The sequence below is a fragment of the Pipistrellus hanaki genome (assembly GCF_964339955.1).
Source record: "Pipistrellus hanaki genome assembly, chromosome: 15".
NCBI classification, from domain to species: Eukaryota; Metazoa; Chordata; class Mammalia; order Chiroptera; family Vespertilionidae; genus Pipistrellus; species Pipistrellus hanaki.
This window is the reverse complement of record NC_140517.1, coordinates 37,070,174-37,209,939: the sequence shown is the minus strand read 5'-3', so window position 1 is coordinate 37,209,939 and position 139,766 is coordinate 37,070,174. Positions and strand designations below refer to the sequence as shown.

At 48.3% G+C, this 139,766-nt stretch overlaps 7 protein-coding genes across 22 annotated transcripts; 5 read left to right on the top strand and 2 right to left on the bottom strand.

The window, feature by feature from the left end:
• The first annotated feature begins 39,210 nt into the window (after positions 1-39,210).
• Positions 39,211-69,142, top strand: FBXO17 (F-box protein 17). 4 transcript variants are annotated; one of them, XM_084860888.1, is made up of 7 exons: positions 39,427-39,563; positions 42,826-42,970; positions 58,417-58,782; positions 59,239-59,350; positions 65,184-65,279; positions 66,161-66,296; positions 67,529-69,142. In XM_084860888.1, the coding sequence occupies exons 3-7, from the start codon at positions 58,434-58,436 to the stop codon at positions 67,670-67,672; spliced, it is 837 nt and encodes a 278-aa protein (XP_084717014.1). In that variant the 5' UTR covers positions 39,427-39,563; positions 42,826-42,970; positions 58,417-58,433; the 3' UTR covers positions 67,673-69,142. The 4 variants fall into 4 exon arrangements, with proteins under 4 accessions (XP_084717017.1, XP_084717014.1, XP_084717016.1 ...); XM_084860891.1 differs by lacking the exon at positions 42,826-42,970 and having other exon boundaries at positions 39,211-39,563; XM_084860890.1 differs by lacking the exon at positions 59,239-59,350.
• A 133-nt stretch (positions 69,143-69,275) lies between these two features.
• MRPS12 (mitochondrial ribosomal protein S12) lies at positions 69,276-72,232 on the bottom strand. 3 transcript variants are annotated; one of them, XM_084860901.1, is made up of 3 exons: positions 72,101-72,232; positions 71,812-71,879; positions 69,276-69,924 (listed from the first exon to the last, which is right to left on the bottom strand). In XM_084860901.1, exons 2-3 carry the CDS (start codon positions 71,858-71,860, stop codon positions 69,554-69,556), a joined length of 420 nt encoding a protein of 139 aa, XP_084717027.1. In that variant the 5' UTR covers positions 71,861-71,879; positions 72,101-72,232; the 3' UTR covers positions 69,276-69,553. The 3 variants fall into 3 exon arrangements, with proteins under 3 accessions (XP_084717027.1, XP_084717028.1, XP_084717029.1); XM_084860902.1 differs by having other exon boundaries at positions 72,067-72,151; XM_084860903.1 differs by having other exon boundaries at positions 71,961-72,150.
• Positions 72,233-72,396: 164 nt separating this feature from the next.
• On the top strand, positions 72,397-84,168 carry SARS2 (seryl-tRNA synthetase 2, mitochondrial; the record flags this gene model as incomplete). 2 transcript variants are annotated; one of them, XM_084860878.1, is made up of 16 exons in its annotated part: positions 72,397-72,660; positions 76,815-76,910; positions 78,546-78,575; positions 79,132-79,272; positions 79,350-79,404; positions 79,906-79,969; positions 80,185-80,290; positions 80,962-81,009; positions 81,254-81,362; positions 81,636-81,681; positions 81,764-81,851; positions 81,935-82,044; positions 82,721-82,814; positions 82,906-82,998; positions 83,091-83,156; positions 83,464-84,168. In XM_084860878.1, the coding sequence occupies 16 exons, from the start codon at positions 72,397-72,399 to the stop codon at positions 83,605-83,607; spliced, it is 1,554 nt and encodes a 517-aa protein (XP_084717004.1). In that variant the 3' UTR covers positions 83,608-84,168. The 2 variants fall into 2 exon arrangements, with proteins under 2 accessions (XP_084717004.1, XP_084717005.1); XM_084860879.1 differs by lacking the exon at positions 78,546-78,575 and having other exon boundaries at positions 79,102-79,272.
• A 1,597-nt stretch (positions 84,169-85,765) lies between these two features.
• Positions 85,766-88,295, top strand: CCER2 (coiled-coil glutamate rich protein 2; the record flags this gene model as incomplete). 4 transcript variants are annotated; one of them, XM_084860884.1, is made up of 5 exons in its annotated part: positions 85,766-85,902; positions 86,155-86,195; positions 86,330-86,417; positions 86,794-87,350; positions 87,947-88,291. In XM_084860884.1, the coding sequence occupies 5 exons, from the start codon at positions 85,839-85,841 to the stop codon at positions 88,034-88,036; spliced, it is 840 nt and encodes a 279-aa protein (XP_084717010.1). In that variant the 3' UTR covers positions 88,037-88,291. The 4 variants fall into 4 exon arrangements, with proteins under 4 accessions (XP_084717010.1, XP_084717009.1, XP_084717011.1 ...); XM_084860883.1 differs by having other exon boundaries at positions 86,300-86,417; XM_084860885.1 differs by lacking the exon at positions 85,766-85,902 and having other exon boundaries at positions 86,000-86,417; positions 86,794-86,951; positions 87,294-87,350; positions 87,947-88,295.
• Positions 88,296-88,356: 61 nt separating this feature from the next.
• On the bottom strand, positions 88,357-96,569 carry NFKBIB (NFKB inhibitor beta). The gene is made up of 6 exons (XM_084860886.1): positions 96,280-96,569; positions 90,932-91,037; positions 90,522-90,852; positions 89,561-89,649; positions 89,214-89,474; positions 88,357-88,517 (listed from the first exon to the last, which is right to left on the bottom strand). Exons 1-6 carry the CDS (start codon positions 96,456-96,458, stop codon positions 88,422-88,424), a joined length of 1,062 nt encoding a protein of 353 aa, XP_084717012.1. The 5' UTR covers positions 96,459-96,569; the 3' UTR covers positions 88,357-88,421.
• A 502-nt stretch (positions 96,570-97,071) lies between these two features.
• SIRT2 (sirtuin 2) lies at positions 97,072-114,712 on the top strand. Of its 2 annotated transcripts, XM_084906992.1 has the most exons (16): positions 97,093-97,190; positions 98,043-98,089; positions 100,794-100,842; positions 101,092-101,205; positions 104,466-104,507; positions 104,652-104,758; positions 104,875-104,931; positions 105,696-105,764; positions 110,173-110,302; positions 112,272-112,331; positions 112,605-112,660; positions 112,837-112,913; positions 112,994-113,045; positions 113,619-113,689; positions 113,832-113,898; positions 114,012-114,712. In XM_084906992.1, exons 1-16 carry the CDS (start codon positions 97,175-97,177, stop codon positions 114,165-114,167), a joined length of 1,170 nt encoding a protein of 389 aa, XP_084763118.1. In that variant the 5' UTR covers positions 97,093-97,174; the 3' UTR covers positions 114,168-114,712. The 2 variants fall into 2 exon arrangements, with proteins under 2 accessions (XP_084763119.1, XP_084763118.1); XM_084906993.1 differs by lacking the exon at positions 98,043-98,089 and having other exon boundaries at positions 97,072-97,190.
• A 119-nt stretch (positions 114,713-114,831) lies between these two features.
• On the top strand, positions 114,832-121,680 carry RINL (Ras and Rab interactor like). 6 transcript variants are annotated; one of them, XR_014797025.1, is made up of 12 exons: positions 114,832-115,181; positions 116,105-116,193; positions 116,391-116,550; positions 117,235-117,337; positions 118,271-118,343; positions 118,407-118,492; positions 118,744-118,890; positions 118,973-119,368; positions 119,753-120,209; positions 120,329-120,460; positions 120,597-120,760; positions 120,843-121,571. XR_014797025.1 is itself a non-coding variant. In XM_084906987.1 (12 exons), exons 2-12 carry the CDS (start codon positions 116,144-116,146, stop codon positions 120,897-120,899), a joined length of 1,686 nt encoding a protein of 561 aa, XP_084763113.1. In that variant the 5' UTR covers positions 114,832-115,181; positions 116,105-116,143; the 3' UTR covers positions 120,900-121,567. The 6 variants fall into 6 exon arrangements, 5 of the variants coding, with proteins under 5 accessions (XP_084763113.1, XP_084763114.1, XP_084763115.1 ...); XM_084906987.1 differs by having other exon boundaries at positions 119,753-120,070; positions 120,843-121,567; XM_084906988.1 differs by having other exon boundaries at positions 118,428-118,492; positions 119,753-120,070; positions 120,843-121,566.
• Positions 121,681-139,766: the final 18,086 nt, after the last annotated feature.

Sequence of the window (139,766 nt, the reverse complement as noted above, 5' to 3'; positions counted from 1 at the left end):
AAAGAACCCCCTTCAGCAATTCATATAATTCTGGTTTGGCGATGATGTACTCCGTTAGCTTTTTTTTATTTGTGAAGCTCTTTATCTGGTCTTCAATTCTGAGTGATAGCTTTGCTGGGTAGAGTATTTTTGGCTGTAGGTTCTTGTTATTCATCACCTTGAATATTTCTTGCCATTCCTGTCTGGCCTGCCTGGTTTCTGTTGAGAAATCAGCTGACAATCGTATACGTGCTCCTTTATAGGTAACTACCTGCTTTGCTCTTGCTGCTTTTAATATTCTCTTTGTCTTTTGCTCTTGGAATTTTAATTATGATGTGTCTTGGTGTGGTCCTCTTTGGATTCTTTTGTCTGGGATTCTGTGCACTTCCTGGATTTGTAAGTCTATTTCTTTCACCAGGTGGGGGAAGTTTTCTGTCACTATTTCTTTCAATATGTTTTTGATATCTTTCTCTCTCTCATTTTCTGGGACCCCCATAATTCTGATGTTGGTTCGCTTGAAGTTTTCCCAGAGGTTTCTTACACTATCTTCAACTTTCTGTATTCTCTTGTCTTCTTGCTTCTGCAGAGGAGTGTCTTCTGGCTCTTTGTGTTCCAAATCTTTTGCTTGATTCTTGTGATCTTCCATTCTGTTTTTAGAACTCTGTATAATATTTTTTATTTCAGACAATGTATTCTAGTTGATCCCTTTTCATATCCTCATAGGTCTCATTTATTTTATTGGCCTTTTCTAGGAAATTCTTGAAAAACCTTATAAGCATGGTTTTAAACTCTATATCCAGTCGCTTTTTGTCCTCCATTTCTTTCATTTGTGATCTGTTTCCTTGTCTCGGCATTTTCATAGCTGCCCTGAGTTGGTAGGGTGGCTTTGTGTGCTAAGGTGTCCTATATGGGTCAGTGGGTCAGCCTTCCAGTTATCTGAGGTGGACACTCTTGGTGCACCCAGTTGTGGACTGTGTGTACAGTCTTTTGTAGTTAAGTCTTAATTGTTGTTGGTATCACTGGGAGGAACTGACCTCTAGGCCAATTGGCTGTGAGGATTAGCTGTGTCTATGCCAGGGGACAGCCTTATTCAAAAGCCTATGTGCTCAACTTGGATGGGGTGGTACAGCCTTGGCTTCTTGTCAGCCCCGCCCAAAGGACACTGATGAACACTGAGACTCAGGAACCCTATGAGGTTCCTGAGTCTCAGTGTTCATCAGTGTCCTTTGGTACTCGCTGCAAGCACCTCTGACAGAAAGGTGCCCTCGAGTTTCACCCACTACCGGACAGTCTAGTCTCTCCCCCAATGAGCCCGGAACTGGGGTTCAGTGCAGTTGGAAGTGGGGTTCAGTGAAGTCTGGAGCTTTTGTCTCCTTCCCACTAGGGCAATCCAGCTGCACAGTCAACAGTCAGTCCTCTGGCACAATGTGCATGACTCTGGGGTTCTGCCTTTTGCCGCTCCCCTGAGTTTCCGCCTTATAGCCTAGAATCCCTCTGTATGAGCCTGGGATCCCAGGGTCTCGCTCAGAACTGGGGTTCAATGCAGTCGGAACTGGGGTTCATCACGGTCGGGAGCTTTTATCTCCTTCCTGCTAAGGAATGCCAGCCAGCACTCAGCTCCCCCTCCTCTCTGGCTCCGTCCTCTCCCCACACACGCGCCGTGTCTCCATACCTTAGGCTTTTACAGATCCTCTGATTTTCCTTCTGATTTTCTCTTTCCTTATAGTTGTAGAATTTCCAGTCAGTCAACTTTCCTGTAGTTCTGGGTAATGTCCATTTTATATTTTAGTTGTATTTTTTGAAATTGTTGTGTGCGGCTGCGGTTAGGTGTTTACCTATGCCACCATCTTGGTTTCCTCCCCCAAAAGTCTCCTCCTAGGTCTTGTTTTCTTATCCAATCTGTCACCCTATGTCTTTTGATTGGAGCATTTAATCCATTTACATTTACAGTTATTATTGATAGGTACTTATTTGACGCCATTTTTATGCTATACCCCTGTGTTCCTTCTTCGCTTCCTATTTCTTTATTTTTACAGTAGACCCTTTAGCATTTCTTGCATTGCTGGTTTGGTGGTGATAAATTTCTTTAGTCTTTTTTTTGTCTGTGAAGCTCCTGATTTCACCTTCAATTTTGATTGATAGCCTTGCTGGGTATAGTATTCTTGGATTCAGACCCTTCCTTTGCATGACTTGGTATATTTCATCCCATTCCCTTCTGGCCTGATGAGTTTCAGTTGAGAAATCAGTTGCTAGTCTGATGGGGGATCCTTTATATGTAACTTTCTGTCTCTCTCTGGCTGCTTTTAAGATTCTTACTTTGTCGTTGGTGTTTGCCAATTTAATTATAATGTGCCTTGGCGTCAGTCTTTTGGGATTCATTTTGCTTGGGACTCTGCGAGCATCTTGGATTTATGTGGGGTTTTTTTTCTCTATCTCAGGAAAGTTTTCTGTCATTATTTCTTGAAATACATATTCCATGTCTTCCTCAGTTTCATTTCCTTCTGGAACCCCTATTATTCTAATATTGTTTTGTTTTGTATTGTCCCAAAGTTCCCTTAGGCTCTCCTCCTGCTTTTTAATTTTTTTTTTCCTAGAAGCTGCTCTAATTGTGTATTTTTTTCCATCTTGTCTTCTAGCTCACTGATGCGGTCCTCTGCTTCTTCTAGTCTGTTCTTGATGCTTTCTATTGAGTTATTCATAGTAGCGATGTCATTTTTCATTTCTTCTTGGTTCATCTTCATTTCCTCTTGGTTATTCTTCAATTCCTCTTGGTTCTTCTTCATTTCCTCTTGGTTCTTACTCATATTGTCAAATTTGTCTTCCATTCTTTTTTAGCCATCTTATGATCATTACTCTGAATTCTTGCTCTGGTAGGTTACTTGCCTCTAACTCATTTACTTTCTTTTTTTCTTTTTTTTTTTCATTTACTTTCTTTTCTGGAGATGCCTGCTTTTATTTCATTTGTGGGCTGTTTCTTTGTCTCCCCATGGTCTCTCTTTTCAGGATGTCTGGTTATGTAGATCTCTCTCTCCTGTGGAATCCACGTGTCCGCACCCGTCGAGGCCCCACAGCTGCTTAGTAGTTTCCACTTTTGAGGATTTTTAAAGGCAGGTATTTTTCCATACTGCAGTCTTTAATAATACAGTATGGCAGGGCCCAGTCATGACTGACACAGGCTGGGTCTCAGTAGTGCCCTGTGTGTCCCTTTGAGTATGGGGAGGTGAGGAAGTCCTGAGGAGTAGAGGGCACTTGGAAGTGGATATTCACCAGCCTGCATTGAGGCATTCAATACTCAAACAGCCTGTTGTCTGACAGAGTGGCCTCCTCCAGAATCCCACGAAGTCTGTCAAGAGCCCAGACCCTTCTGCCATTTGCTCTGGGACCCCCTTGGAATGTTCAGGAAAGCAGAATAGTCCAGCTGATTGGGACTGAGTGGTCCCTCCCCAGTTGCCCAGCCTCCTGCATCTCTCCCTGGCCCTGATCATGCACCAGTCGTGTCCCTTAGCCTGGCCTGTGCCTTCTTGCAATTTGGGACCTCTCGGGGAATGTTGGAGAGCCAATTTTGACCTGATCCTGCACTGGGCCTCTAATATATATATATATATATATATATATATATATATATATATATATATATATATATATATATATTTCAGAGGGAAAGGAAGAGGGAGAGGGATAGAGATAGAAAAAAATCAATAATGAGAGAGAATCATTGATCGGCCTCCTCCTGAACACCCCACACTGGGGAATGAGCCCTGACCAAGAATTAAACCAGGGACCCCTTGGTTCATAGGTCGACACTCAACCACTGAGTCACACCAGCCAGGCAAACATCATCATTTTCACACGAAGAACAGGTTCAAAGAGAGGAACCAATTCAAGATGCCTTCGAGGAGATATGAAAGCTTCTTAGCACTAAACATGTGCCTCTACTTTACATATAACAACCACCACCACCACTCACAGTTGTGCTGAGTGCCAGGCCTTGTTCTAAGCACATCACACATATTAACACTCAGATTAATTTATGGGTAGATATAGACCAAAACAAAATTCAACTGAGGAAATTTAAGTGACTTTACTCAACAATTCTTGAATCAGGCAGCATCCCATCTAGCAGGTAGTTTGGAGCTCCCAGGAACTGTACAAAATAGAAGATTTTTATAGGCAGAAGGAGGCAGAATAAGGAATTCTCTAACAAAGAATGGATTGTTTGTGGCAAGATCAACCTTCCTTTGGGGATGGAAGTGGTCTATCAGATGGATTATTTCATTAGTGCTGACGAGTAATTCTAGACTGACTGGTTAAAGATTACATTCTTGGGAGAGACTGAAATTGCAATTAAGTTAGGAATTAAGTCTTGATTTGGTGACATGAGATTAGCATAAGGATTCTATTTGGAGCCTGCTGTCTCTTTTATATTTTTATTTTTATTGATTTCAGAGATGAAGGGAGAGGGAGAGAGAGATAGAAACATTAATGATGGGAGAGAATCAATGATGGGCTGCCTCCTGCACACTCCCACTGGGAATCGAGCCTGCAACCTGGGCATGTGACCTTGTTCAGAATTGAACCCAGACACTTCAGTCTGAAGGCTGATGCTCTATCCACTGAGCCAAAGCAGCTAGGGCTGCTGTCTCTTTTGACAGTACACTGTGTAGATATTGTATAACAAGTAAATATAGTTACTGGCATAATTATGTAGAGGAGAAGCTCTTAGAAATTAAGTGGTTTGCCTAAGGCAGTGGTTCTCAAGTGAGAGGATTGGGCAGTATCTGGAGACACTCTCGCTTGTCACAACTGGGGGAAGGGATACTATTGGTGTTTAGTGGGTAGGGATGCTGCTGAACATGCTACAGTCCCCAGGACAGCCCATCATAGCCAAGGTTTATCCAGGCCAGGGTGTCAATAGTGCTGAGAAACCCTGCTCTAGAGACACTCTGCCCATGACCCCAGAGGCACGTATGAGAACATTCATAGCAGCAGTGAGTAATCGTCCCCAAACTGGAGACAGCACCCATGTCAATCAAAGGTGGAACAGATGCACATATTGTAGTTTATTCACATAATGGACAAAATTAACAAATAACCTATTTTCGTCAAAATGGGTGATTCTTGACTCAGTTGGTTGGAGCATCATCCTATACACCAAATGGTTGCAGGTTTGATCCCCAGTCAGGGTGCCTATGGAAGGCAACCAATCAATGTTTCTCTCCCACATCAACACTTCTCTTTCTCTCTGAAATCCATGAAAGCATATCCTTAGATGAGGATTAAAAAGAAAAGGGTGAATCTCACATCGATGTTGAATGAAAGAAGCAGGTCCCAGAAGAATACATGTATGCTTCCATACATACAATGTTCAAAAGCAGACACACACACACACAAAACCAAAGGATTATTACAAAATTACAGATGTTGATGATCTCTGAGAGGAAGGAAGGGGAAGGACCCATAGCAGGCTTCCAAGGCAGTGGTAATGACCTGTTCCAGAACTTAGTTGGTAAATACATAACTATTTATTTTATTTTTGTTTAAAAATAAACACATACAGTCGAAGCTGGTTTGGCTCAGTGGATTGAGTGTCGGTCTGTGGACTGAAGGGGCCCTATCAAGGGCATGTGCATTGGTTGCGGGCACATCCCCGGTGGGGGGCGTGCATGAGGCGGCTGGTCGATGCTTCTCTCTCATCAATGTTTCTAGCTCTCTATCCCTCTCTCTTCCTCTCTGTAAAAAATCAATAAAATATATATATTTAAAAATAAACACATACACACACCCAGATTTTTACATGTAAGGTCTTCTTGGAAACAGATTTGCTGCACAAGCAGATGGATTTGGGGGAATGAATGCTCTTTGGGGCAATGTCCGTAAGGAACGGAAGAGGCGGGATGGATATGGGAGAAATTGCAGCAGTTACCAGGGCCTCAGTCTGTCCTCCAGGGAACCTGGAGTTGCGATGGCCCTTCCAGGTTGTCCCAAATTGAGGCTTGGAGACAGGCTTTTGTCCTCTGTTGACCAGACATAGAATGGGGACTGCTCCTCAGAAAGGGGCATTAGCTTGAGCGAGATGGTTCTTTTTAGCTGAGGATATTGCCCAGACAGAGGCTCAGCTCTGAGCGCTCAGCTGCCAACACTTTTTAGCCTGTGGCCTGTAGCCTAAAATAACTAGACTGCGGACACTTCCCACCCAGCTGGGTTGGAAAAGCTAGCTCCCTGTGCTCTTCTAAAAGCCTCCCATACAATGTCTCCATGAGACGGAAGGCAATCCAGCGGCAAACATCTTTTGGAAGATGTCAGCATCACTGGAGCTACTGATGCAGATGGCTTCAAGGTCGCAATCTTTCAGTTAAAGATAAGAGGGTTGGGCTGCTCAAAGAGTAGATAGATTAAAAATAAAAGTTCCATGTATTTGAGAAGAGTCACTAAAAGAGATCTGGGGGTGTGGCTATATCCACAAAAACTGAATGGAGAACTGTTTGTTTTTTTTTAAATAAGTTTTTAAAAATTTTTTTTATTGTTTAAAGCATTACAAATAGTAGTACATATATCTTCTTTTTTCCCCCCTTGACCTCCCCCCAGTCTCCCTTACCCCATACCATATGTCTTTGCACCTGCCCCCCACCCCCGTGTCTTGTATCCATTAGTTATGTTTATATGCATGCATACAAGTCCTTCGGTAGATATCTTACAGCCGCCCCCCCCCCTCCACCTCCCTTGCCTTCCTGCTATAGTTTGACAGTCTGTTCAACGGTTCTTTACTTCTATAACTATTTCCCCCCATTTCTTTTCTTTAAAAAATCTTGCAACTGCAGACTAGAAATAAACATACAATAACAAAAAACGTTTGAGTCCCAATTTCAATGTCCAACAGTTCTGAGACCCAGTTTCAATGTCAAATAGTTCCTTATGTGTATATGTCGGCAATGATATCTGGATGATGGATAGATGTTGGCAATGCAGGACTGACCCTCTCTGGTTTGGTCCTGGGCAACCTGCAGCAAGGCACAGCATTGTCTGATACAATGTTTTTATTGATTTTTTTTTTTTTTTTTGAGAGAAAGGATGGGAGAGGGAGAGAGATAGAAACATAAATGACAGAGGAACATCAGTTGGCTGTCTCCTGCACACTCCCTACTGGGGATTGAGCCTGCAACCCAGGAATGTGCCCTGACCAGGAATCAAACCAGTGACCTCTTGGTCCATGGGACAACACTCAATCCACTGAGCCACACCAGTTGGCTTGAATGGGGAACTTTAAAGAAAAGAGTCAACAGATCCCTAGCCATTTGGTTCAGTAGATAGAGCATCAGTCCATGGACTGAAGGATCCTGTGTTCAATTCCAGTCGAGGACATATACCTGGGTTGCAGGCTCAATCCCTGAGTGAGGGAACCAATTGATGTGTCTCTCTCACATCAATGTTTCTTTCTCTCTGACTCTCCCACTCCACTCTCTCTAAAAACCAATGGAGCCAAACCGGTTTGGCTCAATGGATAGAGTGTTGGCTTGGGGACTGAAAGATCCCGGGTTCTATTCCGGGCAAGGGCATGTACCTTGGTTTCGGGCATATCCCCAGTAGGGGGTGTGCAAGAGGCAGCTGATTGATGACTCTTTCTCATCGATGTTTCTAACTCTATCTCTCTCCCTTCTTCTCTGTACAAAATCAATAAAATATATTTTAAAAAATAAATAAAATAAAATAAAATAAATAAAAACCAATGAAAAAATATCCCCCTGTGAGGATTAACAAACAAAACAAAACAAAACAAAAAATAATCAACACAACAGGCCCAAGGCTTCAACCTGTTTAAGGGCCTGAGTGCAAGGTTGGGCTTTGGCTGCCATCTGGAAACTTGGCTTTTAAAAGTCTTCCTGCCATTCCCTACCAATAAGGGTGGTTCACGGTGGCTAGACTATCTGTGCAAACAATGTGGTTTACTCTGAACATACTAGCATATACCTAGTTCCTAGAACATGTCAAAATCCAGAAAAAAATAGCAAAAACCATATTGCTAGACATCGGGGCACAGTGACTCACTCTTATCAGTCCCTTATCACTCCCCAAATCCAAGATTCTAGATGCCAGCCTGGGGCCAACTGTCCACACAGACCTTTTAAAGAAGCTGCCCCTAAACACTCTTTAGAAAGAGAAAGGAGTAGCTTGACAGTGAAGGTTGGCAGACACCACCTTAAACCAAATGACCAAGGTGTCATCAGTTACAGAACAAATTGAAGTCATGTACACCTGATGGGATGCAATGAGGGCCCAAGTCACTTCTGTGGTATTCTTGTGGAAGACATATGATCTGAATCTATAAGGAAACATCAGACAAAACTAACCAGAGGGACAGTCTACAAAGCAAAACTGACTTATAATGTCCCAAACTGTCAATACCATGAAAGTAAAGAAGAGAAGGAAGAACTGTTCCAGATCGGAAGAGACTACAAACATGACATCTGTGAGGTCCCTAGGCTTGGCCGGCGATCAGGGCCAATCAGGGCCATCTTGCCAAGTCTGGGTCTGGGGTGCAGGTGATCTGGGTTCAGGTCTGTCAGGGCCCCAGCAGCACACTAACCAACAGCTGATTCCATGAGGAATTAGGCTCCCTCTTCCCTCCTCCCTCCTGTCTGGGTCTGGGGTGCGGGTGAACAGGATTTGGGGCTGTTGGGACCCCAGCAGCAAGGTCTGGGTCAGTGCACATCATAGCTGCCAGCTGGTCGGCCAGTAGTTCAGTCATAACAATTGCTTTTATATAGAGAGATATTTTATTCAATTTGATACTGCTGTAAATGGAATTGTTTTCTTAATTTCATTTTCAGATTGCCATTGCTGGTGAATAGAGATTGAAGTGATTTGTATCCTGTAATATTTCCCAATTCATTTATTAGCTCCAACAATTTTTTCCTCCCCTTGTCAATACTTCAGAATTCCAATTATTTAAAAATTCCCATTCAAGCTTTTCATCCAGAAGGGTTGGATGCAGTAAGGAACAAAAGCATTTTCACAAAAAGCATTTTTATACAACTAGAAAGACAGTGTATCCAGGATGTGGTCAGGATGAAGTCCCATAATTTCAGAATCAATTTGTACACAACCCCCTTTGTCCTGATCATTTATCCAGGGAGCAGCTGGAGAGGATCAGCCCTCGGAGGAAGCTGCGGGCAGCAATCACGTGCTTCCGAAGGTGCGTGCACCAGAGAGGGCGAGGGGCCCAGAGCCAGGCCAGCAGACCATGTTGCAAAACTGGAACTAGTTGGCAAAGTGGGGCAAAGTCAACAGCAGTGAGACATCCCACCCTCCCCCTGGGTCCAGAGGCCAGTCTGTTAGGAGTGCCCAGCGGGTCACGGTGACGCGGTCCCCTAAGTTTGGCAGGAATCACAAATTGGAAACACATCAGAAGTTAGGATCTGCATCAGAGAGAGCCAAGCAGTGGCTTGATTTCAGACAGTTCCACCAGAGGAGAAGCATTTTCCTGTGGGCATCTTCATGTGACCTAGATGGTCCGGGCAACATCCATGATGTTTTCACAGTTTAGGGGGCACCATAAATCTGCTGAGGTCCCAGAATTGAAGTCCGGTTCATTTAGCAAATGCCTGCTTTCGACTGAGCACAGTGTAAGCTGAGAATGAAATGGCTCAGAGCACAGGGTATGAGGTTTCAGCTCAGAGTCAGGTTCAGGCAATTACGATCTGTGAGTTCAGGAACTCGGAAAAGCCAGAGGCTTCTCTGCAGCAGCAAGCCCAGACACTGCAGGGCCATAAGACGTGTTCCAAATCCTAATGGACATAATAGCTTTCCTAAGCCCTGCTCACCGTGTCAGCCTTAGAGCCCAAACGGCCCACTTAAAAACATACACTTCTTCAAGAGACTGAGAAGACAAGCCTCAGACTGGGAGGAAATATTTGTAAAAGAGATCCTATATAATAAAAGGGTAATATGCAAATCGACCAAATAGTGGAACGACTGGCCGATATGACGCGCACTGACCACCAGGGGGCAGATGCTCAATGCAGGAGCTGCCTCCTGGAGGTCAGTGCGCTCCCACAGGGCAAGCAAGGCTCAGCCAGAAGCCGGGCTCATGGCTGGTGAGTGCAGTGGCCAGTGGCGGGAGCCTCTCCTGCCTCTGAGGCAGCACTAGGGGTGTCTGACGGGGCTCCCAGACTGCGAGAGGGCACAGGCAGGGCTGAGGCCCCTCTCCCCCTCCTTCCTGAGAGCATGGGGCCTCTAGTATCTGATAAAGGACTATTATCCAAAGAACTCTTAAAATTCAACAATAAGAAAATGAACAGGCTGGTTAAAGAGGGGCACCCTAAAGAGGTGGCCACTGCACTCTTTGTCTTGAGGCTTATATACCCTGGAGACCCTTCCCCTAATCGGGACCCTCGTGCTTTCCTCGCTGCTCACTCTGCTACATCGTGCCAGCTTCGAAGGCCAAAGCCCATCGTGGTGCCCCCTCTTTCCTTCCCCTCGTTTTGCAACATTCCTCCATCCTCTGTGAAAATATGTTTCCTTCCTCTCCACGTCCCGGAACCTTTCTTTTATCCTTTATGAATGTGTGTCTTCCTTCCCCCTGGTCCTGGGGCACTTCTTTGTCTTTACATATCCATCTTAGCTGTTCACGTTGGGGATACTTTTGATCTTAGGGCACCCAGCCAAGCCTTGAGAATAAAATCACGACTTCTGAGCCCAAAGCGTAACGCGGCCTCTTCGCTCTCTTCCTGGCCGGAGATGTTTTATTACCCCAGTTGCTCCCCAGCTGCTCAGGCCAGAGAGACCTCTGTCCCTGGTTTATGGCTGCTTTGGTTATTCAGGCCAAGATGCCTCTATCCTCCTTGGACCCACTCCCTTCCCGCATTGTGCTAGCTAGTTAATCCGTATCGATCAAATGCTCTACATTATATGTCATTAGGGAAATGCAAATTAAGACAAAAATGATATACCTACTGCTCACCTATTAGAATGGCCAAAATCTGGAACATTGACAAATCCCTGAGGACGGGGAGCGATGGGAATCTCATTGCTGGTGAGAATGCCAAATGGTACAGTGAGCCACGTGGAAGGCAGTTTGGTGGTTTCTTACCATGTGATCGAGCCTTACACTCCTAAGTATTTTCCCAAATGAGTTGAAAGCTTATACCTACACAAAAACCTGTACATGGATGTTTGCAGAAACTTTATTCCTTATTGCCAACACGTGGAAGCAACCAAGATATCATTAAGTAGGTGAATGGTTAAATAAAATGTGGTACATCCCGATGTTGGAATATTATTCAGTGCTTAAAAGAAATGATCTGTTAAATCACGAAAAGCCAGGGAAGAACCTTAAATGCATTTTCTAACTAAAGGAAGCCAACCTGAAAAGTCTACACAGTATATGATCCCAACCACATGGCATTCTGGGAAAGACCAACTATGGAGACAATAAGAGATCAGTAATTGCCAGGGAATGGGACTGAGGGGGATGAACAGAAGCACAGAGGTAACTTGTGATAATGTGATGTGGCTACATAGCATACATGTGTCCAAAGTCATGGCTGTACTCAGTGAAGCCTAATGTAACCAGGGGCCTGGGTCCTAATGGTGCTGATGTAGGCTCCGGGATTGTGACAGATGACCCGCCTGGTGGAAACATGGGCCGTGGGAGAGGCCGTGCCTGTCTGTGAGGGGGCCTAATGGGTAAGTGCTTTCGGCTCACTTTGGCCTCTCGGAGCCAGGCGTTTGGTTTTAACAAGGCCTCATTAGCAAACTACAAATTGTCATAAACTCCGAAAGTGGATTTGCCTGTGGATTAGAGATCGCTTCTCTTTTCACGTTGTCTCCTTTCCCCAAAAACGTTCCCAAGGGCCAAAATAATAGCAAAACCATCACTTACAGAGACTTGCACTTGTTCTGGTTCCAATACTCACCAAGTTTAATTGTTTTTTACTTTTTAAAATACTTACAAAGTTTAAATTCCAATCCTCCCATTGGTGGCAAAGACAAGGGAGTCACACATACACACACACACACACACACACACACACGCGCGCGCACACACTTGATGTAGCTTTCCCTACCCAGATAATCTCTCTAGTATACATTACAAGCACACATTTTATTGTTTTATATTCTTTCATGAGATGTCAGTCAGTGTGGCCACAAGAGGAAATGGGGAGAGGCTCCGGGAAGCCAAGTTCATTAGTATCATTGAGGGTCCCAGACAGCAGGTGTGCCCCGAAGACTGGCCAGGGGGCAGAAGGCAGGACCAAGGAGAAGGGTTCCTTGGGAAAGGCAGGGCAGGGTAAACAGTTCAGGACTGACCAGGCTAACTTTTTATTTAGCCCGGGGAAAATACCTAGGAGAGTGCAAGGCTCGATCACATGGTAAGAGTATGTTTAGTTTGGTAAGAAACCACCAAACTGCCTTCCACGTGGCTCGCTATACCGTTTGGCATTCTTACCGGCAATGAGATTCCCATGGCTCCCCGTCCTCACTGGGATTTGGTGTCGTGTTCATTCTTAGAACCCAGTCTGAGGGTGCCTTTGATCCGACCCCCATACCTGGCCCCTGCCCCCCAGGAGGCTACATTCCTGTCTTAACCATCCGAAAGCCAGGTGCCAAGCAACAGAGGACTCCCCGAGTACAAAGCCCTGCCCCAGCCCAAAAAACAGAGGGCATTATGTTTAGTGCAATGTCAGTCAGAGAAAGACAAATACCATATGATGTCACTTATATGTAGAATCTAAAGGACAAAATACAAACAGACTCACAGAGAGCAGACTGATGTGTGCCAGAGTGGAGGGGTGTGGGCGGAGGGACTGGGTGGGAAGGTGAAGGGATTAAGAAGTACTTATTGTAGTTACAAAATATTCCTGGGGAGATAAAGCACAGACAGGAAGTACAGTCACAATATTGTGATAATCATGTGTGGGGCCCGTGGGCACTAGAAATGCCGGGGTTGGGGGAACACTGTGTAAAGTCTGACTGTCTAACGGTTAGACTCTAACCACTATGCACACACCTGAAATGAACACCAGAGAGAATTGAAAGTAACCTGTAATTGAAAAAATTAAAGTAAAAAATGCGCGAGAAAGAGAAATACATAAATGTGGCCCTGTCTCCCCTCCGAGTGGGGAGCAACGGCCAGCTGATGTTCGCTTCGCACACCTGTGGTGTTTGGACCTTTCTCCCGCCCGGAGTGAGGCGGGGACAACCAGAGAAGCCCCAGGGATCTGGTGAGCCAACTCTGCACTGTCGGAGCTTGCGTTTTATTTACTTATTTTATTAAAAAAAAATAAATAAATAAATAAAAAATATGGGACGCTTCACGCATTCGCCTGTCACCCTTGCGCGGGGGCCGTGCTATTCTCTGTATTGTCCCAATGCTGTGTGTGCGCCGCCGACGCGAGCGCGGAGCTGGGGTTTAATCCACGGGTAACAGTGCCCGCTGGTTCCTGCCGTGGGCAACTTCCCATCACACACCCGCCCACGCACCCCACCTGTGTGTGGGTTGGGTGTGCCCCCAGACCACCTGCGTCCAGTAGGTGCCGGGCTCCTGGGCTCAGAATGAGCGGCACCGCTCCTGGGTTTGCGGCCGGGAGTGTGCAGACGGGATGGGCAGGCAAAGGCACAGCAGCGACGGAGAGCCCACGGCAGGTTCCTTCGTCCTGTCCTTTCCCCGAGGGCCACCTTCGTCTTGTCCTCTTCCCCAGCAACAAACGTAAACAGCACGTGCGGTGTCCGGGGAAGCTCGCTGGGCTCCTCGCCCTAGGGCGTCTGCACCCTGCCCGCGGGGGAAGTGGGGGGGGGGTGCCGCGGAGGAGGGGGGCGTGGGGCGGGGAGGCAGGGATGCAGAGGCTGTCTCAGCACGGGAACCTCCGCGGCAGTTCGGAGGGGAGGAGACTCTGAAGGTGAAGCTCCCACGTGCCTGCCAAGAGCCAACCTGAAAACGCGCCTTTGCAGGAGCGGCAGCCGCATTAACCCTTTCCTGCACGGCGGTTATTGGATCCACGTGGTTATCCTGATTTTGTGGGCTGTATGTAGTTCTGTAGCAAAATGTCCTCATCTGCAGAAATACACATTAAAGAACTCTGTGTGATGTTAATGGCACATTAAGCTACTTCTTGGTAGGTTTGAGATTGTTTCAAAATACAAACTTTTGAAATAATATGAAAGAGAATCAGTGGGGGTGTGGATTAAGGACTAGCCCCAAGTTGACTAATGTTGCTGAGTGAATGATACCTGGAGATTATAATACTCTTCTTCATAACAAAGCAAAACAGACACAACCCCTGTCAGCAAACGTGCTTTCTAAACGTGCTTATTTCTAGAAGGGGAGGATTTTTTATTTACCTGTAACATTGTATTTTTTTTCTTGTTTGTACCACCGATTTATTAAAAGAAAATGTCTGAGTTGCTGTAAAATTTCGTTTTTGTATTTCTATACACACACACATAGGAAATGAGATGCAAACAAGCAGAACCAGTAAATACAAAAATCACCACCATCCAGAGATCACCAATGCAGTAATTTTGTAGCATCTTAGTTCACATTCTTATTCTTCTGAACATACATGTAGGGAGCAACTGCAAACTAATGTTCATTGTCTTTAATCCATATCTGCCGAAGGTGATCCAGGATATAATATAAATATAAATATATAGTAGTATAATTTAATTTTTACATATTTATACACACACATATGTATATATACAATAACATGTCAAAAAATATACTGTTTTTTCCAGGGTATCCACCTTTCCCTTCTATAAATGTTAGTCCTACATTCCTCATATCCAAATGTCCCCAGTTGACCCCAAAATACCCTCTATGCTGAATTGTGCAAACCAGGATCTACTGCAGGACCACATACCACATATGATCATGATTTAGGTATGTTTCAACCTGTCACAATCCCCTTTTGATGGAACCGGCAGAACTCGCCTCCTCTGGGTGTGTATTGCTGATGCTTTGCTGGCGTTGGCCTGTTCTCCCTCTCTCTCCCTTCTCCCTCCCCTTGCCCGTGTACTGCAGGGTGGGGTTGAGGGCAGGCCCATCCCACAGGCAGTTCAGGGAGGAATATAGCGAAAGCAGTAAGAAACTTCATTAGCATCCCGTCAGGACACCCAGAACATCCCATTGACACACCACTGAGGTCAGCCATGTCCCCTGGGTCGGGTGAGGACAGCCTGGCCTGCCATTGCACGGGGCAATGATTATAAAGTTCCAAGTGTTGTGTCACTGTGGCACTGCACCCATGGCCACATCTGCCTAAGGCTTTAACCATGACTGACAATCTTGGTCAGAATCGATAATTTCCTTATGGCTTGGGAAATACTGTTCTAACCCTTCATTGTTCCTACTGTAAAACACCTCCTACTGGTGGTTTCTTTAGAACTCCCCTTCTTCCAGGGGCAGCTTGTTACTCTAAACCAACTAGTAACCAAGGCAGTAACACTGTTTCTACTAAAAAGATCTGAGTTGCCTGGCTGGTGTGGCTCAGTGGTTGAGCATTAACCTATGAACCAGGAGGTCATGGTTCTATTCCCTGTCAGAACATGAGCCTGGGTTGCAGGCTCAATCCCCAGTAGGGGAGCATGCAGGAGGCAGCCAATCAATGGTTCTCTCTCTCCCTCTCCCTTCCCCTCTGAAATCAGTGAAACTATATTTTAAAAAAGATGAGGCACTTTTGGCAAAATAATAAAATTACATATGGTTGGCATAGATATTGTTGATATATTATTCCCTCAGGGTTGAAAAAAATGTCAAAATAAAATAATTTTATACACTGCACAAGCACAGGGGTCCTTGGGGATCAGAGTTGAGTTTAGGGAACTACCTCATTTTTCAGAGAAATTGGAGTGGGCAGGACCATACGTTTTTGAGGCAGGTGGCTTTAATTTGGGAGACCCGGTTCCAGCCTCAAAGAGTAAGTTCACCACGCAGCCCTGTGATGAGATCCCAGTTCCGAGGTGAGCAGAGGGCTTCCCTGAAGGGACAATGAAGTCCCTGAAACAGGAGGTGGGCCAGGGGCCCGGGGCTTGGCCAGAGGGCCTGGGAAGGTGACGAGGAGCCTCTCCAGGACCAGCATCCCCTGTGCTCCCCCGTGAGTCTCCCCTCAGCAGGACAGCTTCTGTAGCAGAGCAGCGGCACTCGGTAGATCTGACCGAGGATTTTTTCTTTTCCTTTTTAAATATATTTTTATTGATTTTAGAGAAGAAGGGAAGGAGGGAGAGAGAAAGAGAGAAAGAGAAAGAGATAGAACACCAATGATAAGAGAATCATTGATTGGCTGCCTCCTGCACACCCCCTACTGGGGATCGAGCCTGCAACCCAGGCATGCGCCCTTGATCAGAATCAAACCCGGGACCCTTATCCATAAGCCAAACTGGCTAGGGGCAAACTTTTTCTAGTAGTTTCCAGAACTTGAAGACAGTGTATAGCAGGACCCTTGACTGGACCCCGGAGTTCTCAGGATGCCAGGGAAGTACAAGCCCAAAGGTGTGAGCTCCTGGAGGCAGAGCTGGGCTGTTGTGCAAGGAGTGCCTTTGGCTAGGGGAGAGGGACCGCACATCACTGGGCTCCAGCCCCGCGGCCGGGCCGGAGTGTGTGAGATCTGGGTGACCTGCAGTAGGAGGAGGTCAGCACTGCTGTGCCAAGGCCTGTCCTCAGAGTTGAGTTTGGGTCCTTCTGGCTGATGGCATTTTCAATAGATGCTGCAACAGTGCCTCCATTTCCACAAGTTGTTCTAGAATCTGGGCACTCATCAGTGGTGTCTCTAACCCCCGCCCCCTCGAATTTGAGTGCGTCTGCTTGTAACCAAGTGTGGCAGGAAGCATGCCAGTGACTTTCTCCAAGTGACTTCCAAGGCTAGTCAGAAAAGGTAGGCAGCTTCCACAGGTGGCTCTGGACCCTCCCGGCGGAACCCTGAGCCACAGTAAGCAGCGTGAGGGCCCTGGGGCCAGGCCATGGGGAAGCCCTAAGCAGCCCAAGCAGACATCCCACAGACAGCCCTGAGGCCAAGGCAGAGGGTTGCTTGGCCAGTTACAACTGCTACACACACACACACACACACACACACACACACACACACACACACACACCCTGGCCTGCCCTTCAGCTCCAGCCATTACCTGCATGCAACCACAAGAGCAACTGAAACCAGAAGCACCCAGTAGAGCCCTCTGCGGAGAGGTAATAGAGTGACTGCTGTTGATGTTAAGCCACAGGGTTTTGGGGTGGTTTCTCAGGCAGCCATAGAGAACCATGACAGGCCTACACCCTGTGAAAGCCTCCCTGATGGCAGACATTGCAGTTCCACCACCAGAAGGGATGAGGGATATCAGATAACTCAGCCAGGATGGGTTGGGTGGCATCCAGAAGTTGGACAGGGATTTGATATGTACACCTACTGTGGGGCCAGGCTGCCCACCGTCGGCGAACGGGGCCTTGACAGCTGGAGTTACCCCCTCCATCTCTTTGGGTATCTGCCTGCACCGCCTGAATGGGTTTGCCGTGTGTACAGATCCTAAATGTGACCCTCAGACTAGCACCCTCATTATAGCCTGAGAGCTGCCCCACAGCATCCAGTAAGCCAGACTCTGCGTCCACAGGCTCCTGGAGGCATGCACACTCACTCAGAGGCAGTGGCCAGAGCAGTGCTTTCCCAGGTGCCTCCTCCCACACTGTGAAGGTGACAATTTAAAATTTTCACTCTATATTTAAATGGCGGCAAAAGATGTCATTTCAAATGTGTATAATGTTGATGTTTTAAACATAATTTCAGTCATTTAAAAGGATCCAGGGGCATCTAAATGAATTGGTGATAAAAGACCCAGCAACATTAAAAAAGTGCAATGCCCATCCATGGTAAATGGGTAAATTATGGTATGTTCACATAATGCAATACTATATAGCAATGAAACTAAGCTCAGCTGGATACAATCATAGATGACTCTACAAAGATGGTATTGAGTGAGGAGCCAGATATATGTGTATGCATGTATGCATAAAACATAAAAATGGTCAAAAATGAATCATTGGCCAAAACTGGTTTGGCTCAGTGGATAGAGCGTGGGTCTGTGGACTGAAAGGTCCTAAGTTCAATTCCAGTCAAGGGCATGTACCTTGGTTGTGGGCACATCCCCAGTAGGGGGTGTGCAAGAGGCAGCTGGGTGATGTTTCTCTCTCATCGATGTTTCTAGCTCTCTATCCCTCTCCCTTCCTCTCTGTAAAAGATCAATAAAACATAAAATAAAATAAAAATGAATCAATGGTTGGGTGGGTAGTATTGGGAATGGGGCATGAGGGGTGCTGGGGTGGGGTTTGCTGGCAACATTCTGTTCCCGACCTGGGGCTGGTAACCTGAATGTGTTCACTTTATGTCAACTGTGTTGGCACTTTGTTGTTGTAGTTAATCCCCACCCAAGGATATTTTTTTAAATTATTTTTGTTGATTTCAGAGGGGAAGGAAGAGGGAAAAATAGAGATATCAGTGATGAGAGAGAATCATTGATCGGCTGCTTCCTGCCTGATCCCCTCTGGCAACTGAGTCCCCAAACCTGGGCATGTGCCCTGATGGCGAATCAAACCGTGACCTCCTGAATCATAGGCTGATGTTCAACCACTGAGCCACACTGACTGGGCTCAGGGATATTTTCCCTTGATTTTTTTTTTTTTAATAGAGAATTGAAGGGAGGGAGTGAGGGAGAAGAGAGAGAGGGAAAAAAAACATTGATTCTAGAGAGACACATTAAATGATTGCCTCCTACACATGCCTCAACAGAGGCTGGGGATCTAACCTGCGACCCAAGTACATTCCCTTAACTCAGAATTGAACATGTGACCCCTTAGTGCAGGCTGCCGTTCTGTCCACTGAGCAACACCAGCCAAGGCTGCATTGGCACTTTTGATGTTAGAAGTTAAAACTTAGAAACTTAAGAGTAATGGGCTGTAAAAACACATAAGCAGCTGCTTTCTTTTAGAGAGATTTCACATCACTCTACTACTTAGAATTAGATGTCCATTCTCCCATAGAATTTTATCTTAATGTAACATAATAGATTTTTATGTTCAGAAGACTTATCAATTACCCTTTCGTATTGCTGAGCCAACCACAAAAATAAATAGAAATTTAAAACTTGTCTTGTGACCAGAAAGCTCTAAGTGTTAACATTATTTTATTTGGGGTTGAATTATTACCCACTAGTGCTTCCCAAACTTTGCTGTAAAATGGAATCATCTTAGAATGTTTACAGGATAATGTGTGGGAAAGAATTTAGCCTGAGCCCAAGGTCTGGTCTTTGCCCTCAGATTCCGGGAAATAATCGGTGGGCCTTGGAACTTCTGCCGGTGGGAATATGTTTGTTTGCCTGATGTCATACTGGAGAGTCTACCAATGTGACTTGGTTGGACTGGTCACCCAAGAGAGACCAACTGTGTGACTTAGAGTGAAGGTTCTAGATCACACAGTATCATTGGACCTGGAGGCTGAGATTAACTGTGTGATGAAGCCCTAATGAAAACTCTAGACACAATATCCCACGTGTACTGTGAATCAGATAATAGTTTTCTTTTAAAAAAAAAATATGTTGTTATTGATTTCAGAGAGAGAGGAAGGGAGAAGGCTAGGGAGATAGAAATATTAATGAGAGCCGAAACCGGTTTGGCTCAGTGGATAGAGCGTCGATCTGCGGACTGAAAGGTCCCAGGTTCAATTCTGGTCAAGGGCATGTACCTTGACTGCAGGCACATCCCCAGTAGGGGGTGTGCAGGAGGCAGCTGATCGATGTTTCTCTCTCATTGATGTTTCTAACTCTCTATTCCTCTCCCTTCCTCTCTGTAAAAATCAATTATATATATATATATATATATATATATATATATATATATATATATATATATATTTTTTTTTTTTTTTTTAAGTATATTTGGTGGGAAGTTCAGGTTGCCAGTGTCGCAAGAGGGCACTGAACTCATCCCCTCCCATGAGCAAACTCAAATACACATGCATATAGAGAAAACGACTCCTGTGAGCCAACTGAGGGCTGAATGGGCAGCTTCTGACCAAACAGAGAAGCCACGGGAGCCCTCAGGGAGCGTCGGTTACTCTCTGGCCGGAGGAGCTTGTGAACACCATTGATTATGTCCCCTCTATTTCAACAGGACAAGTGACAGCTCTACTAGGGTGCTATGATCTATTTGCAAGATCGCCACAGCACATTCCCAGCTACCTTACCAAAAAGCCTTTCGCTTTCAAACAAAGGAAATAAGCAGGATTAACAGGGCATTACTACACACACCTGCCCTCTACACTTGGAGCCCCCAGCTGCATGGACTATTGCCCTGGATGCCTTAGGCACCTGTTCAGCTCCTACCAGCCAGTCAAAACCACCTGGCACAAAGCCTACACAGTGGTTGTTTCTATATCAGGCCACTTTTTCAAGACTGGAAGAGATACCTATTTGTCTAATTAATATAAACAAACATAGAAAGTCAAACAAGTCCTAGCCAGTTTGGCTTAGCGAATATAGCATCAGCTTGCAGACCAAAGTGTCCCTGATCAAGGGAACCTTGGTTGCAGACTCCTCCCTGGGCCTGAGTCTTGGTCCAGGCTCATGCAGGAGGCAATCAATCAATGTTTCTCACATCGGTGTTTTTCTCTGTCTTTCCCTCTCTCTTCTACTCTCCCTAAAAATCGAGGGGAAAATATTCTTGGGTGAGAATTAACAACAAAACCACAAAAACGTCAAACAAAATGAAAAGATGGAAGAATAATTTTCAAATAAAGAAGCAAGAAAAGTCTCCAGAAAAAAACATAAGGAAATAGAGATAAGTAATTTTCCAGATAAAGAATTTTTTAAAAACCCTAAGGCTCCTCACCAAACTTAAAAGTGGAATAGAGGAACTTAAAACTTTGACAAAAAGTTAGATTGCATAATCTAATTTTGCACACCAAAATTTCACAATGCATTAAATGAAATGAAAAATACATTAGAAGGAATCAGCTGCAGATGAGTTAATACAGAACAGATCAGCAACCTGGAAGATAAGACTATGGAAATCAACCAACTAATCAGAATAAAAAAAAAAAAAAAGAAAAAAAAAACCTTAAAAAAGAGGGTAGTTTCAAAGACTGCTGGAACAAACACACAAGCATTCATATAATAGGAATCCAGGAAGGAGGGAGGAAAAATGGTACAGAAAGTTTATTTGAAGAAATGTCTAAAATTTTTTCTAATGTGGGAAAGGAGACAGACATTGAGATCCAGAAAAAACAGAAATTTCCAAACAAGATGATCCACACCAGGACCTATTATCATTAAAATTGCAAAATCTATTAGAGACAATTTTGAAGGTGGCAAGAGGGAAATAACTAGTTACATATAAAAGAAATCTGAGCCTGGCCAGTGTTGCTCAGTGGTTGAGTGTTGCCTATGAACCAGGAGCTCATAGTTCTATTTCCTGTCAGGGCACATGCCTAGGTTGCAAGCTTCATCCCTAGTGTGGGGTGTGCAGGAGGCAGCCAATCAATTTTCTCTCATTGATATTTCTATCTCTCTCTTCCTCTCCCTTTCTCTCTGAAATCAATAAAAATATACATTTAAAAATAAATAAAATATGACATCAATAACATAAAGCATGGAAGGAGGAATAAAAATGCAGTCCTTTTAGAATATATTAAAACTTAAACACCTATTAGCTTAAAATAGGCTGCTATAGATAGAGAATGATATTCATAAAACTATAGTAACCATAGATCAAAAATGTATAAAAGATACACAAAATGTAAAGAGAAAGAAGCTCCCCAAAACACAAACAAAAACCAACAAACCATAAGGCTAATTGATCAAGAGAAGAAAGAAACAGAGAGGAACTACAAAAACAACCAAAACATAATTAACAACATGGCAATAAGCACATATTTAATAATTACTTTAAATGCAAATGGACTAAATATTCTAATAAAGATACATTAGAATGACTGGATGGATTTAAAAACATGACATCTATATGCTGCTTATAAGAGACTTCAAATTGAAAGACAGAAAGTAAAGGGATAGAAAAGGATATTCTAGGCAAACAGAAAAGAAAATTGGAGTAGCAACACTCAGACAAAAGACTTTAAAACAAAAAATCTAAAAAAAAAAAAAAGACAAAGATAGACATTACATAATTATAAGGAGGTCAATACAAGAGAGACTATAACAATCTGAATATCTAAACACTCAACAAAGGAGCACCTAAATATATAAGGCAAATATCAATGGATATAAAGGGAGAAATTCACAATTATAAGGAAATAATTGGGAGAACCAAGATGGCAGTGTAGGTAAATGCCTGTATTTGTGCCTCTCATAACCACATCAAAATTTCAACTAAAATACAGAACAACCATCATCAGAACCACCCAAAATCTGGCTGAATGAAGTTATACAACTGGAGAAGTAAATAAAAAGCATACTGAGACTGGTAGGAGGGACGGAGGAGGCAGGGAACGGAGCTGGTCCTACACCCACGAGTGGCATTTTTTTTTTTAATATATTTTAATTGATTTTTTACAGAGAGGAAGGGAGAGAGATAGAGAGTTAGAAACATCGATGAGAGAGAGTCATCGATCAGCTGCCTCTTGCACACCCCCCACTGGGGATATGCCCGCAACCAAGGTACATGCTCTTGACCGGAATCGAACCCGGGACCCTTCAGTCCCCAAGCCGACGCTCTATCCATTGAGCCAAACCGGTCTTGGCACGAGTGGCATTTTTAAATTGAGAGGGAGAGCCGAGGCTGGTTTGGCTCAGTGGATAGAGCATCGGCCTGTGGGTTGAGAGGCCCCGGGTTCGATTCCGGTCAAGGGCATGTACCTTGGTTGCAGGCACATCCCCAGTAGGGGGTGTGCAGGAGGCATCTGATCGATGATTCTCTCTCATCGTTGTTTTTAACTCTCTATCCCTCTCTCCTTCCTCTCTGTAAAAAATCAATAATATATATATATATATATATATATATATATATATATATATATATATATATTTTTTTTTTTTTTTTTTTTTTTTTAATTGAGATTGAGATTGTCTCCGTGGAGGCTGCCTGTGAGAAGCCTGGGCTCCCAGACCTGGGAAAAGAAGTCCCCAAAACAACTGGAGGTAAAAACCAGTAGGGATTGGGGCTGAGAGACACAGATTGCTGGAGACCCAAATGATCCCCTTAAAGGGCCAGCACATGAACTGAATTTACAAGGTCTTGCTTCCTTTGAGTTCCAGTGCCAGAGCAAAGCTCTGGGGACCCAGACACATATGAGGAGGAACTGGATTGTCTGGCATCGAGGCAGGAACTTGGGGTGGCTTTCTCCCAGACAGAGGTGATCGCAGGAGGCATTGTTCCTGTGCTCATGTACACTTTTGGTGAATAAAGGGTAATTTTGCAATAATTAAGAAAATTTTATGCATATACCTTTTCTAAAGTATCAATTTTTTATTTAGATATAATTCACACACAAAAATTGGTTTAAAGTCTTATCACTCAGCAGTTTCTAATATATTTACAATGTTGTACAATTATCACCACTATCTAATTCCAGAACATTGTTATCACCCCATTCTCTTAATTCCCCCAGCCCCTGGCAACTACTAATCTACTTTCTGTTTCCATGAATTTCCTATTCTAGTCATCCATACAAATGAAACCAGGACAAGATTATACTTAGGAGTGGAACTGTGGAGATGGGACCCTGTCTAAGAATACACCGGATGTTTCAAGGCCACTCTAAGCATGGGCCTAATTTGGGTATTCAAGGCCAAGATACTCTTATGCGGGTGCAAGGTTGCCACAAGCCTTACACTGTGCAGATGCACCTTTCTGTAGCCAAATACTGATGTTATTTCTTGGCAGAAACCCTTCTTTGTTTGAGCTTGTTTGAGCATGTACATAAACTGTCACTGACCAGCCTGCTATGTCTGCTTTTGTGTGGAATAAAGCATTTCCCATTTGCCTGCTTGCACACGCATGTTCTCCTGATTCCTCTCAGCCTGGAGGGTCAAGACTTGGCTAAGGAGCTTGCATCTGACAGTGAGTCATATGGTAACTCTAAGTTCAACTTTTTGAGGAAGCTCCAGACTGCCTTCCAAGGCAGCTACACCATTTTACATTCCCACAAGCAGTGTGGGCAGGCTCCATTGTCTCTAGATCCTCAGCAACACGTGCTATTGTTCCTTTTTAAATTGCAGCCATGACATACCTTCTGACTGGCAGTTCCACTTCTAGAAATGCCTACTCTGATGACACATGTTATATATGGCAGCACCATTTATAACAAAAGATTGGACATATCCAATATTTCCATCAATAAGGGACAAGAGGAAAATGCCAGGTGCATTCATAATAGCAATCTATGTGGCTGCTCAGGAAAATATGGAAGGTTTACACAGTGATATGAAAAGATCAGCAAAACATTAAATGATCAAAATAAAGTGTCAACATGTAGTACTTGGTATGTTATTGTTTGTTTGAAGTGTGTGTGTGTTGTGTGTGTGTGTGTGTGTGTGTGTGTGTGTGTGTGAAATACCTTGACAGTGTATAAAAAAGCTCTGCAAGCCCTAGCCAGTTTGGCTCAGTGGGTAGAGGTAAAGGTCCCAGATTCAATTCCAGTCAAGGGCACATACCTTGATTTCAGGCTTGATACCCCAAGGTCATGCAGAAGGCTGTCAATGTGTCTCTCTCACATCGATGTTTCTCTCTGTGTGCATTCTCTCCCCCCTTCCTTCCACTCTCTCTAAAAATCAATGGAAAAATATGCTCAGGTAAGGATTAACAAAAAAATTAAATTAAAAAAAACTTCTGGAAGAACATGTCAGAATGGAAGCAGTAGCTGGGGTAGCTGAGGGCAGAGGTAGAAGAGTAATTAGCCCTGGACACCTTTTTCATATTTAAAATTTTTTAAATATTATAATCGATTTTTAGAGAGAAAGAAACATTGATGTAACATCGATTGGCTCCCTCTCACTCGCCCTCCACCAAGGATCGAGCCCAAAACCCTGGCACAAGCCCTGACTGGGAATCAAACTCTTCAATATATAGGACGAAACCCAACCAACTGAGCCACACTAGCCAGGGTCATACTTTTACATTTTTATCCAATATAGTATCTGTTTCAAAATAAATACAAAGATACTGAAACTGGTTTGGCTCAGTGGATAGAGCGTCGGGCTGCGGACTGAAAGGTCCCAGGTTTGATTCCGGTCAAGGGCATGTACCTTGGTTGCGGGCACATCCCCAGTAGGGGATATGCAAGAGGCAGCTGATTGATGATTCTCTCTCATCAATGTTTCTAACTCTCTTCCTCTCTCTTCCTCTCTGTAAAAAATCAATAAAATATATTTTAAAAAATAATAAAGTAAGACTATCTTAAATCGGAAAAAAAAAAGAAAGAAAGAAAGAAAGAAAGAAAGAAAGAAAGAAAGAAAGAAAGAAATGCAAAGAGAAATTTAAAACACTGGAAGCTAAACAGGATATATCTGTGATATAAACTGGAGGCTGCCAGGTCCAATTTGACCGTCATTCTGTAAGGAAACTGACATCAGCCAGACAACTCAGTGTCTCACCTCGGGTCTCTCAGGAATCACAGCTGAAACCAGAAGATAAAGTCTGACTCCAGAGGCCACTGTCTTAGCAATGGAAGACACACACTCTCATTTGAATAAAATAATGGAATAAAAAGGGGAATCCACTGATAATGGCAAAGAAGTAGGGGGAGAAAACAGTCTTAAGTTTCCTATTGCTGCTGTAACAAATTACCATAAGCTCAATGGTTTAAAGCAGTGATTCCCAAAGTGGTCTATATCGACCCCCAGGGGTCTATGACAACCTGCAAGGGGTCTACGTCAGCGAAAAAAAAATTTGGGGGTCCATGAAATGAAAATGGGGGTCCACGATAGTGGATCTCAACATACACTGATAGTACCTATTTACTTACATCATATTATCTTATAATATAAAAACATATAAATTATTTATAAAAGTACCTATGAAGTAAAAAATTTATTATATATGTTTATAAAATTGTGTAAGTTGTAGGATAAAAACCTGCACATAATGATATACCAGTATCATCTTGTTACAAGCATACGGGCAGTAAACATTCTTGCCAATTTTTGTCTCAAAGCTTCGCGAACTTGCACCGACTTGTTCAATCCGTCACTCTATAAATATGATTGTGAGAAAAATACGTTCATTCGTTTCCTGAATCTTGAATAGGAAAGTGCTGAGAAAATATTTTAAAAAATATAAACTGGTAGTTTATCATACAAATTATAGTGAATCAGTGTTATTTTGTTTGAGAATGCCGGAGAAAAGTAGGTACATTATTTTTTATTAAATTTTAACACTAAACTTCACTACAGTTAGAAATTTACAAAAAAAATCAATATCCGGTAAGTAGGGGGTCTACCCAAAACCGAAAAACATGGCAAGGGGTCTACGGCACAAACAAGTTTGGGAACCTCTGGTTTAAAGCATGAAAATTATTCTTTTAAGGTTTAAATTCAGTTTCACTGGGCTACAGTCAGGTGCTGGCAGGGTTGGTTTCCTTTGGAGTTGATGAGTGGAGAATCCAAGTCCTGGCCTTTTTCAGTTTTCAATGGCCACCTTTACTCTCTGCTCCGCATTACACTCCTTGACTGCCCTCCCCTGGCTCCCTCTCTGAGGACCATGTGAGTATATCTAGGGCCCACCCAGATAACTGAGGACAATCTCCCATCTCAATTTCCTTAACTGGATACATCTGCAAAGTCCCCTTTAACTTGTAAGGTCACATTCATAGGTTCCAAGAAATAGGCCATGAATGTCTTTGGGGGATAATTACTCAGCTTACTGGAGACCATCCACACTGAGAGATTTCCCACATTTCTGGTAGACAAACCTACCAGAGGCTTGGGGACATGAATCAGAGGAGGTCACTGCATTGTGTTCAGGAGAGAACTACAGGGAAGAGGGAGCCCAGCTCCACCTGTACTGCAGGGAGCAGGCGGGAATGAGAACAAATGCCCTTTCCTCTCCCGATGCCCCAGACCCCTGCCACTCAACATTCCCAGGCAGGAAAAGAGGACCAAAGGGTGTTCCCTAAAGAGATCCAGCTCAGAGAGAATCCAAGATGGCAGCATAGGTAACACCTAACTGCAGCCTCACACAACAATTTCAATAAAATACAACTAAAATATAAAATGGACATTACCCAGAACTACAGGAAAGTCAACTGACTGGAAATTCTACAATGAGAAGGAAAGATAAAACCAGAAGGAAAATCAGAAGAGCTGTAAAAGCCTAAGGTACGGAGACACACTGCGCACACTGAGAGGACAGAGCCGGAGAGGAGGGGGCGGCTGAGTGCCTGGCTGGTGTTCCCTAGCGGGAAGGAGATAAAAGCTCCAGACTGTGCTGAGCCCCAGTTCCGACAGCACTGAACCCCAGTTCTGGGCAAGACCCTGGTGACCCAGGCTCATACAGAGGGAGCCTGAGCTTTTAGGCGAAATCTTAGGGGAGCGGTGAAAGGCAGTGCCCCTAGAGGCAGGCACATTATGCACAGAGGACGGACCGTTGACTCTGCTGCTAGATTGCCCTAGTGGGAAGGAGACAAAAGCTCCGGACTGTGCTGAGCCACAATTCCAACTGCACTGAACCCCAGTTCTAAGCTAGACCCCGGGGACCCAGGCTCATACAGAAGGAGCCTAGGCTGTAAGGCAGAATCCCAGGGGAGCAGCGAAAGGAAGTCCTGGAGGCGCGCACATTGCACACAGAAAATGGGCGGTTGACTGTGCCGCTTGGTTGCCCTGGCAGGAGGGAGAGAGGGGCTCCAGACTGCTCTGAACTCCACTTCCAACCCCACTGCCAACTGAACTGAACCCCAGTTCTGAGCTCACTGGGGGAGAGCCTAGACAGTTTGGTAGCAGGCGAAACACAAGGGCACCTTTCTCTCAGAGGTGTTTGCAACAAGTACTGAAGGACCCTGAGGAATACTGAGACTCAGGAGCTTCATAGGGCGTGGCTGACGGAAGCCAAGGCTGTAGGCTCCACCCTGAAACTCCGCCCCATCCAAGCTGAACACAGAGACTTTTAAGGCTACCAACTCAGGGAAGCTGCGAAAATGCTGAGACAAGGAAATAGATCACAAACGAAAGAAATGGAGGACAAAAAGTGACTGGATATAGAGTTCAAAACTACACTTATAAGGTTTTTTTAAGAATTTCCTAGAAAAGGTCGATAAAATAAATGAGACCTATGAGGATATGAAAAGGTATCAACTAGAAATAATAAGGGATCAACAAGAAATAATAAGGGATCAACAAGAAATAAAGAATACATTGTCTGAAATAAAAAATATTATACAGAGTCCTAAAAACAGAATGGAAGATTGCAAAAATCAAGTCAAAGATTTGGAACATAAAGAGCCAGAAGATACTCCTCTGCAGAAGAAAGAAGACAAGAGAATCCAGAAAGTTGAAGATAATATAAGAAACCTCTGGGACAACTTCAAGCGAACCAACATCAGAATTATGGGGGTCCCAGAAGAAGAGAGAGCACAAGATACTGAAAACATACTGAAAGAAATAGTAACAGAAAACTTCCCCCATCTGGTGAAAGAATTAGACCTACAAGTCCAGGAAGCGCACAGAACCCCAAACAAAAGGAATCCAAAGAGGACCACACCAAGACACATCATAATTAAAATTCCAAGAGCAAAAGACAAAGAGAGAATATTAAAAGCAGCAAGAGAGAAACAGGTAGTTACCTATAAAGGCGCACCCATACAATTGTCAGCTGATTTCTCAATAGAAACCATGCAGGCCAAACGGGAATGGCAAGAAATATTCAAGGTGATGAATAGCAAGAACCTACAGCCCAAAATACTTTACCCAGCAAAGCTATCACTCAGAATCAAAAGCCAGATAAAGAGCTTCACAAATAAATTTAAGCTAAAGGAGTTCATCATCCCCAAACAAGAATTATATGAATTGCTGAAGGGGGTTCTTTCGGAAGAGAAAGAAAATAAAGATAAAAATTATGAACAACAAATATGTAACTATCAACAAGTGAATCTAAAAACCAAGGGAATTAAAAAACCTGATGAACAATATTAACTGTTGAATATAATAGAATCAGAGGTATGGAAGGGGAGTGGACTGATGATTCTCAGGGAAAAGAGGAGTGGGGGGTGTGGGAAGAGACTGAACATAAACTGTGCACCTATAGATGAGGACAATGGGGGGTGGGGAAAGGGCAGAGGGTGGGGTAGAAACCTGGTGAAGGGGGAAAATGAGGAACTTTGTAATAATATGAACAATAAAGGTATATTAAAGAGAGAGAGAGAGAGAGAGAGAGAGAGAGAGAGAGAGAGAGAGAGAGAGAGAGTTCCAGCTCTCTGACAGCTTGAGGTGGTAACAGGATCGTAACTGGCTTCTGAAAAAAGCCATTCCTATTCTGGCCTGTGGAGGGAGGAGGAACGCCGGGGGGCGGGGGGGGGGGGGAGGGGGGGCGTGCGCTGGCCTCTCACCCACCGACATGCGAAGCCAGATTGTGTGCAAACCCACACCCAAGCACAACGCTCTCATTCATGCTCCAACTCGGGGTGGAAGCCTGGAGGGAAAACAGTCGAGTTCATACTGGGAACCACACCCCCATCACCTACAGCCTTGTCTGTCATTTGTGAACGGCTAGAAGCAAGGCTAGAAGCAAGCCAGGAGCACCGGTCGGGAGAGAAAGCCAGCACTAAGCACTGAGCGAGCGTGCACCCAAAGGAAAGGTGCCTGAATTGTATTTGGTTGTTAAGCCTCCGTGGTCTCTCTTTGTTTTTCATATATTGACTTTTTTTTAGAAGTCCTGGTTAGTTATTTTAGGTATATCCCCCATTTTCTAAGTCTGGTTGTTTCCTCATTCTTAAGTGGAAATTTAACTTTAAAAAAATGTGCATAGGCAATTTTGTATACTTCCTATAGTATCAGATCAAGAGACACTTGATATCAGGTGGTCCCACTATTGGGGATACTGTTTGACCACATGGTTAAGAAGAGGATATCTGCCCTAGCCGGTTTTGCTCAGTGATAGAGCATCAGCCTATGGACTGGAGGGTCCCAGGTTCCATTCTGGTCAAGGACCCATACCTGGGTTCTGGGCTCAATCCCCAGTGAGGGCGTGCAGATGTTTCTATCTTTCCCTTTACCTTCCTCTCTGAAATTAATAAAAATGTTTTTTAAAAAAGAAGAAGGTGTCTGCCAGAAGAAGGTGTCTCCAGTGCACCCAGTGGTCAGTGTCAGACCCTCTTACACACACTCGGTTGGTACATCTGTTCCCTTGGGAATGAGGAAGTCATCTGCTGAGTGTTAATCAAACGGTCTTAGCATCCTTTCACAATCCAGTTACTTATTTTATTGGGACCCCTGTGTTTTTCCTAATTTATCTGTAATGCACAGGTATTATTTGTTAAAATATTGATAGATTGTTTAGTGCCTGGAAACCTACAGATTCTACGTAGTCTTATTCACAGCAGGTGCTTAATAATAAATACTATCAATTTTTTTTAAATCATCGCACTGGCAGGCATACAATCTCTTATCAACAAACACAACATTTCTTCATAAATTAGACCCCCAAACTCTTTAAGTAGTAAGACCTGACTGAACTGATCTCAGGTTATGTAAAACTAAGTGTGTTTGCCAAAACCGGTTTGGCTCAGTGGTAGAGCGTCGGTCTGCGGACTGAAAGGTCCCAGGTTCGATTCCGGTCCAGGGCATGTACATTGGTTGCGGGCACATCCCCGGTAGGGGTTGTGCAAGAGGCAGCTGGTCGATGTTTCTCTCTCATCGACGTTTCTAGCTCTCTATCTCTCTCCCTTCGTCTCTGTAAAAATATCAATAAAATATATCTTTTTTTAAAATAAAACAAAAAAACTAAGTGTGTTTTCCTCTCTACACATGCTTTGAAGCAGAAGTATCATGTGATAATGAAGTGCTACCAACTCTGCTGGGAATATTGAAACATTCTAAAATTAAAATAAAAACAGAATCAAACCATCTATCCCTAAGCCTTTCTGATAAGGCACTGTGTGTGAATCTGTACTAAAAACTTGACTAAAAAACAGTAATTTTACAACCTGCAGTAGAAAATGCTTCAAAGGGCAGTTGGTACAATGAGAAGTATCGGCGAGAGATGGCAGCATAGGTCAACGCCTGTACTCACAGCCTCTCACAACCACATCAAAATTGCAACCAAAATACAGAACAACCATCATCCAGAACCACTGGAAAGCTGACTGAATACAAGTCCTACACTAGAGAAGTAAAGAAGAAAGCGCACTGAGACTGGAAGTTGGGGTGGAGGCACGGAACTGGCTGGACCGACACCCATGTGTGACGCTTTTTTAATCGGAAGGGAGATTGTCTCTGCAGAGGCTGCCTGTGAGAAGCAAGGGGTCCCAGCCCCACACTGGACGCCCAGCCCAGGCTCCCAGAGCTGGGAAGGTAAGTCCCCATAACTACGGGCTGTAAAAACCAGTGGGGATTGGGGCTCAGAGACATGAAGACTGCTGGAGAACCAGGTGTTCCTTTTAAAGGGCCAGTGCACAAACTGAACTTACAAGGTCCTGTTTCCTCTGGGCTCCAGTGGTAAGGCAAGGCTCTGGGGGGCCCAGACACATACAAGGAGAAACTGGATGGTCTGGTATTGTGCAGGAACTTGGGGATGGTTTCACTCAGACGAAGGTGCTCACATGGGGTCATTGTTTCTGGGCTGGGACCTCCCCTATCACAGACTGGCAGACACATCTGATTGCTCTGCCACCCTGGTATTCCCTGAGACCCTGCCCCATCCAATTTGCAGCCCCATCCAACCTGTGTAAGCAGCTTTTGTATATGAATAGCCTGTCCTTGATCAGGCTTCAGACTTTGCTAAAGTCTCTCAAACAAGCTGCAGCTAGGGCAGTGAGCCCCAAACCTATCAATAAAAGGCCCAAGACCTGGCACTAGCACCAGACTGCCTTGCTTCATAGCTGGGCCTTGCTGAGGCACTTCCAAACCTCATACAAATAGCTCCTGTCAGGTCACCCAGACAGTGGCTGACTTTGCACCTTTCTGGAGACCAAAGAGCCAGTGCACCCAGTGGTCAGTGTCAGACCATACCAGATTACAACTCTATGCATCCATAAGTGACAACTAAAGGGGCAGACTCAGTGAACACCAACATCCCACTAAAGCAAGTCCTGCTCCTTAGGGGTGTCTCCTGCACAGCAGCTTTTCCATTGTAAACACAGCTGGCCCTCACAGCCAATTGGCCTGGAGGTCAATTCCTCCCAGTGATGCCAACAGCAATCAAGTCTCAACTACAACAAGACTGTGTACACAGCCCACAAAGGGGTGCACCTAGAGTGCCCAGCTCAGGTGACTGGGGAGGCTGAGCCATGGGCCCTATAGGACACTGTGGGAGCACTTGCTTCTCGAACCTGTACATACTTCTGAATCCTGCTCACAGTGCCAACTGTGAGAGCAAGTTCCTCCTTGAACCCTGCTCGCTGTACTAACTTTTGGGAACTCAGTTCCTCCTTTATTCTCTACTTGCTGCATCACTGTTGGGAGTACAGGTTCTTATCCTGCCCCACTACACCAATGGTTGGGTCTGAGCCCCTCTGCCAGGGTCTGGGCCTTGTTGGATCCTGGTGGTACACAGAGAAGCCATGAGAAGTGGTGGGTATAGAAGAGAGTCTTTATTATAGAAGCCAGTGGCCATGTAGCCACTGCTAACAAGGAGTCACTAGACCAAACAGTTCTTCAAAGCACAGTCCCATAGCAGGTAGCTGCACACCGGCCAGGTAACAATAGATCTTTTCTACATAGTAGCCTCCAACATAGGAGCTATACAAGAGCCATCCTTAGAGCTACAGTCTCTCTAAGCAACTGCACTGGCCAGTCAGTAACAACTTTATACTATTGAGACAAAAGAGGCTTCTTTCCAAATAGTGACAACAATCATTTGGGTTATAGAAGGGCATGCTTGCATAGTGTACATACAGATTACCATGGCCTTGTTCTTGCACCTGTGTATAGTATTAAACATCCTCACTAAGATTCCCATGCTCCAGAATATTCTGACACCTACTGTATCAACTCAAGGAGACATAGCAGCTTTACCCAATACATAGAAACACAGGGAAGCAGCCAAAATGAAAAGACAAAAAAACATGTCACAAATTAAAAAAATGGAAGAAAGCAAACTATTGGATATAGAGTTCAAAACCACAGTTATAAGGTTACTCAAGAATCTCCATAAGATCTCCAAGGGACTCAGTGATACTTTCAAGGATCTTAGTGAGAATGCCAAAAAAGAAAAAAGGAAAAGGACCAGTTAGAAATTAAGCATACAAGAATATGCTGACTGAAACAAAGAATAATAGCCCTAGCCAGTTTGGCTCAGTGGATAAAACATCAACAGACAGAAGGATCCCAGGTTTGATTCAGTCAAGGGCACGTACCTTAGTTGCAGGCTCAATCCCCACCCAGCCTGGTTGGGCCCTTGCAGGAGATAACCAATCGACATCAATGTTTCTCTCCCTCTCACTTCCACTCTCAAAAATTCAATGGGGAAATATCCTCAGGTGAGGATTAATAAACAAATATAAATTAATTAATTTAATTTAATAAATAAAAAAAGAATAATATACAGGGATTCAACAGTAGAGTAGAGGATTCTGAGAATCAAATCAAAAATTTGAAATATGAGGAAGCAAAAAACACCCCATCAGAAGAGCAAAAAGAAAAGTTTCCAAAAATATAGTGTAAAGAGCCTCCGGGACAACTTCAAGTGTACCAAAATTCGCATTATGGGGGTGCCAGAAGAAGAGAAAAAGAAAGACATTGAAAACCTATTTGAAGAAATAATGACAGAAAATTTCCCCTACCTGGTGAAAGAAATAGATTTACTGGTACAAGTTCAGGAAGCATAGAAAGTCCCAAACGAGGGGAACCCAAAGAAGCCCACACCAAGATACATCATAATTAAAATGCCAAGGGCTAAAGACAAAGAGAGAATATTAAAAGCAGCAAAAGAAAAGCAGTTAGTTACCTACAAGGGAGTGCCAATTTGTCTGTCAGCTGATTCCTCAACAGAAACTATGCAGGACAAAAGGGAGTGGCAAGAAATATTCAAAGTGATGAAAAGCAAGGACTTACAACCAAGGTTACTCTACCCAGCAAAGCTTCACAGACAAGAAAAAGCTAAAGGAGTTCATCACCACCAAACCCAGTATTACATGAAATGTTGAAGGGTATTCTTTAAGAAGAGGAAGAAGAAAATGATAATAAAAAATAAAAATAAAAATCTGGAAGAGGAAATCAAGATGACGGCATAGGTAAACACCTAAATTGCAACCTCGCACAACAATTTAAAAAATACAACTAAAAGACAAAACAGACATCATCCAGAACCACAGGAAAGCTGGCTGACTGGAAATTCTACAACTAGAAGGAAAGAGAAAACCACAAGGAAAATCAGAGGGGCTGTAAAAACCTGAGGTACAGAGACATGGGTGTGCATGCGAAGGGGATTGAGTTGGAGAGAATGGGTCGGCTGAGTGCCTGGCTGGCATTCTCTAGCACACATGTGTCAAACACAAGGCCCGCGGGCCAAATCCAGCCCGCCAGGCCTTGCAATGTGGCCCGCACCGCGCTGTCATCACTGCACTCCGCTGTCAGTTTATGACATTGTCAGTTTATGACTGTTCAGTAAACCATTCGGCCCGCGATTTAGGCTGGATTTTAGATTTTGGCCCCTTCTCTGATTGAGTTTGACACCCCTACTCTAGCAGAAAGAAGATAAAAGCTCCGGACTGCGCTGAACCCCAGTTCTGGGGAAGACCCTGGGGACCCAGGCTCATACGAGGGGAATCTGGGCTGTAAGGCAGAAACTCAGGGGAACAGTGAAAGGCAGAGCTCTGGTGGCATGCACGTGAATGCGTACAGAGGACAGGCTGTTGACTGTGCCACTGGATTTCCCTAGTGGGAAGGAGACAAAATCTCCGGACTGTGCTGAACACCAATTCCGGGAGAGAATCTGGGAATCCAGATTCATTGGGGGAGAGACTAGACTGTCTGGCAGTGGGTGAAACTCAAGGGTGCCTTTCTCTCAAAAGTGCTTGCAGTGAGTACCGTGGGACACTGAGGAACTGAGAGACTCAGTAAAATCATAGGGCGGGGCTGACAGGAAGCCAAGGCTGTCGGCTCCACCCTGAAACTCCACTCCATCCAAGCTGAGCACAGAAGCTTTTGCAATTTTTCAAGTCTAGTCAAATAAGGCTATCTCTCAGTGTAGACACAGCTGATCCTCACAGCCAATTGACCTAGAGGTCAACTCCTCCCACTGATACCAACAACTCAAGACTTAACTACAACAAGGCTGTACACACAGTCCATAATGGAGTGCACCAAGAGTGTCCAACCCAGGTAACAGGGGAGGCTGAACCACTGGCCCATATAGGACACCTAGCACACAAAGCTACCCTATCAACTCAAGGAAACAGCAAAAATGTGGAGACAAAGAAACAGATCACAAACAAAAGAAATGGAGGAAACAAACAACTGGAGATAGAGTTCAAAACCACAGTTATAACATTTTCAAGAATTTCCTAGAAAAGGCCGATAAGTTTAGTGAGACCCTCAAGGATCTGAGAGAGATCCTCAAAGATATGGAAAAGGACCAACTAGAAATTAAACATACAATGACTGAAATAAAAAATATTATACAGAGATCCAACAGCAAACTAGAGGAACGCAAGAATCAAGTCAAAGATTTGAAATACAATACAAAGAAGAAAAAAACACTCAACTGAAAAAAACAAAAAGAAAAAAGAATCCAAAAAGTTGAAGATAGAGTAACAAGTTGTTACACTAAAAACCTATTTGAAGAAATGATGACTGAAAACTTCCTCCACCTGGTGAAAGAAATAGACTTACAAGTCCAGGAAGCACACAGAAACTCAAATAAAAGGAATGCAAAGAGGACCACACCAAGACACATCATAATTAAAATGCCAAGAACAAAAGACAAAGAGAGGATATTTGCCGAAACGGGTTTGGCTCAATGGATAGAGCGCCGGCTTGGGGACTGAAGGGCTCCGGGTTCGAGGGAGTCAAGGGCATGTATCTTGGTTTCGGGCATATCCCCAGTAGGGGGTGTGCAAGAGGCAGCTGATAGATGACTCTCTCTCATCAATGTTTTCTAGCTCTCTATCTCTCTCCCTTCCTCTCTATACGAAATCAATAAAATATATATTTTTTTTTTAAAAAAAAGACAGAGAATATTAAAAGCAGCAAGAGAAAAACAGTTAGTTACCTTCAGGGGAGCACCCATACGATTGTCAGCTGATTTCTCAATGGAAACTATGCAGGCCAGACGGGACTGGCAAGAAATATTCAAAGTGATGAACAGCAAGAACCTACAGCCAAGAGTACTCTACCCAGCCAAGATGACATTCAGAATTGAAGGTCAGCTAAAGAGCCTCACAGATAAGAAAAAGCTAAAGAAGTTCATCACCACCAAACCAGTATTATATGAAATACTGAAAGGTATTCTTTAAGAAGAGAAAGAAGAAGAAAAAGGTAAAGATAAAAATTATGAACAGCAAATACATATATATCAACAAGTGAATCTAAAAATCAAGTGAATAAAAAATCTGATGAACAGAATAAACTGGTGAATATAATAGAATCGAGGCATAGAAAGGGAGTGGACTAATAATTCTCAGGGGGAAAGGGGTAGGGGGGGGTGGGAAGAGACTGGACAAAAATCGTACGCCTATGGATGAGGACAGTGGGGGGGGGGGTAAGGGAAGAGGGTGGGATGGGAACCAGGTGGAGGGGAGCTATGGGGGGGGGGGAAAGAGGAACAACTGTAATAATTTGAACAATAAAGATTTATTAAATTAAAAATATATATATGAAAGAAAGAAAAATAGGATTGTGAAGGTCTGGGATAGGACAGGAACCGGATGGAAAGGAGCAATTGGTGGGGGCGGGGGGGGGGGGGGAGAGGGACACCTGTAATACTCTCAACAGTAAAGATTTTATGAGAGAGAGAGAGGTGCCATTTACTGGCACATGCAAGGTATCATGCCCTCCTCGCCACAGCGCTGTGATGCCTTCCTTGTGGTTTTAAGGACGGGAACCTGAGGACTTCCTGCTCAACTCCTTTCGTGTGGTGTGACCCACAAAGCAAGCGCCTTGCACTGGGTCCATAGAGTATCTCTGAGCCTCAGTTTCCCAGGAGAGAGGCATTTGTGAGATCATTTAGCACAGTGCCTGATGTGAGGTATGCTGGGGGAACCTGCTGGCAATGATTCACTAAGTTGAGAGGCCTAGCATTCAGAAGATTTGGCTCTGGAATGTCTAAGGTCAGTGCCCTGAGGTCTCTTGGTCAATCTAGGGCAATCAGAATGAACTCCAAAGGCCCAAGGGCAGAGGTAGGATGGTGTGGCTTGGTTGGTTGGGCATCTTCCCATGCACAGAAAGGTTTGATTCTGGGTTGGGGCACTTGCCCAGGGTTGCTGGGTTGATCCCAACTGGAGGAAGTGCAGTGGACAGCCAACTGATGTTTCTTTCTCTCTCTCTCTCTCTCTCTCTCTCTCTCTCTCTCTCTCTCTCTCTCTCTCTCTTTCCCTCCCTTCCCCCCCTTCCTATCTACAAAAATACAATAAATAAATTAAAAAAAAAAATAGCCGAAACCAGTTTGGCTCAGAGGTAGAGCATCGGTCTGCGGACTGAAGGGTCCCGGGTTCGATTCCAGTCAAGGGCATGTACCTTGGTTGTGGGCACATCCCCTGTAGGGGGTGTGCAAGAGGCAACTGGTCGATGTTTCTCTCTCATCGACGTTTCTATCTATCTCTCTCCCTTCCTCTCTGTAAAAAATCAATAAAATATATTTTTAAAAATAAATAAATGAAGTAGGACAGATGATTAAAAGGTTCAATTTAAGAACAGGTATAGGCTTTTTCTTTTTTAACTTAATCACAATAGTGGTTTATTATAAAAGAATATAACTCAGCCGAAACTGGTTTGGCTCAGTAGATAGAGCGTCGGCTTGCGGACTGAAGGGTTCCAGGTTCAATTCCGGTCAGAGGCATGTACCTTGGTTGCGGGCACATCCCCAGTGGGGGCTGTGCAAGAGGCAGCTGATCGATGATTCTCTCTCATCAAAGTTTCTAACTCTGTCCCTCTCTCTTCCTCTCTGTAAAAAAATCAATATAATATATATATTTTTTAAAATGTAGCTCAATAACAGACAGATGCATAGTGCAAGGTTTGGGGAAAGGGCTCAGAACTTCCATACCTGCTCTAAGCACACCACTCTCCCCACATCTCCATGAAGCTTTCCAAATCCTGTTCCTTTGGGTTTTCAAGGAGGGTTTCTTATATAGTCACGATTGATTAAATCATTGCCCATTGTTTCACCTCCAGTTCCTCTCCCTTCCTCTGAAGTTAGCTTGGGGAGTGGATGGGACTGAAGGTTCCAACCCTTTAATCATTTGATTGAGCCCCCAAGAAATCAGCCCCCAAACTTAGGTTACCCGAGGTCTTTCCAAGTGTCATATCACCAACACAACAAAAGACGCCTTTATTGCTATCAGCAGGAGCTCTGTACCAGGAATGGGGATGAAGACCAAATATATATATTTTTATTATAAATAATATTATAGTGGGCATATTGTAAATGGTAATGACTATTAATGGTACCTTTCAAGGACTGCTTTCTAAAAAGGGCAACCGCATTAGAACTGTGGGCTTCTGTGGAATACTTGGAAGCCATTGATAAAGATTTTATTTTTCCTAAATGATTATATCACAGGCTGGAGTCATGGGCATATCAGATCATGTCCTGAAAATAACTTTTCAATTTGGGAAAAGATAACTACTCTGCTGATCCAGAAGCAGTTACAATATTTAAAAAGTAGTAGTTTAATATTGCATCTCTCAAATAACGGTTGGGTTTTCACATTGCTTTCTCTGAAGGTACAGCCAAAGAGGAAGGTCCAGATTCCCCCGGGTGCGGGTTCTAAGACTCTCCGGGCGGGGAGACACCGATTCGTGTGACCGGAACTTGGACCGCGGTCGCAGCCATTTGCCCGCCGCGGACAGGTGGTGGGACAGATGTTCTGAAGTTTGAAAGGCGGAGGCGGCTGTGGGCGGGAGCCGGACAGAAGGATTTGGGGGGAAGGGCGCCAGGACCCTCCCGCGGCGGGTGCTCCGGGAGGTGGGACTCACGGAGGAGCGCGCCGGGAGCTCGGGTCTGGGTTGGCGGCGCCCGAACCACGGGGGGAAAGTGCCCGCTGCCTCAGGGCGGCCCCCAGCCCGAGCCCCGCCCGCCCTCCCGCCGCAGCTGCGCCGCCGGCGCCCGCCTCCGGCCTCCCGCCCGCCGGCCCAGGCCGCCCGCAGCCAGCCGCCCGGAGAGGACCGACGGCCCAGCCCGCCGGCCGGGCTCCCTGGGCGGCGCCGGCCGGGAGCCCCCGACAGCTCCCGGGGCTCCGTGGGAAGGGCCCGTGGCCGCTGCCGCTCCGAGCGGGCCGCCGGGACAGGTAGGGACCCCGGCCGGTCAGACCCGGTTCCGCTCCGACGGGTGCCCGGGAAGCACTTCCGCCCGGGCCTCCAGGAGCCGTGCCCGCGCCTCCCGCCTCCCTCCCCCCCCCCCCCCTGCCCTCCGCCAGGGTCGCCGCGCGCCCGCGGGGAGCCCGGGCCGCTCCGCCGCCCCGGGCCCCGGCCGCCGAGGCCCCGCGACGTGCCCCCCGCCCAGCGCCGCTCCGCGCGGGAAGCCCACGGCCTAGACCCGCAGCGGCCCCCCTTCCGGCCGGAGCCCGACCCGCCGACGTGGCCGCGGCCCGTTCCTCCCGCCACGTGTCTGTGGCCCGCGGGCCGCAGTTTGCTGCCTGAAAGATGGCCATGATCCGAGCCTACTTTTAAAATATCCAACTTTTCCTAATGGCCCAGGGACACACAACACGGCTTGGCATGAAAAATGAGTTCTTTAAAAAGCTCCCCCAGCCCTGACCGGTGTGCTCAGTGGGTAGAGCGTCGGCCTGAGGACGGATGGGTCCAGGTTCGATTCCCGCACATCCTCAGTAGCGGGGATGCAGGAGGCAGCTGATCCATTTTTCTCTCTCATCGATATTTCTCTCTCCCTTCCTCTCTGTAAAAAAAAAAAAATCAATAAAATATATTTTTAAAAGCTCTCTGCAGCCAATTAATTTTTTTAAAATATATTTTATTGATTTTTTACAGAGAGGAAGGGAGAGATATAGAGAGCTAGAAACGTCGATGAGAGAGAAACATCGACCAGCTGCCTCTTGTACACCCCCTACTGGGGATGTGCCCGCAACTCAGGTACATGCCCTTGACCGGAATCGAACCTGGGACCTTTCAGTCCACAGACCGACGCTTTACCACTGAGCCAAACCGGTTTCGGCTAATATTTTTTAAATTAAATTACTTTTCAAAAATTAGCTTGCGATCCATGGTGCTTCGCTTTAAACCTTTTTCAGCTTTTTATTTCTCTGGGAGCTATTTCCAAATCTCTAAAGCAAATTCTTGGATTATTTCTTATTTATCAACTTTTAGGCGATATCCACTAATCCCTTGCTAAAAATAGATGGGGACAGCTTTCTTCCCTCAAAGCTTGTTCCCCCTCTATAATCACAGTATTTCTTTTAGTTTCTCTGTTGGCCACTTTTGTGACAAACTAATTTTTTAAACTAGTATTTCTTGTTCCATTAAGTATATATGTAATCTGTTGGCTTCCATTTTTATGAGGCCTGGCTAAGGAGTCTGTTTTAAAAAATATTGTTTCAGCCGAAACCGGTTTGGCTCAGTGGTAGAGCGTCGGTCTGCGGACTGAAAGGTCCCAGGTTCGATTCTGGTCAAGGGCATGTACCTTGGTTGTGGGCAAAACCCCTGTGGGGGTTGTGCAAGAGGCAGCTGGTTGATGTTTCTCTCTCATTGACGTTTCTAGCTCTATATCCTTCTCTCTTCCTCTCTGTAAAAAAATCAATAAAATATATTTTTTTAAATATGTTTCATAAAAAAATTTTTTTCAAATAAAACTTTTATATTTGCTTAAATACTATTTTTTATTCAGTCAACTTAGACATATGGTTCACAAACCTTAAAAAGTCTGCCTTTTTTTTCTTTCTTTCTTTCTATGATAAAAATAATAGCCGAAACCGGTTTGGTTCAATAGATAGAGCATCAGCCTGCGGACTGAAGGGTCCCAAGTTTGATTCCGGTCAAGGGCATGTACCTTGGTTGTGGGCACATCCCCAGTAGGGGGTGTGCAGGAGGCAGCTGATCAATGTTTCTCCCTCAACAATGTTTCTAACTCTATCTCTCTCCCTTCCTCTCTCTAAAAAAATCAATAAGACATATATATAAAAAAACAATAGAATCTCTTGAGGAAAAAATGGAAAAGGCAGGGCAGTGTTTCAGATTAAAAGGAATTAAGGAGACAAAATCATCCCAACACTCTGTGAGGCCTGGACCTTGTTAGGAAGAAGCAAAACCTTGGGACCACAGGCAGAATGGTCTGAGCTGACCATTAGCAGGCAGAATGCTCATGTTAAATGTTGTTAAATGGGATCGCAGTGCAGGCCTACAGAAAGCCCTCATTCTCTTTTAGAAGATGCACGTGGAAGTATTTCAGAGTTCATCAAAAGAGAGAGAGAAAGCAAATAGGACAAAATGGAGGTTCACATATGACGAAATTTTTATGGTAAAAATTTGGGGAACATACAGACAATTTAGAAATAAGAAAGAAATGAAGTTGTATGCACAGTGGCACAGACCCAGCCCTCCACACCAAGCTTCAAATCCTGATTCTGTCACCGGCTTGGACCTTGGATCTGTTGAGTCCCTCTTCCAAGCCTCAGTTCCCCCACCTGAAAAATAGTGTCTACCTCTTATGGAGGTGCGCAGTTAACAGTAGCTGTTTTGTGAAGGCTTTTTCTTACCTACCATAGTCTGCGCACCTGCTACTAACTGCTGTCACCATCCTGCCTGCTGTTGGCTCTTCCTCTTTCTCCTAGAGGCGGATTTTTTTTTTAAATTGATTTGAGAGAGAGAGGAAGGGAGAGGGAGAGAGAAACATCCATGTGAGATAGAAACAGCAAACATCCATCAGCTGCCTCCTGCACACCCTCTACTGAGGATCGAGCCTAAATCCCTGGCCTGCGCCCTCACCAGGAATCGGACAAAAGACCTTTTGGTGCATGGGATGTCGCTCAACCCACTGAGCCACACCCCCCGGGCGTTTTCCCTTTTAAAATTCCTCAGATGATGCTGATCTCGCCCCTTGTTCCCTCTACTTCCTGATCATCCTCCCCTTCCCTCAGCACCTCCTCTCACCAGGCTGCGGTGGCCGCCTGATCCCGCCCACGGAGCCGGAGGACTGCGGTCCCATCCTGGCCTTGAACTGCTAATCACAGTAACAGGGTCAGTGGCAGCTAACGTTTGTCGAGGGCCAGACCTTGCTCTTCATTACATGTGATGTTCATTACCTTTAAATTAGAATATTACAAAAAGCCAAAGCCACTTTGCCTCCACTCACCCGCACTGTGGCCCAGAGGGCACTGGGTAATGAGAGGATAATGACAGTGAAATGACAGAGAAGCGAGAGAAATTCCAAACCCTCTATTACTGTCTGCTGTGAAAGATGGTACTTAACCCACTGCATCTTTCCCTGCTTCTTCATTCCACCAATTTTTAATAATTGTACTTTTTTTAGATAACTTCTTATTTACCTTTGTAACTACATTTTATGCTTCACTTCTGATTTTCTTTTTATTCTGGCAGCTGTTGATTCCCATGGCGATATAAAGTAGGTGGGCCTCGCATCTTGGCTGCCTCTTCCCCCACCTCTCATTTCGTCTTGTTGGTTATGCAGTTGCTTGCACACTGTCAAGATTGATAACATCTACAGTCTGCTCTGTTACCATATGTAAGTCTTACACGCTTTTTTAAAAATATGCAGTAGGGCCGAAACCAGTTTGGCTCAGTGGATAGAGCGTCGAGCTGCAGACTGAAGGGTCCCAGGTTCGATTCCGGTCAAGGGCATGTACCTTGGTTGCAGGCACATTTCTAGTAGGGGGTGTGCAGGAGGCAGCTGATCGATGTTTCTCTCTCATTGATGTTTCTCTCTATCCCTCTCCCTTCCTCCTTGTAAAAATCAATAAAATATATTTTAAAATATACATATACAGTATAATACAGTATAATATATATATATATATATATATATATATATATACACACACACACACACACACACACACACACACACACAAACATATACAGTAGGTCCTCATGTTCTGTCAGAGCTCCATTCCTTCATCGTGACATAACGCAATTTTCGCCGTAAGTCGGAACCCACCTGCATGAGTACCTACATCATCCCGTAATGAAGTGACACAGTAACAAAAATTTAAAAGGTTACAATTCCTGACCTTTACTTGTGGCAAATAAATAATAAAAAACTTAAAGCACATATGTACATATTGAAATGATGGAGCTTTTTATATATATAAATAAATGGGAGATGATGACATAACCATGAAACAAAGTAAGTCGAGTCCGATGTAACCCAAGGACTGCCTGTATTTTTATTTCAGAGAGGAAAGGAGAGGGAGAGAGAGACAGAAACACCAATGATGAAGGAGAATCATTGATCAGCTGCCTCCTGCATGCTCAACACGCAACCCAGGCATGTGCCCAGACCAGAAATCGGATCGTGACCTCCTGGTTCATAGGTTGATGCTCAACCACTGAGCCACACTGCCCAGGTCTATATGCTTTAACTGTATAAAATTTGCGGGGGGTTTTTTGGGCAGCTTTATTGGGGTGTAATTTCCATCCCATAAAATCCAGCCCTTTTAAGTGTACATTTTAAGTAATTTTCAGTGAGTTTTCAGATTCGTGCTGCCACCACCACTATGGTTTTGGAGCATTTCTGTCACCTCCAAAACACCCCTGGTGCCTAATTGTGGTCACTCTCTGTTCCCATGCCCAGCCCCACGCAACTACTGATCTACCTCCTGCATCTATAGATATCTCTTTTCTGGACATTTCATATAAATACATCATACAGTATGAGGCTTCTTTAATAGCATATATACTGTTTTGAGGTTCATTCATATTGTAGCGTGCGGCAGTGCTTTATTCCTTGTATTACTCAGCAGTAATAGGCTGTTGTATGGGTGGACTGCAGCTTACTTACCCACTCACTAGTTTATGGACAGTGTGGATTGTTTCCAGATTTACAATGCTTCAGTCAAGTCTGTTTGGATATGCTTCCATTTCTCTTGGTAGGTAGATAGTCTAGTAGCAGAAGTGCTGGGTTTCAATATAAGTTTATGTTTAACTTTTTTTTTAACATTCAACTTTAAAGGAACTGCCGGTTTTACGAAGTGGCTATACTACTTTATGTTCCTGCCAGCAATGTGTGAGGGTCTGGATTCTCCATGTCCTCACCAACCTTTTGAACATCAGCCATTCTAAGTAGGCATGAAGGCGTGTCTGACTTTTTAAAATATGTTTCTTGATTTCAGAGAGACACAGAAATATCAATGATGAGAGAGAATCATTGATCAGGTGCCTGCAGCCTAGGCATATGCCCTGAGTGGGAATCGAACCGTGATCTCTTGGTGCATAGGTGCATCATTTTTATTTTAATTAGCATTTCCTTAATGACTAATGATGTTGAGCATCTTTTCATGTGTTTACTAATCATTTGTATATCTTCATTGGTGAAATGTCTGTTCAAATTCTTAATTGGTTTGTTTATGTTATTGAATTTTAAGTGCTCTTTACATATTCTAGGTACAGTCCTTTCTCAGATATATGATTTGCAAATATTTTCTGCCAACCCATAGCTCATCTTTTCTTTTTCTTAAAAGTGTCTTTTGAAGTGCAGAAGTTTTCAGTTTTGATGACGTTTAATTAATCTATGTTTTTCTTTTAATAATCCAGAGGTCCGTTGCACGAAATCTGTGCCAGGGGCTCGGCCCCGCTGCCGCTGTGGCTGCCTCTGCCTTGGCCCCCACCACCCTGGCTTTGTCCTGAAGGACGTCCCACCTGATCAGCATAATATGCTTTTATTATTATAGATACTTTTTGTGTTGTATCTAAGGAATCTTTGTCTAACCCAAAATCATGATATTTTCTCCTGTTTTCTCCTAAAACCTTTAGAGTTATATCTTATATTTAGGTCTATGAACTTTTTTTTTTTTTTTTAGTTTCAGAGAGGAAGGGAGAAGGAGAGAGAGATTCAAACATCAATGATGAGAGAGAGTCATTGAACGCCAGCCTCCTGCACACCCCACACTGGGGATCGAACCCGCAACCCAGGCCTGTGCCCTTTCCAGGAATCAAACCATGACCTCCTGGTTCATAGGTTAGTGCTCAACCATTGAGCCATGCCAGCTGAGCTATGAATCATTTTTTAAAGATATGTTTTTAGCCCTAGCCAGTATGGCTCAGTGGATAAAGTGTCAGCCTATGGACCAGAGGATCTGGGGTTCGATTCCAGTCAAGGTCACGTACCTTGGTTTCAGGCTCTTCCCTGGCCCAGGCCCTGGTGGGATCTCATGCAGGAAGCAATCAATCGATGTGTTTCTTTCATATTAATGTTTCTCTCTGTCTTCCCTCTCTCTTCCACTCCCCCTAAAAATTAATGGAAAAAATATCCTTGGGTGAGGATTAACAAAAAACAAAAATAAAAAAAAGTGTTGTTATTGATTTTTTAAAGGAAGAGAGGAAGGGAGAGAGAGAAACATAAATCAGTTGTCTCCCATATGCACCCAAACTGGGGATCAATAAAAACCTGGGCATGTGTACTGATCAAGAATCAAGTCAGTGACCTTGCAGTTTGTTACAGGATTTATCAGGTGACCAAAAAAATACTTAGGAGTATCGGAGGCACAGGAAAAACCATTTATTTCCAGACATTTCAATGTACTGGTACAGGACTGAGGGGAGACTGTTTCTCTCAAATCCTGAGTCCCCCAATATGGAGGAAGCTTTCCTTTTGTCCCCCAAGTATGGATCATACTTCGGACCTTTCTCAGGCTTTGCAAAAAGCCCCAGGTGTTGGGGCCTTGAGACAAAGGCCTGACCCGGTGTCAGCGCTGATACCTCCATCTGGGGATGGCTTGTGGCTTCCCTAAAATGGGAGTAGTACTTAGGCAGACAAGTCTTGCAGGACCAGATAATTAAAGGGGCAGTGACTAGACCATAGGCTAACAAGAATGTGCATTAGGTTAATGGCACTGATTCAGATTGCTAGCCCCTAAAAATGTCTCGTTTTCCCGAAACATCAAGTTCACGGGATAACACTCAACCGAACCACACCAGCCAGGGGTATGATTCTGAATCATTTTGAATTGATGTTTGTGTTTGGTGTGAGGTAAAGGTCTCAAGTCATCTTTTCGCGTATAGATTTCCTAGGACTATTGAAAAGACCGTATTTATGCTAAGAGGCCATTGATAAATGTTCTTGTCACACACACACACACAAATTTTTCTTAAATAGTTTTTGTTTTTTCTGAAATTTCTCATAGCTTTAATTTTATCATCCCTGCCTCCCTTTTGAGAGAAGCATTTTTTCTGTTTCTAATGCATCCAATCTACTTCTTGGAATTTATTTTCTTCCTGAAGGTATTCTTCCTCTTGTGGTATCTTGTTCTTGTTTGGAGTATCTTCTCAAATCTAAGTGTCCCCAGGACCTGCTCCATAACCTGCAGGGCCCACCCCCACTGCCCCCCTTGCCTTCCCCACCCTATTGTCTGTGTCCTTGGGTTATGCATATATTCATACAAGGTCTTTGATTCCTACCCACCCTCCGCTGCCTTCCCTCTGAGGAAGGGAGACTGAGGTTCCCCAGTCTGTTCTATTCTTCTCTGTCTCTGGATCTATTTCGTCCATCAGTTTTGTTTGTTTGTTTGTTTGTTAGATTCCACATATGAGTGAGATCATGTGATACTTGTCTCTCTATGATTAGCTTATTTCGCTTAGCATAATACTCTCCAGATCCCTCCAGACTATTTCAAGGGTAAGATATCCTTCCTTTTTACTGCGGCATAGTATTCCATGATATAAATGTACCACAGCCCAGAGCCCCCAACCTGCACTGTCCTCACACAGCTCCGGTCTCTGCCCTCCCTCTGCCAGAGCCCAAGGTGAGTGGCTGCACAGGAAATCTTGTGGGTTGGCCCTTTAAGAGGGTGCCTGCATTTCTAGCCGTCGCTGGCTGGCAGGCAGTAACCCTACTGCTTCTCACAGCCAGGTATTCTGTCACCTTTCTCAGTTCTGGTTCTCTGGGGTGGCGAGCCCAGCTTGGGGTTTAGACCCCAGAATTCTCATTGGGAGCCCCCCAAAGCTGAGATATCCCTCTGGGGCTGCAGCTGCTGCTTGTGGGAGGCCCGCCACCCCTTCTGCGTCTTCGCACTTCCTGCCAGTCTCTGTGCGGGTTATCAGGTTCTCTCCCGCTAGTCTTCAGTTGGCTTTTCAAGGTGCTTCTTTTTATCTATTTTAGTTGTAATTCCAGTTTGGCCCTGCGAGAGTCAGTGTAGCTTACACATACTCCACAGTGATTTTTATTTTTCCCCAGTTCTATGAATTTTAACCCATTTTTATGTTAAACATTACCACAATCAGGATACATAAATATTCCATCACTTCAAAAAAAGCTCCCTTTATAATTACACTCACCCACCCTTCACAGCTTCCAACTGTTGATCTGTTCTCCATCCCTAAAGTGTCATATAAATAAGGTCATTATGCCTCTTCAGTTTAGGGGACATTTTTGAAGTCACTGCTGTGAGATTTGGGCTGTTACCAATCCAGCCCCGCTTCCCCCTGGCTTGCTGCTGCAGTGGAAGGGTGGCCTGAGACTCTGTTTGGAGACAGCACTTGTTAGCACAAAGTCTTCACTGGTGTGCTCCGTGCCATTTCTCTCGACAGCGGTCATCTACTATGTGAATGTGTGGCAGAGGATGAGGAGCCATCAGGCACAGTTTTTCTGATGGACTAACCTCTGTCCTCACTCTGCTCTCTCCTGACCTGTATGCCTACCCCAGCCCAGGCCCCTTGATAAGATGACCAGACGTCCCGCTTTTGAACAATTTGTCCCGCGTCCCGCGGTGTTTTAAAAAAGTCCCGATTATTGGGAATTTTTGAACTTGTGATTCCTGAGAGCATCTAGCACAGGCCCAGGCACTTGGAGCTGTTACTATTATGAGACTAGCTGGGGACGTGGTGGGAGTGGAGGCTCAGATCCAGGCCTCGCTCTGATTTCCAGGCCCTGCCACCTGGGGGTCGCATTCCTCAGAAGGGCTGCCTTTTTTAATCTGCCCAAAGGCTCCTGCAGACCGGTATGGGCCCTGATTGTCAGTAGCTCTTTTTGCCTTCCTGAAGGTGAAACCACACAGATGCTTTGAACACACAAATAATTCTAAAGAGCAAAGGATTTTAATCTTATGATTTTTATGTAACCATTTGTTGCAGTTTAGAAACAGCACGGGCACTACAGTTCAAGAGCAAAGAGTTAAAGTGAATAAGGGAGAATGTCAGGTAGAGAAAGCCAGAGGTATGAAAAGGAAGCCATTCTGTCTAAAATTAAAAAGATTGACAATACGTACCAAGTGCTGACACGGGCAGCTCTCATACATTGCTGACGAGAATGCCAATGGCACCATCAGGATGAAAAAAAACTATTAGGGCTTTTTTTTTTTTTTATGAGATCCAAGAATTCCATTGCCAGGGGTTTTTCTCATGAGGAAAGAAAACATGTGTCCACACAGATAAGCACTTGTGCATGAGTGTTTATAGCAGTTTTATTCATAATCCCCCCAAACTGGAAACAACCCAAATGCCCATCATGGTGAGTGGATAAACAGACTGGCTCATCTGTTTATTGGAATATTACTCAGCAATAAAAAGGAGTGACTACTGGTACATGCAACAATGTGGATGAATCGTGCAGACATTACGGTGAAGGAAAGAAGACAGGAAGCATATACTATATTTGTCATGGCCAGTCAGGAGCCTGAACCCACACAGTAATTTGAAGAGATAATCTAAATATACATTATGCATTATAGCAGGGGATTGGAGTAAGAGGGATTGGCTACTAAGAAACAAAGAGAATGCTAAAGAAAACAGAAACAGCAGATAGAAGGAGCAGTCACTAATCCTTAGGTCTAAGATACAGAACTCGATGACATCCCAGGATCCTGATCTCACAGGAAAACCCTTGGCCTTGATTCACTAAAGGGCAAAGGAGTCTCTATGGTGTTGCACTTGTAGAACCTGCGGATCCACCCTCTGGAACTTACCAGAAGTCAGTTCTCCAGGGCGCTCGAGAAAACAGTTCACAAAGAAGTGTCTCGGGTGCCTGAGGAAGGTGCTGGCTGCCAGCCACTGGAGAAGCAGGCACGCTGTGGGGTTGGGCTCGAGAAGCTGCCTGCCCTGGGGAACCAGGTCTGGAAGTTAGAAGCAAAGCCCTTCCCTCTTGCAGCATCTCCCTGGCTCCCTCTACTGGAGAAAGTTAACATTACGTCAGTCCGCAAAGGAAAAGGATTGAAAGGGCCAAACTCCAGTTTAGCAACTTGAGGCCATAAATCCATAACTGGCACACCATATGATTCCATTTATATGAAATTCTAGAAAAGAAAATAGAATTTATAGTGACAGAAAGCAGATTGGTAGTTGCCTTGGAGTGGAGGTTGGAGTTGGCGTAGTGACAGAAATATCTCTAGTCACATGTATACAGTTGTTAAAACTCAAATTTATGCACTTCAAAGGTGTGCATTTTACTGGATGTAAATTATACACCAGTTAAGGTAATTTCCTTCTTTAAGGTGCCCGTTTTGTAAACAGGACTCCTGTCCAAATATATGGGAAGACATGCACATGTGCGCACACACAGCGGAAATGCACCCCAAATCCCACCACTTGCACTGGTGAACGTGTCTCCAGGGGGTACTGCTGGACATTGTCTTGGTAGCTTGCTCACTGATTCTCCCTCAGGAGTTCAAGTTCAACATGGGTGAACTTGACAAAGTTTAGGTACTGACTTCCCTCTCCCATTTTCCCTGTCCCCACAATGAATCCAAGGAGGGCACCATAGGTTCCTTTTTTTGTTGTTAATTCTTACCCGAGGATATTTTCCATCGATTTTTAGGGACAGTAGAAGAGAGGAACATCAATGTGAGAGAAACACATTGATTGGTTGCCTCCTGCATGAGCCCTGACCAGGGAGGAACTTGCAACCAAGGCACGTTCCCTTGATCAGAATTGAACCTGGGACCCTTTGGTCCACAGGCCAACACTATCCGCCGAGCTAAACTGGCTAGGGCGGTTCCTAATGATTTTAGATTTTCAAGTCCTTAAACTAAGAGCTAAAACTTATTCATTGTTTTATTACCATTGGGTTTTATTCCTTGAGTCCTGGGCAGGTTTAGGCACATTTGTCCTTTTCACTGCTCCTATCAACCCTTTGAGGTAGGGCAATAGTTATCCCTGTATTACAGACCAGACTTGGAAGTCAGCAGCATACCTACCTGAGAGACGGCCTGTCCAGGAAGAGGCAGAACTGGGACTTGCACCCACATCATCTGCGTCCACAGTGGGAGCTTCTGACAGCACCTCTCCTGCTGGGCAGTAACCCAGGCCCTAAACCCTCAGATGCTGCCTGCCCTCTGCAGAAGGGCCCTATAGGCTTTAGAACATTGAATCTTCGCCAGTTGGATCTTTTAACCCTATGATTTTATTATGAAAATTGTCAAGCATTCAGAAAGTTTAAATAATTATACAGTGAACAAACACTCCTAAGGGAGGGGAGACAATGATAATGACAGTATTTTTTAGCCTAATATAACTATTCATAGTAAGATTTTTTAGTCTTCCAAATTTGTAAAACAAAATAGTGAAATGACATTTTAAGTACTAAAATATATAAATACCACATCAAGTAAAAACATTGATAAATATCTGAGTTACATATAAGTTATTCTATAACAGCTGATCAAATTAATAAAATACTTAAAATTAATTGAAATAAAATTGTAAAACTTAATGAAATTAAGTGAAAGCAATCCTGAAAATTAAAGTTTAATGAATTATGAGCCTTGAAAATTAAATTGTATTAATTGTATAAAAGTGTATACTCTGGGAAAAGTATCTTCTTGCTGGAGAGACCAGGTGGAGGTGGAAAAATATAGTCTCTGCCCTAGCTGGTGTTGCTCAGTGGATAGAGCATCGGCCTGCAGACTGAAGGGTCCCAGGTTCTATTCCGGTCAAGGGCACGTGCCCAGGTTGCGGGCTCTATCCCTGGTGGGGAGCTTGCCCGAGGCAGCCATTGATGTTTCTCTCATCATCAATATTTCTATCCCTTCCTTTCTAAAATAAATAAAAATATATTTTAAAAAATAAAATATAGTCTCCCTACCCCAGGCGTTTGACAAAGGACTGAGTAAGCCTCCAGGTGACATGGCCCCAAGCTCTGCCCGAGGGCAGCTGCATGGCAGCCTTCAGAACTGCTTAGCTGAGCTCAGTCAGTCCCCAGAGCCTTAAAAAAACGGTTATTGTGAGTATCACCGCGAGCAAAGACAAACCATGTCGATGGTGTCTTCCCTGAGTCATGGGTTATTTTTGTGCACAATTTCCCAGGCACCAGAAAAAGGTCTCTGGCCCTACACAACTTGAGGAAGTGCTGAGAAGAGAAATAAGGGAACTCTAAAGAGTTTACACCAGTTTCTTTTTATTTGATAACTTTGGGGAGAGGCTTTTAGACATCTTTTGTTCCTTTCCATGGACTATCTCATTTTATTATCATTCTCAGTAAACTTTTATAGAAAGTGTACAAATGACGGTCTGATGAATTTTTATAAATTAATGTGCACACAGAGCCAGCCCCCTAATTCTATCTCTGCCTAGTTTGAAACTTGAATGATAACTGAAATGCTCTTTTTTTTTACATTTTTTTTTCTTGCTTTTTGTTAATCCTCACCTTTGGATATTTCTCTGTTGATTTTTACAGAGGATGGAAGGGAGGGGGAGGGACAGAGAGAAACAATGTGAGAGAGACACATTGATTGGTTGTCTTCCACAAATGCCCAGACCAGGGCCAGGGTTCGAGCCCTTGACTGGAATCAAACCCAGGACTCTTCTGTCTTCAGGCCAGTGCTCTATCTACTGACACACGCTACAACATGGATGGACCTTGAGGACATCATGCTAAAAGAAATAGGCCCCTTAAAAAGAAAAATACTGTATGATTCGTCTTATAGGTACAGGAGGCAAAGGGAAGGAGTTATTGTTTCAAAAGATGAAAAGAATTCTGGAGATGGATGATGATGATGGTAGCACACATTATAAATGAATTTACCACTGAACTGTTCATTTAAGGATGGTCAAGATGCTAAATTTTATGTTATGTGAACTTTACATTTTTTTTCCTTTTTACAATATATATATTTTTTTAATTTCAGATTGGAAGGGAGAGAGATAGAAACATCAATGATGAGAATCATTGATCAGCTGCCTCCTGCACGGCCTGCACTGGGGATCCAGTCTGCAACCCAGGCATGTGCCCTGACTGGGAATTGAACCATGACCTCCTGGTTCATAGGTCAACGCTCAATCACTGAGCCACACCAGCCAGGCTACCACAATTTTTTAAATGGAGGGGGGAAAAGATAGAATTAGCCCCCTGTGGCTGGTGTGGCTCAGTTGGTTGAGCATCATCAGTGCACCAAGAGGTTGTGGATTCAATTCCAGGGTCAGGGTAAATGCCCAAGTGTGGGCTTGATCCCCAGTAGGGGGTGTACAAGAGGCAGCCAATTGATGTTTGTTTATCTCTCATCATCTCCCTTCTTCTCTTTAAAATCAATAAAAGCATTTAAAAACAATTAGTTCCATAGAACAGGCAACAAGTTAAAACAATAAAAAAGATTTCTGATTATAACAACAACAACAACAAAAAAACATGCTATTCTTGAATTACATTTACCAGGCTCCAAAGAGGTAATTTTTTTTTCTTATCCCAAATCACAAAGATGGTTAGTGGAGAGAATCAGGATTTGAACCCAGTTTGGTGCACATCTGCAGTCCAGCACCCTCTGTTTCTTATTGGGGACTCCTGGCACCAGGGCAGGCCAGCCCTGTGGGAGTCCCCGTCCCATGCAGTGCAGGTTACTGCGCATTGTTCCAGTGACAGCAACTTGTCAATCCTCACTCAAGGACATTTCCCCATTGATTTTGAGAGTGGAAAGGAGGGAGAAAGAGAGAGAAACATTGATGTGAGAGAGACACATCACTTGGTTGCCTCCCACTCATACCTGACCAGGGCGGGGATCAAACCTGCAACCCAGGCACCTGCCTTGACAAGAGAATCGAACCTGTAACCCTTCGGTGTGCAGGCTGACACTAACCACTGAGCACCAGCCAGGGCTCTTTTTAAGTGTGGTGAGTTGGCTTGGCTCAGCTAAGCAGTTCTCAGGGGCAGTTGCCATCGGTGATGGGAGCTGGGTCATCTGAAAACTCGGTCCTGTCTCTAACACCTGGGATGGGCAGTCAGCTATCTGAGGCCCCCAGACACTCCCCTCTCACATGGTCTCCAGTATGGTGACTTCAGGCGACCAGTCCTAAGTGAGCCAGGCAGCGGTACGCTGGAGCGGCTGGCACTGGCTCGTGGGTTTCGGGTAACTCTTCTGCCCCCACGTTGGCAGTTGGCAGTGAGCCGTGGTCAGTTGTAGTGATCCCGCAGAAACCAGCAAACCTACAAACTCAGACCTCTTTCCCCCTTAGCGAGCCCGCTAACCATTTAGCAGCACACGTCCTGACGGGCAGAGGCCTTTTGTCATAGGACCATCTTGGAAACTCCTTAGCAATGTCATTTCTGCGGTCACCAAGGCCGGCCCATGTCAAGGGGAAGGGTGTGGACTCACCACTGGAGAATGGTCAAGTCCGGGAAGAGCATGTTAGACAGGATGTTGTTAGAGCCACTTGGGAAGATGCCATCTGCCATAGAGTCGTGGGTCTCTGGAAACAATACAGTGGCATCTCCCAGGCACCGATGACGAATGGAATAACCTCCCCACCCCTCCGAATGCCCCCAGCACCAGGCAGCAGGCGGTGCCTTATGTGCCCCATTTGACCCAGCCAGTGGTTGGCATCAGCCATATGGATATGGTAGCTACAAGGCACCTCGTGGCTCTCAGCAGAGCATCCCAAACAAGAGTTTTGGCCAAAACCAGTTTGGCTCAGTGGATAGAGCGTCAGCCTGTGGACTGGAGGGTCCTGGGTTCGATTCCGGTCAAGGGCATGTAGCTTGGTTGCGGGCATACCCCCAGTGGGGGGTGTACAGGAGGCAGCTGATTGATGTTTCTCTCATTGATGTTTCTAACTCTCCCTTCCTCTCTGCAAAAAAATCAATAAAATGTATTTTTTTTTTAAGTTTTGTATACCCAGGCTCATACTGTACATCACTTGAAGGGCCTGGCTCCTGCCCTCCTGTGAGGGTCTACCCAGCTCTGGAATCCTCCCATTGCTCAGGGATGCACATTCCAGGAGTCAGCTGTTCTCTGATGAATTTCACATCCAGCAGGCAAGCTGGCTGACTTGCTTGTAAATTGCAGCTAATTCTTAAGGCAGATAAAGACCACCCAGAGCAAAGCACTCTCTAGTTACTCAAGCCTGTCTCCACAACCGAGTCCCTAGGGGGTCAAGAGGTCTCTGGCTTCTTGCCATGTCCACAGACCACTTGCCTGAGACAGGCTTAGTTCTTAAAAGATCTTAATCGTTTTATTTAAAAATCTAACAGCTGACAGGAATCAAGCACTTACTGGCATCAGGTAACAGAAGAAGCATTAGGTCATGGCAGCCTCCTCCCCCAGGGCAACCTCCAGGATCGTTTTGGCCATTAAAACAAGATGATGGGCTCAGTGAGATGATCCAGCTTAAATGTCACAGTGGCTTAATAAGGGCCCAATAAATGTCACCAGATGAAAATATCATCACTAAATGGTTGCTCATCATCTTTTTATGATGTGTAATAATAATTGTAGCTAACATAATTTAGTGCTTAATATTAAATTACTAGAGGCCCAATGCACAAAAATTCGTGCACTAGGGAGGTCCCCCAGACCAGCCTGCCCCCTCTCCCAGTCCGGGAGCCTCAGGGATGTCCTACAGCCGGCTTAGACTCACTCCCCTTGGGGAGCTGGCCTAAGCCGCAGTCTGGCCTCCCTCTGTGGGAGGCGACCGCAGATCAGGGGAGGGCAACACCTCCATCACACCTCTGCTGCAGCCACTGCTGGCCGCTGCGGCTGCCTGAGCTCTGCCCTTGCAGCCACCGTGGCTTGCCTGAGCCTCAGGCAGCCACTGTCCTGAGACAGCTGCTCTAATTAGCATACTACTACCCTTTTATTAGTACAGATTATCACTGTTACTTATGAGACCCCAGTGGTTTTACTTAAACACGTTGCAAATATTACCCCATTCCCCATTTTGTTATTACTACAACCCTAAGAAGTAGGTGCTATTAACATCCCCATTTTCAAAAGAGGAAACTGAGGCACATGGAGATTAAGTGATGTACCAAGTATAAACATTTTTTTTTTGAGAAGTTTTATTATAAAGAGGAGCAAATAGCCAAAACCAGTTTGGCTCAGTGAATAGAGCATCGGCCTGCGCACTGGGTGGTCCCAGGTTCGATTCTGGTCAGGGGCGTGTACATTGGTTGAGGGCGCATCTCCAGTGGGGGGTGTGCAGGAGGCAGCTGATCAATGATTCTTTCTCATTGATGTTTCTGACCTTCTCTCTTCCTCTCTGTTAAAAATCAATAAAAAATATATATTTAAAAATAAATAAAAAATAAAGAGGAGCAGCCAAAACCGGTTTGGCTCAGTGGATAGAGTGTCGGCCTGCGGACTGAAGGGTCCCAGGTTCGATTCCGGTCAAGGGCATGTACATTGGTTGTGGGCACATCCCCAGTGGGGGGTGTGCAGGAGGCAGCTGGTCGATGTTTCTCTCTCATTGATGTTTCTAGCTCTCTATCCCTCTCTCTTCCTCTCTGTAAAAAATCAATAAAATATATTTTTAAAAATAAATAAAAAATAAAGAGAAGCAAATAAATGGGGCCATAATTGGAAGTGGACGTAGGATCAAGAGAGGGTTTGTTTTCAGATGAGAGAGATGACACTGTGTGGGCAGACAGGAAGGTCCATGCAGTGGGGAACAACTGTGAGACCACAGCCTGGAATGGGTAGACATACACAAGAGCAGACACTGTGGGCCCAGGGCAGGCAGGTGGCAGATGGGGCAGTGCAGGCCTGTGGAAGTTTGCTTCTCATCACTTTTTATTTCTGCAAAATAAGAAGCAAGGAGAGAGTGAAGAGTGAAAGGAGTGATGGGATAGGAGATGGGAGAAGGTATGAAATAGTTATTTATAGGAAGTGGATAAGAGAAACATAATCTTATTGCCAGGCAGCCTTAAGGGTTTGAGGGTCAAGTTCATAGATCTGAAGTGTGACCAGCCAGTCATTGTGCATTGTTCTTTAGCCACTTTAAACTGTGGGTACAGGCACAGGGTAGGTGGAGGGCTGAATTTAAACAGGGTCACATGTAAGAGGAAGCCAGAGGAGGAAGGGTATATGCAAAGAATGTTTTTGTTTGTTTGTTTTAATATATTTATACTAGAGGCCTGATGCATGAGATTCATACAAGAATGGGCCTTCCTTCCCCTGGCTGCTGGCACTGCCTTCGCTCTGGCCCACGCTGCCCAGAGGCCGGGAGCAGCTGGGGTGGTGCAGAACGCCTGCGTCATCACCATGGTGACGATGCAAGGGTCCCACCGAGGCCACTCGCCTGCAAGTTAATATGCCATCTTTGTTGGGTTAATTTGCATATGTGCTCCTGATTGGTTGGTGGGTGTCACAAAGGTACGGTCAATTAGCATCTTACTCTTTTATTAGGTAGATTAATTACAGAGAGGAAGGGAGAGGGGTAGAGAGATTGAAACATCAATGATGAGAAAGAATCATTGATCAACTGCCTCCTGCATGCCCCCCACTGAGGATCAAGCCAGCAACCCAGGCATGTGCCCTTGACCAGAATAGAACCCGGACCCTCCAGTCCTCAGGCTGACCTCTATTCACTGAGCCGAACTGGCCAGGGCTGCGAAGAATGTTTTTAATGATTAAGCAAGTATTGTAAATGATTAGGAAAAACTGAGGACTTGAGGAGTGAGGGGAAGTGAAAAGGAGATAGGCACCTAGGATGGGAGATCACAGATGTTTGGAAGGATTGTGGGGATTTGAGGCTCTGGAGGCAGAGAGCTGGAAGGAGAGCTGATGGGAGTAGGGAGATGCCTGAGATTGAAATTCTAAAGGCTGTGCCATGGAGAAAGGTCTCAGAGTGACCACGGAGGGAGGGGCTGAGAGCATGGTGGGTCAGAGAGGCAGGGGAGGTAGAAGGATCACCTCCCTGGATATGGAAGTCACCGAGAATGAAGTTGGGAGCAGGGGGAGTGGCAGTGAACCTGAAGCTAAAATCACGGAGAAGTGAGGAATAGTGATGTGGGCGAGCAGATCGTTCCAATGAGGGCACCATCGACTCTGATGAAAAGACTCAGAGCTTGCCGGGACCGGTTTGGCTCAGTTGATAGAGCGTCGGTCTGCGGACTGAAAGGTCCCAGGTTCGATTCCGGGCAAGGGCGTGTGCCGTGGTTCCGGGCACATCCCCAGTGGGGGGTGTGCAAGAGGCAGCTGATCGATGACTCTCTCTCATCGATGTTTCTAGCTCTCTGTCCCTCTCTCTTTCTCTCTGTAAAAAAAATCAATAAAATATATATTTAAAAAAAAAAAAAAGACTCAGAGCTGGAAAGTTGGGGAAGAGAACTTTGTCTGGAAGCAGCACCAAGGAACAAGGAGATTTACCCACTAGGAAGGACGACGGGAGAGCCGGGTTTGGGTTAGAGCAAGAAGGTGACAAGAATGTTCAGTGAAGAGATTGACAGTTCATGAATGCCAAAGGCCTGAGGAGTGGGGATGGAAATGATTTCATCCTAGGTGGTTTTTCTAGCCCATCTTCAGTATGCTTATGGCCATATATATATAAAGTGCTTTTGTATAAAAGTGCGCAGCCAGGCATGGAAGCCGTGGTTAGCAGTCCTGGTGGAGTCTTTTGGCCAAGAGGGAAAGCCTTTGGCCCTCCAGAGCAGGATGGTAAGGACTACGTGCCGGGTTTTCGCGGCCGTGGCTGTTCCCTTGTGGTCCATTAAAGCTGGGGAAGGGGTGGGGTCACGATCAAGCCGCAGGGACCATGCGCACTGGGGGAAGTGGAAGGAGAGCAGACTGCCCTGACCTGCCAATTCCTCTCAACCTGCAGGATCCCAGCCGCCGGAGATGGGCGCCCGGCCCTCGCGCAGGCGGACGCCGGCGGACCCGCCCTTAGCCCTGGACGCGCTGCCGCCGGAGCTGCTGGTGCAGGTGCTGAGCCACCTGCCGCCGCGCACGCTGGTGACGCGCTGCCGCGCCGTGTGCCGCGCGTGGCGCGCAGTGGTGGACGGGCCCTCGGTGTGGCTGCTGCAGCTGGCCCGCGACCGCAGCGCCGAGGGCCGCGCGCTCTACGCCGCCGCCCAGCGCTGCCCGCCCAGCGGCGAGGACGCGGAGGAGCTGCCGCTGTGCGCCCTGGCGCGCTACTGCCTGCGGGCGCCGCTCCGCCGGAACCTCATCTTCAACTCCTGCGGAGAGCGTGGGTGCCGGGGCGGCGGGGACCGCGGGGAGGTGTGAGGGGGCGGGGCCGGCGCTAAGGGGGCGGGGCCGGGGCAGGGAGTCAGGGCCGGGCCTAGGGAGGCTCTGCGGGAACTAGGTGGGCGAGGCCGGGGTGGGGCTGGGAAGCGGGGCTGGAGGGGGAGCCAGAGGCCGTGGGCCTGGAGGGAGAGAACTGGAAGGGTGAGAAAAGCAGAAGGGACCAGGGGCCGGGCCGAAGAGGAGTGGGGGGAGGCGGGGGAGAAGCCGCGGGCGTTGGCGGCGGAGCTCGCCTGGAAGCCTGAGGCGCTGTGACACCTGGAGGACGTCAGCGGGTGGGCGGCCCAGCGGAGGCGCCAGTGAATCAGGGGTGGGAGCCGGGCCGGTGAAGGAGCCCAGGGCGGGGCCGGGAGAGAGGCCTGCGGGCGGGCTAATCCCTCTTCGCTGTTGCATCCCGCAGAGGGCTTCAGAGGCTGGGAGGTGGAACACGGCGGGAACGGCTGGGCCATAGAAAAGAACCTGACACTGGTGCCGGGCGCTCCTTCCCAGACCTGTTTCGTGACTTCTTTCGAGTGAGTGGCCCTTCCCTGGGGCAAGGGCTTCAAGAAGGGTGCGGCCCCACCCACCGGCTTCATCCTCACCCACTTTCACCCTCCCCTCAACAAATTTGTTGAGGGCCTGCTATGTACCAGGCACTTTTTTCTGTTTTTTCTTTTTAAAGATTTTCGATTTTTAGAGAGATAGGGAAAGGGAGAGGCGGCGAGAAATATTGATGTGCGGGGAAACAGGTCCGCTGCCTCCTGCACGCCTCCCACCAGGAATTTAGCCTGAAACCCTGGCATGTTGCCTGACCAGGAATCGAACTAGCAACCCTTTGGTGCAGGGGAGGATGCCCAAATGAGCCATACCGGCCATTGTTCAGGAACTGTTTTATATGTCAAGATACAAAAAAAATCAGAAAGATAAGGGAACTGCATTTGCATTTTAGATGTAGGATGGGGGGAGACAATAAACACATTCTATCCTATATAATAAAAGACTACTATGCTGTGTCCAGCTGTCCAGTCGGCCATTCAACCAAAGTGTAATATGCTAATGATATGCTAAGACAGCTCAACTGCTCGTTATGATGTGCACTAACCACCAGGGGGCAGATGCTCTGACCAGTAGGTTAGCTTGCTGCTGGGTCCAGCAGTTCGGGATGTCCTGGACATGCCCTGGAGCCATCCTGTGGTCCCTCCTTGGCTGGCCAACCTCCTGTGTCTCTCCCTGCCCTGATCATGCGTTGGTGGGGTACCTGGGCCTGGCCTGTGCCCTCTCACAATCTGGGACCCTCAGGGGATGTAGGAGAGCTGCTTTCAGCCTGAACCTGCTCAACACAGGAGCTGTCCCCAGTGATCAGTGCGCTCCCATAGGGGGAGCGCCGCTCAGCCAGAAGCCGGGCTCATAGCTGGTGAGCACAGAGGCAGTGGTGGGAGCCTCTCCCACCTCCTCAGCAGTTAGACATCCCCCAAGGGCTCCCGGACCAAGAGGGCGCAGGCCGGGCTAAGGACCCCCAAGTGCACGAATTTCATGCACCAGGCCTCTAGTAAAGGGTAAAATAACAACACAACAATCAGATGCTTTACATATAACTCTAATCCTGACAACAACTGTGCAACATAGATGATATTGTTAGCTCCACATTATAATGGGGAACTAACACACATAGGTAACAACATCTAGTAAATGGTGCAGCTGGAATTTGAACTCAGGTTCCAGAGGTTCTGGTTGTGATAAATGCCATGAAGACATCAGAACAGTCTGATTTGTTGGCTGATTCTCTATCCTCATATCCCATACCTATTTCTTTGTCCCCTATTCCCATAGTCAACTATTCTCACATGGCATTATCCAGCTTTCTAGTAGCTGACAGTATATTAGGGGTGAAGTAATATCTCATTGCTGTTTTAATTTTAATTTGCATCTTTCAACTTACTAATAATTGAGGATCTTTTCATATGCTTATTAGCTTTTTGTCTTCCCTCTTTTGTAAATTGCTTGCTCATATTTTCTTTTAGGGCTGATGTCTTACATATACTAGAGGCCCAGTGCATGAAATTCATGCACAGGTGGAGGGCCCCTCAGCCCAGCTTACCCTCTCTCCAATCCGGAACTCCTTGGGGGATGTTCGACTGCCTAAACTGGTGGTCGGACAACCTTCTCACAATCCTGGACCACTTGCTCCTAATTGCTCACCTGCCTGCCTGCTTGCCTGTTTGCTCCTAATTACCCCCCACTGCCAGCCAGATCGTCCCCCAACTACCCCCTCCTGCTGGCCTGGTCGCCCCACACAACCTGCTTCTTCAGTCATCTGGTCGTCTCTCATTATCCCCCCTATAGGCCTGGTTGTCCCACGCAGCCTGCTTGTTCAGTCATTTGGTTGTCCTTTGCTAACCTCCCTGCAGGTCTGGTCATAGGCAGCCATCCTGTGAGGGCATGAGGGTTAATTTGCATATTACCTCTTTATTATATAGGACAAGAGGCCTAATGCACGAAATTCGTGCCTGGGTACAGTTCCTAGACCTGGCCTGCGATCAGGGCCATCTTCCCCAGTTGCCCACGGCCGGCTCCTCCCCCCACCCACCACCCACCCCCAGTTACCCATTCACCATTCGGTGATCGCTGCCTGGCGGCCGGGGGAAGGGACCAAGACATGGTCAGTGTGCCTCTTAGTGACTGGTCCAGAGGTTGTTCTGGTCATTCTGCTATTAAGGTCAATTTACATATTACCCTTTTATTATATAGGACTAGAGGCCCAGTACATGAAAATTCATGCACTGGAGGGGAGGTCCCTCAGCCTGACCTGCCCCCTCTGGGAACCCTCAGGGACAGGAAAGGCAACACCCCCATCACACCTCTGCTGCTGCCACTGCCACCAGCGCAAGCCCCAGCCGACCCTGGTTACCTGAGCCTCAGGCAGCCCTGGGCAGCTGCGCAGCCTCCATCTGAGACTTGTCTACACCTCAGGCCGGCCCTGGGGGGCTGGGGAACTGAGGGCGGATCTGGCCACGCCCCCAGGTGGGGCTGAAAGGATTGGGGAACTCTGGCAGGGTTGAGGGCACTGGGTGCTGCCATCTTGTGGCTGTGGGTGCCGCCATCTTTGTGACAACAGGATAGTCAATTTACATATTCCCTCTTTATTACAATAGATAGGACTAGCAGCCCAGTGCACGAATTCATGCACCTTGAAAGGAACTGTGGGACATAGGGTTGCAGTTGACACAGAGGCAGGTCTCAGCCCATCCTCCACGCCCCTGTCCAGCCCCTCCCTCTGCAGTTCCTAGTCCCCTGTCTACCAGCAGCCCTGCTCTGGCTGCCGCCACTCCCACATGCTGACAGCGCTGGCCTCGCTCACACCTACTGACAGCACAGGGCGATTGGGGCTAGTGCCAGCAGTGGGTACTAGCAGGGCCGGCACCATCAGTGGGTGTGAACGGTGCTGGTGCCCCAGTTGCCCCTCAGGAACAGAGAGAGGTGGAGAAGCCCTCAGGGGTGATCAGGGGTGGTAGCTGCTGCTGGCACCTGCTGACGGCACCAAGCAATGGCAACAAGTAATCGGGACTGGCGCCAGGCACCAGAAGCAGGTGCAAGTGGTGGCTCCAGCACCAGCTGCGGGTGCGAGCAGGGCCAGTACTGGCAATGAGTGTGAGCAGGGCTGGCACCGGTAGCAGGTGCAAGCACAGGCACAGCCACGGTGCGCGGGAACAAAGAATTTTCAGTAACGACCAGAGGCTCACTCCGATGACAGTGACTGGCACCCTGCCCTGGTCTGGTGCCCCCGCTCACCAGCTCCACCATCCCACCACGGCCAATGCCCACCATGTTCCACACATGCCCCTTGGTGGTCAGTGCACATCATAGCAGCCAATTGTTCGGCTGTTCTGGTTGTTCTGCCATTTGGTCTATTTGCATATTAGCCTTTTATTATATAGGATGTATTTTTATTGATTTCAGAGACAAAGGGAGAGGAAGAGAGAGAAACATCAATGATGAAAGAGAATCATTGATTAGCTGCCTCCTGCATGTCCCACACAGGGGATTAGCTGGCAACCTGGGTAAGTGCCCTGACAGGGAATCAAACCATGCTTCCTGGTTCATATGTCATCCCTCAACCACTAAGCCACACTGGCTAGGCTGATGTCTTATTCTTGTTGATATATAAGAACTAGAGGCCTCGTGCACGAATTCGTGAATGGGTGGGGTCCTTTGGCCTGGCTGGCGATTGGGGCTGATTGGGGCAGGCTGGCTGGGGGGAGGGACCGCGGGAGGTTGACCAGCCGGGCGAGGGAGGTTGGCTATAGGAGCGCACTGACCACCAGGAGGCAGCTCCTGCATTGAGCATCTGCCCCCTGGTGGTCAGTGCACGTCATAGCTATTGGCCGGTCGTCGGGTCATAATGGTAGCTTAGGCTTTTATAGATATAGACTAGAGGCCTGGTGCACGAAGTTCATGCACGGGTTGGGGGCAATGTTCGACTGCTGGTTTAGTCCCAGGATTGGGCCTAAAAATGCAGTCAGACATCCCTCTCATAATCCAGGACCACTGGCTCCTAACCACTCACCTGCCTGCCCGCCTGATCGCCCATAATTGCCTCCCCCTGCCCCTCACTACCCCCCTCTGCCAGCCTGGTCGCCCCTCACTGGCCCCCACCACTGCTGACCTTGTCGTCCCTCAGTGCCCCCCTCCCTCCCACTGGCCTGATTGCCCCATACAGCCCCCCCTGCCTGCCTGGTCGCCCCCCTTAGCCTGATGTTTGGTCATTAGGTTGCCCCTCTCTGCCCCCCCTGCCGGCCTGCTCACCCCACAAAGCCTGCTGTTTGGTTGTTATGTGAGGGCATCCTGACAAATTTGCATATTACTCTTTTACTAGTATAGATTCCTTGTATGTTCTAGATGTCTGTTTCTTGTCTATCCTGGACATTGCAAAAATCTCCCATTCTACCCTCTGTATTAACTTGTGCCCATGGTGTTCTTTGTTATTTTCATGTGATCAAACTCATCTCTCCCTTTTTTCCTTTAGAGTTTGTTTTTGAAATTTTGTTTGAAAAAAATCCTTCCTTATCCTTAAATTCTAACAATATTCTTATATTCTTTTTTAAACTAAATCTTTATTGTTGAAAGTATTATATATACCCCCTTTTACCTCCCAGTGACCCCTTCTAACCCATCCCTGCCCCCTGCCCCAGGCCTTCCCCACTCTATTGTTATATTCTCTTCTAGTAAACTCTTAAGTTTATCTTTCACATTTAGATCTTTAATTCACCTTTGAATGTGGTGTTAGTTAAGAACCTAGTCCCCTCTCTCCATATACTGATCCCATTTCCCCAACACCATCTACTAAAAACCATCCCTTCCCCATGGAATGGCAGTGCTGCCTCTATCATTTATGAAATTCCCTGAGCACAGTTCTTCCACCAGTATGACACTATTTCTATATTGTGGCATCCTGGCTAATAAAAGGGTAATATGAAAATTAACCATCACTCCTCAAAAATTAGCGGTGCCCAAAGCAGCCGGGGTGCTGGCTGCTGGCAGTGTAGCTCCAGCAATGAGCCCCAGCATCCTGTGCACCTCAGCCCACAGAGGGAGGGAGGGCAGGCGGGCACGGGACACTGACATCGGGGCAGTCAGGGCTGAGACACACCCGCACCCCCACCCCACCCCGTGCATGATTTTCATGCACTTGTCCTCTAGTATTCAAATGATGGAAGAAAGACTATTTACAAAGGTGTAGGCAGCCCACAGGTATAACCCATGACCCCCAGGCTAGTAACAGTAGGGAGAAGGGTCATTCCCACCCCTGGGCCTGACAGGGTTAAAGGCAGGAAGCAGTTATGGAAACAGGGCAGGGAAGGCTGTGAAGAGAGGGCGCTGTGGAGCTGTGCCCTGTCGCTGACAGACACAACAGTCCCAGGTGATCCTTGGGAGGGAGCCAGGTGGATAAATATCCTGATTTTATTCTCTTCTCTCACTCTGTCTTCTGCTGGAGCTTCCCATTCACTGACCCAACAGGAAATAGAGGGTAAGGGAGCCAGTCCATACATCAACACAACCTCAGACCTTGGGCCCCACCCTTTAGAGACCCAGAATTCCCTGCTCAATGTGGGCCTGCCTTGGTACTCATGTCCAGGTTCCCACAAATATTAGGGGCAGGCCTGCAGCCAGGCCGGCCTCCTGGAGCTCAGGGCAGTGGAAAATGGTGGACGGATGTGGGAGGTCAATGGGGCTGCCCACCCCATCATCCATCTTGTCTAGAGAACAAACCCTGAGGGGCTGCCTTGACAGCGCTGTCAGAGGCTTCAGGAAGGAGGTGATTTCTGGGCTGTGCCTGTCAGCTCCACACCCACCATCTCTCCTTCCCAGATGGTGCTTCAAGAGGCAGCTTGTGGACTTGGTGATGGAGGGGGTGTGGCAGGAGCTGCTGGACAGCGCCCAGATTGAGATCTGTGTGGCTGACTGGTGAGTGAAGAATGGCAACCTGCCCCCAGAACCAATGGTGACAGCAGCAGTTCTGCAAGAGGTTCGTTTCCCAGCCCATCGGTCCATGGGCTGGCCACTGCTGCGGTGCCCCTTCACAGTGAGACTGGCAGGGAAGTGATGTTCTCGTGGTTGCTGAGCCAGGGAGGGCAGAGCCCTGGTGAGCCCAGAGCCCCCACGCTGCACTCTTCCCCTCCTTCCCAGCACGCCTGGGGGTGGCACGGGAGCCACTGACTGGCTTGGTCCGATCTAAAACAGGTATCTCCCCTTACCCACCAATTCCACCACCTGCAACTCTGCCCTGACCCCAAGGGCTTGTGGACACCAAGGCTTCAGAAAGTGGGGAGCATTGTGCCATGAAAACAGGCTCAGATAGGGCAGAGTTGGGCCAGAGGCACTGGCTGGCTTCAGAACCTGTGGGCCTACAATAAGACCCTCTTCTCCACAGCACCCAGGCTCCTTCACAAAGCTCTCGGACTCCTCTTCCCTCCATCTCTTGCTTCTCCATAGAAAACCCAATTTCTTCCCTGGAGTCCTGACTCATCCTAAGAGTATCCAGATTTCTCCCTCTGGCTCCTCTCCAGAAATACTGGGGGCTACTCCTGTCCTAGGTTGTCATTTCTCCCCTGAGCATCAAACTCGACACCCCTCCCCCCCTCACCTGAGCAAAGGTCTACAGAACCCACCCCAGGAGGGCCCAGAGTACCCAGGCGCTTTCCCCCAGAATCCCGGGCTGACACCTCTACATATGGGGCGTGGGGGTGTGCAACCCGTATCAAAGTGCAGGGAGGCCCAACCCTCAGCCTCCCGACCCCGAGATTGGGTGGATGGCAGAGGCATCAACGCTCACCCCCACCTGGCAGGTGGGGCGCCCGAGAGAACTGCGGCTGCATCTACCGGCTCCGGGTCCGCCTCCTGGACGTGTATGAAAATGAAGTGGTCAAGTTCTCGGCCTCACCCAACCCGGTCCTGCAGTGGACTGAGAGAGGCTACCGACAGGTGAGTCCAGCCAAACCTAACTTCTCCCTGCTCGTTCCCTTCTCAGCTTGGTTCCCATTGGATGGGCCATGATTACTTCCCAGGCCCTGTTCCAAGCGTCTTCCCTATTAATTCATTTCATAATACAGCCTACGTTTCCAACATACATTTATTGAGCACCTACTGTGTGCTGATCTAGGTGCTGGGAATGCTTTCTCCCTATTCTAGCAGTGAGAAAATTAAGGTGCAGGACGTCAAGTGACTAGCCCAAAGTCAGACTAAAGTGTGCAGGGTCTGATTCAAGCCCAGAATGACACCCAAGCCCATGCTGTCAAAATCATCACATCTCAGTTATCAAAGTAGACTTTCAGGTGGTCATTTCCACTCCTGATCTCCCACCACCGAACAGACTCACCATCCAGAAAGATCCCAATACAAAGTGAGTCAGATCACCAGCCTCCCCTGATTGTAACCCTCCCATGGCTACATCTCAGAGTAAAAGCCAAACTCCTGTCTTGCTGCTATTGAAGGAAATGAGGTACAGATCCGTGCTACAACATGGATGAATCTTGGAACAGTATATTAAGTGGCCGGGTGGAAAAGGCCACATAATGTATGGTTGCATTTATATGAAATATCTAGAATAAAAAAAGCGAGAGACAGAAAACAGATTAGTGGTTGCCAGGGTCTAAGGGTAGGGAGGAATTAGAAGTAATAGCTAATGGATATGAGGTCCCGTGTGTGTGTGTGTGTGTGTGTGTGTGTGTCCCGCTGAGGTGAGGGAATGTTCCAGAATTACAGTGGTAATGGTTGCCTAACATCATGAATGAACTAAAAAACGCTGAATTGTAGTTTAAAACGGTTCAGTTAGGTGAATTTTATCCCCTTGACCCCATTTCCTAATTTTCCCCTCACTGTGCTCCAGTCACACTCAGGGCCTTTGCACTGACTGGTCCTGTCTGGAACACGCTCCCTCCATATCACCACAGGTGTCTGCTCAAATGTCACCTCAGTGGGCCTTTGCTTACTCACTTTACACCCTGCCCCCCTGCAGAATTCCCTGTTTCTTACCCCATCTACCTTCAGTGTCTGCGTCCCCTGCCAGATGGTCAGCTCCATCAGGCAGGGTCTTTGTGTTGCTTTCCACTGATGAATCCCCAGAGCAACTACTTGATCTGAGGGAGTATCTGATCAGTTGATGGAGGAGGAAGGGCCCACAAGCCCTCACCCTCTTGGTCTCCTTCCCCATGCAGGTCTCCCACGTCTTCACCAACTTTGGCAAAGGCATCCGATACGTGTCTTTTGAGCAGTATGGGAGAGACACACGCTCCTGGGTGGGACACTATGGCGCCCTCGTGACCCACTCCACCGTGAGAGTCAGGATCCGCTTGTCCTAGTGGCTAGCCCACCAGTTTGATCAGGCCTTTTAGGACCTACTACCACCAGCCCGACATCACTGCCAATCACAGGCAGCTTTGCAGCCAGGAGCCAGGGGATCCACGCTCGCCTCCAGCAACTCTCATGTGCTACTGCTTCCGAATGGCGGCCCACATGCTGCTCAAGAAACCAGGTCTCCAACTGGGCTGTTCACAGCTTCCTGAGCCAGGGGGTTCAGGGAATAGCTAAGACTTAATTTGCCTGCAAATTGTTTTCTCAAGAAAAAAAAAACATTGTTTTCTCATGTGCAGATGTCAGCTGATAGACTGAGTCAAAAAACAAAGGCCGAACAGAATTGCCAATGATTTCTCCAGGGCAAGCTGATTGCTAGCTGGGAGCAGAGGCGTCAGAACAGCCTGCCCTTGAGGGGACCAACACCGAAGGGAACTTTCTGCTGTTTTGGGGAGTCTCTGGGATTCCGCTGTGGGGCCTGTGCAACCTTGTTCAGCACCGCCACATCAGCACACACACACACACACCCGCCCCATGGGCTAGACTGGCAGTCTCTTACAGAACCTCAGGCCAGGTCTGTGCTGTGCCCTTCACCCACACCTCCTGCCCCTGCCTCAGGGACAGCTTGGCTCCTGTGAGGCAACACCTTCCTTCTCTCCATTCAAACCCACCTGCATACAAACTCCAGGAGGAGTTAAGTGACGTGGAGTCCTGTCCCGACTCCTCTCATGTCGCCCACTCTCCCAATGTGGGCAAAGCCACCAAACTCAATAAAATCGGTGCTAAATGTGGGTGATGGGGGACTTGTCTGTAATCAATGCACTTACTTGTCTTGTGGGATGTTCTCAATTGTGAGAGCTTTAGGTGTACTGTACTGGAAACAGAGGCAGCTCTGATGCCAGTCCTCAGCAGTTCTCCCAACAGCACTCAGGCAGGCACCACTATCAACGCCATTCAGTCCAGGAGGAAACGGGCTCGGAGTTTCACGACCTGCCCAAGGTCACCTGGCCAGTACGTAGGGGAGGCAGAGCTTGCACCTGAGTTGGGCTCCAGGGCCAAGGATAGAAGCACAGCTCCCAATCTTAAAACCTAACATGGCCAACCATACGATCAGATGAGGGCAGTATTACTTTCAGGTCCATTTCCCAAGGGATGAAAACAAGTCCGGAGGTGCTGGGGGGACAAATAAACCCAAAGTCACCGAACCAAGAGGTCAAGGTGTGATTTGGACCCAGGGGTGTGATTCTGAGAACACAGAAGAGGAGCTCCCACGTGGGCAGCAGTGCCCTCCGGTCCCTAATCAGTCCTTTCTCAACACCTTTCACCACCACCACCACAATGACTTCCATTCTCAGGAGGAAGCTTGAGGGCAGCCTTTCCTTGCCCAGGCACTGGGCCTACAGGAAGGGGAACTGGGTCTCAGTGCTACCACCAAACTCCAAACCTCAAAACAGAGTAGCCATGCACACGTGCTTCGTTCATCGTGTCTAATCCTCACCAAACCCAACAAAGCGGATGCTCTGAGTAGAGGAGGAAACAGAGGCCCAGAGGGCATGCCAGCTGCTGAGACCACACAGAGGGTGAATACCAGGCAAGGTGCACACGTCCAACCAGTCTCTCTGTGTGTTTATTGCAACCCCTTCTCATCAGATGGAATAGTGTACTGTCCCAGCAGAAGCCTCTTGCACCAAGGATGTCGGCAGAGGGGCACCTTTTCTAATTCACACCCGGGACCCCTGTGGGCTACTGATGGTTCTGATGGGAGAGGAGCCAGGATGTGAACCAGGGCCAGCTGCTTCTAGAACTGGCCTCGCTTCCCAAGGATACTGCAGGAACCCAGAGACAGGGGTTCTTGTCCTACGTAACCCCAGCCCACCATGCCCCGGCGGTCACTTCTTCTTCTGCACATGGCCACAGTCGTACTTGCCACGCACAACCTTGAGCTTGACACCGGGCAGGTCCTGGGTGCGCCCGCCTTGCACCAGCACAATGTGGTGCTCCTGCAGGGTGTGGCCCTCCCCCGGGATGAAGCAGACGGCCTCTCGGCCGGTGCTGAGCCGCACGCGGCAGCACTTGCGGTTGGCCGAGTTGGGCTTCTTGGGCTTCCGAATGAATGTGCGTAGCACCACGCCCTTCAGCTGCGGCCGGCCTTCTGTGGGACCCAGCTTTCGAGGCGGCCACTTCGGAGGCCCCCGCCGGTGCATCTGATTCAGGGTGGCCATGGGGCGGGTGGCCCAGAGCTGGGGGACCTGGGCTAGACCTGGAAAGACACAAACCAGGAGGGCAAAGTGGGGTTATTATCCCAATGAACAACAACTCAGTTCGGGGGTTCTAGACACCGTTCCAAGCCCTTTATAAGATGCATGTTTACATCTTGGGGAACTCAGGGAACAATAACAACAAAAGTTTACTAAGCAACCACCATGTGTCAGGTTCTCTTTTAAGCATTTTACATGAATTAACTCATTCTGCAAGAAAGGTATTAATTGTAATGCTGCTTAAAGAGAATAAAAGCAAGCAGGCTCACAATGCTTGAATCTTGTTCTATGCATCACACCATTACCTCATGCCATTCCCACGGCAACTAGGGGGTATTCCAGGAAGTTGTCACTCCTCCGGTCACACCCATCTGCCCTGTGAGCAGATCCTGTCAGCAGAACTTTCAAACACACCCTCTCTCCTCCACTACACCCACTCCTGTCCACCCTCTTCTCCTCCCAGGTCTTCCCATTCCCACTACCTGCCCCAACATGCAAGCAGAGGGTCCCCGTGCCACCTGGATCAGATCGTCCTTCCCCTGCGCAGAGCCCTCCTGTGGGGCCATCTCACTCACTAAGAGTCCAAGTCCTCCCAGAAGGCCCATCGGGGCTGCCCCGGTCTTCCCTTACCTCATCTCACTCACCCCCTTGCTCACCCAGCTGCAGCCTGTGTCCCCAAACACCTCAACAGAAAGACCAGGGTAGCTGCACTATAATAAGAGGAAAGGCAGGTGGGGAAGAATCTATTTCCAAGACAAACCCATAGGATTTGCCAATGGATAAAATGTAGGATGCAAGACTCAGAACTGGATTCTCTTCAACAAGCATTCACTGAGCACCCACTGTTTCTTGTCCCCAACAATGGAGACACAGTAGTGACTGAGACAGCCCTGGACCATGTCCTCTTAAGAGTTCCCGGTCCAGGATTTTAAGTCCATTCTTTCCCCTGTCACTAGATGGATGCCCTTTCACACCCAATTTCACTCCACATCGAAAGCAGGTCCTGGCCAACTGTCCATCTCCACCTCTCCTTTGTCTCAAGTTCCAGCACAACTTCAAAGGGGATGAAACATTCCTAGAAATCTCTTCCTCGTGGTGTGCCCTTCTGCAAGACTGGTGTGGCTGTCAGCTGGGTGTGGTCCCATGAACCAAAAGGTTGCCGGTTCGATTCCTGGTCAGAGCACATGCCTGGGTTTTGGGCTTGATTCCGGGTAGGCAGCATGCAGGAGGCAGCCGATCAAATGTTACACTCTCACATAGATGCTCCCCTCTCTCTAAAAATAAAAAATAAAAAAGACTCCTTGCCACTCAGTGTCTCGGTGTCCTTGATGATCATGCCTTCCTCCCGAACACCGTGTGTGAGAGGTTATCATGCCAAGCTAGCCCAGATTCCCCAGGCAGGGTGCAGGCCGGTCTTGCACAGCCTTGTGATCCTTGGTAAGTGGCAAACAGAAGGTGCTTACTAAAGGTTTGCATAGTGAACAAGTGGATGAAATACCTCACAAAGGGCCACAAGAAGCATTTAATATTTGTTAAGAGAGTAAGTTCATAAATATAGCATCCCCCTCGGGGCCTGGCACATATAAGGTTCTTGAAAAATACCAGCTGAATGAATGAGTTAAACGCCTTGCTAAGAAGTGTAAACCACGGTGGTATTTAGTAAGTACAGTGGTTACTGAAGAAATAATTGACCCAAACTCCCACTACTCACTTGGCATTAAGTAGCCCTTACTGCAACTACTTCTCACATCTTGCTTTTGCACCCGAGCTCCGCCAAAACCCATCGCCCAACCACCCTTGATTCAAAACCCTGATTCCCTTCGGTCTGTGGCCGAGGCACAGAAGTCCCTCATCCAGCCTCGACTCTGTAGCCCAAGACCCCCACTTACTGTAACTCAGGGACAGGTTGAGGCCCCGGAGAAGGCCGGACCACGACATCCTGCCGCCTGCAGCGTCCCTGTGTTAGGGAATAAGAGACTCAGAAACGAGGAGGGAAGTGGCCGCAGTCGGGCAAGCACCCCCTTCCCGCCCTCGGGACCTTGTGGTTAAACTCAACAATTTCCTCCGACGCCTCACTTCAGTAGGCTCTTGGGGACCCAGCCGTCCCGCCCGCACACCGGAGTAGAGGGGAAACAGGAGAGAACCTGGGAAGTTTGGCGGACCCCGGACTTAACCGACCTCACCGACCCCAGCAGGGCCCACCGACACGCTGAGCACAACCTCTCGCCACTTCCGGCGGGCAGCCTGGCAGGTCCCGCCTCTCACACTGGAGGGGCGGGGCAAAGACTGCGATTGGGCAACGGCTGAGTCAATCTCGGTCAACTTTTCTCATTGCACCGCTTTTGAGATTCGGAAGAGGGTGACCTCTCCCGAGGTCTGCGTGAATCGTCCGCTGGAGCACGGCTGCTTCGCCATTGGTGCAAACGCGGAGTAGGCGGGACGAAGGATGTGTGTCACCTTGTCCCCTGGTCAAGATGGCTGCGTCTGTAGCGCGGCGCTGGTGGCCGGTGGTGGCCCGCCGAGGGCTCCAGCCCCGGGGAGGTTGTGTCTGCAGCCAGAGGCCAAGAAGTTTCGCAACCGAGAGACAAGATCGGAACCTCCTGTACGAGCATGCACGCGAGGGCTACAGCGCGCTCCCTCATCTGGACGTGGAGCAGCTGTGCGCGCGCCCGGAAGAAGCCTCCCGCACCCTGGAGCAGCGCAAGGGGGAGCTGCGGCCGGAAGACCTGCCGGCTATCGTGAGTGCGCTTGCGCGGGGCGGCGTCGCGGCCAGAGCGCTTTGCCTATTGGCTGTTCACTCTACTGACGAATGGGCTTGCGAGACACTCTCCAGCAGGGGGCGGCCTTGTCGCTTAAGTTTAGTTCTTTTCCATATGTAATGCTACGACCTCACGCGTGTCTACCGAGCGCTTAGGCCCTACTCCCTGGACACCCTATGGGCCTGTTCCATGAGGCGCACTGGGTGTCTACTCTGTGCTAGGAACTGGGTGCCAGTGCCCTCTGTGCTTCCACTTCAGGCCAGGCTTGTCTAAGGCTGAATCTAATCCAACTAGAACCGGCGGCACCTTACTTCTCTGTCCTGCTGAGGTGTTGAGGATGCTGGGGACCTCATATCCTTTCAGCCCTCTCTGGGACTATCCTACTATCCTTTTCTAAGTGCTTTATACATATTAACCTAATTTAAGTTTTACAACAACCCTGTGAAGTAGGTGCCATAAGGCTCGGAGAAGTTAATTAATTTGCCCAACATCATGTAGCTGGTGACAAGTGGGAATTTGAACCTATGCAGTTGGGTTCCAAAAGCCAGTGTTAACTACCCCACTATGATTACGCATGAGCAAGACAATTTGAGTTCACAGTCTAGTGAAAGAGAGGTATTTAACATACAATTAAAAACATATACTTAATCTCTGGTAAGTTCTGTAAAGACAGTATGGGGGCGGAAGGGACATAAGTAATACTTTCAACAATAAAAAATTTACAAAAATGAGAGTAGCGGTCACAGTTCTCGGAGGGCTTCTCAGAGGAGGTGGCATTAAGCAAACATCTGTGGAATGAGTGAGGTCAGCCAGGGGAACGGGAGAACTGCTGATCCCAGTGGAGGGATCAGCACTACTAAAGCTTAGAGGTAAGACAAAATAGCCATGTAGATAATTTAGGGTCTTTCGCACTGTGGCCGAGAGTAAGAAACACATTTCACATCCTGATCTAGTCCACATTCCCCAAGATGAAACCAGTTTTACTAACAATTCTTGCTCTTACTATGTTTGATACATTCTTATGTTTTACTAGAGGCCCGGTGCATGAAAAGTCCCTCAGCCCGGCCTGCCCCCTCTCACAGTCCGGGAGCTCTCAGGGGTGAGAGGTGACCTGGCAATAGGGGAAGGCAACGCCCCTTCACACCTCTGCTACTGCCACTGCCGGCAGCGCAAGCCTTGGCCAGCCCTGTTACCTGAGCCTCGGGTGGCCCTGGGCACCCACCATCCAAGGCTTGACCACACCTTGGGCCGGCCCTGGGCGGCAGTGGGGACTGGGTACTACAGAGGCAGGCACCCCCAGCTGGGCTGGAGGTACCCGGTACCACCATCTTGTGGCTGTGGGCGTCGTATCTTTGAGGGTAGGGCAGTTAGTTAGCATATTTCCTCCTTATTGGCTGTGGGTGCCACCATCTTTGCAATGACATAGGAGAGTCAATTAGCATATTTCCTCTTTATTAGATAAGATTATATTCTATTTAATTTTAAAAGTCCTGGCTTAGATACCCATTAGAATGGCTATTATTTTTAAAAAGCAGGAAATAACAAGTGTTGGCAAGGATACAGTCATTATAGAAAAGCTGTCTGGAAGTTCCTCCAAAAATTAAACATAGAGTTACTATATGATCCAGCAATTCCACTTCTGGGTATATACCCCAAAGAATTGAAAGCAGGGACTTGAACAGATATTGGCACACTCATGTTCATGGCAGCATTATTCATAACAGCCAAAATGTGGAAAGCACCCAAATGTCCATTGATAGATGAATGGATAAACAAAATGTGGTGTGAGAGAGTGAGTGTGTGTGTGTGTGTGTGTGTACAGGGTGTCCTAAAAAAATGTATGTATACTTTACAGCTGATAGCTCAATTGATGTTTCTTTCTTTTCAGATTTAACCCATTGGAATTAGTAATTATTCAAAGTGTGTGTATACATTTTTGGGGGATACCCTATACGTATAAATATTGTTCAGCCTTAAAAAAGGAAGTTCTGACATATGCTATATCATGGATGAACTTTTTTGTTTATTTTTTTAAATATATTTTTATTGATTTCAGAGAGGAAGAGAGGAGAGATAGAAACATCAGTGATGGGAAAGAATCATTGATTGGCTGCTTCCTGCACACCCCCTACTAGGGATTGAGACCACAACCTGGGCATGTGCCCTTGGCCAGAATCAAACCTGGGACCCTTCAGTCTACAGGCTGGCACTCTATTCACTCAGCCAAAGCGGCTAGGGTTTGGATGAACTTTAAAAAAGAAAAATGTTCTTATTTATTTTAGAGAGAAATAGAAACGTGGATCTGCATGCCCCCTACTGGGGATTGAGCCTGCAACCCAGGCATGTGCCCCAGCAACTCTTGGTGTCAGGAGAACACTCAGTCCGCTGAGCCACACCCGCTAGAGCCTTGAGGACATTATGTTAAGTGAAAAAATCCACTCACAAAAAGACACTGGGGCCCTGACCGGTTTGGCTCAGTGGATAGAGCATCGGCCTGTGGTCTGAAGGGTCCTGGGTTCGATTCCGGTCAAGGGCATGTACCTTGGTTGTGGGCACATCCCCAGTAGGGGGTGTGCAGGAGGCAGCTGATCGATGTTTCTCTCTCATCCATATTTCTGACTCTCTATCCCTCTCCCTTCCTCTCTGTAAAAAAAAAAAAAAAAAAAAAAAAAAAAAAAAAAAATTATATATATATATATATATATATATATATATATATATATATATCGTATTTTTCGGACCATAAGACGCACTTTTCCCCCCCCAGAAGTGGGGGGAAAAGTCCTTGCGTCTTATGGTCCAAATATAGCCTATACATATACTGTAAAAAAAAAGTTTTTTTACTTGCCCGGCTCTGTGTGGTCTCTGTGTGCTTGCCCGGCTCTAAAATGGTTCTAAATGCTGCTGTTTACTTTACAGGGTTGATTACATGTGTTTATGACTGTGATGTTGGGTTTTAATGCACATAAAATATTTTAGGACACTATTTGTTTCAGAATCTTTTTTTCTTCATTTCCCTTCTCTAAAAACTGGTGTGTCTTGTGGTCCGGTGCGTCTTATGGTCCGAAAAATACGGTATATTATATATATATATATATATATATATATATATATATATATATATATACATACATATATATACTTTTTTAAAAAAATGTCTGAAATGGTAAATTTGGCGTATATTTACCACATCCCAAAGCTTGAAAAAAACCACTTCCTTAGGGCATAGACTACGAAGAGGGCTGTGGCATGCGGCCTTGTGGTTTGTCCTGGGGCTGCAGGGCTGGGTCACTTTCAGGCCGAAGAGGAGCTGTGTAAGGGCTCCGGCAGGATGGGGGAGGGGGAGGCCTGGGGTCCTCGTTGGAAATGGCAGGACCTGGGGTGGCCGGGAGAGGGGAATGGGGAGGACAGACCGGATGGATGTTCACAAGCCTGGTGCCTGGCCTCGGGGCGGGGGTGGCATCAGGAGGAGGCCGCGGCTTTGGCAGGGAGGATGGGAGTTGGTGGGGCTGCCCAGAGGAGGAGGAGCAGATCTGGGGTGTCATCTTGCACCTGGTGAGCGTGAAGTGTCCAGGGAACATCCAGGAGGAGCCACTAAATGAGTAGCAACACAACCTGTGACCCGCTGTCCCTTTCAGGTTTCCGGCCGGGGCATAGGGCAGGGTCTGTACCATTTTGTTGAAAGGAAACTGCAACCGGAGAGGACAAAGGGGTTTGCTGAGGACCTGAGCTCCCAGGGGGCCTCCCCGGGAGGCAGTGTGTGTGCCCAAGAAGGGAGCGCTGGTCTCCTCGCCCTCCTGACCCCCGACTGGAGACGGAGGGTTAGCTGCCGGGGCGCCCCAGGACAGGCTCCTCTGCGCCCACGTGGGAGTCGAGAGTCGAGTGCTGGCGGGGGCCCAGCTCCACGTGCCTCAGTGCCAGGTGCTTTCGTCTCCTTGTCTGTGCCCCTTAGGATGTTGTTCTGTTCCCTGTTCACTCTCTTTAGGGTCCATCCATCCAGACTGAGAACGGGAACTTCAGGAAGTCCTAGTAGGAAGGGAAGGAGGAAAAAACGGCTGCCCGGACAGTGAGGGTCCGGGCGGGGCAGAGGACAGTGGCTGCTTCACCTCTTTCTCTGCTGTGTTCACCCCCAGATCGTGACGTGGCAGGAGCTGAGGCAGCTGCGGGAACAGATCCGGAGCCTGGAGGAGGAGAAGGGGGCCGTGGCGGAGGCAGTGCAGGCCCTGCTGGTAAGCAGGGGCCCTAGGTGGTGGGGGTGGGGCAGGATGCCACTGGCTGTTTTTAATGAGAAACCAAATGTAAGGAACTTGAAGGAGGTGGACATTCTTTACCTCACATAACAGGCTGTCCAGGGCCAGGCCTCCCTGGGGTTGATAAGTTAGTGGCTCCCCCAGCACCCCAACCAGGTTCCTTCCTCTCTCTCCCGTGACTCACGGTGGTGGTTCGACCTCAGTTTCCCCTCTCACAGTTTCAAGTACAGTGTCTATTCCAGTGACTCTGCCAGAGGCTGGAAATGGGGCTTCTCTGGCTTGAGTGCCTTTTCCAAGAGCAGGGAGACCTTTCTCCTGGGCCCAGAAATCCCAGGCCCCTCCCCCCCTCCCCCATCAGCAGCAAGAGGCAGCCTCAGCTGGACCCATATTCCCTGAGCTCCAGGCAGCCTGGAGGACAGACTGAGTCAGGGTCTGTGGGAAAGGAGGAAGGAGGGCAGGTGAGTTTGGATTAGACAGCCAACAGCATCTGCCAGGCACTGTTCTCGACGCTTCCCTTACTTTACATTCTCACACACTGAGCCCGGGACAGCACAAACCCAGTTCTGCAGCTGAGGAGGCTGAGGCCTCAGGAGGTTAAAGCACGCCTCAGTCTCACAGCCAGGATTCACATCAGGCATTGGGCTGCTTTTCAGCACTCTGTTTGAAGGCCTCTCACAGCAGGCACCTACTGTGTGTGTAGGGACCTACTGTGTGTGCTGGGCCCGGGGCCACAAGCATCACAGGAGGCAGCCTGGGAAAACAGCACAATTGATCTCAGTTAATGGCCAGTGAGTGCCAGAGCATCTTCTCAGGGAAGCCATGTGCCAGCCTGCTGGGAGGTCCTGTTATCATCCCATTTCACAGAAGGGAATGCCGAGGCTCAGAGAGGGAACGAGAAATGCCCAGAGGCACACAGCGGGTCAGCACCCAGAATTCAGACCCATGTCTGTCTGATTCCCTCTGTTGCTCAGCATCATAGAGGCTTGGGGTATCAGAGGCCCTTGGTCGCAGGCCTCCAATACACTCTCACAGACTGTCTTTTTGATCCTCAGTTTTCATATCCACAAAATGGGGTCACGCCCTAGCAGTTGGAATGTCGGCCCGTGGACTGAAGGGTCCCGTACTTGGTTCTGGTCAAGGGCACATACTTTGGTTGCAGGCTCCATCCCTAGCGCCGGTCGGGTGCCTGTGGGAAGCAGCCAATCAATGTGGCTCTCACATCCATGTTTCTCTCCCTCTCCCTTCCACTCTTTAAAAATCAATGGAAAAAATTCCGTCAGGTGAAGATTAACAAAAAAACAACAAACAAACGAGGTCACGTTGATGCCAACTTCGTGGAGTAGGCTGTGAAGAAATAGGATCGTGTGAGAGCCTTCTGCATGGCGCCAGGTGTGAGGCAGCGCTCAGTAACTGGGGTTGCAGGTGTGATTGTTATTGTTATTTTGCCTCTTCACAGCTTTACTGACAGAAACTGAGGCACAGTCAAGGAGGGACCCAGCCAGGCATTGACAGAGCAACAGTTCAGATCCCCTGGCCTGTTTGACCTTTCACCTCTCCCCCCACCCCCACCCTCAACTTCCTCAAACCAATCACCCTGTCTGTCTTTTCTTCCAGGTGAACCGAGGCAGCAGTCCAGTGCAGCAGGTACACAGGGGGCTGAAGTCCTGTCCCAGGTGGGGGTGGGCAGTTCGTGTATCAGTCATGATTCCTCCATGGTATGTGACAACTCTAACAGGATTAAGGGAAAAAACAGGCTCTACTGATTCATGAAACTACGTAAAAAGCAAACTTCAGGTACAGCTGGGTCTAGGTCCCAGCTCCATATTTGGTTCTACTTCCCTCTTCTTCCCAGACCAGCTTTCTCTCCTGGGGGAGGGAGGCAGGGTCGGGTACAAAAAGAGCCTCTTCCCTTATAGCTCCAGCCGTAGGCCTGGGCTGATTCTCACGTTTGGTTGTGTCAGGAGCCTGTCTTTGAGCCAGTCACTGTGGCCACGGCAGTGAAATGTTCAGTAGTCCAGGCCTGGGTCATGTCCCCAAGGATGAGCCATGTGAAGGTGAAGGGAGAAGGGCGGTTCCCTAAAGGAAATCGAGGGTAGTGAGCCAAAAGCGGAGGCAGCAAGTTGTGTACCACGAAGTTCTGCCAGCAAGGGTCCAGGTCAGGCTGGTACAGGGCCTCCCCAACCCTTCCACCTGCCCCCAGGACCCGCAGTATCAGAGGCTCCGGGCACGGGGCCGGGAGATCCGGAAGCAGCTCGGGCTCCTGTACCCCAAGGAGGCCCTGCTTGAGGAGCAGTTCTACCTGCGGGCGCTGAGGCTGCCCAACCAGACCCACCCGGACGTGGTAAGGCCTGTGCTGGGCAGCGGGGAGGCCAGGGGCTGCCTAGCGCCACCTTCTGGTGATGGCCTCTCTCCCTGCAGCCCATCGGGGACGAGAGCCAGGCCCGAGTGCTACACGTGATTGGAGACAAGCCAGGTGGGCCACACTCGGGCCGGGCGCCCCAGGCTGGGGCGGGCTTCTGGGTCTAGGCTGTGCTGGCTTCCTCTTCCTCAGCTGCAGCCCATGAGGCTGTCTCTCGGGGGCAGTTCTATTGTTGTTCTCTCCCCTCACCTCACTGGTCTCACCGTGTCTGTGTGCCGGCCCCTGTCTCTGTCCGACTGGCTCTGGCCCCATCTCTCATGGGCTTTTCCTCTCTGGCTCTCTGGCTCTCTCCCTTTCTCTCCCTCTCTCTCTGATTCTCTCTCCTTCCACCTAGCGTTTCCTTCTCTATCCCTCTCTCTTCCTCTCCTTTTCTGATCCTGCCTTCCATCTCTTTCTGGCTCCCATCTCTGCATCCATCTTAATCTTTCTTCCTCTCTCCTTTCCTCTCCCTTTCTCTCTTACTGCCTTTCCTTCCCACCATTTTTCTAATCTTTCTCTCTGTCCCATCTCCCTGCCTCTCCCCATCTTAGCCCATTGCTTTTCTTCCACATCCAGCTTTCTCCTTCCAACCCCGGGGCCACCTGGAAATCGCCGAGAAACTTGACATCATCCGTCAGAAGTGAGCTCCCCTCCCAACCCTCCCCACTCGCAACAGCTGGCTGCCGGCTCTGCTCCCGGCCCAGTCCTGGGCCGCACCCCTCATGAATGTTTGATGCCCAGTTCCCCATTTGGCATCTGGGCCTCTGCCCCTGGGTATTCAGTCTTTTTTCCCTAACACCCAGCCTGCAAGCCCTGGCCCACAAGCCCCCGCCCGTCTGCCCATCTGTCTCCCAGGCGCCTGTCTCACGTGTCCGGCCACCGCTCCTATTACCTGCGCGGGGCTGGCGCCCTCCTGCAGCACAGCCTGGTCAACTTCACACTCAGCAAGCTCGTCCGGCGGGTACGGTCCACGTGGGAGAGCAGCCTGGAGGGTGGCTGGAAGCTGAGCTCAGAAGGCTCCAGGCAGTGAGGAGGGGGTGTGACCGCTGTCCCGCTTACTGTTTTCTGAACTTCACGTGTGTCATTGACACATTTAATTCTGTGACAACTTTCTGAGGTGGGTGCCAGTATTCTCCCCACTTCAGAGGTTGAGAAACTGAGGTCTGGCAAGGGAGTAAGTAGCTGAAGGCTTTATAGCTAGCATGTAGGCTCAAGGATAGAGCCTACATGCTAGCTAGTAGTTTGTAACCACTGCACCTGCTGCTTGCCTGCTGTGTACACAGTGTGGCGGAAACATGGCGTCCATTGACATGAGGGGCATTGGCCATGGCAAGGGACTTGGACATTACCTGGGGGCCACGGAGGGCTTTAGCAGGGGAAGGGGTGATTGAATCGTGTGGTCTGGTATGATCTGCGTGTGGGAACCATGCAGCACCACAAGAGGGTCCCAGTGACAGGGACCCCAGGGCCGGGCCAGCTCAGCCCACCGCACGGGCCTTCCACCATTTCCTCTGAAGTGGAATGGGCTTTGGAGTGCAAGGGAGTCCGGTGGCCCATCTGCGGTGTCCCTTCAGGCCTGGGGCCTGGGAGGGGTCTTGGCTGTGCTACTCACCCCTTCCCTTCTCCATGCAGGGCTTCACCCCCATGACGGTGCCAGACCTTCTCCGAGGAGCTGTGTTTGTGAGTGAGGACTGCTGTCCGTGCCGAGCTGTGCTCAGGCCCCGCGCTGGGGGCCCCGGGCAGAGGCCAGCCTGTCTCCCTGAGGAAACTGCCCTGGGGCTGGCGTGAGGGGTCAGGATGGGACAGGGAGGTCAGGGTGATTCCAGATTCTTCTAGGATGGGCCAGGGAGGCAGGGGTTGTGACTGCAAAATGGAGGAGGCCATGGTTAGCTGTCCCCTGACCTCTGTGGCTTGGCCTCCTCAGGAAGGCTGTGGGATGTCACCGAATGCCAACCCATCCCAGATTTACAACATTGACCCCTCCCGCTTTGAGGACCTCAACCTGGCCGGGACCGCAGAGGTGGGGCTTGCAGGTGAGCACCCCCAGGGCCCTCGGGGCAGGAGCAATTGTAAGGCGGCAGCTTGGAGCATCCTGAGGGTGGCGGCCGCCTGCCCAGGATATTTTGGCAACCCCAGGCCAACACGACAGCTGTGCAGGTTGTTTACTGCCTATTGGCACAGTGAGGCTCCAGCCACATGCCAGACCTGAGTTGTGTCTGCCAGAGGGGATACCTTCTGTAACCCTACAAAAGTTCCCTGCGGATGGCGGCTGGCCCTGGCTGACCCCTGTCCCCCTCTCCTCCCAGGCTACTTCATGGACCACGCCGTGGCCTTCAGGGACCTGCCAATCAGGTGATGCCCAGTTCCTATAAACCTTGTCCCCAACCTGGGTGTTCCCTCCCCCTTCCCTGACCCCACCATCCCTGCTCCCCAGGATGGTTTGTTCCAGCACCTGCTACCGGGCAGAAACAGACACAGGGAAGGAGCCATGGGGGCTGTATCGAGTGCACCACTTCACCAAGGTTGGCATAGCAGGGACTTTGCGGGGGAGGTCACCCCAACAGCCATGGTTCTCCTGACTCCTTTGCCCCCTGCTCTGCGCCAGGTGGAAATGTTTGGGGTGACAGGCCCTGGGCTGGAGCAGAGCTCGCAGCTGCTGGAGGAGTTTCTGTCCCTGCAGATGGAGATCTTGACAGAGCTGGGCTTGCACTTCCGGTGCGGACGGGTGGGGATGTCGTGGGGGGAGAGAGGAGGTAGATGCTGGGCTGGTGCTTCCCCCATTCTAAAACCCTCTCCACTTCTGCCCCACCCCCTTTCCCTGTGTAGGCTATGTCTGCTCTCCATCTCTGAAGTCCTGATGAGGGTTATGGGATTGTAGCCATAGCAGAAGCAGCACAGGGTGCTCCAGGTCGAGACCAAGGCCCTTCCCTCCTGTTGCTCCCCAGCCCTCAGGTGCTGCCTCTTGTGCAGTCCCAGGTGGCTTCTCCCCACCAGAGAGAAGGGGGACATACCCCTTGCCTTTAAGATGTTGGAAGCCTACTTCCCCTCTCACTGCCAGTCACACCTAGCTCTCAAAAGATGCTGAAAAACACAGACTTTTTCTGGGGTGACCCATTACAAAAATTTGGGTGCTGTGATTACAAACAGCGGGATTGGCCATGGTGAGCAGCCTGGAGACACGGGCCAGACGCCCGTCCTCCTCCCTGGTCTTCTCTCCCACCAGCTCCTTCCTGGCTCCTGCTCACCACCACTGCCTCCAAGGTGGCCCCTTTGCCGCTATCTCCCTCTTTACTTCCATTGCCCACTTTCACTGCCTTCTCTTCCATTGCCTCCATTCCTCTCCCTCCTCCTCTCACTCTGACCTTCGCCTTGCCTTTCTCCTTGGCTGCAGGGTCCTGGACATGCCCACTCAGGAGCTGGGCCTTCCTGCCTACCGCAAGTTCGACATTGAGGCCTGGATGCCAGGCCGGGGCCGCTTTGGCGAGGTGAGCCCCTGTCCCAGTGGGGACGCAGGGTGGAAAGGAGACGACACAGTGCTCCCAGCTGATCCCTCAGCTACCCCACCTCCCTGTCCAGGTCACCAGTGCTTCTAACTGCACAGACTTCCAGAGCCGCCGCCTCCACATCATGTTCCAGACAGAGGCTGGGGAGCTGCAGTTTGCACACACGGTGAGCACCCGCCTCCACTCCCAACCGTCCACCCCACCTCAGCCCTCCCTGGGCCTGCCGGCAGGCCTCAGCTGAGCGTGTCTCTCCCCCAGGTGAACGCCACAGCCTGTGCTGTCCCCCGCCTTCTCATCGCCCTCCTGGAGAGCAATCAGCAAAAGGTGAGGGGGCCCTGGCCAGTGTGGCTCCGTTGGTTGGGCATCATCCTGTGCACTGAAAGGTTGCTGGTTCGATCCCTGGTCAGGGCACATGCCGATTGTGGGCTCAATCCCTAGTAGGGAGCATGCAGGAGGCAGCTGATCCATGTTTCCCACTCGTATTGGCGTTTCTCCTTCTCCTTTCCTCTCTCTATAAACATCAGTAAAGCAATCTTAAAGAAATAAAATAAAAATGGTGAATTGTATCCCAAAGGGCAGGGGGTGGAGGGCCAGTGCAGTGGCAGCATCTTAAGGTCTGCTTTGTCCCCAGGACGGCTCGGTCCTCGTTCCCTCTGCCCTCCAGCCCTACCTCGGCACCGATCGGATCACAGCTCCCACCCACGTGCCTCTCCAGTACATTGGGCCCAACCAGCGCCAGAAGCCCAGGCTCCCGGGCCAGCCTGCCTCGAACTGACTCATCCTCATCAGCCACCTGGGTTGTCGCTGCTCACTGGCTTAGGGGACCCTGGGCCCTGAGACATGTCCTGAGCCTGCCCTGACATCTGTATTCCCCATCAGCTCCACGCCTGGGCCTGTGGACTCCAGGGTCCACCTCTGCTTCCCTGCTGCCTCAGAATCCGTGACCTTATTGTCATTGGACCTTATTGTCATTGGGGTGACCTTATTGTCATTGGGGTGACCTTATTGTCCACACTCAACCGCTGAGCCACGCCGGCCAGGCGAGGCCCCTCTTATCCCATCCCTACATCCTTCAAGTCCCCAGATGTCAGCGGTTGAGCGTGGACCTAGGAACCAGGAGGTCACAGGTTTGATTCCCAGTCAAGGACACATGCCCGGGTTGTGGGCTGGATCCCCAGTGTGGGGCATGCAGGAGGCAGCTGATCCAGGATGGTCTCTTGTGTATGTTTCTCTCCCGCCCTTCCTCTCTGAAATCAAGAAGAGAGGCCTCCACTCCTTCTTTCTTCCCTCTCCCCTTAGTGCTTAGCAGAAGATCCCTAATAAATGGTCAGAACAATGGTCTTTATGGATCTGTGAGCACGGGAGATGGCCCTGGCCAGCTTGTGTGGGGTGGGGGGCAGATGCTCAGAAGTGCTAATGATCAGAGGGGCCATGGCTGGGCATATCCAGCAACTCCCAGGGACATGAACAATGCTGGGTTTGAACACAGGCCCACCTTCCGGTAGCGTGGGACCACCAGGGGAGCAGAGAGGATGCTACAGCCTCCCCCAATGGGATTGTGACACCTCTCCCTGACCCATTTCTACCTCACCTCTCAGTCCCCGCTCCAGGTAGAGGGCCAGTAGGCAGCATAGATAGTGAAACCAAATTTGCTCTTCCCCTGGAAGTGCCCGCTGCAGCATTTGGAGCCATTTTCCCAGCTCCCCTGGCCACATCCCCCCCCCCGTAGGTCATCCTCGATTCCTCTTCCCTCTACTTCTGCGGACCTGGGCCGTTGCACCTTCGGAATGTTTCCAGAGCCCGCCCTCTGTCATCCCAGCCCCTCCATGGTCCTGTCCACTGCTCTTTCCCATTTGGAGTCATGTAGCCTCTTTGGTGTCTCCCTGTTCCTGTCCCACTCACAGCCAGAGCGCTCCTGTGACACGGGCATCAGGGCTTGTGCCCCTGCCCAGAGCCCCCTTGGCTCCAGCTCAGGAAAGGCCATAAGACCCCACTTCAACCCTCCCTCCCTCCCTTCCTTACGTAACGTGATTATTTGAATATTGTCTGTCACCCCTTCTCAGTGCCTGCTCCAAGAGGGCAAGACAGTGTGCCAGCTCCTTCACTCAGCAGCCTCATTGGGCATGTAGTAGGTGCTCAGTAAAAATTATAGGATTGGCCGAAACCAGTTTGGCTCAGTGGATAGAGTGTCGGTCTGCGGACTGAAAGGTCCCAGGTTCCATTCCGGTCAAGGGCATGTACATTGGTTTCGGGCACATCCCCGGTAGGGGGTGTGTAGGAGGCAGCTGATCGATGTCTCTCATCGATGTTTCTAGCTCTCTATCTATATATATATATTTTTAAAAATTACAGGATTGGAGGTGCTCCAACCTGAGTAGTTCCCAGCACCCAGAACTGACTAAATCAGCGGTCACCATCCAGTGGTCCGCCAACCAGTGGTTCGCCAGGTCCGGAAGGTTGGCGAAGGCTGGCCTGAATTATCTCACACACACATTCAGCTGTTTAATCCTCACCGTCAAGCCTCACCTGCGGAATAGGTTGTCACCAACCCTATTTTACAAATGAAGTGTCCGAGGGCTGCAGGGCTGGGAGCTGTGGAGCTGGGAGTCAGGCAGAGCCAGGCACAGCCTCGGGGACAGGTGGGCTATGAGACCCACTTTCCAGATGAGGAAACGGCCAAGACAAGGTAAGCGTTGCCTGAAGTTGGTCAGTAAATGGCTGCTTCTTCAAACCCAGGCCCATCCTTCAACAAGGCCTTTTGCTTGTCAGGCCTTCTCTGGGGAAACCTCCCTTTCCCCATGCTGGTTCAGTGCCAGAAGCAGGAGGGGCAAGGGGGCAGGGCGTGGGTCCCCATGAATAATTGAGGGTCTCAGGTCAGCGCCCCACAGCTGTTGTTCCGCCTGCAGCGGGAGGGGCAGTGGTGCGTCACTTTCTCCCTGGGGCTGTGTGTACGGGTTATAAGGAGCTGCCACCCTGGCGCTGAGGACCTGATTGGGAAGCATCACCATGCAGTGCCACGGGAGGCCCTCCATGCTGCTGTTGCTGCCGCTGTCCCTGCTGCTGGGGGCGTGTGAGTGCAGAAACCGGGAAGAAGGCACCCGGGGGCCAGGCCGGGCGCAGGGTGACGGGGCTGGGACAGTGCACCCAGCGGGTGGGTGAGAAACCTCATGGGCCCAGCTGGCCAGAGGGGACAGTACATGGGACTGGTGGCTGGGGAGGGGACTGGGGATCAGGGCGCCCTGGAGCTGGGATCAGCACCAGGGACAGCTGGGGGAGGGGAGGACGGACCTCCCAAGCCCAGTTCCCATCTCCTCCTCCACAGCCACCGCTGCTCCTCTGGCATCACGACCCTCCAAGGAGGAGGTAAGGAGTGTGACCTCTTACCCTGCCTCACCTCCCTGGAGCCCGCCCCCCCTGCCCAGCTGCCTCCACATCACCTCCCCTCCAGCTGCTCTCCTTACCCCCAGCTGCTCTCCCCTCTGACCCTTCACCCCCAGCTGACCCGCTGTCTGGCAGAGGTGGTCACAGAAATGCTGACTCTGGGACAGGCCCAGCGAGGCCCCTGCATGGCTCTCCTCCACAGAGGTAAGGAGGACCCCGGCTCCAGTTCCTCTGGGAGCCCCACCCCTGTCCTGCCCCGGGCTGCCTGGAGGGTGTTCTCTTATCCCAGGGCTTCCCTTGCCTCCTTCACTCACCTCCCTCTCTGAGCCTCTTCCTTCTCCTGCTTGGGCTCAACTTCTGGCTGGCGGAGGTGGTGGTGCAGTAAGACCTCATCCCCCTCCCTTCTCCAAGTCTCCAGCCTGGTCCCCAGCCCACCCTTGGGGCCCTTACAGAGGAATATGATGAGGGCAGACCCTCCTCTCCCAGTTCCGGGCAGTCCCCCTGTGGACCTCAGGAGGGCCCCAGAACTCCTCCAGCTGTTTCCCAACTGGCTGCACAGTGTCCTTTCTCTTCCCACCAGAGATGTGTGAGACGGAGCCCTACAGCTGTGTGCCCACTGAGGAGAAAGGCCTGCTGGTTAGTGATTTCAAGAAGCGGGAGGCTGGGAAGATGAGGTCCAGCCAGGAAGTGAGGGATGAGGAAGAGGAGGAGGCAGCAGAGAAGACCCACAAGTCTGAGGTGCGGGAACAGGCCGTGCACGAGCATCTCCACAGCCGGCTCCGCCAGGAAGAGGATCGCGAGGAGGCGCAGGAGGAGGAGGAGGAGGAGGAAAAGGAGGAGGAAGAGGAGGAAAAGAAAAAAAGGGGGCCCATGGAGACCTTCGAAGGCCTGTGGAAGCAGTGGCAAGAGGATGGAGGGGACCCCCAGAAGCGGGTGGCAGAGCAGGCCAGTGAAGAGGAGATGGCCCAGTACAAGGCCAAGGAGAAGGGTGTGCACATGCTGGGTGGGGGCAGCAGCCTGTGGCAGGGGGCCAAGGGCAGGGGAAGAGAGAGGCACAAGGACTCGCTGTACCACCACCAGCGCCATCCGGAAACCGAATCCAAGCAGGAGGAGAAGGAAGAGGCTTTGGAGAGGGAGGTGAGTAGAGGGGGCAGTGGGGAGCAGGGTGGACCAAACGTCAGCGGAGTTCCTACCAAACACCTCCCAGTGTTGGGCCTTAAGTAGCAAGATCCACCTTAAATGGGTCACAGTGGCCAGGACTAGGTAGCAACATCCAAGAAGGGCCTTGACTTGACCAGGAAGGCTTCCATTCTGATTACATAACCCAGATGGCCACCATTAGTGCACAGAGCATCTGAGTTAGCCACCACTGTTAGTCCCTGCCGAGCAAATTGGCCATATGAAAAGGCTGCTGTGCCTGAATGAGGGGATGGATATGTTGCTGGGTCATCGAAAGTAAGATGCTTCCATGATAGATGACGGGAACCAAAATGCCATCCCCCCACATGGGTCATGGCATCCAAGTTGCTTGTCCTGTGCCTGCTGCTGTTGGCTATGGCCGTCACCACAGACCTCACCGGTCACGTTACTCCTCCAGGGTTATAGCAACCACTGTGGTCACCATCACAGCCCATGACTGAGGTGACTGCTGCTGGCTGCCATGGCCCACGTTCATGGCTGACGTGGCCTGCCTTTGGAGGTGAGCACTGATCATCCATTTCTGATCCCACCAGGAGCAGGATGTGGAGCGGCTGGAGCACGTGAGAGAGGAGCTGAAGAAGGCAGCGGAGATGCTGGGGGAGGAGCTCAGGAGGGAGGGCTGACTCGACCTCATGTCCTCCTTCCTGCACACCCTATGGCTTAGGACTAGTGACCCCGAAAACCCCCACCTCATCTGGCGCCCCTCCCTCTCCCCAACCTGCAGGAGTGGGAGAAGGGTGTGCCTTGGAACCAGGCCTGAGGGGCCAAGTCTTCGCTGAGTAAGGGGATGGGTTTAGACTGACTCAGGAAACACTCTGCCACCCACGAAACCCACTCCCACCCTTCTGAGTGAATAAAGCACAAAGAAAACCACCCGGCTTACTGCGTAGCCCTCAATTTTGGAGGGATGGAGCCCAGGAGCAAACTTGAGGACTGGGAAGGCAATAGTCAATCTAGTCTCTGATCGTCAGACTAGGATTTTATTTAATTAGAAATTCTATTATCAGGTCAGATGGGGTCATCAGGGAGATGTTTTGAAGCTGGCGGGGGAGGTAGCCAGGTTGTGCTCCGGCCACTGTGGACCACGATGTCGTCGTATTCATCCTGGGGGCAGAGGAGGCCAGGCAGGGGCTCAGATGGCTGCCACCTGCCCGCTGCCCAGTTTCTCCCACCCGCCCTAAGATCTGGGCTTGCCCTGAAACCCACGTTTCCCCACTCGGAGTTCAACTTCCCTGCTTAGTTCTCCATCCACCATTTTCAGGGTCACCGGTGTCTCCCCGCTCCTGCTGGAGCTGTAGCCCAGTTGCTTCTCCAGTTCTTCAGCAGCCACAGCCTCTGACGTCTCCTCCCCCTACCCCCCGCCTTTACCCAGTTTCCTCAGCTCCCACCACGCAACATCACCCCTGCCCGAGGGTTCTCCCAAGCAGCAGCCTCTGTTGGAATCACTGCTGCCCAAGGCCATCTTCCCACAGCCAGAGTTCTCCTCCTCCTGCTCCACAACGTCACTCCCCACTGCTGCTCACCGCTGCCTGCCTGTCAGCACCTACAACTGAATCATTTCTCTGCCTCCACCTGAGTTCTCCCTCTACTGTTGCCTTGATTCTCCACCACCACAGCCCGAGTTCTCCCTGCAGCCCCTGTCCAGGTCACCTGCACCATTTGCACTCCTGCCCGAGTTCTCAAATCGCAGCAGCCCACGGTCAGTCTCAGTGTGCTGCTGAATGTCACCTGTCCCCCTTCCCACCGGCCCATCTACCCTGAGCCTCCAGCTGAGCCACCCAGTCTTTCCTCCTGACTCACGCCCTCATCCCCGCTGTCACTGTCGCTACTGCTGCTGCAGGGTCCGGGCTTGTCGTCCTCATCCTCAGGTTCAGGGGCTCCATGTGCACGGAGGAGGCGGGCGAGGATGGGGTTGGGCCGGAGCATGGCGCTGCCCAGTGGGGTGCGGCCACCGTACATGCGGGCAGCAGGGTCAGCACCTGCCTTCAGGAGAAGCTCCAGCACATCAGCTGCTTGGGCCTCCACTGCCAAGTGCAGGGGGCTGCGACCACACGTGGGCTCCTGTTGGAGGTACAGCAGAGGTCAGAGGGGCCCTGCTCCACTCCGGGACCACCCCACCCTGCCACACCTTCTCCCTAGAGGCTCACCAGCTTGTTCAGATCAGCTCCGGCCTCCCAGAGTAGTCGGACCATCTCTGCATCTTTGTGGATGACGGCCACATGGAGTGGGGTATGGCCTGGGGACAGAGTGACGTTAGACTATGGGGCTGAGGGATCTGGGCCCCCAATGCCACAGTCTCGGGGGAGGGCTTTGTGGCGGGAGGGTGACCAAGTTGGGTCTGGCTCCTGAATTCCTGGGTGTGTCAAAGAGGCATCTGCCTTGCAAGTGCCTAAGTCTCGGGAACTGGAACTGGCTGGCAGTGCCAATACCTAGGTGGGGGGCTTATGGCCAAAGAGCCTGGGGCTCCGGACAGGAGGCCTGGATCTTGGGACCAGAAGAGCTGAGTCTCTGGTCTTACTTCACAAAGAACCTGAAACTCAAATTCCTGGGTCCGGAGTGGTGGAAGGACCTGTGAGCTCAGTCCCTTACTGAAGGGGCCAGGCCCAGGTGGTTGGGCTTAGAGATGGGAGAGCTGAGACTCAGACACCAGGGCCTGGTAGACAGTCCTTTTTCCCACGAGAACTGGCTGAAGAGGGCTGCACCACTCCGGTGCCGATCTTTTGGAGCCTGGGCCACCAGTTTCTCAGAGGGCCTTTGAGTTCCCTTATCCTAGGTGGGCGAGGACCCATGGTTGGGGGTAGGGAGATGTCCAGGATGTGTTGTGCCTGGTGAGTTGTGCCTTCCAGCTGGGGAAGCTGGGCCCAACCACTGGATTTGGCCTAATAGCTCTAGGCCCATGGGTTCCCAGTGATCTGGAGCCTCCAGGTAGGGGTTCTGGGTCCCACACAGCGAATTCTCAATAATCCGGGGCCTGGGCAGGAGTCTCTGGTCCCAATGCCTGGGTCCCTGAAGCCTCGGTATTATTTTCCAAGGGGCTGGGGATTAAGTCAGGAGAGCTGAGCCCAAAGCCAGGTGCTGCACCTGGACCTCAGTACTGTGGACCCTCACCTTCATAGTTTTCAGCCTCTAGCTGCAGCTTCCAGTCCTCATTCTCATCCTCCTCCTTCTCCAAGTCAGGTTTGGGGTTCAGCGCAACAGCAGTGTGGTCAGTGCCAGGGGTATGGTCAGAGTCCTGAGCGAGGTAGATGTGGGGGGCCTCCCTAGGGTGCTGGGGGCGGGGCTGGAGCAGCGCTCGAGCACAGGCGTGTGTCCCCATGCGGCAGGCTAGGTGCAGCGCTGTGTGGCCCCCACGCTCTGCCACGTGCAACCCGGAGCCCGCCGCATACAGTTTCTCCACCGTGGATGCCTCCCCCAGGATGGCTGCCAGGTGCAGGGCTGTCTGCAGGAGCAGAGCGCAAGTGTTAGCAGTCACACTGAGAATCCTGGCCCCAAGCCCTGCACTATCTCCAGTGGCTCACCTGGCCCAGGTCATTCTGCAGGTCCAGGTACTCAGTACCAGCTGCAAAGCCCAGGAGGAAGTCCAGGAAGGGCTCGTGCTGATGAATCACTGCCAAGTGCAGTGCCCTGAGAACAAGAACAGGGGTCAGAAGGCACAGGCCAAGTACTCTTGCATTCACTCATTCAATAAACTGTGCTAGCCATTATGACATCTGGTTCTAGAACCAGATGTCAGGAATCTGAGAGGGTCAGGTCTGAGTTAATATAGAAAATTTATTTAATCAGCCGAAACCGGTTTGGCTCAGTGGTAGAGCGTCGGTCTGAGGACTGAAAGGTCCCGGGTTCGATTCCGGTCAAGGGCATGTACGCTGGTTGCGGGCACATCCCCGGTGGGGGGTGTGCAGGAGGCGGCTGGTCGATGTTTCTCTCTCATCAACGTTTCTGGCTCTCTCTCTCTCTCCCTTCCTCTCTGTAAAAAAATCAATAAAATATATTAAAAAAAAGAAAGAAAATTTATTTAATCAATATTTATTAAGTAGGACTTCTGCCTCCTCTCAAACATGGACCAGATTTCCCTCCCATATGAATCAATGAACAAATTAGATAAAACATCCTATATAATAAAGAGATAATATGCAAATTGACCCTCACACTAGGTGGCCAGCAGGGGAGGGCAGTTGGGGGTGACCAGGCCGGCAAGGGAGGGCAGTTGGGGAAGAACAGCCCTCCAGTGGAGGGCATTTTTTTTTGGGGGGGGGGGGGGGGGGGCGGGAACCAGGCCTGCAAGGGAAGGCTGTTGGGGGCAACCAGGCTGGCAGGGGAGAGCAGTTGGGGCAACCAGGCCAGCAGGGGAGGGCAGTTGGGGGTGACTAGACCAGTAGGAGAGGGCAGTTGGGGTCGACCAGGCCAGCAAGGGAGGGCAGTTGGGGGTACCAGGCCAGCAGGGGAGGGCAGTTAGGGGCAACTGGGCCAGCAGGGGAGGGAAGTTGGGGGTAATAAGGCCAGCAGGGGAGCAGTTAGGTGTCAATCAGGCTGGCTGGGGAGTGGTTAGGGTAATCAGGCTGGCAGGAAGGCGAGCGGTTGGGAACCAGCAGTCCCAGATTGTGAGAGCGATGTCTGACTGCCAGTTTAAACCAGCAGTCAGACATCCCCAGATTGGAGAGGGTACAGGCTAGGCTGAGGGTCCCCCCCTCCCGCCCCCATGTATGAATTTCATGCATCAGGCCTCTAGTCCTATATAATAAAAGGCTAAAATGCAAATGGATCAAACAGTGGAATGACCGGTCACTGTGATATGCACTGATCACAGAGCTGCCCCCTGGTGATCAGTGCATTCCCACAGGGGGGCACCGCTCAGCCAGAAGTCCTGAGCCGGGGTCACAGCTGGCGAGTGCAGCAGCAGTGGCAGGAGCCTCTCCCACCTCCGTGGCAGTTAGACATCTCCCGAGGCTCCCAGACAGAGAGAGGGCACAGGCCGGGCTGACGGACCACCCCCCTCCTCCAGTGCACAAATTCTGTGCACTGGGCCACTAGTAGAATATAAAGCAACAGTTTTCAAAATACTGAACAATGTATCATACAATGAATGACAGTGTGAGACAGGAAACAAATGCGGTGACGCCTTCGATTGACTGCCATAGCTTACTGCCTTGAGAGTTTCAAGCCAAGGTGCAGGGAGAGAGAACCTAGGCAGAGTCAGCAGATTGCCTGAGGTGAGGAGATGGAGCTGAGTTGGGGGAGAGGTGGCCAAAGGCTAGAGTCAGAGGATAGAGAACCCAAAAGGAAAGCTGCCCAGGGAGAGACCCCAAACAGCTGCAGAGGGGCCTTTTAAGAGTTTAGGAGCATACTGATCAGGGTATGGGTATGGGGAAATGACCCCAGGCTGAAGGAAGTATCATTCAAAAGAATTAGAGAAGTATGCCCATCGCTCACATGGCTGGGAATAGTACCCACTATTCCCACCAGCCAGACTAGGAAAAACCTATCATTCATAGAACATTGAGAAGAATACTCCAGAAGGTTTTACCTCAGTAATGGGGAATAATGAGTACTAGCTAGACTGTTCAAGATCCATCTACCAAATCATAAAAGCAAAACCCAAAGGGATCAAACTACTTACAAGTAATTTAGCTGTATCCCAGAATAATACTCAAGAATATTTATAGGAACACAAAATTAACCAGCCTAACAAGTTAAAATCTATAATGTCTGGCATCTAATCAAAGATCATCAGGCACACAAAGAAGCAGGAACACATGACCCATAATTAGAATAATCAATCAACTGAAGTTGACCCAAAATGATCCAGATATTAGAATTAGCAAACAAGAACATTAAAACAGTTCATTATAATTGTATCGTACATATTCCAAAAGGTTTTTTTTAATATATTTTATTGATTTTTTTAATAAAGTCAATAAAAGAGAGGAAGTGAGAGGGACAGATAGTTAGAAACATCGATGAGAGAGAATCATCTATCAGCTGCCTCTTGCACACCCCCCTCTAGGGATGTGTCTGTAATCAAGGTACATGCCCTTGACCAGAATCGAACCTGGGACCTTTCAGTCCACAGGCCGATGCTCTATCCATTGAGCCAAACCGGTTTCGGCCAAAAGTTTGTTGCTGTTTTAAAAAATATATATATTTTATTGATTTTTTACAGAAAGGGAGATGGAAAGAGAGTTAGAAATATCGATGAGAGAGAAACATCCATAAGCTGCTTCTTCCACACCCCGCACTGGGGATGTGCCCACAACCCAGGTACATGCCCTTGCCTGGAATCGAACCTGGGACCCTTCTGTCCACAGGCCGACGCTCTATCCAATGAGCCAAACTGGTTTCAGCAAGAAACTCTTTAAATATAAATATTTTAAAATAGATTAAGAATAAAAGGGTGGCCTTGTCCAGGTTGGTCGGTTGGTTGGAGTGTCGACATGTACACCAAAAGGTTGCAGGTTCAATTCCCAGTCAGAGCTCATACCTAGGTTTTGGGTTTGATCCCAGTCGAGGCACATATGGAAGGCAACTGATCAATGTTTCTCTCTCTTTCTCCCTTCCTCTCTCTCTCTCTCAAATCAATATCGGGTGAGGATTTTAAAAAGTAAAAATAAAAATATCAAAGGGTGGAATAAGATGTAGCATACTAATACCGGTCAGTCAAAAAAAAGAAGGAGGGAGTATTTTATAATATATATATATTTATGTTTATTGATTTCAGAGAGGAAGGGAGAAACATCAATTTTGAGAGAAAACCACTGATTGTGCTGTCTTGTGTGCCCCACTCTGGGGATCAAACCCGCAACCCAGGCATGTGCCCTGGCCAAGAATCAAACCATGACCTCCTGGTTCATAGGTCAACACTCGATCACTGAGCCACCCCAGCCCAGCAGGAGGAAGTATTTTTTTTTTCAAAGAAGTAATACTTTTATTTTATTTTATTTTATTTTATTTTATTTTATATATTTTATTGATATTTTACAAAGAGGAAGGGAGAGAGATAGAGAGCTAGAAACGTCGATGAGAGAGAAACATCGACCAGCTGCCTCTTGCATACCGGGGATGTGCCCACAACCAATGTACATGCCCTTGACCGGAATCGAACCTGGGATCTTTCAGTCCGCAAACCGACGCTCTACCACTGAGCCAAACCGGTTTCGGCAGGAGGGAATATTTTAATATCAAAGTAGATTTCTGAGCAAGGAATAGAGAGGGTTATTTCATAATGAGAAAGAGATCAATGAATCAAGAGGACAGAATTATAAATATTTGTACCCTTGATAATAGTGTCCAATTACAAGCAGCAAAACCTGATAGAAATACAAAGAGAAATAGACAAATCCACAATTCTTATTAGAGATTTCAATAAGTTTCTCTCAATAATTGATAGAACAACTAGACAACAATCATCAAAAACAGAGAGGAATGGAACACTATACCCAACAACAGCAGAATATACATTCTTTTCAAGTGCACACAATATTCTGAACCATAAAACAAGTCTTAATAAATTTAAAAGGATTCAAGTCATACAAAGTCTATTACCAGTCTACAATAGAAATAAATTAAAAATTAATAAAAAGTATCTGGAAATTCTTCCAAATATCTGGAAACTATAATAAATAACATACTTCTCAATAATCCACTGACCAAAGAAGAAATCAAAAGAGAAGTTATAAAGTATATTGAATTTAATAAAAGTCAAAACACAACATGTCAGAATTTGTGAGATACTGTTAAAGCAGCGCTTGAGGAAATTTACAGCACAGAACACCTGTAACAGAGAAGAAAGGTCTGAAATCAGTGACCTCCTTAAGAAACTAGAACAATAAAAATAAATCAAACCCAAAGTAAGAGGAAGAAAGGAAATAATGAAAGTCAGAACAGAGATCAATAAAATAGAAAGCCAAAGAAAAGAAAATTAATGAAGCCAACTGGGTTCTTTGAGAAAAGATCAATGTTTATTGAGTGCCACCTATGGGTTAGGTTCTGTTCAGTTGCTGAGGATATAGCAGAAAACAACACACAAAAACCCCAGGTACAGTCCCTCACTTGGGCCTTTCCAACGTTGTTTTTTTCCTTTTGTTCTACCCTCTTACCGGGAATGCCCTCCCCAAATAATCTTGTCTCATTATCCTGCTTGATTTTTCTCTGAAGAACTTACTATACTCTGGCATTCCATTTTTCAGTCTTTCATTTTTGTCATTTTTGTCTTTCTTTTCTCTCTCTTACTTTGCATCTTTCTGTGTCTTTTTCCTCTCTCTTCTTTTTCCCTTCCTTTCTTTTCTCTATCTCTTCCTGTCAGTCCTTCTGTCTGTGGAACCCCCTCTCTCCAATGTATACTCCACAACGCATACGTTTTTTGTTTCTTTCTTCACTGCCTTATCACCAGCACCTAAAACGGCCTGAAACGTGGTTGTGTTTGATGGATATTTGCTTAACAGATGAATCCCTGCTCTCAAGGAACTTACAAAATTTCTCTTTGAATGTGAGATGTGAAGATTAATACTCAGAAGGTGGGATCTTAGTCAAAGGCCAAGTAATTATTTCGGAAATCAAGGTCTAATGCTCATAAGTCAGGAGCGAAGGATCAAAAATCATAAATATTTGTGGAGGTTAGAGGTCAGGAGGTGCCAGCCTGAGCTACTAATAAGGTCTCAGGGCTGGGGTCAGGAAGGTCAAATCCAGTTTGGGGATCACTGCAAAGGCATGTGGAATTCTGAGAACCAGTGTTCAGTAAAGGAGGTCAGAAATTGTGGGTTAGAATCAGTTGGGTAGGAAACTGACTTTATAAAAGCTTAGGATCTTAGAGGACAGGAAGTCAAGCATCAGAGTCAGATTTAGAAGGGAGGGCAGCCTAAGATTCACTCACGTGTCCCCATCCTCAGTTACGTAGCCAAAGACCAGGGGCGCCCACGACAGCCCCGGGCCCAGCTCCGCGCCCAATCCCGGTCCTCCGGGGGGCGCTGCATCCGGACCCAGAGAGCCCAGGCCACTGTCGCACCACTCGTCGGCATCCGCAGCTTTCCCCAAGCACGCGACCCCGGCCATGGCCCTCCGAGTCTCAGGGCCCCGTGGCCGCGGGCCAGTCGCTGGGCTTTGCTGGAGCTCCGGCGCTTCCGCCCTGCAGGGAATTCCCCGACACTCCCCCTGATCCACCCAATCAGAGCAGGCTAAATCGCCCACGCTCCGCCCCATATCACTCCGTGGCCAATCAGAGTTTTCATGTAGACTCCGCTCTCTACCGGTTCCCACATTTTCCAGGCGCCCTTTGTCAACATGGCCACTATCAGCGCAGGGCACTTTGGGATTCGTAGTCAGGACCTCGCTTGCTCATTCTTTTTATTATTATTATTTTGTTGTTGTTGTTGTTGTTGTTGTTGTTGTTAATGCTTACCCAAGAATATTTTTCCATTGATTTTTAGAGAGAATGAAAGAGAGAGGGAAAGACAGAGCGATGTGAGAGAAACACATTGATGGGTTGCCTCCTGCACTCGGCCGGGCGGGGAGGAACGTGGCCTTGACCGGAATGGAACCCGGGACCCTTCGGTCTGCAGGCGCAAGCTCTATCCACTGAGCCAGCCCGGCTAGGGCTGTTTGTTTATTGTTACCTAAGAAGGGCGCGCCGGAGGTTGTGGGAAAGCCTGGATGCGGCCTCGCTGGCTGCTGGGAGTTGTAGTCCTCTGTTCTATCTCTGCCCCTACTGCTTCCGGTGCCGTCACGGCCGAGCAGTCGGTGACAGCCCCGAGGGCCCCCGCCCCGCGCTAATGGCCGAGCCGGACCGTGAGTCGGGGCCGGTGGGAGGGTCGGGCCGGGCCGGGCCGCGCCGGGGCCTGAGATCTGCAGGCCCCCGGGCCCTGGGCGGGCGAGGTGGGGAGGAGATGGGGGCTGTATGGGGAGGAGTGGAGTTCTGGGGCTGTTGCTAAGTTATCCGTATGGCTAAGTTGGTGGGTTTCTGGGTCGCGAGATTTTAAGGGTCCGTTTGCTTTGTCTTCCAAGTTACTAATCATCGGGTATTTCTTGCATCTTGGTTGCCAAGGACCCTCGTTGCTAAAGACTTAGGTCGTTGCTGTCCCGGTTGCTAAGGGTACCTGGTTGTTAGGGGGAATTGTAAGATGCTAGGGAACCCCTGGTGTTCCCTCCTATATCTTCCCTCTAGTTCCTGTGCCTCCCCCCTAAACAAACCATTCCCACCGCCCCTCCTCTCACTTCCAGTCCGAGTATCTCTTACCTTTTCTCTTCCTTTCTAAACTTGCCACTGTTGGAAACCTAACCCTCCCCTAGCGCGCGCGCGCACACACACACACACACACACACACACACACACACTATTATGTCCGTCCTAATCCCTCCTAAGGGGTCCTCCATGCCCTGAATCCTTTACTTTCTCCTCCCTCTACTAAGTCTTCATGTCTCAGCCCCTTTGTCCCTCTCTAACCACCTCTCCTCCCAGCACTCTCCACTCTGCTTTTCTCCACCCTCTCCCTCCCTCTCTTGCATTTTTACCTCCACCCCCATACACCAGTATAACTAGTTTGGTGGGTCTTCTTGCCCCAGCCCCCTGCTTGAAGCCCTTCATATAACTCCTTAATCATTCCCCCCACTGTAACCACATCTGCTCCCCCTCCTCCTCAGCCTCTGACCCACTGGAGACCCAGGCAGGGAAGGTGCAGGAGGCTCAGGTGAGACGGGAGAAGGGTGGAGGGAAGGAGAGAGATGGACTTGTTCCAATACCCCATTCCCCTGGGGGGAGGTGACCCAAGGGAGAGTTACCCCAGGGCCCTCAGCTCATAGCCCCAGTCCCTCGCCCCCACCTCCCAGTTCAGCTTCCTGGGGAACGGGGGTTGCTGAGGACTATCAGAGAAGGGTGTGCAGCTCAACCCCAGGCCTGCACTCCTGAACTTTTCTCTTTCCTTGTCCCCCCCTCCTCCCCAGTCCCTTCTGAACCTCGTTTATGCTGCTCCTGGAAAGACAGGCATCCCACTTGGTCCCTGAACTCATGGATCTATTGGACAAGTGACTAGAAAATGACCCTACAGGGTGATTATGAAAGTAGCTCAGGGCACTGTGGGAGCCCAGAGGAAACTTGTGGTGTCACAATATTCCAATCAGTCCCTTCTCTGGAGGGACTGGTCTAGGAGCCAGATTGAGATGGACACATTTGCAGTGAAGAGTGACTTTGAATTTTCTTAGGCGAGGTGAGAAATGGTATTCCACACAGAGGATGCAGCTAGGCATGCAAAGACCTGGCAGCCTGGAAGAGTGTTATATGTTCAGTAGGTGGTGATGGGTAGGCAGCTAATTGTATGCATAGCTGGCATTTATTGAGAACTTCAGCAGGGTAACTCTGCTTAGTGCTTTATGGGCATCATCTCATTTCATCTTCTCAGCATTCCTGTGGGAGTCAAGGCCTATTGTGGCCATTTTACAGATGAGGAATTTGAGGCATAGTTGTTAGGTATCCTGTTCTCTGTCCCTCAGCCAGAAGAGCTGGAAAGGGTTTGCCAGCCACAGCACACTCACACTGCCTTCCAGATGCTTCGGTGAGAGGTAGACACAGAGGCCTGAAAGCCCTTCGAACACCTCTAGCTCCCACATGCTGGGCAGGGCCCTTGAGAATGCCAGGCTTCCATCCCCACCCCCAGCAGCTAAAGGGCGCCAGTTGTAGGCAAAGCAGAAGCTGTGATTAGAGCCCCTCACAGGTGCTCGGCAGAGGAAGCACAGAGCTTCCTGTCAGGCCAGGGCTTCTCCCTCACCTGCTCCCAAAGCAGGGCCATTGTCAGAGAAAGGGGTATAATGTTTAAAAGGATCCTCAGTCTCAAAGAGAGAGATTTAAGGCTTAAATTACAGCTTTTGTCCATAATGGGGCAAAACTATCAGTAGACAGGTTAAGTGAACTATAGGCCTCCTTACAATGCAACACTATGCAGCTGCTTAGAATGAGGTGGGTCTCTAGTATCTTGTTCTGCAGAAGAAGCAAGATGCAGCATTGTGCTATGATATGACCACCCTATGAGAAAATGATGAGTTTCATATTCAGAGTGATAGGGGGAAGGGGTTTCAAGCAGGAGAGTGAGTTGTTCAGAATTATTTCTACCATTGCCGGGCCCAGCCCGGGCCTAGCACACAGGTATTCCTTCTTTCAGTGGGGGATAGTGCTGGAGCTCCTGCCGGTGCCAGACCCTGTTCTTGGTGCTGACATCCAGTAGTGAAATGAAAAACCCCCGCCTTGTGGAGCTGACTTCAGGTGGACCTTGCAGATGTTGGTGATGAGATTATTAGACTGGAAGACACAAAGAGAAGGGCCTGTGAAGTGGACTGGGCTAGCCCAGATAGGCCATCACACGGAGGGTAGTGGGTAGATCAGAGGTGGAGACTGAGGCTGAGAGCCTAGGTAGGGGGCTGGGACAGAGCCCCCAAGAGAAGAGGACAGGCTGGACCAGGTGGAGCACTGAAGAGGGGACACATTATGGCAGGAGGGCAGGGGAGGAAGGCTGGATGCATCTGGCAAACTGGGAGATGAAGGCCACACTGAGATGGGGCCCAGGAAGAGGAACAGGTTTGGGGGAGATGCTGAGGCCAGTGTGGGACACGGGGGGGGGGGGGGGGGGGGGCGGGGGGGAGAGATGAGGAGCCTTGAGTCCCTTAGAGACAGGCATCCAGGAAGCCATGGGAACCTTGGATCAGAGAGGTGGCATCATCAGTGACTGGACAAAGGCCATTGGCATGGATGAGGCAGGTATCCCAGGGAAGGTGGAGAGAGAAAGCAGGCAAGGCCCGGGATCTGCAGTTGGGGATCCTGGCTAAGGGGAGGAGTGGATAAGGAAATGGAGGGGTTGGAAAGGCAGTAAGGGTTTCCAGCGGGAGGGCTGAGGACCAGAGGGTGAGGACTGAAGTGTTTTCACTGGCATTATTACATCGTTATGGATGACTTTGGTGAGGAGGGCTGCAGGGGTGCCAGGAGGGGGTGGCAGGTGCAGGCTACAGGGAACAAGAGGGGATGCAAGGGAGAATGTGGATTTGGCATATGAAATAGCAATAGTCAGAGCTGTCTAAGCACTTCACATAGATAACTCATTTCATCTCACAATAGCCCACTGAGGTAGCTGCCCTCTGACACCCACCTCCAAAGATGAGGAGCTCTGAAACTCAGAAAAGCAAAGTCACTCAAATGAGATTATACTCCTTGGGAGAGACAGGCCATGTGCAGGCACCCCGACCCAGAGCCCAAACACTGGCCCCCAGAGCTGTCCCTCCACCACAGCCCCTCACTTCCTTGGGCCCATATCCCAACCCAGAGCCTTTCCCAAAACTGGGGTGTCACCCCACCCCCCACTTCCTAATTCCACTTCTTGGGCCTGGCCACCCTACCCCCACCCCTTTCAGGACTCAGATTCAGACTCTGAGGAAGGAGCAGCTGGTGGAGAAGCAGAGAGTGAGTATCATCCTTAGGAGTCTCATTTGGCGGGGGCTGAGGTGGGAGCGGTTTAGGGCAGGCGTCTGGGTGATTCCCCTCACCTCCATCAGGGATGACATTCAGGTATGTAATAATGGTTCAGTCCAACGACTGGTGCCCCCTGGCTGGATCCAGCATGGATCCTTGAGTTGGGGGAAGGCAGGGTTGCTCTGGGCCTCGGTGCACCCAGACTGAGTGCCCTCTGCTGTCTCTTTTCTTTTTGGCCAGTGGACTTCCTGCGAAATTTATTCTCCCAGACGCTGGGCCTAGGCACCCAGAAGGAGCGTCTGCTGGACAACCTAACCCTGGAAGGGGTGGCCCACTACATGCTGAGTGAACGCTGTAAGTCCTTCCCCTCCTGCACTGGGCCACGCCCCCCTCCTGGCCCCCGAGTGACTTCTCAGCTCCCGGCTACTTGAACTATTCACAACTGTTGTCTGCAAGTAACAAGAAACCTAATTCAAACTGGTTTATACCAAAAAAGGAGTCTGTTCAAACCCTTAACTAAAATCTAGCTTGAAGCATGGCCTGGGTCCAGGGGCTTCCATGTTCTCAAAAGTCGTAACCCTCTCTGGCACTGGTTCTTCTGTGTTGGGTAAAGATAGCTCCCGGCAGCTCCAGATGCATGTTCCACCAGCCTTACAGCTCCCACTGAAGAGAGCATCTTTCTCCCAGGGGTTCAAGCAAAAGAGCAGAGATTGGCTTCAGCTGGGGCAGGTTGGGTCACGTTCTTAATCACCATGTCTCTGATTGACCAGACCTAGGTCACATCTCTGTTGCTGAGCTAATGACTGCACTCTGATTGGCCAGGCCTGTTTGATAGAATGAAGATAATAGTATTTCCTTATAAAGTTATTAGGGGTTAAAAAAAATAATAAAAATGTAAATGCATGGAGCATAGCAAGAGCTGTGTAAGTGTTCCCTATGATTATTAATTATTACAGGAAGCTTCTTTCAGCTGTGGTGTGTAAATGCCTCTTTGCTGGGTCACCGGGTAGTTTATATTTCTTGCTATGAGTTGAGGTCACCCGAGTCTGAGAAACCAAGCCCTTGGCAGTCCTCAACTAGAACAATCAACCCTTTGAGGGTCCTGAACAGACCTCTGTTGAGGACATCTTCTTCAGTCTCCCTGTCTTCGAGCGCTGCTGGCTCCCTCCTCGGGTAGCCAGGCTGCCACCCTGAGCCTCCCTCTCCTGGTTAGGCCAGGCAGCTGGCTATAGCCAGCTTCTGGCTCGGGTGAGTGGGCAGTGACTACAGTGTTCCTCCATCCTCCTGCACCTGAATTTTAGGATAATGGGCTTATGAGGGGATAATAATAAATAATAACAAATGATAAATAAATAATAATTGAGTCCTTACTGTGTGCCGAGTGCTGGGCCAAGCACTTGACAGGCTTCCTCTCATTTGATTTTCACATCATTATACCTGTGAGGTCATTACAGGAGTGATCGGGACAGAGGAGGAAACTGAGGCAGAGAGGCTGTGACTTGTTGCAGGGTCACACAGCTAGTTAGAGGCAGAGTCAAGACTCAACCCCAGGCCCTATGAATCCAGAGCACAGGCTCCTTCCCCCATAACCCTCCCCCACTGTCCTCTTTGGACAGGATACCCTAGAGGGGCCTGGTTCACAGGGCTTCACTTGTGTCTGCCCATCAGCTGATGGGCAGATGCCAGAGCTGCATGGCAGGGCTGCCTGCCAGCCAGTAGCTAAAGAAGCAACTGGGCTATTCGATCCCTGTCATATCTTCCTATCTTTTTTTCTGAAAGCTGGTAAATATAGGGGAACAACGTGCTTATATGTATACAAATCATGGGTCTCAAGAAATTTAATACAATTGACTCAGGAGTAATAGCAAACATATACACAGTTGACCCTTGAACAACACAAGTTTGAAATGCATGGGTCCACATATATGCAGATTTTTCTCAATAAATAATATAAATGTATTTCCTCTTCCTTACGATTTTCTTAATAATTTTCTTTTCTCTAGCATACTTTATTTATTATAAGAATACAGTATGTAATAATGTAGCATACAAATATATATTAATTGACTCTTTATGTTATAGGGAAGGATTCCAGTCAACAGTAGGCTATTAGTAGTTAAGTTTTAGGGAATCAAAAGTTATACATGGATTTTCAACATGCTGGGGTGGGGGTAGGGTCATCTCTATTAAAACCCCACATTGTTCAAGGGTCAACTGTATAGTGTTTGCCCAAAAAGTACATTCATTCTCTCAGCAGCCCTGTGAAGTCAGTGTGTAATTATGCCCATTTAACAGCAGGAAACTGAAGTCAGAGTAGGGATCTGAACTGAGACGCCCTGATGGTGAGCAGGAGAGCCAGGATTTGAATCTGTTATCCACTCCTGTTCATCAGGTCTGAGAGTGGCAAATCTTTGGTCTTCACCTGGAAATTGCCAGACTAATGTGTTTGATTACAGAGGAAAGAAATGTGTATACTATTCTAGAAATAGGTGGAGGGATTGTGTCCAAAAGATGAGTTCCTGCCAGAGACTTTTACTGTAACCAAAAACTCTCCTGGGGAACCCCTCAACTTTAGCCTCTTTGGTCTTCACCTGGAAATTGCCAGACTAATGTGTTTGATTACAGAGGAAAGAAATGTGTATACTATTCTAGAAATAGGTGGAGGGATTGTGTCTAAAAGATGAGTTCCTGCCAGAGACTTTTACTGTAACCAAAAACTCTCCTGGGGAACCCCTCAACTTTAGCCTCCTCATTAAGATCTAGTTTTGGCCCTGGCTGGTTTGGCTCAGTGGATAGTGCATTAGCCTGCAGACTGAAGGGTCCCAGGTTTGATTCCAGTCAAGGGCACATGCCTGGGTTGCTGGCTCAATCCCCAGTAGGGAGTGTGCAGAAGGTAGCCAGTCAGTGGTTCTCTCTCATCACTGGTGTTTCTATCTCTCTCTCCCTCTCTTTTGCCTCTGAAATCAATAACTATATATATATATATATATATATATATATATATATTTTTTTTTTTTTTTTTTTTTTTTTAAAGATCTAGTTTTGTCTCACCCAGCTGATGTTGCTCAGTGGTTGACCATTGACCCATGAACCAGAAGGTCACCACATTTGATTCTCGGTCAGGGAAGATGCCTGGGTTGCAGGCTCAATCCCAATAAGGGGCATGTAGGAAGCAACCAACCAATCGATGTTTCTTATTGATGTTTCTATCTCTCTATCCTTTTCCCTTCCTCTCTCTCTAAAATCAATAAAAACATATTTAAAAAAAAAGATCTATGTGTGTCTAGGTCTAGTTAGGGGCAGAAGCTTCTCTACAAGTGGCCTTTTCTGGACTAAGTTGGTATAATTTCAACAGTAGATTCTCTGTCCCCATATTGGCTCTTCCACCAGTCAACTGTGTAATTGCTTCCCCTCTTTGAGCCTTGGTTTCCTCATCTGTAAAATGAGGATATTAACACCACCTGCCTCAAGATGGTTCGGAGGACCATTCATGCATCTGAAATGTTAGTCCAAGGGCCTGGGACCAAGTGGACAATGTCAAAGGCTGTGGTAGATGGTGTTACTTTGGGGCCAAGCAAACCATGTCATACGATGCATAAACTCCTCTCTTCCAGGTCGCAGGGTCATCTGTTTGGTGGGAGCTGGAATCTCCACGTGTAAGTGCCCCTCACCCTGGTTTGGGGGAGCGCCTTCCAGGGGGTGGGGGGGGAGTCGTGTCTAGGCCCTCTCTCGGAAGGGTCACTGTGGTACAGATGGGGCCCAAGTTGCTGATGGATTGCTTCCTGCCCCTCCTCCCCCAGCCGCGGGCATCCCTGACTTCCGCTCCCCATCCACGGGCCTCTATGCCAACCTGCAGAAGTACAATCTTCCCTATCCAGAGGCCATCTTTGAGATTGGCTACTTCAAGGTATGTACATGGAGGTTGTCTGCAACGAGGGGAACAGGGGATGGAATGGGGTCATCTGCTCTCATGTCACCAGAGGCATCTGGGTGCCCACCTGCCTTTCCCTCTCTCTCCCACAGAAACATCCAGAGGCCTTCTTTGCCCTCGCCAAGGAACTCTATCCTGGGCAATTCAAGGTGAGCTCTTTTTTGCCAGGGCGAACAGGAAAGGTTGGTGGACAGCAGGCATGGGAAGGGCCACTTGGGCAAATACAAATTGGTCATTAAGTACAATACATGGGCTCTGACTCCTGATCCCTCATCCCCTGCTCTTTTTTTTTTTGTTGTTGTTGTTGTTGTTGTTGTTGTTTATGTTAATCTTTACCTGAGGATATTTTTCCATTGACTTTTAGAGAGAGGAGAAAGGAGGGGGAGAGACTGAGAGAAACATCGCTGTGAGAGAACCACATTGATTGGTTGCCTCACATGAGCCCTGGGAATTGAGCTGGCAACTGAGGTATGTGCCCTTGACCTGAAGTGAACCTGGGACCCTTCAGTCCACAAGCCAAGACTCTATCCACTAAGCCAAACCAGCTAGGGCTCCCTGCTCTTTTGATCTTGAGCCTCAGTTTTTCCATTTGAAAAATGAAACTGATAATATTATATGAAAAGGGTTGTTGTGAAGCTTAAATGAGTTAACAATACGTACAAAAGCCCAGTCTCTGGAGACAGGCTGCTTTTGTACAAACCCCAACCCTAAACGTGGCAGCTGTGTGACTTTGGCAAGATAGTCAGCCTCCATGTGCTCAAGGTTCCTCGTCTGTGAAATGGGGTAATGATGGTCTGTGCCTCACAAGGCCAGCATGAGGTGAAGCAGGCACAGGGCCAGAACAGTGAGCGGCATGGGCCATGTGGGGAGCCTTCTCTGTTCCTGTCATCACTGTTGTGATTGCTCCCTCCAGCCGACCCTGTGCCACTACTTCATCCGCCTGCTGAAGGAGAAGGGGCTGCTCCTGCGCTGCTACACTCAGGTAGGCGGGACCGGGCCTCCGGGGGGAGGAGGGGCGCCTCTGACCTGGCGCCTCTGTAAGAGCTCGGCGCTGCCCTTTGTCCTGTGACCACCCAGAACAGCTGCACACTCTCAGGCTGTGGTGACACGCAGTGAACTCCTCTTCGCTGAGCCATCCACGTGTACTGAGAAAGGACCACGTGCCTGAGGGGAGGGGACACCATTTACACCGTAGATTTCATAGATTTTCCAGCAGATGATCCCAGAATGACTGGATCTAACAGAATCCGTACACTGTGTCAGTAGCCTAGTGGGCAGATGTTGTGTCTTTAAAAAGGGGCATCTTTTTATAATTTGCACAAAAGCCTCATATGTGCTATGGGCTCCTGGTTCATACATGTCAGGTGTTGAGTGAAGGGCCTCAGCCTGGGGTACTCAGGCAAGGACGGCTCACCTTGTTGGCTCCTGGACTTCTGGGATCTCACATGTTTAGGCCTCTACCTTTGTTTTATGGTTATGTGTTGAAATTACATGATATCATGCATGCCATAAATTATACTATACCTCAGAACCCCAGATTATAAAATAGAGAGCACATGAATATAAATAGATATTCTAATATTTCCTTCCTGCACCTGACAGTTTGGAGCCCGCAGCCTCAGAAACTGCCACCAGGGGGAGGATGAGTTCTTTGTAGGCCCAGATTTTGCTAATGGGGTGCAGGTGCTCCTGCCTAGAGCTGGTAGTGTGATGGGGAAGGGGACAGTCACCACCTACCGTGTTTCCCCGAAAATAAGACATCCTTCAAAAATAAGACCTAGCGCATGGAAAGATAAGACATCCCCTGAAAATAAGACCTAGCGCAACTTTGGGAGAAAAAATTAATATAAGACACTGTCTTATTTTCGGGGAAACAGAATAGGAGTAGCCCCGGCTCAAGATAAACCTGACCTTTCTTCCCAGAGAGCCAGCTTTATCCACAGGATGTGGCTCAGACATGATGCAATGGCTCATCTGAGCCAGTGCCCTCCGTGCGTAATTTTGTGGACTCCTCGCCTTGGCCTTGCTAGCATCCCTGTTTGTCAGCTTCTGTCACAAATGTTTACCGAGTGCCAGGCCCTGCTGGCAGCAAACAGAGCAGACTCCATGCCTTCCTGAAGCTGATGTTAATGTGGGAGAGACCATGGGCAAGATGCATAGTAGTTTATGTACTGGGGCAGAGGAGAGCTCTGTGGAGGAGGTTTAAACAGAAGGAAATCTGCACCTCTGTGTGTGGAGGGGGAGTGTTGTAAACAGGTACAGGAAGGCCTCACCGAGACATTTAAACAAGGGCCTAAGGGAAGGAACCATGGGGTTATTTGGGGGGACTGCGTTCCAGGCCAGGGGACAGCCAGTGCAGGATCCTGAGGGAGACCACATCGGATGTGTTCAAGAAGCTGGGTCTGAGTAAGCGAAGAGACAGTATAGGAGAGATTAGAGAAGATGTGGTCAGGGAGGTGCCAGGGGCAGACCTTACGGGGCCTCATGCCTGAGCAAGATGGTGCCACAGCGGGCTCTGAGCAAAGCAGGGACGAGATCAATGTCCCTCTGGCTGCCTGTAGGAGCTAGACTGTGGGCGCAGTGGGAAGGGGGTTACAGAGACCAGGGAGGAGGCTGCTGTGATGGCTTAAGCAGGAGAGGATGGAGGCTGGGCCTGGTGAGGGCTGTCAAGGGGAGAAGGAAAAGGTTATGAACCCATTTTGAAGCTTGAACCAACAGGACTTGTTGATGGATTGGATGTGAAATGATTCATGAGAGAGAGGAGTCAAGGATGACTGGACAGCTCTCAGCCTGGGCACCTGCTGCTTTTTACTGAGATGGTGGGAGGTAGTGAGGGTGGGGGCAGAGGAGGAGTTTGCTTTGAGGCCTATTGAGGTTGAGATGCCACGTGGAGATGTGGACAGATGGTTGGACACAGGAGTCTAGACTCAAGCCGGAGGGGCAGCCTATAAACAATGTTCACACTCACCAGACAGGATGAGATCACAGGGTTCCAGCATGAGAAGCCCAGGCCCACTTCCCAGCTCTGCAGAGGCAATGTGCCTGCCCTTGACCATGAAAGTGTGGCAGCTGCCTCCTGCTTTTACACGAGAGCCAGCATGAATACATTCTGGGTCAACGTGTACTCTGCAGGCATTCCCCTCCAGTTGCAATATTTAATGCATGAAATTTAACTATACATAATATTCAAAATGGCATACTACCTAAAATAGATAAAGGTGGGAGGGAAATCTTTCCATTCTCACATTTCATGAAACCATTTTGGTTTTTTTTCAAACTTAACACCCTCTTCCTTGATCTCAGCCACTGTTTGAGTCACTGACCCAGTTTCCTGGAACACGTTGTCTTCGCTTCTTTCTGAATTGTGATGACGCAGCAATTCTGAAGCGAAGTATCATGAGTTTTTATCTAAAGGCACAAGTATCCACTCAAATGTGAGAACAATTGCGCTGTTCACCTAAGTCACTTGATTGCCACGGCAACACACTCTTTGAAATATTGGCATTTGCACTATACATAGGGTTTGGACTTGTCTTTCTTCCTTTCAACCAATTTATTTGCCTCTCTTCATTTCTCTTTCCCTGGGCAGCTGAAAGAAGGAAATCCTTTGTCAGCACACTTCATTGGTCTCCCGCCTCAGCTCGCATTTTGGTAAAGCACAGCCATACTTGTGCATTCTTTTTATTACAAGTATTTATTTAAGCCAAACATACGATGGAAGGAAGATCTCAAATGTTCCCTGAACCTTACCCCTTGTCTGAAAGACTCTTCCATATCCACACCCACAAAGCAGCTTCATGCTTTTTAAAAGCTGCCATTGGTGATATGTCTAAAAGGGACACAATGTTTTAAAACAAAAAGGGAACCGAAGTTAAAAAATGAGATTTTAGGTGAAAATCCTAAAAATTGAAAGAGCTGCATCCTGGGTGGCTGTCCCTGGGAGGAGAGCTGGCTGGAGCGGAGTGGCCACTGCCCGCTCCCGAAACTGCTCCCCTTGCCCAGGGCACACCTCCTCCCCGTGCCTGTTCCTCCCGGCACCAGGCCACGTGCAGCTGCTGTGTGTCTTCTCAGGTTCAGGGCTTGTCCTTTGGGACAGAATTTCCCTGGGCCCAGCCCCAGCTTCCCTCCTGCAGGCCACTGACATTGGCTCTTTCATGTGTCTCATTCTGTGGCAAGCAGATACACAAGTTCAAATTTATTTTTTCACATCCTGTACACGCTGCCTTTGTGCTTTTTTTTTTTTTTTTTTTGCCTTTTAACATAGTGGCGAGATCATTTCCTATCCATACAAACAGGTTGGCCTCATTCTTTGTTTTTTTTTTCTTGGTTATACATGGCGTCAAAGAATAACAGGCATTCAGGCAGTTCTGCACGCTATTGAGTTATTTGCACACTCACCGCTATGCACAAGGGAGTCAGTAGTAGGCTGAATCAAGTAACAAAGGCAAACTAGGATTCCCAGTAGAAGGGGAGGGAGAAAGCTGCAGAGAATCTGGGGACAGTGATTCTTGTCTGCGTGTTTTGGGGGTAAGCTGACTTCTGGCAGGGAGGGGAGAGAGCAGCTGGGGCCATCTGCCCTTGAAAGGAACCTTTCAGTTGTCCGTGGCATCTCCAGGAAGCCTGTCGGTTCAGCTGTGGGCCACACGTGACGGCCGTCTCTGTAACATCTGCCAGTGTCCTCGGCCGGCACCGGCCTAACAGGCCAATGAAAGCTGATCCAGAGAGGCTGCGTGTTGAGAGGAAAATGAGAGCACAAGTGTGTATGTGGGAGAGAATATCCTTGTTTGGTGAATAAGGAAAGTTTCTTTGTCTTAAAGGAATACAGTTAAGATTCTGTCAGTGAAACATATCGGTCAGAAACCTGGCTGCTAAGTAGGTAAAGTGTGATTAAAGCCACATAGCCCCCCTGAGTTTCTTATTTCTGTTACTGCTCGGCCAGGGCTGCCACATAGAGCTGGGCTGTTTGGGTCCCACACAAGAACGCCACGTCTGAGGGGGCTCCGTTTACGACGGGAACATTGTATTGTACATCATTTGAACAGATTTCTAGTAGGTGGCACTAAAGTGTGTGGTTCCAACAAAACAAATGACCTGAAAAATGGGAGCAAAGAGGCCTGAATTTGTAGAAATGCCATATGGGCTGGTGGTGGCCGAGGGCCTGGGCTCACACACATTTGAGTTTGGACCCTGCCTGTAACGATCCATGGCTTTTACCCTTTCAGTGGCACCGTCAGAACAAACAGGATTTTAGACACACCCTGCCCCTCGCTTTCCCTACCTTCTCTCTCCCTGTCCCACTGGTTTCTCTTGGCTACAACTCCCTGCTCTGCCTTCTGCTCCTGAAGTGTGGGGTTCACTCCTGACCCTCTCCCCTCCATCTCTCCCTCCAGAACATAGACACCCTGGAGCGAGTGGCAGGGCTGGAGCCTGAGGACCTGGTGGAGGCCCATGGCACCTTCTACACATCGCACTGCATCAGCCCCCTCTGCCGGCAGGAGTATACGCTCAGCTGGATGAAAGGTGAGGGGCTGAAGGTCATCCCTAAGGGCAGGCCTTCTGCCCACGGTCCACTGCTCAGCTCCAGAGACAGGGCCTCCCCCAGTGGGCATCTGCTCTTCCCTGCACAGCTCTGTGGCTTCTTTTTGTAGATAATGGCAGCCTCCAAAGATTTGAGGTGACAATGAGGTTCATTGCTCCAACACTACCTCACAGCCAGGTTATGATGGATGCAAGCTCCAGATCCAGGTCAGCCGCACACAGACATGTAGCAGAGCCCCCCAAATGGTCGCACAGCTTGTTTCGTGATGTCATGAAACCCTAACTCTTTGCCCTTTGAGGGGCTCTGACCCTAGTGTACATGAGGTGCTCATCAAGGCAGCTGGAACTCAGTTCTCAGAAGAGCAGAAAGTCTAGTAGAACTTTCTGAGATGAGGGAAACCTCCCATCTCTGCAGGTCCAGTATGGCAACCACTGGCCTCACGTGACTGCTGAATACTGAAATGTGGCTAGTGGGACCAAGGAACTAAATTTTAAATTTTATTCATTTAAATGTAAAAACCAATATCTGCTATGATGACCATATGGGACAGCACTTGTATGAGAAACACTGGACTCAACTAGCCCATGAATTCAGGCGAGCAGAATCTATGGAGTGTGAAGCCGAACACAGGCTGGTCAGGGTTGAAGACTGGGGCTGCCCCTAGAGGTGCAGACTACAGGGCTTGCTAAGGTCGTAGTCCCCATTCATGTTAGGGTAGTGTGTCCAAAACAAGGAGGAAAGTTATTCAACCAACACACATTTCTTGGAATACAGCAAGAGCCTATTTCTGACATCCACTGTGTGAATTAAGAAGTCACTTATTTCACCCACGAAAACCCACTTCTGCCATCCTTTATGCTGACTTCACAAAGCCTCTGGTGTCCACAGGAGATAAGGACACTTGTAGTAGGCCCCTGATAAAATGCCAGCTGACCATCCTTGGGGCGACGAGGCCTAAACAGCCCAGCTACATGCAGCTGGGGATGATATACAATTAGCATTATCCCGTTATGTTCACTTACAGCAGTATCTCATACAGCACCCACAAAATAGGATACTGTCAATGCAGAAATGTTTTAAGATAAATGACATTAAAACAGTTCTCTAAATATTTGTCAAAGAAATCAATGAATAGTTGAATGAACAAGCTAGGATTCTCCGTTTTGCAAGTGACAGAATGCTTTTCAGGTTTTCTTAATAAGCAATAAGGAGACAGACCAGTGTGGCTCAATGGCTGAGTATCGACCTATGAACCAGGAGGTTGCTGGCTCGATTCCCAGTTAGGCACATGCCTGAGTTGTGGGCTCAATCCCCACTGTGGGGTGTGCAGTAAGAACCAATCAATAATTCTCATCATTGGTGCTTCTGTCTTTCTCTCCCTTTCCCTCTCTGAAATCAATAAAAATATACTTTAAAAAATAATAATAAGCAATAAGGAGCATGATAGTCACAGTATGGTGTGTGGGGGAGTCAGTCACAGAACCCACGTGTGCCTAAAGAGATCTCCCCATCGCAGGATCATCTGCATATTCTTCCCTCTTGTTCTGCCAGCAGGCCTGCGACCACAGGCCTCTCTGACCCAGGAGGAAATAGGGCTGCCCTCAAAGGCCCACAGACAGAACTTCCCTCTTGACACCAGTTTCCCCAGGTCGGGAGTTGGGAGTCCAGTGGCCCCTGTTAGGAGCAAGTGTCTGCTCATTTGGTGACTCTCATTCAGTAGCTAAGCCTGTTGCTGGAAGCCACCCTGGGACTCCTGGGGCATGGGAGAGGATAGGGGAGTAGTTCCCTGAGAAGGGGGGTCCCTTCTGAGCAGGCAGATACCCAGGAGGTTCCCTGTGGCTGAGGTGTGTTTGGGAGGGCGGTGAAGAAAGGGGCAGGAGGTGGCAGGGCAGGCTGCAGCCCCCGCCCAGAGCCTCTCACCTCTTCTCCCGTCCCCCTTCTCCACACCAGAGAAGATCTTCTCCGAGGTGACTCCCAAGTGTGAGAAGTGTGAGAGCGTGGTGAAGCCTGGTGAGCCTGGGGCCAGGGGCCAACCGAGGGAGATTTGGACTGCCCCAATCTAATGCCAACCTGGAAACACCCCACCCCACTAACCCCTTCCCAAGAAGGTCACGGTCGCCATCCACTCACCTCTGTCCCCCTCTCTCCAGGGAGAGGGCTCTGTACCCTCGCCTGTCCCTGCTGCTCTACACCCCACCCAACCCTAAGGTCTCCTTCTCCTCCCCCTGTTCACTGTCTTTTTCTCTCCTGTGTTGTCTGTCTGTCCATCCGTTTCCACCTCAGATATCGTCTTCTTTGGTGAGAACCTCCCAGCGCGTTTCTTCTCCTGCATTCAGTCAGTAAGTGTCTCCATCACCACCTGTGCTCAGCCCATGTGGGGACAGCCTGGACCCTGCGCTGGGAAGGGTCACTTCCTCAGCTAGCTGTGGGGACTGGGGTGGGGAGGGGCTCAGCCTCAGCTGAGGGCGGGGCCCTCATGGCCATGGCCACTCCCATGGCCACTCCCACTTCACAGGACTTCCTGAAGGTGGACCTGCTCATCATCATGGGCACCTCCCTGCAGGTGCAGCCCTTTGCATCCCTCATCAGCAAGTAGGTTGGGTTTGGGCTGGGGGCGCCGGGGAGAGGGGAGCCAGGACAGAGCCTCACTACTCAGTTCGCCATCCTCCCAGGGCACCCCTCTCTACCCCACGCCTGCTCATCAACAAGGAAAAAACTGGCCAGGTGAGTCGGCTTTTATTCACATCTTCTTGTTCTTCCCTGCCTGCTTGGTCCTCACACGGGTCCCCGTTCCTTCCCACGGGCTCCTCGGAATGATGGGACGGGTCTCTAGGGAACCCAGTAGTTCAGACCCCTCAGCTCCAAACCAGGTTTTTCAGAATCCAGAGGGATTAAGTTCTGGGCTGCCCTGACTAAAATTCCACAGGCTCTGGATCATCCAGAACCCTTTTGAGCAAGTGACATAACCCCAACTCAACGCAAATGAAGCCAAAACACTTCCTGGGACTGAAGTGGCAGGGCAGTTGGAGTCAAGGCCTTCTCAGTGTCATCAGTCACCAGCTTTGGGCTCCCTCTTGGAGAGTAATGTTCCTTCCAACAGGCAAACATGCCATGTGCCAGACGCTGTTGTAAGCATTTTCCCTGGATTAACCCACTGACAGTGAACCCTTAGGAGTGGGTCCGATGATCTCAGATAAAGAAACTGAGGTTCCGAGAGGCCAGGTCACTTAAGCAGAGTCACAGAGCTGGGGTGCAACCGAGTGCTCTTATCTCTCCTCTACTCGCTCTTCCCTGCAGACTGACCCCTTCCTGGGACTGATGATGGGCCTCGGGGGAGGCATGGACTTTGACTCCAAGAAGGCCTACAGGTAAGGCCTGGATCTGCTGTGGGGGGTGGAGCCTTCGAGGGACAGGTCCAAGGTGGGGGGAGGGCATGAAGGCACACAGCCAGGGCAGAGCTGGCAGGGGCCTGGGGCAAGCCTGGGAGATCTGATTCTCACTCCCCCACAGGGATGTGGCCTGGCTGGGTGACTGCGACCAGGGCTGCCTGGCTCTTGCCGACCTCCTTGGATGGAAGGTGAGGAGCCTGAGCCACCCCAGCCCTCCCTGAGCCCAGTCCCTAGGCCTCTGCCCCACGGGTCCTCTGGCCCATGAGGCGACCTCTGACTCCTGGAAACATTGTCCCTGCAGAAGGAGCTGGAAGACCTTGTCCGGAAGGAGCACGCCCACATTGACGCTCAGTCAGGGTCTGGGAGCCCCAACCCCTCCACTTCAGCCTCCCCCGGGAAGTCCCCATCGCCCCCCAAAGAGGAGGCCGGGACCACACAGGGGAAGAAACCCCAGTGACACCTGCGCCTCCCAGGCAGGACACCCAGCTCCTTTGGGGCAGTTGAGCCCCTGCCAGCCCTGGTCCTCCCTAACTTGCAGCCTTTGTCTGGGGAGCTCAGAGCATTCCCTCAGTCTCTTAACCACTCCCTCCTAAAACTGGGTCCCAGCCCCCCTGATCCTGGCAAATCTCTAACATCTCCTGGGGGCTGAGGCATGAGCCGCCCTCCCGTCTCTAACAGCCCGAAGCCTCTAACCACCCCCAGGGCAAGGATCAACCTCCCTAACATCTAACTGCTCCTCGGGGACCCGGGGCCTCCAAATGTCTCTGTCCCAGGACGGGGCTTAGGGCCCACATACTTTCCACCGCTCCCGGGGGCCTGTGGCCAAGCAGACTAAGTGTAACATGACTCATAAATGGGGGGTTTGAGCCTGCAGACCTCGCCTCTCTGCCTCCAATTCCCAAAGTGGTGCTGGGCTGCCTTCACTCAGGACCCGAGTCCCATGTGGAATGGGCAGATGATGTTACCTACTGGAGACAAATTAAAAACAAAAACTAACTACCAGCTGTCTGGCCTCGCTGTCTGTTCTGTGGGCTCGCAGGGAAGCAGCTGAGGGAGGGGTGAGATCTTGGGCCACTTACGGAAACCGTGACATCTACAGGCTCTTGTGAGAAACAGAGCACGGGTGCCCCTGGACTTCCGTCATCAGGGTTCCGTCCTCCAAAGCCCTGTTACCTGAGGCCTAAGGCCCCAGAAAGAGGCAGGAAGGTCAATTTCAGATACCCCCCCAGCCCCGCCTCTTCCCTCTCCCCCCTCCCGCCTCCAGCCAGCTCAGCTTCCTCTCTGTGAAGAAACACTTTCACTTCCTGCTCCTTCAGGCCTCCCCTCGGAGAACAGGTAGGGCCCCCAGGGACCCAGCAGCTGGCATTATTACCCCCCACCTCCACCCGTGCCTCCTTTGGTATTCTTAAACAGCTCCCATCCTGCTCTGCCCAGCACCAGCCTCCTCCTCCTCCGGTCTCACGGGACCCAGGTGAGCATCTGCCTCATTTCCCCACCCCTCTTGCCTGCTCCTCCTGGACAGGCGCCTGCTCTGGTTCCCCCTTCCTAACACCTGGGCTTCTGGTCAGCAGGCTGGCTGATTTGTTAAGCTGTTTATTATCCACCTTCTCTACCCACCCTGAAGATGGATGCCCCTGAGAGCAGGCCTATTCTGTCCCCAGGCCACAGGCACCTAATTCTGGGCCTGAACTCCATGTTTGTGGGATGCATGGATGCCTGGGTGCATGGACCCAGGTCTCCTATTTCCGGGAGTGCTACAGGGGGAATGTTCAAAAATGCCCACCTCAACTGGTAACCTCACTAGTAACCCACTATAGGACTCTGTACCTGGTTAAGAGTTGGGATCCGATGGACAGATAGAGGGATGGCTATGTGAAAAAGCAAAGATTAAAATAATGGTAGAATCTAGGTAGTGGGCATAAATTCTTTTCCGTTTTTCTTTTTTTTTAATGTTTGAAGTTTTTAATAAAATTTAAAAAATGGGGCAATATTTGAGGGCCCCTCTGTGGTCTAGGAAGGGAGGAGGAGGGGAAGTTGTATAACTTTTGTCTCATGGAGCCTACTAGGCACTGAGTTTTGGCTAGGCTTGTTACTCAATTGGTCCACATTCACACGGCTGCACTAGATATTAAAACCTGAGATATTTCCCTGCCATTTGGTAAATGCTTGTCATTTTGAGTCCTCTCCCTCTCCCCCCACCCCAAGACACGCTGACTTTCCTCCTGGCATGCCCAGAGCACACCACCATCCAGTGGTGAAAGAATCCACACCTGGCACTGCAAGGAGCCTTAGGTCCATTCTGATTGGTCAGGGTCTCTGCCATGTTGGTTGGAAATATTTTGAACATAACCCCTGAACTAGAGCAGCCTTGAGCCTTATCTTCCTCCCTGCCAGAGGCCAGGCCATGGCTTGCTGGCCTCCCACATCCTGAGGATGGCCCAACCAGAGGACCAAGCCTTGGCAGCCCCCACCCATGGGGAGAGGTGAGCACTGCTGGGCCTGGGGTATCCATCTCCTGCCCCTGGATTCAGAAACCCCTTCCATCCAATTGGTGTCTCCCGCAGGACCCCACACCCCACCTCTGACCCCTCACCCCTAGGCTTTCCTTTCCTACCTTTGATCCCACTGGGTCCAACTGCCCAACTCTGACCCCTGGTTTCCTGGACCCTGCACTTCCCAGACTGGTCCCATCACAGGAGAATGGGGCAGGAGAGACCTGCTTAGGGGTTCTCGGGGGCCCAGAGCCACTTCTTCGGCTGCAGAGGACCTGGGGAGTGTGGCAGGTCCCAGAGCTGGATGCCCAGGCTGCAGAAGCCCTTTTGGAGCTGTGGCCACCCGGGGTGAGTACTCATGGCTGGAGACCCTTTCTGGCCCTCTCAGGACACCGTGGATCAGTTGGGACTCCGCTGGTTGCTAGCGATATACACAAACAGGCCAAACCAAAAAGGCTACTTATTGATTCAAATGATTGAAAATCCCAGAATTTCAGGAATGCTTGGATCCTGAGTATCAGACAACTTATACAGTTCTCTTCATTCTATTGGTGTTGCCAATGCTGTTTTGATTCCAGGTTAGGGCACATGCCCAGGTGGCAGGCTTGATCCCCAAGTGGGGAAGGGGGTGGGAAGAGGGGTTAATGTTACACTCCCACATCAGTTTTTCTCTCTCTCTTCCTCTCTGTAAAAATCAATAAATTATTTAAATAAAAATTAAAAGGCCTCTTCCCAAAGAGCTTCAGCAAAATTCCTGTAGAAGATTCCCATTGGCTGAGCTTGGGTCACATGCCCATCTCTGAACTACTCACAGTGGTCAGAGAGCACTGTCATCCTATTAGCTAGCCCAGATGGTGGACCCACTCTGAGGACTTTTGGGGAGTCAGCCCACCCACACTGAGTGAGAAGGAGTGGGGTTCTTTAGAGGAAACTTGGATTGTGGAGCCCTAAATAAGGGAATGGATGCTAGGCAGGCAAAAGTAACACATCTGCACAAATCCTCCTCATGCTGACCTTTGTCTTACCCCACAGAGTTTTCTGGTCACAGGACAGGAACCCTGCCAGGTCCTGGTGTTGAGGACAGGACCTTCACCAGGGGAAGTCAACACCTACCAGATCCAGAAGCTTCCTGGAGGTGAGGTGCCTACCCCCAAGTTTATAGTCAATAGCAAATTTATCATCAAGAATGGTCAACTTTACTTCCAAAGTATCTCCCAAATCTCCCCAGTCCTCTCTGCCTTCATCCTAGTCCGAGCTGTCATCACCTTTTTTTTGAACAATTTCAGTAGCCTCTTCTCTGGTATCCCCGTGCCTACCCTTTCCTTCCTGCAATCCATTCTGGGCTCAGCAGCCAAAGTAGTATTTCAGTCAATCAGCTGTTATACATTTCTGCCTTAAACTCTTAAAGGATATGCAATATCCTTAGTTAAATATTTAAACTCCTCATCGTGGCTGATAAAGTGTTTCAGTAGCCAATCTGCCCCCCTCTCCATCTGCTGCCCTTCATTCACTCTGCTCCAGCCTCGCTGCACTCCTCTGTTCCGGAGCTCACTAGATGAGGAGTCCTAGCCCCAGGGCCTTTGCATTTGTTTGCCCAAATTAATGCTCTTCCTTGAATGATTGACTTAGTTTCCATCCTTCTGCCCTCTGTGGAAATGTAACCTCCCTTGACCACCACAGTTAAAGTAGCCCTAGAAATTGTCAATTACTCTATTTGGTTTATAATAATTCACTTACCTTTATTTTTCTACTCATTTATTTTCTGTCTTCCTCTACTGAAAAGTAAGCCACAGGAAGGCAGTGATTATGTCTGCTTTTTGACAGCTGTATCTCCAGTATTTGGGAGTGAAAGATGTTCAATAAATACTTATAGTCTAATGAATGAATATTTGGTGGCATAAGTGGGATGCAAGCTTAATGACACAGAAAAATATGGGGTTTCCAAGGAGAAAAAATTCCCTGTTCTGAAGGTTCTTTGGGGTTCAGAACTTGGAAAGAGAGTCCCAGAGAAGAGGAGGCTGCCACCCCTCGTGTTTTCTAACTTGTCCCTCCTGGTGCCCTCCCCCAGGTGTGTCTCTGGAATCCTCTCACCGCTGCATGCCAGACCTTCCCCATCTCCTGGCCTTCCTGACAGCCAGCAGGTACAAGTCCCATCAAAAGGGCTAAGGGGGGTCCTTCCCTAAGACACCTTACCCACATTGCAGCTCCTGCTTTTCCTTCCCCAGGGATGTTTTGCCCAGAACACTGCTCTTGCCCCCTCCCACTCTAGGGTCTGGGGAACAACACGCAGGTGAGGCATGGTTCTCTAAGGGAGGGAGGGACAACTTTCTGCCTACTTGGTCCCGGAGGATGGCACTTGGCAGACCAACTACTAGGTTTGAGGGAGGGTAAGGCAGGGTGTCTGAGAGGGCTGGAGTGGGACTCCTGGGCCTGAATAAGGATGAGCCAAGGCCCAAACCACAGCTCTTTCAGTAATAAGACTGGGAACTAAGTCTCCTGGTGCACTGACATCTGGGACAGCTCACTTCTGCTGTCCCTCAGATACTCTGCAGAATGGCAGTGTCCAACTCAGCACCTCAGAGAGGATGATCTCTGTGGTGAACAAGCTCTACCTGGAGACCCACAGAGGACAAGGGATGCTATCGACCCCAGAGACAGCTCCGGAAACGACCAAGAGAAGTGATCCTGGTGAGCTGGCAGAGCGCAGGGCCCTTGAGATGAGGAAGCTGATGCTGCTGTTCAGTGGGACCAACCCTGTTTTCACATCCAGCCCCCAGGAGCACTGCCCCTCATCGGGTCTCCTGGGTGGAAGGCCCGCTCAGCCCAGAGGTACCCCATCCTGGGCCAGCTCTGGCCAGCCTGAGGGAGGAGGAGGAGGACGACGACCAGGAAGAAGAAGGGCCGGAGGATGTGCTTACTAGTCATGTCCAGGCCCTGGCCAGGGCCCGGAGCAGCTATGTGGCCAAGCAGTTCCGAGGCCTTCAGGCGCGCCTCGCATCAGAAGCTGAGGGCCCCCACAGGCCTGGGGACCCCGCCATGGAGCTGCTCCAGGATGTGCGGCACCTCCTTACCGACCTCCAGGATCACTTGGCAAAGGACCCCAATGTCAGGGCTATCTTTGGAAGCAGAGGACCTGGGGTCCCCCAGAAGAATGAGGAGGATCTTGGTAATAGGAGGACTGGGAGGGAATTGATAGCCACTCCCTGAACCCACATCGTTCATATATGTGCCATCCCTTGGCCCTAACTATGTGTTCACACCCAAGTTCTTCCTCTCTATTTCTGTGCGACCTGCTTCCTTTTCCACTCACCGCCCTTTCCTGTAGGCAGTACCACCTGTTCTATCCACCACGCTCCCTCTCACAAGGCGTGACAGCCATAATGCCCTCTCCCACATGCGTATTCACACCCAGCCTTCCTGTCCCGCACGTGTTCATACCCTGTCTACACTGGTGGTGGCAGCAGTTGGGGCGGGTGGCGGGAGGCAGGGTGGGTGGTGGAGCGAGCGGGTTGGTGTGGGTCAGCTGCTCTCCCCTCATCCACCCTCGCAGGCCCCGCGGTGGAGGCGGCCTTGTGCCGGGCAGTGCTGGCGCCACTGAGGCCGGCCTTGTGGACGCGACTCCGCAAGCTCAGGGCCCCAGAGCTGAGGCGGCTGCGGAGGCAGCAAACAGCCTTGCGGGCAGAGGCGGGGCCTCCCGCAGCTCAGGGGGCGGGGCCTGAGGGGCAGGGCCCCGCCCCCGCCCTGCGGCGCCGCATCCACGCACGCCTCCGGCACCTCCACGCGGCCTGTGCCCCACGCCGCAAGGTGGCGTTGCTGCTGGCGATGTGCAGGGACATCTACGAGGGCCTGGCTTCGGGCAAGAAACCAGGTAAAGAAGGAGGAGGCTGCGTCTCCCTGGATGTGGACCGCCCTGAGGGTTGTAGGAGCCATTTAGGAGGTGCCTGTGTGCACGTCAGGGGCGAGGTGGCATGCTCTATGGGAAGTGTTTGTGCAGACCAGGAGATCAGGTAAGAGGCGTTACACCCCAAGCAAGGTGAGGGGCAGCCAGCGCTCGCTGTCCTGGGGGTCGGATGGAAGGGGCCTGCACATCCCCATCCAGCTCAGAGCCTGCCCTTGGCGTCCCCAGAGTCCCTGGGCGCCGACGCCTTCCTGCCGGCGCTGACCGAGGAGCTTATCTGGAGTCCGGACATAGAGGAGACACAGCTGGACGTGGAATTCCTTATGGAGCTCCTGGATCCTGAAGAGCTACTGGGAGAAGGTGAGTCCCCATCCCCAGACGTCAGCACCCCAAACAGCCTCACCCTGCAACAGGAGGAAAGGCTGGCAAACTGCAGGGGCCTTCGGGCCACCAGGAAAGCCGGGAGAGCTGCACCAACACCTTCTTCTTGCCCTAGTTGGTTACTACCTGACCACGTGGTTTGGGGCCCTGCACCACATAGCCCACTATCAGCCCGAAGCTGGACGCGCACCCCAGGAGCTCAGTTCTGAGGCCAGTGCCACTCTGTGCCAGTGGCATCGCAGGCGAACGCTACAGGGGCAGGGCCACTCCAGAGCCCAGGTGACCGCTGGGTTGACTGTGGGTAGAGGGGAGGACTGGCCCAATTGTCTTTCTGATCCAGGTTCCTGCCTTGTCCCCCCAGCCTGATCTGCTCTTTGAGGAACCCTGGGAAATGCAGACTGTGCCAAGAGACCAATGATGAATAGAAATCTCAAAGCTTTCTGCTCTTCAAGCAAGATGCAGAGGCACCTGTTGTTTAGGAGCAGCAGGAAGAGGCGGTCCCAGGAAAAGGGGGCTTTGTGTTGGCTGTTCCTGCGTCCTGGATGCCCTTCCCTCATGTCCTCACTGTTCCTTCCCTCCCTTCCTTCAGATCTTGAGGCAGATTTCACAGTCTCAGTGAGGTTCTCTCAGACACAACTGTCTGCAGCTGTATCTCCTCTCCCTGACCTCCCTGTGGGGGGCAGAATGGCACCCCCTCTTCCTAGTCCCCTGGACTTGTGACTATGTTACTTTACATGGTAAAATAGGTGTTATAGATGCGACTAAAGATGTTAAGGTGGCAAGTTATCCTGAAACCTAGAAGGTCCAATATAATCACATGGGTCCTTATAAGAGGGAGGCAGGAGGTTCAGAGTCAGAGGAAGAGCTGTGATGATGCAAGCAGAGATTGGAGCAAAGGCCAGGAGTGAAGAAAGCAGGCACCCTCCAGCAGAAACTCAGCCTTTGATTTTAAACCCGTAAGATTTATTTTGGACTTCTGACCTTCAGAACTGCAAGATAATAAATTGGTGTGGATTTTAAGCCATTAAGTTTGTGGTAATTTGTTACAGCATCAGCAGGAAACTAATACATCCTACCCTGATCTGGAATCAAACCATGACCTCCTGGTTCATAGGTAGATGCTCAACCACTGGGTTGCTGGCTCAGTCCCCAGTAGGGGGCATGCAGGAGGCAGCTGATCAATGATTCTCTCATCATTGATGTTTTTATCTCTCTCTCCCTCTCCCTTCCTCTCTGAAATGAATATATATATATATATATATATATATATATATATATATATATATATATATATATTTTTTTTTTTTTTAAGGGCAGGCAGGTAAATGGAAGGCAGTCAGATTCTATATGTCTTTGTTAAAAAGTATTCTGTATCTTTTCTGATTTTTGAGCCACCATGATTCGAGTTCTTTTGTCTTAACTTTTGGGGTTGTTTTTTTTTTTACATCTAATATGGCATTTACATACCAGGAACAAAAGTAACAATATTAAATCACTAACACTGATTAGACAAGGAAGGATCTGAGGTGAAACAAATATCTACTGTTATCCAGAAGTTCTAATTTTTCTTCTGGGCAGTTAATTTCATCCATTCCAATATTTAGACAATATTCATCTAAAATACTCATCTAGATCTATATACAATTCTACCAGGGGAATTATTAGGGAGTGTTCTTGGAGGGGTTTGTCCAAGAGAGTTCCTTTATAATAGATATAGCCTGAAAAAGTGTATCAAAGCATATGTTGATAGAAGACCATTAGTGTGTGGCCAACAAAACATTAACTTCATTATCATAGCTGATAATCAGAATATCATTGTCTAGTAGATGAGAAAGATTAGCAGGTACCCAAGTTAAATTTTTCATGTCTAGTAAGGAGAGAGGTCTGGGGAGACATATATTGTTTCCATTAGGGTACCATAAGGAGGTACCATATTCATTCAATCAATAACAGTTAGGTGATATAAGAACAAGGTTTGAGCAGCATCAATTTGTGAGCATACAAGGCCTTCCTTGTTGATGTTTTGGGATGGCTGTACACCTCCTCCATAGTTGGTGACTTCTCATCTTTGAGATGAAGGAGAGTGTCAGAGACAGGGGCAAATGTCCATTCGTGGTTAGGCACCTTATAAGATAATGTCCCTTTAACACTGTTGGAGAGAGTCTTTAATGAATGTATTTCCCAATGGACAAAAAAAAATCTCCAGGTTGTCGTGGTCTTTGAATCTTTATCTCCTGGGAATACTGTGAAATGAAGGTTACTAATTAATTAGTTCCTATAATGCAGAATGTCTGCTTTTTAGTTTTCCTTATATTTGGGAAACAAAAATTTAAAAATCAACCATATTTTAAGAATAATTAGTCCTGTCTAAACCGGTTTGGCTCAGTGGCAAATGAATTGAGGTTAGTCTCAACTCATTTAGTTCCATAGTTATTTTTGTTTATCCTGATTATTTGCTAGTAGTTTTTTGAATTTAGTTATTCCTTGAAGTTCTATAAATCTTCATCCAGTTCAAACATATGGCCTGCTTAGAAGCCTGCAACTTAGAGTAGGGCAGAGTCCTTTACATGGATTTTTCTAAAGATACAATATACCAGCCGAAACCGGTTTGGCTCAGTGGTAGAGCGTTGGTCTGTGGACTGAAAGGTCCCGGGTTCGATTCCGGTCAAGGGCATGTACTTTGGTTGCAGGCACATCCCCAGTGGGGGGGGGGGGGGGTGCAAGAGGCATCTGGTCGATGTTTCTCTCTCATCGATGTTTCTAGCTCTCTCTCTCTTTTCCTCTCTGTAAAAAAAAAAAAGATACAATATACTTGCACGTGCATAACAGTAAAGCAACAGCTGTCCATGAGTGACAAAATTTAAAACTGACATGGTTATAGATTTAATTATAATGCAATTGATAAAAAAAACTTTGCTTTTATATAAGATATAACATTTTAAGACAACAATTTCTTGGTAAATAATTATTATTATAAAATGACATAGAGAATAATATAAAATTTGTATATTTTTAGATTCAATATATAATTTCAGCATATAAAGAATAAAAAATATGTAAGATTTTAAAATGAGGTACATGACCTATTGCAAGCGGTGTATTGAGCATTGAAAATAATACACAGCCCTGGCCGATGTGGCTCAGTGGATTGAGCGTCAACCTGCGGACTGAAGAATCCCAGGTTTGATTCCAGTTAAGGGCACATGCCCAGGTTGTGGGCTCGATCACATGCAGGAGGCAGCTAATCAATGATTCTTTCTCATCATTGATATTTCTATCTCACCCTTCCTTCCTCTCTGAAATTAATTTATATATATATATATATATATATATTACATAAACTCCCAATATGTAAAACGCAAATATCCAGAGTATCACTGCCAGATGCCCCCACAGGGAATTATCACTCTTGGTTTGCCTGGTGTTCCTGACTGGACACATGCTACCCTGAGAGTTTTCTGTTTGAATTTGTCTCTGAATCTTTGCAAGTTCCTTTCTGAAGCATACTGAAATTTCTATAACATTCATTTAAACAAAATATGTGTGTATAAATAGAACATAGTTATTAATTTTTATTTGTCAAAGCTTCCCACAAAATTTCAAGTATAGCCGAAACCGGTTTGGCTCAGTGGATAGAGCATCAGCCTGCGGACTGGGGGGTCCCGGGTTCGATTCCAGTCAAAGGCATGTACCTTGGTTGCAGGTACATCCCCAGTGGGGGATGTGCAGGAGGCAGCTGATCAATGATTCTCTCTCATCAATGTTTCTAACTCTCTATCCCTCTCTTTTCCTCTCTGTAAAAAATCAATAAAATATATATTAAAAAAAACTTTTTTCAAGTATATTAAATTGGCCTAATTTAGTTTAAAAATATTTCTTTTAAGAGGAGAAAATAAATCTTTGAGTCATTCTAGGGCCCATTGGAATGACCCAAAGTCATTTCTCAGTTAAAAGTCTTAAAATTCAAACTTTGAAGAGATTGTCAAATATACTTAACCAAAAGATTACATCATAAACTCTTTGTAAATCTAGGTTTTAAAAAATATTTTATGATAATGGCTCTAAAAGACATTAATCAAACTTAAATCTTTTAATATTTGAAAATTTTGGCCAGATCACAGAATTCTGCTTAATTTATATTCTTTTAAATTAGGCCAATAAAATATTATATCCTAATAATGCCATCCAGATGCTGAAAATTTACCACACATAATACACAAACACATTTATATCCTATCTAATAAAAGAGTAATATGCAAATTGACCATACCTCCGCTACAAACCACAAGCCATGCCCACCAACCAATCCGGAGCGAGTATGCAAATTAACACAAACAAGATTGCTGAGGCCACAGAGAGACCAGGAGGCTTGGGTTCCCCTGCAATAGAGGAAGCCAACCTTCCACCTTCCTGGCCTGCCTTGGCTTCTGCTCAAGGCTGCAAAGTTTCAATTATAGAAGATAAATAAATCCCAACAAAAATGGCTGCAGCCATGGAGTGAGCAGGAGGCTTGGCTCCGCTCAAGGCTACAAAGTTTCAATTATAGAAAATAAATAAATTCCAGATACCAGAGCCTTTGCTTGGGTCACCGGGGGACATGGCCAGCCTGCAAACCACCACAGGCCCCTCGCCCAGGCTGCCCCACACTCCAAGGGAACCCCACCCTGATCCAGGACACCCTTCAAGGCAAACCAGCTGGCCCCCACCCATACACCAGGCCTCTATCCTTTCTAATAAAAGAGTAATATGCAAAGTGACCATCATTCCAACACACAAGATGGCTGCCCCACAGATGGCCAGCACAAGATGGCCAACAGGGGAGGGCAGTTGCGAGGGACCAGGTCTTCAAGGGAGAGCAGTTGAGGACAATCAAGCCTGCAGGGGAGGGCAGTTAGGGGTGACCAGGCCAGCAGAGGAGGGAAGTTGGGGGCAACTGGGCCTGCAGGGAAGGGCAGTTGGGGTTGGGGGAGCCAGACCTGCAGGGGAAGGCAGTTGAGGGAGGACCAGGCCTGCAGGGAAGGGCAGTTAGGGGCAACCAGCCTGGCAGGGGAACAGTTAGGCATCAACCAGGCTGGCAGGGGAGTGGTTAGGGGATGATCAAGCTGGCAGGCAGAAGCGATTAGGGGCAATCAGGAAGGCAGGCAGGCGAGCAGTTGGGAGCCAGCAGTCCTGGATTGTGAGAGGGATATCCGACTGCCCATTTAGGCCCAATCCTAGGATTGGGCCTAAATGGGCAGTCAGACATCCCTTGAGGGGTCCCAGATTGGAGAGGGTGCAGGCTGGGCTGAGGGACACTCCACCTCTGTGCACGAATTTCATGTACCAGGCCTCTAGTCTATATATATAAAACCCTAATATGCAAATAAACTCATCAGCAGAACAACTGAACTGAACAACAGGTTGCTATGACATGCGTTGACCATCACCAGGGAGTGTGAGTGGAACATGACAGGTATCAGCAGCAGGCGGCAGAGTGCAGAACATGACAGGCATTGGCAACAGTGGGATGATGGAGCAGGTGAGCGGGGGTGCCAGACGAAGGCGGGGCACCAGTCACTGTCATCAGGGCGAACCTCTGGTGGTTACTGAAAATTCTTTGCTCCCACACACCAGGGTCCCACCAGGCACTTACATCTGCTGCTGGTGCCAGCCCTGATTGCTCAGCGCTATCAGCAAGTGTGGGTGGCAACTGCAGGCCAGATTGCCCCTCAGGTTTCTCCACCTCCTCCTGCTCCTAAGGGGTAATCAGGCCAGCAGCCATCGCTCGCACACACTGCTGGTGCCTGGCACCAGTCCTGATAGCTCAGCACTGTCAGCGCATGGGAGCAGCAGTGGCAGGAGTTCAGCTGCTGGCAGACAGGGGACTGGGGTCCGTGGTGGGAGGGGCCAGGCAGGGTTGCGGAGGATGGGCAAGACCCACCCCTGTGGCCACTGCAGCCTCACAGCCCACAGTTCCTTTTAAGGTGCATGAATTTGTGCACTGGGCCCCTAGTATGTATGCATGTGTATATGTGTGTGTGTGTGTGTGTGTGTGTGTGTGTGTGTGTGTGTGTGTGTATACACGGCTAATATGCTAAGTGTCCATCTGGGTAATGATATCACATAGTAACACCGGGCTTCCTCTCTCTAGCAATGACTAGCCTTGTAGTTTCTTCAGCCCAGAACCGAAACATAACTTGCTTTATAGCCAGGTGCAAACATTTTACACTTTAACCAAAAGTTTGTGAAGCACATTCCCCTGCCTCACCTCATTAGATCCTCACAGAACTCCTGGAGTAGCTAGATGGGAGACTTAGTAGAATTCTATTTTCTTTTCATTAGCTGGAAAATGGAGATTTTTTTTAAAGTATATTTTATTGATTTTGTACAGAGAGGAAGGGAGAGGGATAGAGAGTTAAAAACATCGATGAGAGAGAGCCATTGATCAGCTGCCTCTTGCACACCCCCTACTGGGGAGATGCCCCAACCAAGGTACATGCCCTTGACCGGAATCGAACCTGGGACCTTTCAGTCCCCAAGCCGTCGCTCTATCCATTGAGCCAAACCGGTTTCGGCGGAAAATGGAGATTTAGAAAGCTTAGAAACTTGACCCTACAGAAAGGAAGTAAGAAATGGTGGAACTTGAAAATGACTTCAAGTTTTGTCATTACACAGAATATAGTCAAACACTGCTGCAGTTAAAGATTTTACCCTTTGTTCTCCCTGAGGGATCTACAATAATAATGTGCTTCATGTTGATATTTTCTGCTGTGTTGCTAACAATTACCTGAAAGAGAAGTTGGAGTGCTTCACCTGGCTGGAAAAAGTTTATCTAAATCAGAAAGCAGGTCTAATTAAGCAAGTTTATTGTGTATATATATATATATATATATATATATATATATATATATATATATCAAAGGCTAAATTGACTTGTGCATGCACGATGCATATAAAGCTCTAGCTGGCACCAATTGCACAATTGTGTTTCGATCTGTCATTGTCAATCGTGAATTTGGTTGACACTTTTACTATAGAGGAAGAGAGAATAGCAATATTAAAATATTTCTTCTAATTAATAATTTCCTTTCATTGTTCACGAATCCATGCACTGGGCCGCTGGTACTACATAAAGACCATATACATAAAGATGTTAACATAATTTGAATTATAACTTTTGCAGAGAAAATGCAGTAATTTTTTCCCTCAAAAATGAATCTCCATACCTCATGTATTATATTATCACAACTATATAATTTCTCCCAACTTAATTTGAACTTTTAACTCTTAGAAGCCTCAATTTTCTTTTCTTTTGTTTGTTTGTTTCTTTCTTACTTACCTTATTTTCCGACGTATAAGACGACTTTTGAAACGAAAGAAAGTCAACCGAAAATCGGGGGCAAAAGACCAAAATTGCACAAAAATTACCTGCAGATCTTGACGGCAAAGTAAGTCTTTTCTTTGAAGTGGGGGGTAGTCTTATACAGCGAATATAGGCCTAAACCTATGTTTTAACTGTAAAATTAGGGGGTCATCTTATACACCAGAAAATACGATTTCTTTCTTTCTTTCATATATATTGATTTCAGAGAGGAAACAAGAGGGAAAGAGAGAAACATCCATGATGAGAGAGAATCATGGATTATCTGCCTCCTGCAAGTCCCCCACTGGGGATCGAACCCACAACCCTGGAATGTGCCCTTGACCAGAATTGAACCCAGGATCCTTCAGTTCACAGGCCAACACTCCATCTTCTCAGCCAAAGTGGCCAGGGCAGCCTCAATTTTTAATAATTACCAAAATAAAATAAGTGACCATCATTCCTTAGGTTGATGTTTATGAACACACTAATGGCCCAGTGCATGAAATTCATGCACAGATAGGTCCCTAGGCCTGGCCAGCTATTAGGGCCAATCAGGTTTCCTGCCTCCCCACTTCCTCCTTCCCTCGCTCCCTCACCGCACCGTTGCTCTCCTGCCGTGTTCTGCACCATCCCCAGATGGTCAACACACATCTGTTCGAACTCCGGGTCTAACTCCTGAGGGGACAATTTGCATATTAGCTTTTTATTATATAGGATTTTAAACACACTCTTTTTAAATTTTTGTTGATTTTAGAGAAGAAAGTGAGAGAGATAGGAACATCAATAATGAGAGAGAACCATTGACTAGCTGCCTCCTGCAAGCCCCCCACTGGGAATGGAGCCCACAACCTGAGCATGTGCCCTTGACTAGAATTGAACCTGGGACCCTTCAGTTCACAGGCTGATGCTCTATCCACTGAGCCAAACCAGCCAGGACCACACTTTCACTTTCAAGAAACATATCTTTAAGCAAAGGACTATAACAGCTGAAATTCATTTCACAGACTTTGGCAATAAAGGCAGGCAAATTTAAAGACTTATTTAGTAATCACTGTTTCAGTATTTCACGTTATTTCAATATATCTAGACAGTTAATAACCTTAATTAAAATTTATTAATTTAGAAAGGAGTAGTTGAAATAAGTTAAAAGTGATTCAGACCAGAGTTTCTGGCATCTGCATCTCAAAGGTCCTGGGACTTTGGCTTTGGAAAGCCAATTATAGCATTTTGAGCTGAATAGGGGAGATTTCGGGGAATGTAAAATGATTTAGTGGGCTTTGATATTCTGGCCCCTCTGACCCTGAAAACACTGCATAGTAAAACAAGAACAGCACTTTAATCCCTCGAGGATTGGCAAATGTTGGCAAAAGGATAAGCTAATTCACCCATTTTGTAATGTTTCTATTTGAGTATATTTTTCTCTGAGGCTCTGTAGCAATTACAGAGAGATCTAGTTTATAGGTAGCATATAGCTGAGTGCCATTTCTGACTCATAAAGGCTTACATATATGGAAAAGACACATTGATCTAAGTAGGCCTTATTCTCCATTCACTTCCCCGGGAATGGGAAAACAGGTCTAGCTGCAGGCAGGGTAGCATTAAACTTAATGATGCCATTAACTGGCCAAACCTCTTCATTGTCCACTTTATAGTGGGGCCAGGCTATGTTGCAAAAGATTAGCCTTTTTCTTGAGGGACCCCCAGGCAATTTTCCCCCAGATGAAGAGTTTGTACCCCAAAAGGAAAGGGGACTCTCTAGGCACTGTGGTCTGGTTCCCCATCTGCAGAGCATGTGTAGCAAGCCGAGGTTAGGCATCTCTGCAAGTCTCTGGGCTGTCTGGGCCATTCTGAGTAGGGCGGGTCTCCTGTTAAGCATTCTCTGACTCTCATGGAGGTCAATAATGAAAAGATGGTTAGCAAACATATGGTCAGTCTCAGGATTAGGTTCCTCTTGCGGGTTCCCTTAAAATAATCATTTTCCCTTTTTGGTTCAGAATCTGTTTCATTTAGTTCTAAATATATATTAGCCTTCTGAAACAAAAAAAAACATGTGGGCATCACTGATTTTAAAATATCTACCAGGTGATGCCGGGACCGGTTTGGCTCAATGGATAGAGCATCGGCTTGGGGACTGAAGGGTCCCGGGTTCGATTCCGGTCAAGGGCATGTACCTTGGTTGCGGGCATATCCCCAGTAGGGGGTGTGCAAGAGGCAGCTGATCGATGACTCTCTCTCATCGATGTTTCTAACTCTGTATCTCTCTCCCTTCCTCTCTGTACAAAATCAATAAAATATATTTAAAAAAAAAATATCTACCAGGTGAATTGGGACTAAATTGGTCAGTAAAATATGTTGCTCCTAATTGAAAGGGAACGGGTTCTGATTTTAAAATAGCCATTGGATGCTTAGACACCTCTACCATTTGTACAGAAGCTTTACCCTGGGGAGAGGAACACTTAGATGGGTAGGGTTAAGAACAGATAAAGTAGCCCCAGTATCTACAAGGGCCTTAGTAACTTCCCCTTTTACGATAATTTCAATTTCTCCTAAAATATTAGTAAGGAGAAGAGGAAAATACCTCTCATAGACCTGGAGCAGCCCTATGTTTGCTTCTGTTTCCTCTTTGTAAATCACACTTCAGGTTTTCTTGTTAAACAATCTTTCTCATCGTGAACTCACTTTTATAGCAAAAAACTCCTTTCTGGTTTCACAGCAGACCTTATTTAGTAACTAGAGGCCCAGTGGACAAAATTCGTGCACTGAGGTGTGTGTCCCTCACCCAGCCTGCACTCTCTCCAATCTGGGACCCTCAGAGGGATGTCCAATTGCCCTCTCACAATCCAGGACTGCTGGCTCCAAATGCTCACCTGCCTGCCTTCCTGATTGCCCCTAACTGCTTCTGCCTGCCAGCCTAATCACCCCCTAACCACTTCCCTGCCAGCCTGATTGATGCCTAGCTGCTCCCCTGCCAGGCTGGTTGCCCCTACCTGCACTCCCCACAAGCCTGGTCATCCCTAACTGCCCTCCCTTGCTGTCCTGGTCACTCCTTACTGCCCTCCCCTGCAGGCTGCCCACCCCCCTACTGCTCTTCCCTGTAGGCCCAGTCGCCCCCAACTTCCCTCCTCTGATGGCCTGGTCACCCCTAACTGCCCTCCCTTGCAGGCTCCTCCCAACTGTCCTCCCCTGCTGGCCATCTTGTGGTGGCCATCTTTTGTCCACATGGGGGCAGCCATCTTTGACCACATGGGGCAGCCATCTTGTGTGTTGGAGTGATGGTCAATTTGCATATTATGCTATTATTAGATAGGCTAGAGGCCTGGTGCATGGGTGGGGGCCAGCTGGATTGCCCTGAAGAGTGTCCTGGATCAGGGTGGGGGTTCCCTTTGGGTGTGAGGCAGCCTGGGTGAGGGGCCTGTGGTGGTTTCCAGGTGACACAAGCAAAGGCCCTGGTATCTGGGATTTATTTATCTTCTATAATTGAAACTTTGTAACTCTGAGTGGAGGCCTAGGCCAGCAAGGGTGGGCAGAAAGTTTGGCCTCCTCCATTATCAGGGAAACCCAAGCCTCCTGCTCTCTCTGTGGCCTCAGCCATCTTGGTTGGGTTAATTTGCATTCTTGCTCCTGACTGGCTGATGGGCGTGGCTTGTGTGTGTGGTGGAGGAACAGTTAATTTGTATATTACTTTTTTATTAGATAGGATTCTGTTGGCTTACTCTCAGAAGCCAGTAGGTGTATTAGTTGGAATAGGTCAGAATAGCCAGGATTACATGTTCTAACAGTTAAATTTTTGTGAATCCATCATGGTCCCAGATGAAGTTGAAAACAATTGCTGGTTCCTCTCTAGCTGAGACCAGCTGTTGGAATCCCTCTTCTCATTTTCCTTCAAGTGAGTGGTAGTAGAGGAAACTGAAGGGGAAGGAAGAAGGGAGAGGAAAGGGTGAGTCCAGATAAGGAAGCTCAGAAAGGAAGGGGGAAATAGGGTATAGGCATTTATTAGCTTCAGAATACTTTTTTTTAAAAATAAATCTTTATTGTTCAGATTATTACAGTTGTTCCTCTTCCCCCCCTCCCCCATAGCTCCCCTCTACCCAGTTCCCACCCCACCCTCTGCCCTTATCCCCCACCCCACTATCCTCATCCATAGGTGTAAGATTTTTCTCCAGTCTCTTCCCACACCCCTCCAAATCCCTTTCCCCCTGATAATTGTCAGTCCACTCCCTTTCTATGCCCCTAATTATATTATTTTCACCACTTTATTCTGTTCATCAGATTTTTTATTCACTTGATTTTTAGATCCACTTGTTGATAGATATGTATTTGTTATTCATAATTTTTATCTTTACTTTTTTCTTCTTCCTATTCTTAAAGAATATCTTTCAGAATTTCATATAATACTGGTTTGGTGGTGATAAACTCCTTTAGCTTTTTCTTATCTGTGAAGCTCTTTATCTGAGCTTCAATTCTGAATGATAGCTTTGCTGATTAAAGTAATCTTGGGCCGAAACCGGTTTGGCTCAGTGGTAGAGCGTCGGTCTGTGGACTGAAAGGTCCCAGGTTCGATTCTGGTCAAGGGCATGTACATTGGTTGCGGGCACATCCCCGGTGGGGGATGTGCAGGAGGCAGCTGGTCGATGTTTCTCTCTCATCAATATTTCTGGCTCTCTATCCCTCTCCCTTCCTCTCTGTAAAAAATCAATAAAAATATATTTTTTTAAAAAATAAAGTAATCTTGGTTGTAGGTTCCTGCTATTCATTATTTTGAATACTTCTTGCCATTCCCATCTGGCCTGCATAGTTTCTGTTGAGAAATCAGCTGACAATTGTATGGGCACTCTCTTGTAGGTAACTAACTGCTTTTCTCTTGCTGCTTTTAGCGTTCTCTCTTTGTCTTTTGTTCTTGGCATTTTTATTATGATGTGTCTTGGTGTGGTCCTCTTTGGATTCCTTTTGTTTGGAATTTTATGCACTTCCTGGACTTGTAAGTCTATTTCTTTCACCAGGTGGGGGAAGTTTTTGGTCATTATTTCTTCAAATAGGTTTTCAGTATCTTGCTCTCTCTCTTCTGGCACCCCCATAATTCTGATGTTGGTACACTTGAAATTATCCCAGAGGCTCCTTACACTATCTTCATATTTTTGGATTCTTTTTTTCTTCTTGCTTTTCCTGTTGGGTGTTTTTTGCTTCTTCATATTTCAAGTCTTTGACTTGGTTCTTGGGATCCTCTAGTTTGCTGTTGGATCTCTGTATATTATTCTTTATTTCAATCAGTGTATGCTTAATTTCTAGTTGGTCCTTTTTCATATCCTTGAGGGTCTCACTAAATTTATCAGCAGTTTCTAGAGAATTTTTGAAAAACCTTATAATTGTGATATTGAACTCTGTATCCAGTAGTTTGCTTTCCTTCATTTCTGTCATTTGTGACCTGTTTCTTTGTCTCCGCATTTTGGCTGCTTCCCTGAGTTAATAGAGTGGCTTTGTGTGCTAGGTGTCCTATAGGGACCAGTGGCTCAGCCTCCCCAGTTACCTGATGTGGACACTCTTGGTTCACCCCTTTGTGGGCTGTGTGCACAGTCTTGTTGTATCTAAGCCTTGATTGTTATTGGTATCACTGGGAGGAATTGACCTCCAGGCCAGTTGGCTGTGAGAATCAGAAGATGGGAGAACTTCTCTGCTGGAGACACCCTAATGGGGCAAGACTTACTTTAGTGGGGTTTTGGTGCTCACTAAGTCTGCCCCCAGAGTTTGTCCCTTATGGATCTGAAGAGTTGTAATCCCGATGGTCCCACTCTGACCACTGGGTACACTGGCTCTTGGATCTCCAATGAGGTGCTAATTTAGCCTCTGCCTGAGGCCACCCAGCAGGAGCTTGGAGAGATCTGCAGATTCCTCTTCTTTGTTTGGGGTTTGGAGGTTCCCAGATGAGGCCCAGCTGTGAAGCAATGCAAGCTGCTGTGGGGCCTTGGGCCTTCTTTTGGATGTTCTGGGTCTCTCTGACCCAGCTGCAGTTTATTAGGTAATTTTAGGTTGCAAAACGCCAGGCCATTCATATGCAAAAGCCTCTTTGAACAGCTTGGGTGGGGCAGGGTCTCATGGAATTAACAGGGCCATGCAAACAGCCTGGGTCCCCAGAGTCTCACCTGGAACTGGAGTACAGAGCAGTCAGGAGCTTGTGTCTCCCTCTTGATTTAAAAAGCCAGCCTTGTCCTCAGTTGCCTTGTCCTTTCTGCACGTGCTTCCATATCTCTGCACTTTACTTCAAAGCTCCTCTGAATCTTCAGTGTGCTTTTCTCTTTCCTTCTAATTGTAGAATTTCCACTCAGCCAGCCTTCCTGTGGTTCTGGATGATTTCAATGTTGTCTTTTAGTTGTAGTTTTGAAGTGGTTGTGTGAGGCAGCAAGTTCAGGTAGTTACCTATGCCTCCATCTTGGTTTCCAGCTTCAGAATACTTCTGAGATAGTCTATAAACTTTCTATTAATTGCCATGTTGGGGGAAGAATTTTTTCTATGCTTCTCCTTAGAAGCTTCCAATTTCCAAATCAAAATATGCTTCCAAAATAGCCATTCAGTTTAATTTTAGAACTGGTATTTTTCTAATTTCTGAATGAAAATATTAATGTAGGTACCCAAAGACAACTCCATTTTGGCCATTCTTAAGTTGATATTTTCTAATTAAATCTTCCTGTAAAGCACTTGCAAGTAAAGACTTCCTATTAGGAGTGTTAAATGAGGGCCTGGGTTTGATAGTTTATGGCTTTGGAGGCACAATTTCCCCGTGTTATTTATTTGCTTTTGGATATCTGTAGTCTGAGCAAATTTTCTAAACATGCTATATAGTGGTCAAGGGTAGCCTGTTTCTCTCCGGCTGTCTAAAACAACCAGAAGCATTCAGGGCCGGGCAGACAAAGCCTTAAGATGGCCCCTGGATGAGCCATTTAGTTAATTACAGTTGCGTTTGGGACTTCCCTATGGGGCTCCTGCATTTCTGACACCTCCACAAAGATTCTTAGTCACCTAGGAATAACCAAGAATCATTCTGGAGGGAGAATATGCCCCTTTACCTTCAGAACTGAAAGAGTTCATCTCTCATTAATACCATAAAGTTTTTATTGCTCAAGCTCTCAGAAAGCAATTCCAATTGAAAAGCCAAAATCAAAATCAGCCACTCATTTTTCCCCCCTACAGTTCTGTCTTAGCCTGGATTCTTTCAACTCTTAACCTTAGTTCCACCTCAAGGATTTTAAGACACACCTCAAATAAAGTCGAACCCTCTATCAAAAGCAAAAGAAGGTCCTGGGCTCAAGAGACAACTCACCACATTCACCCAATGGGTGGGGAACCAGTGGGCTCAACGGGCCCTTTGCTGGATCCTAGAACCAAGTCTGGGTCTGCTGGAAGGTCCTGGGTGAGCTTCTTTGGAATCCTGCCACAAATACGCCAACTAATGTTAACATAAAAGCATTCAAACCTGTAAAGAATTTTTGTGAGTTTATTTGAGCCAAACTGTCCACAATTTTGGGAAGTAGAATCTCAATGGATTAGGATAATGCTTTGGAGAATGGTAGTTTTTTCTCTTTTTTTTATACACTGCAATCAAAGGAGGAGACGTAGGTAGGTTACATGAAATCCATTGGTGATAGATTAGAGAGGTGGAAGAGAGAAAAGTGAGGAAACCTTTGGGACTGGATAAAAAGTAAAATGATAGACACACACTTTTTTTACTTAGGTGGGAGCAGGAGAGTTAACAGTCAACAATTCACATGATAGCCAAAACCGGTTTGGTTCAATGGATAGAGCGTCGGCTTGGGGACTGAAAGGTCCTGGGTTCGATTCTGGTCAAGGGCATGTACGTTGGTTGCGGGCATATCCCCAGTAGGGAGTGTGCAAGAGGCAGCTGATCGATGACTCTCATCGATGTTTCTAATTCTCTAATCTCTCTCCCTTCCTCTCTGTACAAAATCAATAAAATATATATTAAAAAATAATTTCAGACACAATCCGGAGAATCCAAGATGGCTGCCCGGGTAGGCAACTAGCCGCAGCCGCACACAACAATTTTAATAAAATACAACTAAAATATAAAATGGACATTACCCAGAACTACAGGAAAGTCGACTGACTGGAAATCCTACAACGAGAAGCAAGGAGAAAACCAGAAGGAAGAGCGGAGGAGCTGTAAAAGCCTAAGGTACGGAGACACGCGGCGAGCGGAGAGGATGGAGCCGGAGAGGAGGGAGGCCGAGTGCCTGGCTGGCGTTCCCAAGCGGGAAGCAGAGAAAAGCTCTGATTGTCCTGGGCCCAGCTCCAACTGCTCTGAACCCCAATTCTAGGCCAGGCCCTGGGGACCCAGGCTCACCCATAGGGAGCTGGGCTGTAAGGCGGAACTCCAGGGAACGGCGAGAGGAGGTCTGGGAGGCGCGTACAGTGGGCGCAGAGAAGGGCCGGCCGGCTGTGCCGCGGGATTGCCCTGACGGGAAGGAGACAGGGGCTCCAGACTGCTCTGAACGCCACCTCCAACTCCACTTCCAACTGAACTGAACTCCAATACCGGACTCATTGGGGGAGAGCATAGACAGTTCGGCAGCAGGCGAAAATCGAGGGCACCTTTCTCTCAGAGGCGCTTGCAACAAGTACTGAAGGACCCTGAGTCTCAGGAGTCGCATAGGGCGGGGCTGACGGAAGCCAAGGCTGTAGGCTCCACCCTGAAACCCCGCCCCATCAGGAAAGCTGCCTGAGAAAATGCCTAAACCAAATAGATCACAAACGAAAGAAATGGAGGACAAAAAGAGACTGGATATAGAGTTCAAAACCACACTTATAAGGTTTTTCAAGAGTCTCCTAGAAAAGGCTGATAAAATAAATGAGACCTATGAGGATATGAAAAGGGATCAACAAGAAATGATAAGGGATCAACAAGAAATAAAGAATACATTGTCTGAAATAAAAAATATTTTACAGAGTCCTAAAAACAGAATAGAAGATCGCAAGAATCAAGTCAAAGATTTGGACATAAAGAGCCAGAAGACACTCCTCTGCAGAAGCTAGAAGGCAAGAGAATCCAGAAAATTGAAGATGATGTAAGAAACCTCTGGGACAACTTCAAACGATCCAACATCAGAATTATGGGGGTCCCAGAAGATGAAAGAGAGCAAGATATCAAAAACATACTGAAAGAAATAGTGACAGAAAACTTCCCCCACCTGGTGAAAGAATTGGACTTACAAGTCCAGGAAGCACACAGAACTCCAAATAAAAGGAATCCAAAGAGGACCACACCAAGACAAATCATAATTAAGATTCCAAGAGCAAAAGACAAAGAGAGAATATTCAAAGCAGCAAGAGCAAAGCAGGTAGTTACCTATAAAGGAGCACGTATACGATTGTCAGCTGATTTCTCAACAGAAACCGTGCATGCCAGATGGGAATGGCAAGAAATATTCAAGGTGATGAATAGTAAGAACCTACAGCCAAAGATAATCTATCCAGCAAAGCTATCACTCAGATTCGAAGGTCAGATAAAGAGCTTCACTAATAAAAAAAAGCTAAAGGAGTTCATCACCACCAAACCAGAATTATATGAATTGCTGAAGGGGGTTCTTTCAGAAGAGAAAGTAAATAAAGATAAAAATTATGAACAACAAATACGTAACTCTCAACAAGTGAATCTAAAAACCAAGGAAACTAAAAAAAAAATCTGAGGGACAATATTAACTGTTGAATATAATAGAATCAGAGGTATGGAAGGGGAGTGAACTGATGATTCTTGGGGAAAAGGGGAGAGGGAGATGTGGGAAGAGACTGAACATAAATTGTGCACCTATGGATGAGGACAATGGGGGGTGGGGAAAGGACAGAGGGTGGGGTGAGAAGGGGGGAAAGGAACATTTATAATAATATGAACAATAAAAATTTATTAAAAAAAATAATAATAATAATTTTACATGATAACAATAACAATGAATGTACCCAGGTGCATTTGGTTGGGCCCTGAGGGGTCCAGAAAAAGGGAAGTTATAAAACATTTCTTTTTAAAAAAATATATTTTTTTTTTTGCCGAAACCGGTTTGGCTCAATGGGTAGAGCGTCGGCTTGGGGACTGAAGGGTCCTGGGTTCGATTCCGGTCAAGGGCATGTACCTTGGTTGCGGGCACATCCCCAGTGGGGGGGTGCAAGAGGCAGCTGATCGATGACTCTCTCTCATTGATGTTTCTAACTCTCCATCTCTCTCCCTTCCTCTCTGTACAAAATCAAAAAATATATTAAAAGAATCACTTAGACCATATTTAAAAATATATATATATATATATATATATATATATATATATATATATATATATATATATTATTGATTTCAGAGAGAAAGGAAAGGGAGAGAGAGATAGAAACATCAATGATGAGAGGGAATCATTTATTGGCTGCCTCCTGCATGCCCCCGACTGGGGATCAAGCCCGAAACTCAGGCATGTGCCCTTGACCGGAATCGAACCTGGGATCCTTCAGTCCTAGGCGGATGCTCTATCTACTGAGCCAAACCGGCTAGGGCCTGACATTTCAATTATATGTTATCATAGATGCAAAAAAGATAATAGGCTCAGTTAAGGTAAAGAGTGACTTTGTCAAGGAAGATACCGGCCTAGGACATGACTAATCACTATAATTGCTTTTAGTTAAAGTTTAGTTTCAGACCATCCTTTGTGGTTACTTTACTACCACAAAGGTCTTTGAGTTTGCCAGACTGCTATGCAGGCCTTCCCTGAGCTTAGGTTAGTAAGGTTAGCATGTGGCCCCTTTCGTCCACACTTCAGTACTCCTCAATTTGGACTAATCACATTTCAAGTGCTCAATACAGGGCTGCAGCTACCATATTGGACAGTGCAGCCTTAGAATTGTCAGCTCCAGGAGGCTTGGGATCTCTGTTTTGTTCACAGCTGTGTCCTCAGTGCCTAACAAATGCCTGGCACACAGTAGGTGTTCAGTAAGTGATTGCTGAATGATTCAGTGAACCAAGTTTCTGTGGTAGGCTGTCTTTGAAAAGATACAGTTTGTTTTCCAGGAGACAGTCAGGTAGGTATACTAAGGAGGTGTCTTATCTGTATTTTCTCAATCCTGTAAAACAAGTTTAGAATTAAAGTTATAGTCCTAACCAGTTTGGCTCAGTGGATCGGCCTGTGGACTGAAGGATCCCAGGTTCGATTCCGGTCAAGGGCATATACCTTGATTGAGGGCACATCCCCAGTAGGGGGTGTGCAGGAGGCATCTGAGCAATGCTTCTCTCATTGATGTTTCTAACTCTCTATCCATCTCCCTTCCCCTCTGTAAAAATCAATATATATTTTTAAAAACCAGAAAGTTATAAAGAGTTCAAAGGGAGAGGCCTATCTGATGGAGAGGCGGAGGGAAGGGGGAGAAGAGGAAAGGAGGAGGAACTCTTGCTAAAGATCCTGAAGCTGTTAGAAAGGAGGAGGGGGTGGGAAGATGCAACCTTGAGTGTAGCCTTATCTTATCCTGCCAGTTGAACAGAGGAGTTGTTTGAATCAGAAGTGCCAACTATCATGGAGTTTAATTACCACGTGCTTCTCACAAATTGTGGAAAAAACATAATAAAAGGAGAGAGGCCTATTTTCTGTCCTCACAACCACTAATCACTAGGGAAATGCAAATACAAATACCATGGGCCACCTTTATTTATTCTCTGGATACTAGCTGATGCTTTGTGGCTTGCATGCCTGTCGGAGGAGGTCCTGGAGAGAATGTGACCATCATTGACCCTTGAGCTGGACCTGGGCAATCAGAAGTTCCTCATCCCCTCCCCTGTCCTTGGAATGTACTTCTGCCCATTGCTCCCATAGTGGGAGCCATCCTAAGGACAAAGCCTTGAGAGAGAAAGGTGATGTTGAACCGTCTGGATAGTACATGTGACTGAGCCCAGTTAAGGCCTCTATGTAA

What these genes read in the sequence shown, in the direction of transcription:
- FBXO17 (XM_084860891.1), top strand. Translation starts at nt 58,434, where the DNA reads ATGGGCGCCCGGCCCTCGCGCAGGCGGACGCCGGCGGACCCGCCCTTA. An exon ending in TGTTTCGTGACTTCTTTCGA is followed by an intron (nt 59,351 to 65,183) that starts GTGAGTGGCCCT and finishes TCTCCTTCCCAG; the next exon opens with ATGGTGCTTCAAGAGGCAGC. An exon ending in GAGATCTGTGTGGCTGACTG is followed by an intron (nt 65,280 to 66,160) that starts GTGAGTGAAGAA and finishes CCCACCTGGCAG; the next exon opens with GTGGGGCGCCCGAGAGAACT.
- MRPS12 (XM_084860901.1), bottom strand. Translation starts at nt 71,860, where the DNA reads ATGTCGTGGTCCGGCCTTCTCCGGGGCCTCAACCTGTCCCTGAGTTAC. An exon ending in CAACCTGTCCCTGAGTTACA is followed by an intron (nt 69,925 to 71,811) that starts GTAAGTGGGGGT and finishes GTGTCTTTCCAG; the next exon opens with GTCTAGCCCAGGTCCCCCAG.
- NFKBIB (XM_084860886.1), bottom strand. Translation starts at nt 96,458, where the DNA reads ATGGCCGGGGTCGCGTGCTTGGGGAAAGCTGCGGATGCCGACGAGTGG. An exon ending in TGCAGAATGACCTGGGCCAG is followed by an intron (nt 90,853 to 90,931) that starts GTGAGCCACTGG and finishes CTGCTCCTGCAG; the next exon opens with ACAGCCCTGCACCTGGCAGC. An exon ending in GAGCTGATCTGAACAAGCTG is followed by an intron (nt 89,475 to 89,560) that starts GTGAGCCTCTAG and finishes TACCTCCAACAG; the next exon opens with GAGCCCACGTGTGGTCGCAG.
- SIRT2 (XM_084906992.1), top strand. An exon ending in GGAAGGTGCAGGAGGCTCAG is followed by an intron (nt 98,090 to 100,793) that starts GTGAGACGGGAG and finishes CACCCCTTTCAG; the next exon opens with GACTCAGATTCAGACTCTGA. An exon ending in ACAAGGAAAAAACTGGCCAG is followed by an intron (nt 113,046 to 113,618) that starts GTGAGTCGGCTT and finishes TCTTCCCTGCAG; the next exon opens with ACTGACCCCTTCCTGGGACT.
- RINL (XM_084906987.1), top strand. Translation starts at nt 116,144, where the DNA reads ATGGCCCAACCAGAGGACCAAGCCTTGGCAGCCCCCACCCATGGGGAG. An exon ending in GCCTTCCTGACAGCCAGCAG is followed by an intron (nt 118,344 to 118,406) that starts GTACAAGTCCCA and finishes CCCACATTGCAG; the next exon opens with CTCCTGCTTTTCCTTCCCCA. An exon ending in GAAGAATGAGGAGGATCTTG is followed by an intron (nt 119,369 to 119,752) that starts GTAATAGGAGGA and finishes CCACCCTCGCAG; the next exon opens with GCCCCGCGGTGGAGGCGGCC.